This window comes from Balaenoptera physalus, assembly GCF_965194825.1.
Source record: "Balaenoptera physalus genome assembly, chromosome: Y".
NCBI lineage: Eukaryota > Metazoa > Chordata > Mammalia > Artiodactyla > Balaenopteridae > Balaenoptera > Balaenoptera physalus.
In genome coordinates this window covers 1,660,638-1,767,159 of record NC_138904.1, presented here as the reverse complement: position 1 = coordinate 1,767,159, position 106,522 = coordinate 1,660,638, and the positions used below count along the sequence as shown (strand labels likewise).

The 106,522-nt window shown below is 48.1% G+C and overlaps 2 protein-coding genes across 15 annotated transcripts; both read right to left on the bottom strand.

Annotated features, from left to right (window-relative positions):
* Nucleotides 1-13,641: 13,641 nt before the first annotated feature.
* On the bottom strand, nt 13,642-51,841 carry XG (Xg glycoprotein (Xg blood group)). Of its 13 annotated transcripts, none has more exons than XM_082448126.1 (9): nt 41,829-42,546; nt 38,144-38,185; nt 35,640-35,663; nt 34,430-34,532; nt 31,649-31,711; nt 24,821-24,871; nt 22,147-22,188; nt 20,953-20,988; nt 13,642-15,276 (listed from the first exon to the last, which is right to left on the bottom strand). In XM_082448126.1, the coding sequence occupies exons 1-9, from the start codon at nt 42,387-42,389 to the stop codon at nt 15,260-15,262; spliced, it is 939 nt and encodes a 312-aa protein (XP_082304252.1). In that variant the 5' UTR covers nt 42,390-42,546; the 3' UTR covers nt 13,642-15,259. The 13 variants fall into 13 exon arrangements, with proteins under 13 accessions (XP_082304252.1, XP_082304253.1, XP_082304254.1 ...); XM_082448127.1 differs by having other exon boundaries at nt 34,470-34,532; nt 41,829-42,539; XM_082448123.1 differs by lacking the exon at nt 13,642-15,276 and adding an exon at nt 18,516-18,712 and having other exon boundaries at nt 41,829-42,563.
* An 8,175-nt stretch (nt 51,842-60,016) lies between these two features.
* On the bottom strand, nt 60,017-92,796 carry LOC309653445 (CD99 antigen-like). 2 transcript variants are annotated; one of them, XM_082448155.1, is made up of 10 exons: nt 92,646-92,795; nt 77,867-77,899; nt 76,468-76,512; nt 75,152-75,193; nt 74,448-74,516; nt 73,084-73,128; nt 70,017-70,061; nt 68,097-68,210; nt 61,827-61,883; nt 60,017-60,538 (listed from the first exon to the last, which is right to left on the bottom strand). In XM_082448155.1, exons 1-10 carry the CDS (start codon nt 92,710-92,712, stop codon nt 60,513-60,515), a joined length of 543 nt encoding a protein of 180 aa, XP_082304281.1. In that variant the 5' UTR covers nt 92,713-92,795; the 3' UTR covers nt 60,017-60,512. The 2 variants fall into 2 exon arrangements, with proteins under 2 accessions (XP_082304281.1, XP_082304282.1); XM_082448156.1 differs by lacking the exons at nt 60,017-60,538; nt 61,827-61,883 and adding an exon at nt 64,632-64,796 and having other exon boundaries at nt 92,646-92,796.
* Nucleotides 92,797-106,522: the final 13,726 nt, after the last annotated feature.

Genomic DNA, 106,522 nt, shown 5'->3' with positions numbered 1-106,522 from the left:
TCGTCCGCGATGAAAGTGTGGTTGGTCTCGCTCAGCAGGAAAAGGGCACGGACCCCTCTGCCCGCCCCCTGGGCACTATGTGCACGTACTTATTATCGGGGTGCTGCAAGATGTCTGCAGGACTTACTGAGCCTCTAGAAGTCTCCCTGAAATCCCTGCAGCTTCTGAGCCATTGGTGAAAGTGTCAGGACCTGAGTAACAACCAGGGGGAGACTCTTGTGCAGTCAGTGCTGGTTTTGGTTTGGTTTTGTTATTTTCCTTAACCATTTTTTAAAATTGAAGTATAGTTAATTTACAATGTTGTGTTACTTTCTAGTATACAGCAAAGTGATTCAGTTGTATGTATATTCTTTTCAAGATTCTTTTCCGTTATAGAAAAGAATATTTCTTTTTAATAAAAGATTAATAAAAAGAATCTACTTCCATTTATTTTCCATCTTGTTATAACAAGATACTGAATATAGTTCCTTGTGCTATACAGTAGGTCCTTGTTTATGTATTCTATATATAGTAGTGTGTACCTGTTAATCCCGTACTCCTAATTTATCCCTACCCCGTCCCTTTCCCCTTTGGTAACCATAAGTCTGTTTTCTACATCTGTGACTCTGTTTCTGTCTTGTACACGAGTTCATTTGTATCATTTTTGTAGATTCCACATGTAAGTGCTGTCAAATGATATTTGTCTTTCTCTGTCTGACTTACTTAATATGACAGTGCTGGTTTTCTGTCCCCTGCCAGGCAACCTGAAAGAGGTCGAGGTGCTTCTGATGCAGCCGGACAGTCTCAGGAAGGGTCCGTTCTGAGCCCCGAGGTCTCCTCAGCCCCCAGCGGCCCCCTGGCTTCCAGAGGAAGGGGACGGTTTCCCAGCCTCTGTGCTTGTCTGGCCGTTGTCTCCAGTGTTTGCCAAGTGTCCCCACTCATCCGTGCCACAGGGTCATTCCCTTTGGCCCCATTCTGGCCTCCTTCTGCCCCAGGGGTGCCATGCTCCTGTGTGACACTGGGGATGGGGAAAAGGACCCACCAGAGGGTTCCGACGACAAGAGGTCCCCTTTGAAACGTCCCAGACAGCGTCTGTGTCCTTCAGTCCACAGTGCGGGGTGGTGAGATTCCAAAATTTTCCCTTTGCCCTGGGTTAGAAGTTACCCGCCGGCAGCATTTCCACCTCAGGACTAGGGACGTTCAGAATTGGGTGACTCTCGGATGTGGGGTGTCCTGTGCACTGGGGGGTGTGGGGCAGCGTCCCTGGTACCCACACCCCACAAAGTGAAGCCAAATACGACTCCACACATCACCAACTGTGCCCTTGGGGAGAGGACCATTCAGGGTTTCAAACTACAATCGTAGAGAGATAATGATAGATAGATAGATAGATAGATCATAGATATACATAGATGATAGATCTAACAGGTAAATGATAATAGAATTATAATAGATAATAGATAGGTAGATGATAGATATGATAGATCCAAAGATAGAAAGATAGATAGATAGGGGGCCGAAGTCTTTGCTGTCATGGGCACATCCTGTGCCCTGGGGGGTCTGGAGCAGCTTCCCTGGTCTCCACCCGCCAGGTGCCAGGAGCTCCCCTTCCCCAGTTGTGACAGCTTGACAATTGTGTCTCTCTTTTTTTTTAATTTTATTTATTTATTTTGGCTGTGTTGGGTCTTCGTTTCTGTGCGAGGGCTTTCTCTAGTTGCGGCAAGCGGGGGCCACTCTTCATCGCGGCGCGCGGGCCTCTCACTATCACGGCCTCTCTTGTTGCAGAGCACAGGCTCCAGACGCGCAGGCTCAGTAGTTGTGGCTCACGGGCCTAGTTGCTCCGCGGCATGTGGGATCTTCCCAGACCAGGGCTCGAACCCGTGTCCCCTGCATCGGCAGGCAGACTCTCAACCACTGCGCCACCAGGGAAGCCCTGTGTCTCTGTTTTGACACCAGCTGAGAGAAAGGGGGGATTTCTTTGGCCCAGAGGGGAAGATAGGGTTAAAAAAGCTACATTCCAGGTCGGGGGAGGGGGCGTGGATCCTGGCACGTCCTTGCCGGGTTGGGGAGAAAATGAGGACCTTCCACGCCAAGTTGAAACCCAGACACTGAGGAGGCAGATTCCTTCAACCCCATCCCTAAACGCACCATTTCATTATGCTTTCCCGTTGGTAAAGAATCCTAGGAATCCCGAATTCTACCCAAGCCACAGCAGGACAGGAAATAAGGCCGGGCGGTGGATACATTTGGGAGAAGCAAGCATCGCCTCCCGCCCACCCACCCAAGCCGGTCCCCCCCCCCCAGGCTGTGTTTCACTCCGAGCGCTCCCTCCCCCCCAATTTTTGCTTCCCTGGGTCAGCGCTGGGTCAGCCCTGCATCGGCAGCGGTATCAGCATCCCCTGGGAAATTCTGAGAAATGCACATTCTCAGGCCTCCCGAACATCAGGAAACTGAGTCTCTCCTACCCTGTGTTAACAAGCCCCCCCCTTCCCGGCACCGTCCACCCTCAAGGTTGAGAACCGTGGTTCTGATTGCCGACATTTGGGCTTTGTGGGGAGGGACCGGTGGGAGCCTGAGGGGCTAGAGAGGGTGGGAAGGCCCGAGCAGGCTGCCTCGTCTGCCAGCACCCACTTCCGTAGACGTGCCCCCAGCCCCTGCCCCCATGCTCTCCCACCCGCTCCTTCCATCTCTGCCTCGGAGCCCGGAAAGCAGGGCAGAAGGCACTCAGCCAGAGGCAGTCCTCCCAGATCCCTGGGCAAAGGTTAGGTCCATTTTTAAACCCAGAGCAGGCATCCTGCCGTGGGCGCTGCCGGGTTCCTCGGGGGGAGGGGGAGGGTCTCCAGGAAGCCAGGACGGTGGGCACCTGGGGAGCAGGGGGCGCCGTCAGCGGAAGGCGGTCTCTTCTGGGGTGCCGCAGGAAGGAGGTTTGCCCGCAGCGAAAGTGAGCCTGCCTGCTCCCCGGGAGCCGTTCAGAGAAACTGAGTCTTTCGTTGGTGCGTCAGTTGCAACATTGTTGGAAAGTTACAGGGCCCTGTGAGGGGCATAGTTCAAGCCCAGGAGCTAGAAGCAGATGCCAACCAACTGGGTCGCTGGCCACGTTTTTGTGACAAAGATCCTATGAATTACCTTGAAAGATAAGTGAGAGAAGGAGAGAAAAGAAGTCTGCAGTATGTATATATCTATATATGTGTGCGTCCCAATTGCAGTGATAGATCCGTTTGTGTTTTTTTTTTTTTAATTTTTTGGGCACGCGGCATGTGGGATCTTAGTTCCCCAACCAGGGATGGAACCCACGCCCCCTGTATTGGAAGGGCACAGTCTTAACCACTGGACTGCCAGGGAAGTCCTTATATATCTGTGTTTTATCTGTACACATTAACCTAGTAAGATATAAAGGACCACAATTGCAAGAAAACATGAAGCAAAGCATTTACGTCACATGCTACTGGTTACCACTCAACCGCCATTGATTTTTCTGTTATTTGTTTTTAACAGAACTGGGCTATTCCTCCAGGATTTATGCATTCCAATTTCAGCGAGGGGCTGTGTGGCCCATTGAGTGTGAGTGAGGAATGAGGCGGGGTCAGCTGCTGGCTTCTGGAAAGAGGTCTTCACTCTCAAAAGAGGAAATGGCCTTAATTGGGCCTCCAGATATTAGTGGGTGAGGCTGTGATGGCTGGAGCTACAGAGCCATTTTGTGCCAGGAGTGAAACTGGTTAATGCCCGGTGACCACCATTAAATCCTCAAATTATCCCCAATCCAGACACCCTAAACCTCAGTAAGTCCCCTTGCAAGATACTGTCTTTATAGTGTTAGCTATTTTGAGATGGACTTTCTGTTACTTCAGCATGAAAGCATCCTAATTTATACCACATGGCAGAAATCCTCAAGCAGTTTGGTCACTGGATTCGTGACACTCTGAAAGACTAGTGAGAATCCCAAAGAGCTTTTGCTTATGTAGGTTTTAAATATCCATATTTTCTGTATTAGAAATTAAAACTGAAAATGTTAGATATTTATCTATAAATATCTATGTTTTCTATATTCAAATTTAAAACTGAAATTTTTAGATATTTATAAGTATCCATATTTTCTGTATTAGAAATTAAAACTGAAAATTTTTGATATTTATTCATTTAATAAGTTTAAAGATAACAATAATAATAAACCCATTCCATTTTGTATAAATAGCATATTTTGACAGAAAAATAAATTTATTTTCCCAAACAAAAACTGGGGGAGAGGGAAAGAGTAGTATTAATTTACACATTTGAACATCTCTTTCATGTCTCGCTTAATAGAAGATGACTGATTTCTCATATTTACTTCTGCATTTGTTCTGTTGCAATAATAGTTTAGGTTGAAATGGGTAAAGAAAATCTGGCCTCCCCCAGATGGGTAGTTAAAAAAGAGAGGAATATTTTAATAGGGTTTTCACACAATTGACATTCTTCTTTGATGCCACACCAAAACTTGATAATTGGTAGTTTCTTTAAGGTTCCATGATTTCAGCATGGAATCTGGATACCAATCAATGAATTTTGTACTCTATATAAAGTTAGAATCCACAGCTTTATCTTGAACTTCAGACGGATCTTTTATCCACTTAGGATTTTGCAATATCATGCATGGGTCACCTGGAGGTGTTCCAAATGTTGGCACATTCTATTTCATAATATATGCATTTTAAAACCTCACATTTGTTCATATCTCTATTAATCTCATCACATAAAGGTCTTTAGCTAGAATAACAAGAGGAAACAACTCCTCTGTAATGTGAAGTTTGTGGCCTAAATAAGAAATCCTGCTATGGACTGAATGTGTGTGTCCCCCAAAATCTACATGCTGAAGCCCTGACCCCCAGTGGGATGTGTTAGGAGATGGGCCCCTGGGCAGGTTTTAATGAAGTCATGGGGGTAGGGCCCCCATGACGGCATTAGCGTCCTTAGAAGAAGAAAAAGAGGCACCAGAGCTCTCTCTCCACCATGTGAGGACACAGTAAGGAGGCAGCTGTCTATAAATCTGGAAGAGAGGCTCACCGGGAACTAATCTGCCCACCCGGAGATCTCAGACTCCCAGCCTCCAGAACCGCGAAAAACAAAACGTCTGTTGTTGAATCCCCGCAGTCTGTGGTGTTCTATTACGGAAGCCTGAGCTGAGACAGATTCATTCATTCTTCCAAGTGTTGACTGAATAAATAGTTATTGAGCACCTACTGTATGCCAGTCACTGCTCTAGGAGTTACGGACACACCCATGCTTTTATAGATGTACCTTCTGGGAGCGGGGGCGAGGGGAAAAAGCCAGGCAACAAACAATAAAAAGTTATACTGCATAAGATGTGGGAAGTGCATACAAGATAGAGAACAAAAGTTTGGGCAGAGGAGGTGGGTGAGGGAATGCGCGGGGTGGGGGAAAGGGCTGGGACTGCAATGGTCCCATCTCCCTAACTATCTCCCCTTTGGTCTACGGCCAAAGGTGAGCGTGTCAGATTTTGCCCCCAGCCCTCCACCCCAGGGGCAAAATGTTCCATGTGTGTCAGGTCCAAGCACTGTTTTCATTTTCAGTTGAGGGGAGTTTGGGACGTCGTCTGTGCTTCCACAGACCATTTTATGCATCCCCAGCTATTCATAGAGGAGCAGTTATGTTGGACGCATGCCAGTGTGAGAAGGGGTGGATGGCCGGGATGAGGAGGGAGATAGCTGCAAAGCACGGATGTGCACTGCATTTATATTTGGAACTGCGGGGGACATGCCTCCGTTAGGAAGATGGGACTGGGGCAGAGGCCAACCCACAGCACCGAGGCCCTTCATTGTCAGGAACCAGAATAGTACATGGTGTGAAACCAGACAAGCTAATTCTAATCCCTTATGGGTCTGACCTGCAAATAAGGGTTCACAGGACGGGGCTGGCCCCTGGACACCTTGACCCTCTTTCTTTCTTTCCCAGGAAATCTCACGAGCCTTTCACCAACAGGCTCAGACAGAAGTTGTGTTAGAAGACATTGGATTTCTAAAGAAAGCAGAATAGGCAGCGAATAACCCCACCAAGACTAACATTTACATTAAAAACACCATAGCAGATGGTGACCTTTTCCATGGGACATCCAATGGGAATCTCTGATTCCCTAGTGTGCGAGGGCTATAGCAATTTGCAAGATATTGATGATTACCCGTTTCTTTTAACTGCGATTTAAAAAATGCTAAACTAATTTTAAAGCCACTTCACAAATTTACAATGGCTCCACAAGTAATTGAGCACTCTGGGGGAGACTTCTTTTGTAAATCTCCTGAATTCTATAGTTACTACTTTGACCCTGGAGGGTGCATGGTGGCGACTATAATACTCTACACCTGCCCAGTCAACCTTGGAACTAGTTATATCTTTACTAACAATTTACTGTCAGTGACACCCATGTGTATGTGTACATGCGTAAAATATTTAATGTATCTTAAACGTTTGTTTTTTTTCATGTCTTCCTACTAAAATAGAACATATGTATATGTCATTGACATTACTATTACTCAAACTGGCACTTGGTGTTTCTAATCAGAACATCAGTTATTTTGTTCACTTTCTAGATTGCTACTCTTTGACTGATGGATTTAACATTGGCTTGATGGTGTAATAAATCATTCTCTGTTTGCCAAATTGAAAATGTTTCTTTCTTTCAATTAATTTATTTTTTAAAATGTTATATAATTATGTTTTTTAAGGTTTGTGTGTCATTTCTTCTTTTTTTAATATTCTTTTTCATACTTGTTTCCATTATGGTTTATCACAGGATATTGAATATAGTTCCCTTTGCTCTGCAGTAGGACCTTGCTGTTTTTCCATCCTAAATATAACAGTTTGCATCTGCTAACCCCAAACTCCCACTCCTTCCCTCCCCCCTCCCCCCTCCCCCTTGGCAACCATAAGTCTGTTCTCTGTGTCTGTGAGTCTCTTTCTGCTTCATAGTTAAGTTCATTTGTGTCATAGAAAATGTTTATTTGTAAAAATAAACAAAATGGAACTCGGTTTAACTGAATTAATTAATATAAAATGACTATGGGCCTTCGCAGTGTCAGGAGACTCTAATTTTACAAGATTCTTGGGGATATATGAATTGGAGGACCGTCTCTGTTTTGGGAAATTTTCATTAGTAAATTTAGTGAAAACTAATATCTGATTCTTCCTCTTTTGTTTACTGAATTTTGAAATTGTTGTGCAGGTTGTTTTAAAAGATTTTTAAGACTATAGACCTAAGAATAATATATTGGAAAAAAATGAAATTTCCGCAGCTCTAAGGCTTAACTCCCCTTAAGTAAAACGTATTTCTATTTTTACAGAATATATATACATATCTTCTCCCTTTACAGAAAAGTCATTAGAATCACAAGACAACACATGGAATTCTGCATCTCATTAATTCTTTTCTCCTCAGGTCCAAGGTCTCGTTTGTGTGGAGAAGTTATCCCGTGGAATAAAATCCAAGCAGCATACAGTATCCCTTCTGCACAGAACAAAGATCTGAACGCTTTCAGGGGGCCACCAGGGCAAAAATGGGAAACGTAATTCTCTCATGCGCCGGAAGACAGCAGCCTCTGATGGGCTCAAAAGGCAATTATCACCTAGACCCAAATCCTCACAAAGCTGCAGAATCTCTCACTTTGCCCATCGGCAGGGTAACTACGCACCCTGTGTTTTGAACCAAGAGACCAAGAGATGGGAAAGGGGCCACTTCTGCATGAGCTCGGCGTGTCGGGGTCACCTACACAAGAGGCAGAGAACAGATCTCCGGACAACAACCGGACCTGGATTCATGGGTGGTCCCTCCACGGAATTCCTAACCTGAGGAGTTTGGAGGAAGCCCAAGAAGCGGCAAAAACCGTCCCCTGGGAATAAAACAGGCAAAGTGCTCACAAAGTCATTTGAAGAGATTATAAGACTTTGAAAGTACCGAGACAGGCTGGGACCCGGGACCCTTTGCTGCAGGGCTTGTGCCTGGACGAAGATCTCCTGGGGCAGCAACATACAAAGAAAATGTACCGGACTAAAAATAACTGCGCGCATGCGCAGTTCGGCCAAACGATGAACAGTTAGATACAAAGAGACCAAAAAGCCCACCTGCCATTTCTCAAGAACCCGGAGCAAAAGCAGGGGGTCGGGAGCGAAAGCAGGGTCCTGGGCCCACCTAAGCCTCCCCTCCAGCCCGACCCCTGGACCCACCCGTACCCTCAGCCCATTTAAGGAACGAGCTTGCCCCCCCCCCCCCCAGTCCCCGCAGGGAGCGAGCAAGCAAGGGAACTTGTTATTTGTTCTCACTCCCCCACCTGCTGCAGCAGGGGCCCCCATAAAGCCTGGCCTGAATTTCTTGTTCGGCCTCTGATCAATTTCTATTGCTTAAGGAGGCCAAGAACCCGGACCCGTAACAGTACCACCTGATTTGGGGGCCAAGGTGAAAGCTGCCAGGGTTGGAGATGTGATTTACGCCAAGGGTGTGTCCCAGAAATGTGAAGATTCAAGAAATACATTGTTAACACAGAAGGCGGCTCTCCAAAGAAAAGTTTGCCCCATCACAATGGTGGATTTCAGGAAACACAGGGGCTTTCGTCCGCCTGGTTTCAGCGTCACCGTCATCGTAAGAAACAGGATCAGAAGACAGCTTTCTGCTCTTTCTACCAAAGCAGGCAGCTTTCCAGAACTAATGTCCCCTCGTGAGTTTACAAGTGAAAAGAACTCAGAAACGGTGCCTGAACCGTCGGTTTTTTAAGGCTGGTGATTAGCTTCCGATGACTTGCTTCTCACTATCTGAGTGGGCTTAATTGAAAAAGAAAAAAAAAAAAAAAAAATTCAAGGTCCCTGTGAAAATGGATTAAGGTGTCCTGAAAAGGTTGATGGGTTCAGAGCAAGAATTCGAGGAGAGAATTACACGGTTGGCTGCTGCTATTAGAATTTGCATTCTGAAAAGCTGTCGAAAACGAGCAGAACTCATCTGTACCTGCCCGAGGCTCACGGTTTTACAGATGGGGATCCGAAATCTGTCACCTGCCTCACGAGACATTTCAACGTGACACTTGTCAATGAATGAAAAGAAAGATCTGTGAGATTTAAGAATGACTATCTCAGGTTAACACAGCCAGAAAAGTAACAGAGTGCTTGGATGAACGTGTCCACCTTTGGGGGAGCATAGAGCTGCTTTTATAAGAAACCAGAGGGTGCAAAGAAAGAGTGAATTCAATAAACAAACAAAATGTTAGAAAACATTTGCTGAAGGTAGAAATGATTCTACTACAGATGATGGCTCCTTGCATTTGAAATGCGTGAGATGTTGGAAACCTTCTCCAACATGAATCACGAGGAGTTTCAAAGAAACTGATTAATGAACTCAGATAAAGGCGTCGTCCAAATGTCTGCACGAAAAAGCCACCAAATCTACACTAAATTATCTGAAAGAAGATAAAAGAACAGATGCACATGCAGATCCTATTAAACAGTCTCAGAAATGAACAAGCTTCCCCGCCGTCAGAAGTAAACACCATTTGAAAGTCAGATTCTATGATGTCAGTAGAAACATACGGGCATTAAGTGAGCTGCACTCCCCCAGATACATATATGTGTGTACAAAATGAACTATCACAGAATATTAAGTTTATAGTGAATGTGCCATGGAAAGAGAGAAGAAAATCTTGCCAAAGCCACTGAAATGATCGTCTGTGCATGTGGAGTGCTGGATGCCTACAGAATCCAAACAAAAAACGCTTCCAGAAGAAAATGTCAGAAAGAGCTCTTTTCTTCCCCAGCTTTATTGAGATAATAATTGACATGTACCATTGCGGAAGTTTAAGGTGTACATTGTGATATATACAATATATATACAACAAGGTGTACATTGTGTATACATTGCAATAGGATTACCTTCCCAGCCTTAGCTAACACCTCCATCCTGTCACATAATTACCATTTCTTTTTGTGGTTAGAATACTTAAAGTCTACGCTCTTGAAAACTTTCACGTCTACTCTCTTAAAAACTTTCACATATAGAATACAGTATTGTTAACTAGAGCCACCATGCTGTACATTCGATCCCCAGAACTTATTCATCTTATAAGTGGACGTTTGTACCTTTTGACCAAAATCTCCCCATTTCCCCCAGCCCCCCACCCCCTAGCAACCATTCTACTCTGTGTTTCTATGAGTTTGGCTGTTTTAGATTACACAGGTGAGATCCTACAGTATTTGTCAGGAAGAATGCTTGGTTTTTAGCCATTACCAAGAGAGGAATAGCTCATGACTTTAGGGAATTCTGTTGGGTGAGAAAAGGTTGATATCCTAAGAAAATGCATGCCATCAGAAAAGAAAAAAAATGATTGAGGGAGAATTTAAATTTGAAAATTTCAAAAACCATCCTTCCAACCTTGATGTTCTACAAAGGGCATTTGCCGAGAGCCAGGGATAGCTCAGAGAGGTAGGCTGTGAGGACCAGAGCCTACCCGCACAGGTCAGGACTGCAAAGGAAGGGTCCCTCCATCCGGACAGTTGGGTCCTGACATAGCACTCCGTCGCCCGAAGTGAGATACACTGGATACACCCATCCTGGTGCTGGCCAAGCTGGAAGACGCTATTATGCGGACAACATGAGAGTCCTACCTTTTCTCACGCCATTGGCCAGAGCTGTCACGTGACCACATCTACCCACAAAGGATGCTGAGAACCTTGGTTCACCTGGGAAACCATGAGTCCAGGTGCAGAGCTATTAATTCAGAAGACGGAAAGAGGGGCTTTGGGTTCTTAACTCAGAAGATAGAAAAAAGGGATTTGGGCAGACGACCTGCATTCTCCAACACTCAGTGTTTTTTAGTCAGCTTTTGCAGTTTTGATTTTATGGTCTGGACTTTCAACCGGGTTCTGTGGAATGTCCTATGTATTGCAATGAGCTGAATTGTACTTACATTAAGAGAAAAAGCTTATTATTATTTTTCCCCTCTTACCTGCAGCCCTTGCTGCCTACCAGGTACAACTCAGAATGCTTTTTTAACACTCCTACACCACTGTTTGGTGAGGCAGATGTTATTATTATTACACCCACTTTTTGGATGAGATAACTGACACGCAGAGAGATGGTACAACTTGACTAAGGTCACGCAGCTTGAGATGGAGAAGCCAGACTGTGAGCTCATGCATGGGACCTCAGAGTCCAGAGTTTAATCATGACTGGCTTCCTGTACCACCTGGAGAGACAAGCTAAATGAGTTCCCCATCATCTCTTTTGAATTAGGAAAAAGCTATGTACCCCACACGTACTCATGTATGCATGAGCTTTTTAGGGCTTCCTTAACAGACTTCCACAAACTGGGCGGCTTAAACAAGAAATGCTTATTTTCTCCCAGTTCCAGAGTCTGCAAGTCCAAGGCCAAGGTGTTGGCTGCACTCCCTCTGAAGATTATAGGGGGCTCCAGGTCTCTCTCCCAGCTTCTGGTAGTTCCTTGGCTTGTGGCAGCTTCACTCCAAGCCACTTACAACCTGCTCCCTGCGTGTGTGTCTGTGTCCAAATTTCCCCTCTTGTAAGGACACCACTCGTATTGCATTTGAAGCCATCCTCCTCCAGGGTGACCACATCGTAACGAATCGTCTCAACTTGATCACCTCTGCACCGACCCTATTTCCAAATAAGGTCCCATTCCAAGATCCCAGGGGTTGGGATACCAGCGTATGAATCTGAGAGGGGCCACGATTCAACCCAAAACAATATGTTAATACAGTGTGTGTGTGTGTGTGTGTGTGTGTGTGTGTGTGTGTGTGAGAGAGAGAGAGAGGGAGAGAGAGATTTGCTTTTCCAATGTTAAAACTCGGAGGTGTGTCAGCATCCTACAGCTGGAAAGCCTTGCACATAGTGGTTTATACTTGGAAAAAAGGGTGTTTTTTGTTTTTTAAAAAGTAGAGTTGGGGCTTCCCTGGTGGCGCAGTGGTTGAGAATCTGCCTGCTAATGCAGGGGACACGGGTTCGAGCCCTGGTCTGGGAAGATCCCACATGCCACGGAGCAGCTGGGCCCGTGAGCCACAACTACTGAGCCTGCGCGTCTGGAGCCTGTGCCCCGCAACGGGAGGGGCCGCGATAGTGAAAGGCCCGCGCACCGCGATGAAGAGCGGTCCCCGCACCGCGATGAAGAGTGGCCCCCACTTGCCGCAACTAGAGAAAGCCCTCGCACGAACCGAAGATCCAACACAGCCAAAAATAAATAAATTAATAAATAAAGTAGCTATAAAATTAAAAAAAAAAAAAAAAATCACACTGTGAATTTGAAAAAAAAAAAAAAAAAAAAAAAAAGTAGAGTTAATTTACAATGTTTTGTTAGTTTCAGGTGTACAGCAAAGTGATTCAGTTATATATATATATACACACACATATTTTTTTTTCAGATTCTTTTCCATTATAGGTCATTACAAGATATTGAGTAGAGTTCCCTGTGCTCTACAGTAGGTCCTTGTTGATTATCTATTTTATATATAGACTGTGTGTATGTTAATCCCCAAATCCTAATTTATCCCCCCGGCCACCTTTCCCCTTTGATAACCATAAGTTTGTTTTCTATGTCTGTCAGTCTATTTCTGTTTTGTAAATAAGTTCATTTGTATTGCTTTTTTTAGATTCCACATATAAGTGCTATCATATGATATTTGCCTTTCTCTGTCTGACTTACTTCACTCAGTATGATAATCTCTAGGTCCATGCATGTTGCTGCCAATGGCATTATTTCATTCTTTTTTTATGGCTGAGTAATATTCCATTGTATATAGGTACCACATCTTCTTTATCCATTCCTCTGTCGATGGACATTTAGGTTGCTTCCGTATCTTGGCTACCATAAATAGTGCTTCAATGAACACTGGGGTGCAGGTATCTTTTCAAATTAGCGTTTTCATCTTTTCTGGATATGCGCCCAGGAGTGGGATTGCTGGATCATATGGTAGTTCTATTTTTCATTTTTTAAGGAACTTCCATATTGTTCTCCATGGTCGCTGCACCAACTTACATTCCCACCAGCAGTGCAGGAGGCTTAAGGGTGTCCTTTTTAAGTGTACATGGCAACATGAGGACCTCCATCCACGGAGCACCAGACACATCCGTGCTCCCAGGAGGCAGGTGTTGCTTTGAACACTATCCACAATGCTCTCATTTCCTTATTTCAAGACCTTGGAGATTGCAGCTAACTGTGACCTTTCTCCTGTTTTCAGCTTGGAAAAAATGTCCTCCGGGTGGTCCTGGTGATGCCTTAAAGAGAGGCTTCCCGAGAGATCATTATTCACATACTTTAATTTCAACCACATTGAACACTAACCATATTTTCCTCTTGTCATCGGGGTGACGTTTATCCCGCTGTTCTCTAACTATACGTTTCTTTATGTGTTCATAATCCATCTTGTTCCACATGATACTGAGGAGACCATTTCTTCCTTTGGAAGGTGACAGATGCCCCTCTGGTTCTCAAACAACTGCTGGGTCCATCGGAGCTGGGGGGGGGAACCATCTCAGCCCTAAGCCTCCAAGGCCATGCGCCCAAAGGATGCACAACGGAGTAGAAAGGGATTTCCTGGATGCGTGCAAAGTTACGTCGCTTCGTGACTTTTCGACCCTTTCACCGCTGTCTCATGGTTATACGTGCAAAATATAGAAAAGAGAACACAACCAACAACGCCGATTTTATTTTTCTCTTACGTGTGTTTTAAATGATGAAAAGTTGCCCATGACAGTTACAGAAAATGGATGGAGTTACCTTTAAAAATGCTTAAGTTCCATTTATGTACATCTGTGTGTAAATCTGACACACAGATTTAACAAGAGTTATTAAACTCCCCACTAAAACTCATATATGGGAGTTAAATTAAACAAGAGTTAAATTAAACAAGAGTTTTTAACAAGAGTTAAATTAAACTTCCCACTAAAACTCATATATGGGAAATATTTAGTAGGCATCCTCACTTATGGGGAAGCTCAACAAGATTTGGGAAAAGTCCTAGGACATTCATATTAAAATAGGAAATACAGGCTGTCTTCAAATGGCTCAAATCTTTGTAAATCCAGGCCGGAAGTCATGCAATTCTGAGACATTTAATCAGGATCTTTAGTTTTAAGTTCTTTTCCATTTTGGGGAAGCTCTTTCAAATGCTTTCTGCTTTCAACTTCTCTTCGGAGACCTAGCTCTCAGTCCTTAAGGGTGTGCACAAAGCATGCATATTTGGAATTTTAATGTGTCCTTTTTATGAGATCCAGATTCTAGTGACTGGCTTCCTCTTGGGTTCTAATATTTAAATTCTAAAATTCTATCAGCATTAATCTCAGTTGAATCAAACTATACTAATCTGCCCAAACCATCCTTTTTCCTCTCCCCTAAAGTATTACTAAAATAGAAGCAAACAGCTAGTATACGTTTTAGATGTTTGAGGACAGAAGATTATCTAGTCCAGTAAAAAGAAAAGTATAAATCAAGGAAAGCACTGCCGTCGTCGTCTTAAGAACTGGTACCCACAGAGGATCAAAGACCAAAAATAATACGAAAAGCCTCAACATCTGCAAATCTCTATTTCTACCCCATGTTCTCCAAAAAAATGTAGAAACTGTACTATTTCACAGGAAAAAGCACCCCATGATCACTTCCCCGAGACGGTTTCCACATCAGCGATTTTGCACTTAAATTTCCCAAATCCAGCCTCATCCTCTGCAGGTGACAGTACTTTTGTGAGCTGAAATAATGTTCAAATTCTGCCGTTAGTGTCGGAAATCACTCATTCCCGATTCACAGGGGCGGTGATGAACGGGTCCGGATTCCTGACATAACTAAGGAACTTACAGCATCAGTCAAGCTTCTTACCCCAGCTTGTTGGAAACCCAAACAGCAGCCTGTCTCCATCTTTTAGAAGCCGATGGCATTCCCGCCCAAGACCCCGGTGCCATTCTGCTGCCCCTGTGCTTTGTGACCATGTCGATGGCCTGAGGTCACACCAGGAGGTAGTTTCGGAGCTCATTACAGAGCTGGAATCTCTGTCCGGATTCACGATGGAACCAACAGATCAAGCAATCGTTTTACAACCCAAGGTCCAGCTGTCTACCTTATCATGATCGATGTGTCTGAGGAATTAGGAATTCTTGGTTAGGTAGCACGTCTATTGCAAACAGGAGAGAAAACCCTTCAGGGCAGCTGCTTAAGCCAAGAAGGAAAGGAACTTTGCACGGGAGTGATGAAGGCGGTTCTTGTCTGGGTGGACCTTTTCTCAAAGCAAAGGGTGGATTTTGAAGGCCTCAGATGCTTTCTGGTTCTGTAAGGAAAGATTGGATTGCAAGATGTCATAGCCAGGAAAAAAAGAAAAAAACTCTATGGATTGATCTTAAAGCACTGGTATCTTTTTTACTGCTTTCTATTTGTTCAGGGTTTCGAACATTTTAAATGAATCGAGTAACTCTTATCTTTTTGGTGACAACTCATATTTGTAGAAACCCCTTTGGGGGATGCGGCCGAATTAGTCTTCATAACCTCTAAACTGGGAGTCACTATTACGTCCATTTGACAAAATAAAGGCAAAGTGTGATGTTCACACGGTCCCCTTGAGCGAATAGACATCTGTCGCCCCCATAGAGGCCCCCATCCCCGTTACTGTCTCTACAAGATACACAAGCTCCAGGACTGGGTCATGCACAGCTCCTAATCCCTGCAGAGCTGGCCGGTGTACATGCCCGGCATCCTTAGGGAGAGAGCGGGCATCCCTGGCCCTACTCAGGGATGCCAGCCAGCCAGGCGGCATCGGCACCGTACCGCAGAGGGAATGTCAAGCTGCCATATTTCTTAGACGGTTTACGGGTTTTGCACCCAGCAAGGATCAGTCCTTCCCACTGTGGGAGGGGCGCCCGAATGATGTCACATCACGTCTTAACTCTCTGAGCTCGCTAACTTTCACAGAACAGCAGCCAAATTCGGTCCTTCGTGGACCTGGTGAAGTTATCATTAAAGTATAATTGAGGAAGTAGACAGAATTTTTTTTTTTTGGAGTGTAGTTGCTTTATAATGTTGTGTTAGTCTCTACCGTACAGCAAAGTGAATCAGCTAGACGTGTATTTTATCTAGTCCCGAAAAAGGCAGGAGGGAGCGTCAAGACAGGACACTGCTTTAAACAAAAAGGGCTTCCGAAAAAAAAAAAAAAAAGAAAGGGCTTCCGCCTCAGATAAACGGGAAGGGCATGACCCAAAAAAAACAAAAACTGCCCCTGCTTCAGAAATTCAAATAGGGGGAGGTGAGGAGACACCAAGTTGTAGCCGGTGCCAGAAAATTCAGGATATGTCGTAATACTTGAATGCAGTGCTTTTTAAAAAAAATCATAATGAATGCCCAGAAAAGCCCACCTGAGCATAGTATCAAAATGTGAAATAAACGTGGGATCCAGTCTTGCATTTGTATCTGATGCCTCACTTGCCTCTGGTTGCAGTAAAACTTTATTGACATAAACAGGCAACAAGCCTGCAGGCTGTAGTTTGCCAGTTTGTTATTTTTTTTAAAATATGGCACTAAGATAGTATTTATCTTGGTAACTTCGCTTGTTGGGGCTCCCTCCACCCCCTTACATTTGTGCCTGAGATGATGCCTCACTTTCCTTGCCCACGTTCAGCCCTGAGCTCCCAGGGTCACAAGTGCTTACAGAGTTTGGCCAAAGATGCAAGAGAAATTAACGCACAGTGTCTCTGTAATGATAAGGCATGTTGCCCAGAAAGTAACGTTGTTCTTCATAAACTGTTTCCCGCCTGCCCCCCAAACTTTCAGGGTCAGGGGTTATGTACACCAAGGCTCGCCCTGGCCAGGGGGTTGCTCAGTACCACCCGTTCACCAGCAGAGGGAGGCCAAGGGTAGGTTTTGGGATTTTGAAGTCGCCCAAATCCTTAAAAAAATACTCCCGGAATAGGCTTCTGTTTCATAGCTTCCTTCCTGGAGGTGGAGGCCCCCTGGCAAAACACAGACAGATTCAGACATGGTTAGTCTCAGGACCAAACCTTGAGAGACCCCGAGTTAACATCTGAGCTGTTGTTTCTGCAATAAAGCATCCCTCTCTCCACCCACCCCCCGCCCATCTTCCCTTTAGCGATGTCTTTAGGGCATTCATGATCAGCAGACAGGATCTCTGCTCCCAAGGACGGCTACCCACCCGGGCGTGTAATTCTTCAAACCAGGAAGCCTGGACCCAAAGGTGAAGCAGAAAGTCCCAGCACGCCCCCAGCCCTGGCCCCAACCCATTTCCCTGGAGTCTGTGCACCTTTCGACAGAAAGGTTTGCAATTTAGTCCTTCTGTGGTTCTCTTTTGGGAGAAGGGTCCAAAAACTGCAGACTCCACCCAAATATCTTTCCCGACTCCCTTGTGATTGAAAGTTCACTGAAAACAAAAGCAAGTTACTTATGTAAAGTCTGTAGCAGTAAAACCAAATCTTACAGGTGAGAAAACCTTAAAAAATTAATAAAAGTGTAAGCATCTTTTCAAAAGCATCTCTCAGGTCCCCCGTGTGTCCATAATAAAGTCCCAGCTTTAAAATCCCTTCATTATGCAAGGGGGTCTATATTAGACTTTATCAGAAATAACATTACCAGTGAAGGACCCCAGAAAGTATTTTTTAATTCAGAATATGCTATCATTTATTGAGTGTGACACTTGCACACAGCTCACACAGATGCATCGCAGGTGACTGCTTTCAACTCTATGTGCAATATTTTTAAACCCACTGCCTTATGAAACAAAAGCAGACAGAAAACCTTTTCCTCACGAAATCAAAGTGTGTATTTTGCATGAACTTTTTTGATAGATTGTATTCAAGAGGATTTAGCCTTTCATCATAAGTTAAATAAATTAACTAACATATATTTGTCAAAGAATTTTATAACATAATATAGCCAATATTCTGTAATGCCTGTAAATGCAGTATAACCCTTAAAACTTGTGAAACACTATATTGTACACCTGTAACGTATAATATTGTACAGCAAATATGCTTCAATTAAAAAAAATGTATAACAAGAAGAGATCTTAAAAGCCATCATTTAGGTGTGGCTTCAGATCAGCTCTCAAGGCCTATATTAAAAAAAAACAAAACAAAATTACTTTAAGGACTTTTTGAAAAGTAATAAATTCTAAATAAAATGAAACATTTTTCATTTTAAGAACAAATTTCCTAGATACATATGATTCATGTGAAGATGTGCCGGTGTGTCTATTGGACGTAAGTTGTTTTGGCTGTTATTTTATTAGAATAATTTTTTAAGTGAAGTATAGTCGATGTACAATATTGTATTAGTTTCATGCATGCAACATAGCGATTCAACATTTTTATAGATTGTATTCCATTAAAGTTATTATAAAATATTGGCTCCATTCCCTGTGCTATACAACATATCCTTGTTGCTTATTTATTTTATACACAGCAGTTTGTTCCTCTTAATCCCTTTGCCCCATCTTGCCCCTCCCTGCTTCCCGCTTCCCTCTCCCCACTGGGAACCACTAGTTTGTTCTCTGTATCTGTGAGTCTGCTTCTGTTTTGTTACATCTATTCATACATTTATCAGGCTTTACACTTAGGGAAGATAAAATTGGGAGGGAAACTTGCCATTTGCCCTGCAACAATTCTTCCTCCTGTTGTACTGGAAATAGCTGGCCGTTGCCCCCGCCAGGGTTACCAGCACCCCGCACACGATAGGAGACACTATTTTTGCTATCCTGTTGCCTGCGGGAATCCAGAAAAGCAAGATGGTCTAAGAAAAACACAGCCAGCGGGAACACTGCTGATTGTAAATAACTCTGCAGTCACATCCCTGGCCCTCCCCACCCTCCTATTCACGGGGAAATGATGGAATTCACACAAGAAGCCCGAGGAAGTGATTCTGCTTTCACCCGAGGGGAGCTTACCAACCAGTCTTATAGAACTGGGGCATCCAACAGTTCTGGGCAGAAGATAGGCTTGATATGTTTTTTCATGTATTTGTGAATTTGGATGAATCTGTAGCTTTGGGGACATAGAATGTTTACTCATGCAAAAAAATTTTTTTAACCAAAAAGTGCCCTGATAGCCCGATGCTCAAATCATGCTGGGGCTCTGAACACAACCATATAGCAAACATCAATGCTTTAAGGGAAGCTTAGGTTTTCCTGCACAAAATCCAAGGTATGGAACCTTGATGTGACAAAAATCAACACGTCCCCAGAAGAACAAATCGTTGCTTCCATCTAAAATAACCACCCATGTCCTACATCAGATCCGGGCAAGTGCCCAGCGTGTCGTAGGTGACGATGAATGGCCACGCCGTGGATGTGGTTCCCGTGACGCTTGGAAGAGCGTTACCACGGCACCAAGGGATCTATCCCTCCTTCGTGCTGCTGTCTCACGCTGTCCCCTGCTGGACCCTGCTCTCCAGGGCTCCCCACCCCACGTCCACACCCTCTACCATGTGACTAGGTGGCATGGGAAGGGGGGGGCTGGTCCAGGTCATCATCCTCAGAATTGGGTCTTCAGCCAATAGAACCGGCAGCCATGAAGCTGTGATGCTTCTTATCCTGGTCATGCTTCTCTTTATTCTCTGGTGCCATGTCTGGCTGCCCTGTGGCCCAGCCTGGCCTGGCCCCTTGGACGGATGTGGGCTGGTTTTAGCCCAATTGCGACTCACATAATCATAATCAAAGGTGGTTGTTTAAAATCACTATGTTTGGGGCTCTTTTGTTACATAGCACTGCTAACTGATACACCTCTTTCCTCTCTGCCATCCCCATACAAATCAACCACGTGATATCCATGGTGACTACCAAATGGTCCTGCAGGCTGACCTCTTATCCCCACGTCCACTGTCTCTACAACATCCTCTTTAGTCTGGGAACTAGGTGGGTCTTAACACTGATCTCCCTGACCTTCGCTGGCACTCTGATCCATGCATCACATAGGTATAAATAGGGGCAGTCTTTTTCCCGTGAAGCATGTACAAAGTGCAGACGTGCCCGTGGGGTCGCCTGGCCAGTCACCAGTGTTGTCCCCTGCCCATCACACTCCACACCCTGGCCCCATAAACTACTCTTGTTCCCGGGGGTGTACCCAGCCCGACCTAGCACAGCACCTACCTCTCCCGTCCTGGCCGCCTCTCACCCAGCCTTTAGACCCGGCCTTGGAGATGGTCCCCTCAAGGAGCATCCTTACCCACCTCCATTCTGCCCCAGCCTAGGATGCGTCCCTCTGTCCTGCCGTGGACCCCATCAAACCATGTGTCAGACCTGGATTCTTGCCCTGAGATGCACCCCTCCTGCCCCACCTCCTGCCCACGAGAAGAAAACCATCCATGGACTTCCCCAGAATGTCCATACACCCGGCAAATAGCAGTACTGAGACTCTGCATGGGGACAGGGTCTTAAGGTTGGAAAGGCACCTCAATACCATTCTTCCTCCCAAAGCCTTGGGGTCGGCTGGGCGGATTCACTGTCACCCTCTGCCTAAATGCCAGATCACCAAGAGGCGGGACCCCATCCTCCCAGTGACACACAACAAAAGCCCACCATCCGGACTCCAGCCTCCACTGCCGGACCTGTGATGGGGCTGGCAGTGCCCTCTGGGGGTTCTCCATGGCTGAATGCCACGACTTCCCCTCTCCTCCCCTTTTTGGCTTCCGGTCAGTAGTGGTCAATGAAAGGGCCACCATCGGTGGCCCAGAGGCAGGCCCACGAACCCCAGCCCTGCTCTCAGAGCTCCGAGGCATCTTCCAGCCTGAGGACAGTCTTCGCCCTCCTTCTCTGACCCCCACAGGATGGACCCCTCCCTGAAGGACAGACATGTGTGTTCAGGAGCTTCCAGACGAGCGTGGGAACCGTAGGTGCTCCCTGAACACCCTCAGGCTGAAATAATTACACGTCTACCCCACCTCATCCCACAGTGACGTGGAGAGCTCGCTCCCGGGAAAGGTGGGGCGCCCCGCCCCTGTGTGTTACCTTGTGGGTTGCCGTGCGAGGGATAGCCATCTCCACCTGGAAGGGGACAAGCACACGGTCATTCATTTATTCGGAAGAGCTGGTCAGGCTGCCTTCTGCTGCCAGCGCCATGAAGATGGTAGGGACGTGGCCACGAGCGGAGCAGACCAAACCTCTGCTCTCACGGAGCTGACCTCCCGGCGGGCAGGTGGGGACAGACAGCTAGGAAGGGGAGATGCAGGCGTTACAGCTAAGGGGGCAGCGGGACCAATGGAGGTGGAGGGGGCGTGGTTCTCACCGCATGGCTCAGGGAATACCACACATATGTGCACACACATGCAGCACATCCCCCAATAGACACATGCACACACGAGCGCACGTACTCGCGGATGCACACGCGTGTGACACACGAGCGCACATACTCGCGGACGCACACACGTGGGACACACGAGCGCACATACGGATGCACACACGTGTGACACACGAGCGCACATACTCACGGATGCACACGTGCGACACACAAGCGCACATACGGATGCACACACGTGTGACACATAAGCACCTGTCCACGTGTATATATGTGCACACACGCACACACCCATACACACATAGGCACCCAACACACACATACACACATGCAGCCATGCACGCAGGCGTCACATGCATTGTGCCCATGTGGACATGGGCACACACATATATGCATGTCTCCACACAGATGTGCATGGTACACGTCCACATGTGTACACGTGAACACACAGAGCCACACTCACATATACACATGCACACATCCACCCTTATGTACCTGCACATAGTGAACACGCATGCATGCATGGACACAACACACAGGCGCGCACGTGCACATGGGAACATATGTCCACATGTATAAACACAGGCACCCATGTGCGCAACCAGCCACGTGCACATGCACATGCACATGCATGCATGCACGGGCACGCACATGTGCATACACACACGTGCAAACACAGTAACACGTGTAAGCAGGCCTCCGATTCTTGAAAGGATTTCAATGTGCAGCCCAGGCAAAGCCCTCCGCAGGTTCGGTGACCGGTGAGGGCACAGATTAGCAAGCCAGGTGGTCAGGGAGCTTCCATGCAGGACCCCATAGGACACGCTGCCCAGCGGCGCCCATATGGGGTTTAGTTCTCCAGAAGGAGAATTTCTCCTCATGCAGCTTTTAAGGAAGAACTCCTTTACCATAATTACTCCCATGGTCGCTGGGTCTGTAGCGCCCTCCTCCTGCAGGACAGAAAGGCCATGTGAAGAGGAAGGAAATGCCGGCGACATCTCCAAAGGAAGCGCCGAGGAGAAAGCCAAGATCCTGAAGCAGAGGCTGTGACATCCCGCAAAGACCCCACCTGCTTCTCCCCAAGCCAATGGAAGGGACACGGTCACCCCAGGGCATCCCCTGAGCACACAGCGACAGGGCTGGGCTCGCCCTGCAAATCCAGCGGGTCTGCTAACAGCAGGTCCGAACCCGCTTCCCGGGCCAAGCAGGGAAAACCGCAGCCCCCGAGGCCAGGGAAGCGCCTCCCACAGAAACACAGACAACAAAGTCACCTCAGCTAGTAAGAAATAAAAGAGATTTCTCTACACCTTCTTGTGTCCGGACAGCATTTTCTTTTTTGACCACTTGCAGGATCTTAGCTCCCCGAGCAGGGATTGAACCTCCGCCCCCTGTACTGGGAGCGCGGAGTCCTAACCGCTGGACCGCCAGGGAAGTCCCCGGAGAGCAACTTTTAAAGACAGATTTGAGATGAAAACAAAATGCTGGGTGCGAAGGTGGTTCATTTTGAAGCGAAATAGTCTATGTGGGTACGATTTAAATATTGAGAGGTCATTTAATAAAGGCCTCTTCCAAGTGGACACAAGCTGTGATGGCCTGAATTGTGTCCCCGTAAAATTAATACGTTGACGTCTTGATCCCGAAAACCTCAGGATGCGGCTGGATTTGGAGATGGGGGTCTTTAAGGAGGGGATGAAAGTAAAATGAGGTCATTAGGGTGGGTTCTGATCCCACAGGACTGGTGTCCTTATAAGAAGAGGAGATCAGGACACAGACACACACAGAGGGACGACCACGTGAGGACACAGGGAGGAGAGGGCCGACTACACGCCCAGGAGAGAGGCCTCGGGAAGACCAGCCCTGCAGACACCTGGATCTCAGACTCCAGCCTCCAGGACGGGGAGAGATACACGTCTGCTGTTTAAGCTGCTCTGTCTGGGGTATTTGGCTCTGGCCGACGGGGCTCACTCATACGGTGGGTATTAGAGAAACCGGCCATTGAAAGCCAGCCCTTAAAAAGGGCTGATGAGTAAAATGTTTTCTCCACTTTTCGAGGAAGGGACCCCGTCATTGGGCAAACCCTTCCCCGCTGCACAAGGTCAGCGCCGGCCCTTCTGCATTCTTCACAAGGAAAGGTCACCCCAAATACGTGTTGCCACCTGCAGGGAGAAGCTGAGTGACTTCCTGCCCTGAATGACCCAAGCCCTGGTGCTAAGCTCAGAGGTGGTTCACAGCCTCACCCAGCTGGGAGCCAGAGAACAGGGGTGCAGACATGCACAGAAGCAGGTGGACTTTCCAAGAGCCTGATGTGGAAATCAGCCTGGCAGCCCCCCAACTTCCGCTGTGGCCTCTATTTGTGAAACAAATAGGAGTTTCAACCCAAAAGATAGTTGGTCAACTCATTGAAGATGTTCAAAACCCTTCACACATGGCAAACACAGAAAACAATGATGCTTTCAATCAATCTATAGATTGATTTGAGGGTGAAGGTGGTCAGAAGGTACAAACTTCCAGTTATAAAATAATTAAGTCCTGAGGATGTAATGCCAAGCATCGTGACTACAGTTAATAATATCGTACTGTGGGACTTCCCTGGTGGCGCAGTAGTTAAGAATCTGCCTGCCAATGCAGGGGACATGGGTTCAAGCCCTGGTCCGGGAAGATCCCACATGCCGCAGAGCAGCTAAGCCCGTGCGCCACAACTACCGAGCCTGCGCTCTAGAGCCCGCGAGCCACAACTACTGAGCCTACGTGCCACAAGTACTGAAGCCCGTGCACCTAGAGCCTGTGCTCAGCAACAAGAGAAGCCACCGCAGTGAGAAGCCCGCGCACCACAATGAAGAGTAGCCCCCTCTCGCCGCAACTAGAGAAAGCCCGCGCGCAGCAACAAAGACCCAATGCAGCCGAAAACAAATAAATAAATTAATTAATTAAAAAAAAAAATATCATGTTGCATATTTGAAAGTTGCTAAGACAGCAGATCTTAAAAGTTCTCATCACAAGAAACAAAATTGGAGCTCTGGTAATGCATGTTAACCAGACATATTGTGGTGATCATTTCGCAATAGATACAAATATCGAATTACTATGTTGTACACCTGAAACTAATAGAGTGTTTTAGGTCAATTCTATGTCAATTTAGAAACGTGAATCCAAAGCATTTTGTTTTCCCAGCTGTGACATCTTGCCCCCAGTCTTCCCTTACAGAACCAGAGACCATCTGAAGATTCCAAGATCCACCCGCCACTTTGAGAAAAGCTGATGTAGACAAGAACCCCGTTTATCGCTCCTGTGGAACGTTCCTTTCTTTCTTGGTGTCCCCAGAAAGACTCTCCAATTCATTGGCTGTTCTGGCCCTGACGATGCTTGTGGCCTGTTGTTCTGTGTCTTTTTACCTGGACAAAGGTGCGTGGGGCAGCACCTGGAGGGCAGGACGAGGCCCAGCAGAGGGTCAGCAGAAAGGGCTCAGAGGATCAACGCCAGCACAGAGGCTTCCAGCACCCAAGACCCCAGGAGGAAGGCACGGGAGCCCCGGAAACGCCAGCCCTGCCTCACCACCCACGCGGACCCTGGTGCTGGACGTACCGTGCGTGCTTCCGTGGCCGTCATGACTGGGGGGGTAGCTGCCACCGCCTCCTGCAGGAGAGAAGATGGATTTGAGGAACATTCTGGACGTGGAGTTTGGGTTCCAACAGGTATCCACCTGGGATGTTGGCCATGGCACCAAAGCCGGGCCCAAGACTCACCCCAAAGACAGCCCCGCGTGATGGCAAAGCAGGGGCCACCAGGGGATGACCACAGGAGGCCCCGCACCGCCTGCCAAAGTCAGGTCTCCTGGGTGGGAAAGCCCACGCCGCACAGAGCCCTTTAGAAAGTTCTGTGCCTTCAGAGCACACACATGCCCTCCCCCCAACCAGGGCTCCGAATTAATGCAGGCTTGTCCCCCTCCTGCAGGGACCCAGGTACAGAATCGCCTCAGTGAGAAGGAAGATCGGGCGGACAATCCTGATCGTAAACGTTCTTTAGTAGAGACTGGGCACTTTTAATTTTCCCCGATTGTTACTGTAATAACCTTGAAGACAAAGCTATTCCTTGATGGCCTTTAAACACCACGGAAAAGATGGCTGGATGCAACGTGCTTGTCCAGAAGAGGAATACGCCCCTGGGAAAGTGTCAGGGACAAGTCTCTGAACTCTTCTCAAAGAAAATCACAGCATGAAAGACACGAGAAGCTTCGCCTGCTGGGAAACCAAAGCCCCGTAGGTCACCCTCCGGAGCCTGGCACTGCGTGCATCTCTCTCCTGTAATGTGCATACGGCCTGCACGTTCACTGATACGGGAAAGAGTCTATGCGGCCGCTCACACTTCAATTATAGAGAAAACCTTACACTCAAAGTTTCATATATACATATACGTATGTGTAAAGGTATCTATACACAATATAGATATATTCATATATAATGTTCTATACATACACACATACAGAGAGAAGTTTATATGCATATATAGAAAGGCATATAAACATATAAAGATGTATACATATATAAAGATATAGATATGTACACATATGAAGGTATTTATACACACTCATAAATATATACATATATAAAGATATATGTACACATATAAAGATGTATCTATACATATATAAAGATACATACATACGTACACATATGAAGCTATACACACACATATACATACATAAAAAAAGGTATATACAAACATAATTTCATAAAATTTTTCTCGTGTTTTTTAAATTTTATAAAAGTGTATAAAAACACGTATTAATATATAAACACAAACATACAGGAAGTGTGTATGCAGGTACAAGTATATAAATATAAAGATATGTATAGAAACATACACATACACATAAAGGTATGTATCTATAAGGATGTATATGTGTGTAAACATATAAAGGTACATATATACATAGGTATATACACATATATAAAGGTACATATATATCAAGATACCTATATATATATATATAGAGAGAGAGAGAGAGAGAGATATCTATGTGTGTATATATATAAACACACACATAAATATACATATACATGCTTATATAAGGATGTATGTGGAAAGGTATATATACACAACTATAAAGATGTAGAGAGGAGACTAGATCTTTGTTCCCGTCACAAATAAAAGAAACGGTAGTTAAGTAACAGGCCAGAGGTGGTAGCTGAGGCGACAGTGGTGACCACACCGCCATGTATGAGTGCATCACATCATCACACTGTACCCCTTACACGTACAAAATGTTATGTGTCGATTGTATCACAGCAAAAATACATTTTAGGAGAGATACATAGAGAGAGACATGCATCTATAAAGGCACGTATAGACACAGCATCTGTGTAAAGATAGGACGGCAGACACACGCATACGGAGGCACGTACGTAAGCACGTGTGTAAAGGAATGTACATACATAGGCACATGTACACACACACACACACATGTTCATATGGAGACGATCCCCGCTTCTGAAGGGCACCTGTGCCGTGGCCAGTTTGGTCCACCTCGCAAGGCCCCGGAGCGGACAGACGCAGGGACCCGCCGCGATGCGGGGTTGGAGGGGAGGGCCCGCGCGCCACCTTCCACGGGGGGGTCACAGATCACAGAAGCCAGCGCGTACCTGCGGACGGCCCAGGCCTGGGCGGGTGGCGGCCGGCGTCTAGGTCCCTGTCGCTCAGGGACCCTGTGGACAGAGCGCAGGGCCCTCGCAGCCCGCCCTCCGGGGAGCTCTCTGCACACCCAGGCCTGTGAGCGTGAGGGGGGCACGGCGGGCACTGGGGCCAAACGCCAGAGCTCCTGGCGGCCGGGGTTCCTGCCTGCGGGCGGTGTGCGGGGCCCGGCAGCCTGGGAAGGGCCGCCGCTGAGACAGACCCCCTCCGACTGCAGAGCTTAGACCACCCCCCCTTACACTGCCTGTCGGGGGAGGAGGCGCGGCTCTTCTTTCCTCGGACCCCCCAGGTCTGCCTCCCCCTGGATGGGGCCCCTGCTTCCGTACCGTCCATTCGCTCCCCCGCCCCCCTTGCTGCGTGGCTGGCACAGTCCGTTTGGTGCCCAGAACCAGGCTCGGCCCATAGCAAGCGCTCAAGGAAATGCTTTCCAAGTCCTCAGCGCAAGCTAAGCTGCCGTCCTCAGAAGGAGCCCGTCCGGGGGGCCTGCTACAAACCTGCCGGGGACGCTATCCTGTCCCTCGCGCCCACCTGGGCAGCCTACTGTGGCCCCGCTGCACAGCTCGCACGGCGGACCCCCCGGGGCTTGCCCCAGTCCCAGGAGGGCCTTGATGTCCCAGCCGGGAGCGTGGGGCCCGGCTCCAGGCTCTGTCCCCTCTCCCCGCCCCGCGGCCTCCCCGTCCAGGCCTGCCTCGGGAAGAGTGGGGTGGTAGCTACAGACGACAGCAAACTCCCGCCTGCAGGCCCTTCTCCGGGGACCCCAACCTGCTACTTCCACCCCCCCTAGCCTCAAGCAAGATTTACAAAGAGGATGCAGACAGCCACACTGAGATTTTAATCAGAAATGTACATATTTGGTTTTCCTCCCTAATCCAAACACAGAGCCCCTTGGAATTTCCTAAATGATAGGAATGATAAAGGGGTCTTTTGTGAAGTGACAAAAGAGATAAAGGTGTCTTTTGTTATTCAGAACAAGTCCCTTCAAACCACACCTGAGTTTATGTTAATGAGGTGACTTTTGGAAAGCCCTGGAGGATGCTGGTCGCCCGGGCAACCAACCAGTGATTGGAGGGTTGGGACTTCCAGCTTCACCCCCGTGCGGTGGCCGAGGAGTTCATCAGTCAGGTTCACAGGACAGAGCCTCCGTAAAAACCCAGGAGACAGGGTTTGGAGAGCTTCTGAATGAGTGAATTTATCTACACGGTGGAAGGCAATGCACCCCAACTCCAGAAGCTCCTACACTTGCGACCCCCTCGCCCTGTGTCTCTTCATCCGGCTGTTCATCTGAGTCGTTTATCATATACTTTATGTGAAATAAAAATCAGGTTCTATGGCAGGACGAGAAAAATTTAAACATAAGAAATTTTCTCTTCCCTTTGGCCTCCTCCCTTGCCCCCCGCCCGCCCCGCTGTGCATGGTGTACCTGCCTTAGGCATTGGTCGGACCTCCCCCGTCAGCAGGAATATCTGCTCAGCCATAAACAGCAGCGTTCTCCCAGCATCCACAAGACGACTCCTAACAAGGTAACCTTCCTTCTCCATCTTGTAAGGGACCACAGTGACGCTTAGACCTGGGTTGTGTAAACTGTCACTAGTACATGCTGTGATGGCCAGCCCTCTGTCTCAAAAAACTTATAGAAGTGGGCCTTGACTTCTAAACGGGGCGGAACAGTTCTCAGACTTTTCTGAGATGCTCTACCTGGGTTATAATCCTCAAATCTGGCTCGAATAAAATTTTCCATGTCTTTCTGAGATCGACCGATTAATTTTTTGTCAACACTTATAATAAACTGGTAAATGTCAGTCAGAAACGTTAAGTATTTCTCTGAGTTCTGTGAGCTATTTTAACAAAGTAACCGAACCCGAGGCGGGGTCATGGGAATCTCCGATCTATAGCCAGTGGGTCAGAGTCACAGGTGACGAGCTGGGACTTGGGACTGTTGTCTGCAGTGGGGACAGTCCTGTAGGACCGAGCTCTTAACCTGCGGGGTCTAAGGCTGACTCCAGGTAGATGACACCAAAATCGAATTAATCACTGGGGTGGTTTTGGAAAACACACATGGGACAGACCGCGAGGTTGCTCATTGGAGAAACCCAGACACTATCCCTGTGGTCCTCCAGAATATTCCTGGCCTCCTTCTCACTGAACTTGCTCCTGTCCTAAGCAGATTTTTTAACTTTGTCAAAATAGAATCAAATGTAACATGCAAAGCGTCGGCAAAGCTCATCTGTGGGTTTAGTCACTGCCGTTTCTAAAGCTCTTCTAAGCAGCAACCGTTCAGACCCTTTTCTGGGGATGCTTCTAGGTGAAGTCTGGGGACGGGCATGGCGATCACAGCCTGGGCTGCCCACTGCGGTCGGGTCACAGAGACAGGTCTGTGTTTCGGAATCAGAATAAACCTCAGGGCTTTCAGGGGTTTGGGGCGAGCCTGGCTGCTGGGTATAAGCCGACCTATGGGGAATCCGGGTGCCATGGGGGCGTCAGGAGACAGCAGAACCCAAGACGGACGATGGCCGTGCCAGACAGGAAGCTGTGCATTCTGCGAGCTCCTGCGTGTCACAAGCTGCAGCCCTGGGCCCCCTGCCTCCCGCCCCCTGCCTCACTCTACCCACCCATATCCTGCAAACACAGGGGGATCCCAGCCCTCAGGTCTGAGCTGTGCCATTTGCTAATACTCTCCAGATGCCCACAGCCAAGTGCAAAGTTGCAAGATGCGGACGGAAAGGAAAACAGGGGAAGCCCCTCGACCCCGGGCTGGGGCCGGCGGGGTGGGAGCATTTGGGGCTGTACGTGCTGCTGGATGCATGAAATCTATGCGTTTCCTCTCCAGAAGCCAAAGTGATGGCCCCCAAAGATGCACTCGTGAGAGAAGACGGTCCTATTGCCCTGAGGGTCCACCCAGCAAAAGCTGGCACCACCGTAACCCACCATCCCCGCTTTGCAAGCCTGACGTCCCCAGATCTCCTTTCCTTCCTGCTCGGAGGTCAAATGCCCCTCTGGCCTCCGGAAGCTTGTTGAAGGCCCTGCTACTTGGGGCCACCATGAGATCCAAGGGGATTGTCTCATGATGTGTGAGACCCCTGATGGCTCTTTCTCTCCCTGTCTGCTCCCTGCAGAAGTGACTCGGTCCGTCTCCAAGAAACCCACGCGGAGACACAGCCCTCCCTCCAGGGTATAAATCGTGCTGCTGGGGGTTATGAAAAGTGTCAGATGCAGAAGGCAGGCAGGGGTCCTTCTGCCTTCTCTCAGCAAGGATAACCCCCTCGCCGAAGCCTTCCCAGAGCCGTGGGGAACCCCAAGGAAGGGGTGTCCCTTGTGTGTCCTGCCACCCAGCACAGGTGTGAAGCAAAAGACAGGGCAGCGTGTTCAACAAGATCAGATGAAGCCTCTGGAGAGCTCAAGGGATCTAGTTCCCTTAAAGGCGTGTCTCAGGACTTCCCTGGTGATCCAGTGGTCAAGACTCTGCTCTTCCAGGGGACACAGGTTCGATCCCTGGTGGGGGAAATGAGATCCCACATGACGTGTGGCCAATAATAATTAATAATAATAATAATAATAATAATAATAATAAAAGGGTGTCTCCTGAAACATCTTGGAGGAGAGAACAGCTTTGTGAGAACCCCTTAGGAACATCTTGCTGGGCGCTGTCAATCAAAGAGCACAGACTTTTGGAGGCGGGGCCGTTAGACCTTTCAAGCCAACAACACAGTGGAGGGTATGTGTCCTGATGAAGGCGTTTAGGGGTGAGCCCTCCGTCGCTGAAATTAGCTAAGGCATTGCTCATGCAACTGATCTTTACAGGACCTACTGTGTGCCATGCCTGGCTTCTGGCTCTGGGGATGCATCGGTGGAGGAAAGGCAAAAATCCCTGCGTGTGTGTGTGTGTGTGTGTGTGTGCTTTTCATTCTAACTCAAGGAAATAAATGAACCACAATTGCATGGCATTGCATGTTACAAAGTATAACATGATCTCCTGCTGCAGGGCAAAGGGATACAGAGAAGGGATCACAGTTTACGATCTAGAGGTCAGGTCTCGGAGACAGAGATGCCCCCCGAAGCTGAAACCTGCAGGGAAGAAATGATGCTTGGATCTCTCTGAAGATTGTCTGGTTGGGCATAAGCAACGGTGTTTTGCACCCTAGGAATTCAACGTTCGAATAATATATCTCAAGAGAATCGGAAACAGGGGAAGTCCCCATTGCCAAACCAGCTGGAAATGAGGATACCCGTAGAGCTGACCTTTCCCCAGCACCCATCTGTCGGCACACGTGTCTGCCCAAGCCCTGGAATTCTTGCGATTCTCCCACCACCACGAGCCAGCATCCCTTCCCGAGTGGTCCTCCCCCAGGTGCCTGGATTCCCAACACGTCACTCGATCTATGGCGGGAACTCAGGCAACGTGGCCCCAAACGGCTCTTGACAAGGGAAGCAAAACTCAACGGAACACCGAAAACAGAGCAACCAAGGACAAAGAGAATCCCCTTCCTCCATAGTGACGTGAGATGCCTTTGGGGCGCATTGCATTTTTTCAGCCCTAAACCAAACCAAACAAAATGCATCCTCTATCAACAGAGGGATTGGTAACAGCAGGTGAACTCCTTGTTAAAGAACCTCTGCATATTTCAAACGCCAACTCGTATTTCACCGTCCCAGGACAGAATTCCAAGATGGTCCGTTGCATCCCTCCCAACGCTTCCGGAAGGCGTCTCAATACTCAGGACTCACCTCCACTGTTGTCAGAGCTGCCAGGCTGGGGACGTGGCATTGGCTTTGGCCTTGGATAGATATCTGTTGGAAAACACCAAGGTGATGTTAGGAAAAGAATGACATCTTCCCGCAATGAACCATTCACACAATACAAAAGACCGAAATACAAAATGATATTCCGGCTTATTTATATTTGCTGTTTATCGCTTTCACAGAACCTCTGGTACTCAGAGTCTCCAAAGCTTTAAAAACCATGTTGATCTCGGGGACCAGAACCTCCTAATTTGGTTCTGAAAGCATTCAGAAGTTCATGGATTGCTGAAATGAATCTGGCAGACGCTGCCCTGTGAATGTTCCAATGTTTAGCGTTATCGCAAACATCAGGTTGTTTGCAAAAGCCCGTCGTCAGTATTAGGACAAAAGCATGGCACGTTTTTGATGACGTGTTACCCTTCCTGCTGTGCGTGTGTACATGCCCTCTCTGGAGTTAATCTTAACTTTTGTCACAAATGCCCTTAATCTGTCCTTCAAACTTAGCCCAAGCTTCCTGCCCCAGAGCCTTGGCACAAAACACTGTCTCTGCCAGGATCTCCCATTCCGCCTGCAGGGCCTTTCTTGCACAGCAGAATGTTCCAGAACAGCCTGTATTCAAGGGACTGCTCACCACTGCCTTCAATGACTCACCTTTCTTCTCGAGAGACACATAGAGGAACTGGGTGAGCCAGGGAGCAAGCATGAAATTTAAGGAGACCTTCTACTCCTGTATTGCCACTTCCATACTTAAGTTCTAATCAAGTCCTTTCCCTTCTTCGTTTGCTGTGTGTGTCGAGTTTGCTGCGTCCCTGTTTTTACATGTTTTATCGTTTCATTATGAATCATGCCAAATGGGTCAGGCAGAAAGCATATTCACTGAGGCTGCTCAGTGTTCCAAAACTTCTTAATCAAGACGTGTTCCCCAATAAACAATAAACCATCAGAAGAACTAGCATCTAAGGGAACGTCAGGCTGATACCAAAAGCCACATAACTCATATCAAATATCAATTCATTATTTGGGGGCACCATTCTAAAGGCATCTCCCCACTGGGTTTTAGCAGAGCTTGAAAACAAAGGCCAGAAAGCAACCTTCCTCTAATTTGGAATGTGTCAGCTGCTGGAACCCTGAGTCATAGAGGGACCCCTCCCAAGCGTGAGGCTTGCTACCCACGCCCTGGGGTGGATGAGTCACCCTGGTCCTGGTGACTCATCTTACAGGATGGCCAGCATCTAACATTCTCTGCACCCTGTAGGAGGGAAGCCCATGGGAATAGTTTAACCCGAGATCCCCAAATAGACTGTAGCAAGAAACACTCCCCAGGAGGGATTTCCATCGGCATCTTGTAGAATAACAGCGCTCCATGGGACAATAGTTTGTTGAAAAGGCTGGGAGGAATTTTTACAAGACAGGAATTGATGGAGCTGGGATGTTAAAATTAGAGGGGAAAAAAAAAAAAAAACAAAGAGGATGAAACCGAGCAGGACCCAGTGGGGCTCCTGGGCACAAAAGCCTTCCTGTGTCCCCCGTTTCTTGATTACAGGAAATAGGCTTCATTCAGCCCCCACGACCTTCCCTGAGTTCCAACGGGCAGATTCAAGCAGTTGCTAATCAGGGAAGGGAGGGGATACAGAGACAAGGGAGGAGCAGTGAAGAAACAATAGTGCAGCCTTGGGGCAGGTCCTGGTTCCCCCTCCAGGGTACACATGACAATACTGTTTGGCAGATATCGAAACCCCCAACAAACGGACGGTGTTGACTACTTGATAAAGCATTCTTCATTCCACAGAGAAGACCACAGTTTGACAACCTCTGAGAAGCACAGACGCCCATCAGGAGACCACCTGAGCCCAGGTGATGTCTAGATTGAAGGAGTGCAGGCCCTGCAGGCACCCTGGTCCTTCTCGGCAATACCACCCCTTGAACCATGGCTATAAAACTCCTCACCGAATCCCACCCCAGGTAGGGACACAGTTTTGAGGGCAGGAGCCTGCTGTGTCCCCCTTTGCCGGGCAAAGCAACGAAGCTATTCTTTTCTACTTCACCTGAAACTCTGTCTCTGAGATTCAATTTGGCATCGGTGTACAGAGGCCAAGTTTCGGTACCAAGGATGACAAAGCAGTGACGTAAGCGTCCCTTAGCGAACGCAGTTAGTGGCCTGGGCTGCTTTGCAATTAGGTAACAGCTTCGTAGAACCTTACGTCTTACTTTTCGTGACATCTCCCTCACCATGGCCATCGCCACCACCGAGGAGATGAATTTCCACCCATCTCAAGGCCACACCAAGCTTCCAGGAAGCTTCCGCAGGCCGTCAACTTGGCTAGCGTCACTGGTCACCTCTGCCTGGTCAGCTTTTAGGACTTCAGGGTTTTTGAATTGCTGAGGACTTTATGGGCGATTGGCTAATATTACCTCCCTCCCGGCCCCCCCCTTTTTTTTTAAAAAAAGTGATGTATAGGCGCAGTGTCTGCCAAGCTTTTAAAACAAAGGAGAAACTGAGGATAAATGACCTAAAACGCACAGTGCACGGAAAGTCATTAGGAACCACGGAAACAGCTAGAAAAAGACTCGACCTCCAGCCTGATTAAAATTCCAGCACAATAATGACCAACGTCTCCAAATGCTCAGTATTCTCCAAGTGTCTGAGCAACGAGGAAATAAAATAATGCAATCTGCTCCCCCCGCCCCTGTAAAAGCTAAGCTGGCTCTTACTTCAGAAGCAGCCAGATGAAAACTCGTCGTTAAAAACAAAACAAAAAGAAGCACCTTTCATCAGACTTGTTTTGAAATGAATGAACATTCTTACTTCCACTGTTGTCGGGATTTCCAGGCTGTGGCTGGTAGGGAGGCCTCGGCTTTGGGTAGATATCTGTGGGGAAGACAACAGTGCATGTTTGGAAGAGAAAAATGTCCTTCCGTCAGTAGCAGCCTACAAAATAAGAACTAGAGCTTATATTTTATTCACAGTTGCTGCTCACAGACTTACAGATCACCATCGAGCCGCTAAAAATCACTTAGCTGCTAGAAATAAAACCTCAGAACGTAGAACTTAAAGAAAAAACTGCATACACACAGTTACAAAACTGTTTAGCCTTTACATTGTACGCAAAAAAAAAAAAAACAACCCCAAAACTGTTTATTCCTTGAAGATTATTTTGTCTGACGTTGCTACATGATGCCATTTTCCCCTGGTTAGTATCTGTCTCCAAATCTTTACCCAAACATTTACTTTCACTTTGTTTAATAGCATATTAAAGTACTTTAAGCCCTGTCTTTTAACATAGTCATTAAATCATTTTACATCTACAGTAATTAACGTTACGTTATTCCTACTATTTTATTTTTTTCCTTTCTTTTCTTTTTTAAAATTTCTGGACCTCTACTTAGTTAATCAAGTTTACTTTATTCTTCATTCAGTCAAGTTTATTTTATTCTTCATTTAATCCAGCTTATTCTTCATTTTTCTCTATTTAGTTAAATCAAGTTTATTCTTCATTCAATCAACTTTATTATTCTTTTCATCAACTTTACTCTTAATTTTTTCTCTCCTGGGCTAATGTAGGAATTACACACGATCAACCTAAGTGTGTGTGTTTCTGTTGAAGTCCTTGTTTTCAGTTCATTTGGGTCTATACCCAGGAGTAGAACTGCTGCATCATAGGGAAATTCTATACGTAGCTTTCTGAGAAGCTGCCAGACTGTTTTCCACTGAGGCTGCACCATTTTCTATCCCCACCAGCAACGCACGAGGGCTCCAGTGTCTCCACACCCTCACCGACACTTGGTGTCGCCCATATTTTGATTCCAGCAGTCCTAGTAGGAATGATGTCTCACTGCGATTTTGATTTCCAGTTCCCCGAGGGCTAGGCTTTGCTTTAAACACCTGCCCCCCTTTCACACGCTCCACGTCCCTAGAAACACCTTCAGAAAGCTCGTCTCAGGGGCGCAGCCTCATTTCTGGGCAGTAGTCACTCACCTGAACTCGGCTTCTTGGTGGGCTCTGCGGACAAAGAGAGAACATACATTCAACACGCGTTGAGGATTTACGTGCAGCTCAAAGAAAGAATCGTTAACGCCCGAATAAACAATGAGAATTTCAAGGCACTAACCCAGACATGATATGAACACAAATTCCACTCTGTATTCAGGGGGGAAAAAAAAAAAAGAACAAAAGCATCCTTAAAACCCATGCCCACCAGTCTCCACGGGAGCTGTGCAGAGGTCCAGCTGGGGGAGCAAAGCTTTCCTGAGGTGGTCAGCTCAGCTCCTTAGGAAGTGAGTTTCATGCGAGCCTTGCAGGAGGTGAGGGAGCGAGATTTCGGACGCCCGCAGGATGACCGGCTGAGCAAAAAGCATCCAGGGCAGGGGCACGCAGAGCTGGTGCCACACAGACGTGCAAGGTGACTACACGCCTGCAGAGCAGAGGTAGGGCGGGTGACGGCCGATCTGGAGAGAAGCTTCCCCCGATTCCAGGAAAATGCTTCTCTCACTTTCTTGCACGTGTTTCTTCACGTGACAAAAGTTTGCGCTGTGCCTGTTGATGCCGGGGGTGTGTAAACGGGGTGGTGCACAGCTTCCCAGGTGGCTTCGGTTCCCCGAGGTCAGCACTCGTGGACGGGGCATCAGGTGCACAGTACCTGTCTGCCAGGCTCGGTGAATCTGGGGATGGAGTGTGGGGGGGCAGACAGGGGCAGCAGGAGGAGGGGGTTTGGGGAAGATGCTTGGAGGGGTGGCACCTGACGAGGGTGAGGGAGGTTGGAGCTGCCCGGGGGCACAGTGGACAGGGTCCTTCCTCTCTGCAGAAAGCCCTCTCTCACTGAGCATCGTGGGCTCAAGGTCCATCCACGTGGTAGCCTGGGTCAGAGCTTCACTCCTTTTCATGGCTGAGTCACAGCCCACTGTGTGCACGGACCCCAGGCTGTTTCTCCATCCATCCGTCCATGGACACTTGGGTGGCTTCTGCCTTTTGGCGATGATGAATTACGCCGCTATAAACACGTATGTGTCTGAGTTTCTCCTTTCAATCCTTCCCTTTCTTCCTAGGAGGGGAATTGCCAGCTCACAGGTTGATGATATTTTTTAACCGATTAAACGCCTCCGATGATTCTGCACCACATCCCTCAGCTGCATGTGCCCTACCATGGGCGTGCTCCTTCTTTATCCACCCCAGACCCTGTGCCAACCACCCAGGCTGAATCTGGGGGGATACCTCCCAATGCCCCACAGTGTGACTGCAACCATTGGCCCTCCTATAACCCTGACCTCGCAGCCCGTCCACTCTGGGAAGGACTGAGCCCTTCACCATTGCAGTCTGACGGGGGAAGCAGTGTGTCAGCCTTGACCTGCCTCATTAGGTTTGTCTGCTGCTCTGACAATAATCTCATATCCGCTCTGTCACGGTTACCACTAGCAAAAGCCTCAGTTAGTGGGGAAAATTGGGGAGGGAGCTGGTCTTGCATCATTGGTTGCCATCCTTTTTCTTTTTTTCCTCATGCATTATTTTATTCTTTCTATTTCTTACATGTCTGCAATTTTTCTGATTACAAAATAATGCATAGTAAAAATTCCAGCATATCAGAAATGTAAAGACTTAGATAATGAATATCTTTCAAAATGCCATTCTCTCGAGAAGAAATCTTGTTAAAATTTTATTATGCCTAAGGTGTATTTTCGTTTTAAAAAGCAGCTTCTTTGAGAGTACAGAAGTACTAAGTGTCGCCCCCTGGCTCATAGTCTCTAGGAAATAGTGGAGAAGAGGTGACAGGCTGCTATTGGAGGTCACTCTGTCCCCTGGTCCTCAAGCTTCTTTTTTTTTTTTTTTTTTGGTTGTCATCCTGTTTTAAGTTGAGGGGGTCTGGTGATCACGTCCCTTCTTTACTTCTCGGAAAATCCACCGTAATTGATGTGCGATGAGTGACCTGGGGTTGTCCTGATGACAGAAGAAGCTGATTTCTCTCTGAGTAGACAAGCACTCATCTTTCTTCCCACTGTGCCTGCAGGTCACACCCCTTCCTTCTTCCCCAAGCCCCCCAGGTCTGAACGCTCCTGCCACCCAGCTCGACTGTGGGCCTTAATCCAGACCTTCCTCCTGGGCCCAGGAGGTATACACTCAGCTTTCCAGCTGGCAAGAAGGTCCAGCTGACCCCAAGGGTAATGGCCACACACAGGCGGGGTGTAGGGGGGTCTTCCAAGTCGTAGATGCCCCGCGAGTAGAGGTGAACCACATTTAAGCAAAGGAAAACCCTCCAGCGTATGCGCGGACCCCAGGCTTGGGGAGCCCAGACCTACCAACACGTAAGACCGAGCCCCACAGCTAAGGCAGGACGTGAAAGTCCATCTCCCGGTGCTTATAATCTGGGGTGAAAACCAGAGCTCTCCCTGCCTGGAATTCGGAATCCCCGCCCCAGCCAACCCCGAGCCGCCACAGAGCTGCCACAGGCTGCGAAGCACAGCATCTCCTGGAGAAAGACGGGCACTTACCGGGGTCATCGAGCGCGTCGGCCAAATCAAAGTCACCTTGACCTGTGGGGAGACATAGGGCGTTAGGTCACACCGCGATGGGACCATCAGGGCCCCCTGACACCTGTCACCCCCCCACCTTGGCCCGTCTGCCCAGACATCCCCCCTGGTGCAAAGGTCAAGCCCACCACCCACCGTGAGGTCAGCAGAAGACCAAAGCCCCCCTCTCTCTCCACCTCCCCTGGGGTGTGTTTGTCAAACCAACATCTCAGCTTTCCTGGCAGGCTGTGCCCCTCACCAAAGACGCCTCCGAAGGAAGATGACGGCACCCCCGTCTTTTTTTTTTTTATTATTGAAGTATAGTTAAGCTACAATATTGTGTTAGTGTCTGCTGTACGCGAAAGTGATTCAGTTATACATATATATTTATTTTCAGATGCTTTTCCCTTATAGGTTATTACAAGATATTGAATGCAGTTCCCCATGCTGTACAGTAGGTTCTTGCTAATTATCTATTTTATATACAATAGTTGATATCTGCTAATTCCAAACTCCTAATTTATTCTCCCCCCCGCTTTCCCCTTTGGTAACCATAAGTTTGTTTGCTATGTCTGTGAGTTTACTTCTGTTGTGTAAGTAAGTTCATTTGTATTATTTTTTAGATTCCACGTATAAGTGACACCATATGGTATTTGTCTTTCTCTGTCTGACTTACTTCACTTAGTATGATCATCTCTAGATCCATCCATGTTGCTGCCAATGGCATCCCCATCTTTTTTTTTTAATTAAAAATTTTTTTTAAATTATTTTTTTGGCTGCGTTGGTCTTTGTTGCTGTGTGCGGACTTTTCTCTAGTTGCAGCGAGCGGGGGCTACTCTTTGTTGCGGTGCGTGGGCTTCTCATTGCGGTGGCTTCTCTTGTTGCGGACCACGGGCTCCAGGCACGCGGGCTTCAGTAGTTGTGGCACGTGGGCTCAGTAGTTGTGGCTCGCGGGCTCTAGAGTGCAGCCTCAGTAGTTGTGGCCCACGGGCTTAGTAGCTCCGCGGCATGTGGGATCTTCCCAGACCAGGGCTCGAACCCATGTCCCCTGCATTGGCAGGCGGATTCTTAACCACTGCACCACCAGGGAAGTCCCTGGTATCCCCATCTTAAAGAGGAGGGAGATGCTCCCAGGATCTCAGCTTCCTCGAGCAAAACACATAGACGTCTTGGAAAGGCAAAGGACCCGTGCATTCTGCAAACATTTACGAGCTGCGACTCCGATCCAGGCACACTCTTACCCAATGGGGACGGGACCTTCAATGACACTAGCCCTGCTTCCTGGTTCTTTAGGGGAGAGAGACCCTTGAATATCCCTAAAGGTGGGGACAGGGTGCAGCGGGGACAACAAGGCAGCGGGGCAATTGCACGTCTTGTGTGAGCCGACCTGGAGGCCTGCCTGGAGGAGGTGTCACGTGAGCCGTGTGGAAGATAGTGGTTTACTCACCGGGAAACACTCTGACCCCGGTTTACAGCTCAGGGGATGCCTTCGGGAAATGCGGTACGGTGGCGGCTCTGTGGCTGCAACTGTGGATATTTTCCTTTATGGCTAAAACAGAATGCATCTGGGACTGAGGCCCAGAAACACGCTGCCCTTGCCTCTCCGTGACACCCCGCAAGCGTTTCACAAACATTTCAACCCCGGCTCCCTCCCAGTGCTCAGGGGCTCAGAAATTCTGTTGACGTGCGGGTTTCAGACTTGCTAAAAATACAATGAGGAAGTCTAGGGTCTGGAGAGAAGTGGAGGCTGGATTTCAGTTTTCTTACAAGCTCAACTCGGAGAAACTTGGGTGGATAACAAATGAGTCAGGGGGACTGGCACCGACGGCTCACGGGTACGGGGTTCCTTATGGGGGTGATAAGAACATTCTGGCATTCGATGGTGGTGACGGTTGCACAACATTGTGAACGTGCTAAACAGAAACGTCTGCACTGTTCACTTTCAGAGGGTTCACAGGGTGAGTCTTATGCATGTGAATTTTATCTCAAAAAAAACCAAACATTTTTAACGAGCTGAGGGCTCCTTTCCTGCCAGTTTAAGGGCTTCTTCCCACACACAGCCCACCCATCCCCTTCGCCGCCTCTAAAACTACAGAAGCCCGATCAGAAAACCTCTGAGCTCCTGACCAATTTGTATCTCATCTTTGGCTGATAAAAAAGAGCTTTTTAAAAGAGCTTTGTTGAGACAGAATCCATAGATTATACAATTCGCCCGTTTAGAGCACGCAATCCAGTGGCATTTAGTATGTTTATAATGAAGGCTGTGCAACCACCACTTCTATCTGGTTCCAGAACATGCTTATCCCCCAGAAGGGAGCCCGTCTGCATTAAGACTCACTCCCTATGCCCCCTGCCCAGCCCCTGACACCACAGACCCACCCTCTGCCTCTGTGGACTGGCCTGTTCTGGACGCTTCCTATCAACGGACTCACACACCGTGTGTCCTTCTGTGTCTGGCTTCTCTCACTGAGCATCCTGTGTTCAAGGTCCATCCACATGCTCAGGCGTCTCAGTGTGAAATCCTAAATCCGCCCGGGGCAGGGTTTCCTCAGGCAAAGACACTGCTTTCAGGCCCCCGTGACCTGCTCCCCGCTTTGTCGCTCTGGCCGATAGGCTCTCGGACGGCTCACCGCCCGTCGCTTTGCTCTCCAGGACCACTGACGGCTGCGACGTGCAGACAGGCCTGCAGGTGGGGACCTGGAGGCACCAGCCTGTGCCCCCTGCTGCCCCGCACCAGCCCTGCCTCGAACGCGTCGCTGGGGACCTATTAGGATGCGCAGCGGTCTATGAGCACCTACTGTGCACCAAGTCCCACTGCAAGCATCTGCAGGTCACCCGAGCCTCCCTCTTTCCGCCCACGAGGGGACATTAGTGTTACGACTATGCACTTGTCCCAGCCGAGGGGCCTGAGTTTCCAGGAGCTTAAGGGCAACGTCAGGTTTTGCACCCAGACCCTCCAGGAGCCCCAGTCGCAGCCCCTGTGCCTGGAAGGGGGCTGGCGGGAAGCGGGGGGGACACCGTTTTCCTAGACCCTGGGCGTCCTAGACTCCCCGAGTCTGCCTGGAGGTCGTTTTGACCCGTCCAGCCTGGGGTCAGGGAAGCCCTTGGCCTGGCCCGGCTGGGATGCCGTGGGGGCAGCTTCTGGGGCTGCTTGTCAAGGGAACTGGGACCCCGGTGCGTGGACAACCCCAGGCAGGGGTCTCCTGAGCTGGGACCGGCCCAGGCACTGGCTGAGGGCAGAGGAGCTGAGGGCAGAGGGCACCCACCGGCAGCCCCGCGGTCCGGACTGGAGGCCGGGGGTCAGCGCGTTTAGAGGCCGAACCCCGGAGAGCCGTCTCTGACACAGGGAGGTCCCGCATCTGTGCCCATCGCCCCTCTCTTCGGCCAGGCTCTGCGTCCCTCCAGCTTCTGCCAGGCCCTCTTTTGGGGAACAGGCCGGCCACTCTCTGCTCTGGGTCACTGTCTGGGGGCTGGGGGACAGGACTTGGCACCGGCCTTGGGGACGCTGAAGACACGTTCCTGCCAGGGCTGCCGTGGGGCTGTGGCGGACCCCCCTCCAGCGTGAAAGGACAGATACCCGTGCGGGGCCCCCGGTGCCCTCAGCTACGAGGGCAGCTCCGGAACTTGCATTCTAGTCGCCCGTTGACAGTTTACAAACAACTCTCACCAGGCTCTTGGCAGGAGCTCCAGGCATCCTGTAAACAGGCACCGGAAGGGTGTCCTCCAACCTGAGCGTCTGGCCACTCCCTGTTCTGAGCTGATCGAAGCCCCTGTTATCTGTCTCCCCCCGGCCTCTCCCGAATCCATTCCACAGCTGGGCGGGAGCCGGCTGTTTTCCAAAAGGGCCTCGGGTCGCCTCTGGGGCGGCGGTAGCCCTGCCAGCCGGCCTGCTGGCAGCCGGAAGCCAGGGAGTGCCCTCTGGGGCTCTGAGAGCAGCAAGTCCCTGCACGCCGCCCCAACCCCATCCTGTGTCCCCTTCTCTTTCCAGCAGCTTCCTTCCGTTTGGAGACGCTTCTGACGAGGAGGAGAGGTCGTGGAGGAAGCTGTCCCCAGTTGTGGCGCTGCTGGGAGGCCCGTGAACATGACCGACGCGCAGAGCCGGCGGACCGCAGCCAGTACGAGGGCTCCCGTACCCTCGGCTGGGCGACGGTCCAGCCCCGCAGGCCGGGCTGCCGTTCAGCCGACGGCCTCTGCTCTCCGGAGGGGCTGCAGCCGAGACCCTGCCCATGTGCTTCAGATCGCAGCCCCACCGGGTGCCGCCCTGCCGGGCACATCACTCAGGTGGAAGAGGCTGATTCAGAGGCTCAGTCTCGGTGGAGCTGGGGGGCAGGGGGGGTGCAGCTCCCCAGGGCAATTACTTCCACTAGCTTTTTTTTTTTTTTTTCCACTCAGAGCCTAAGACATGTTTCTGATCTGCTTGGTTTAGCTGGCTCGGCAGTTTCTAATCAATCCCACATGTTCTGGGATCTGTAAACACCGAGGGGAAAGCAGCCGCGGGGGTTCTGGGATCATAATGCCGGTCGCCCAGTGCTGACATCCTGGAGACGGGGGTTTAAAATGACTCACGCTGCTGGGCGGGAGGTCTTAGCGTCATACCCAAGACCCCCTACCCTCCAAAAAAAAAAAGCTGTTTAGGAGGGATTTTGAGACGAAACTACCTGAACGGCCCTTGGAGGAATTCTTTCGTTATCTCTAGTAACCAGTCCCCTCCCTCCCCAGTCAAATTCTACCCCAACAAGATTCTAAGATGCTTTGTATCAGAGTTTGCTTCCCTGAACTTCTCAGACCCACAAGCCTACAGGACAAAGGGCATTTTTGCAAAGGGCAGAGCTGTTGCAATAATCATGACACGGTGCCAAGGATGACGCCTTGCACCAGAAAAAACCCACCACGCCTCCACGGACACCACGACGGAGGCGCACGTCCAAGTTCCCGCTAACTAACCCCTGAATTGTTCCCTCTGAAGGAGAAAACCAGCCCCAGGCTAGCTCTGAGAAGAGGGGGGGAAACTGATTACTATCTAAAGCCCTGGCACCAATTACAGCCGTTACCAGCAGAATTTATAGGTGCCGAATTTAATTACCTTTGCGTGGGTCCATCAGGGGATAAAAATCCCACCCCTCACAGGCAGGCAGGATCTTAGATTTTGTTATTCCGGCCAGTGGCTGCCCTTCAAGACAATTGCTTTCCATTTCTTCACATAGGATTTTACAGGCTTCCTCTGAAGCGTGGGTTAATTTAAGCCAGTCCTTCCAGGGATCAACGGTCACAGATTAAGCCACTTTGCAAGCCATAAATCGGTAGGACTTTCTTGTCCTTGAGGGATTTCACCCAGCTGGAGCAGGGACTCCCAGGGAACACATCCCGACTTCCTTCAGGCAAATTTAAGGTGCCCCTTTTGACACTGGCTCAATTGTCTTTAAAAACACTATACTTCAGGGCACTTCCCTGGTGGTCCAGTGGTAAAGAACCCGCCTTCCAATGCAGGGGACGCGGGTTCGATCCCTGGTCTGGGAACTAAGATCCCGATGCCGCGAGGCAGCTAAGCCCGCGCGAGCCCGCGCGCCTCAACTAGAGCCTGCGTGCCGCAAACTACGGAGCCCACGCGCTCTGGAACCTGCGGGCCACAACTAGAGACAAGCCCGCGAACTAGAGAGAAGCGCGGGCGCCGCCGCAAAGATCCCGCGTGCCGCATCTAAGACCCAATGCAGCCAAAAATAAATAAATATACATAAATAAAAAAATAAAAAAAAAAATACAAGTACTATACTTCAATTAAAAAAAAATATGTACAGAAAGCATATTACAGTGACTCTTTCCCAGGACGCTGAGATTCACGGAGTAGAGAAAAGAAAGCATCTGCCTAGGTTAGCAGTTCAGATTCACAAGGGAGAAAAGGAAGGGAAGGCCCTCGGCAGTGAGAGAGTGGAGTCCTAACCACTGGACTGCCTGGAAATTCCTTGGAACTTATTTTGTACGTAATAGTTTGTAACTCTTGAGCCCCTCCCCCATCTTGCCCCTCCCCCTCCCCTCATTTTCCCTTCATCACCTTTTTAAAGACCCCCATCTCCAAGCACAGTCCCATTCGGAGGTCCTGGGGGATCGGACTTGAACATATGAATTTGCGGGGGACACAGGACATCCTGTAACAGACTCAAAGCCACAGGAGAGTCTCAACCACCGTGCGGGCACCATCCGGCAGCCTGGTGGCGTGGCATGGGGCAGACGCAGTCACCGGGGGGCGAAAAGGAGAGGGTCTTCAGCGCAGCCGTTTGAAGACAGGCCACTCACGGCGCGCTGGTCCACGCCACAGCTGCCCCATCAGCCGCAGGGCTTCTGTCTCAGCACCTCTCAGACCCTCAAGGGCATTCAAACCAGCCCGGAACCTGGCTCCAGGCAGAGTCTAGGTCAGCAGGTCTGGGTGACACTAAAACTGCATATCTCACTAGCTCCCAGGGGATGTCGCTGCCACCGGTCTGGGGACCCCACTTTAGAAGTTCATGATGCAAACAGGACTCATCCTTAGTGTCAGGGGATGGTGATCATTTTTTGCACCCTCCAGCTGACTGAACCCCCAAACTCCAGGAGGTCCTCACCCTCCAGGGGTATCACAGCCTCAGTTACGGGGGTAGTCATAGAAGAACCCCTGTCTGCTTCTTCCCACAGGCAGGAGAGAAGGCAGCCTTGAACCTTGACCCCCATGGGTGAAGCCCCAAAACATTCCAAGGGGATGCCAGTTGGACCAACTTCAGATCCACCCTGCAGGTAACCCCAAGAAACAGCAAGAGAAGAAAATTCCACTCTTTCCTTGAAATATCCCAGCTCCATCACTTTCCTCAACACCCCTTGTGCATTGGTCTTCAGCTGGCGACAGCTCTGCTGTCTTTTGAAAGGAAACGGCAGTTGGACGGATATGGGAAGTGGCCGCTTCCCAAGAGACCCCTGAAGATGGTGAGTTTGGTCTCATCTTCACCCGGAGCCTGAAAAACTGGCAAAGTTGCTTCAAGCATCGGTGTTCATCCTCAGGGGGACGGGGGCGCTGAGATGTTCCCCATCTGATTCTGAAGGGCAGTGGATGACCGGTTGGGGCCCCCCAATTTGCTGACACTCAGGACAACCAGCTAGAAGACTCACGAAGCACCCCAAGGGGGTCCTGGAGGAAGGGGGGTCAGGCGTGGGGATTCTGCATTTTTACCCTCTCCCCCAGCAATACTCACACCCACCAGACTTTCCCACCTACCTCCCTGGAGTATCCGAATTTTGTGTAGACCATGTGTTATCACCATCACAAGGATAACGAATAAAAAATAATTGGAGGAAAATACTCACAAGGCATTCATCTAATTCTAAGAGCATGCTTTTTGGGTGAAATGGACTCTTTTGCTTTTTTTTTTCTTCTTTTTGGTTGCGTTGGGTCTTCGTTGCTGCGCGCGGGCTTTCTCTAGTTGGCGGCGAGTGGGGGCTACTCTTTGTTGCGGTGAGCAGGCTTCTCATTGCAGTGGCTTCTCTTGTTGCGGAGCTTCAGTAGTTGTGTCACGTGGGTGCAGTAGCTGTGGCGCACGGGCTTAGTTGCTCCACAGCATGTGGGATCTTCCCGGACCAGGGCTCGAACCCTTGTCCCCTGCATTGGCAGGTGGATTCTTAACCACTGCGCCACCAGGGAAGTCCCTGAGTTTTTTTTTTTTGTTTTTTTTTTTTTTTTAAATCTTGAGAACGATTTACTCCAAGGAAGAGCATAGTGCTTTGCACCCATCAACTCTTGGGGCTCAAGCGTTTGTCAGTTTCTACAGGAGCTGTTTTCACCGCAAAGGCAACCCCCTTCAAGGGGGCCATTCGTGGTAATAGGGAAATTGGGGCAGCAAAAAGATTTAATAGTGCTGGCTCCACCCCACGTCCCGCAATAGCCACAAACACGGAAATATTTCTTAAGACGCAGACGTGTGGGCCTGATTATGCTATAAGGCAAGAGGACCTCAGAGCCCTCCATACAATTGTCTACAGAATCAGCCTCTCGGCCACTTGAAGTGGAAAAATGAAATCACACTGAACGGTGAATTTTATGTGTCCACTCAGCCAGGCTATGGGGTCCAGTTCACTCAAACACTAATCTAGACGTCACCATGATGGTATTTTGTTGATGGGATTAATGTCTACAAGCAATTGACTGTAAATAAAGAGGATTATCCTTGATAATGTGGGTGGGCCTCCCCTGATCTGTTGAAGGCTTTTAAAGCAAAGACGGAGGTTTCCCGGAGAAGAAGGGATTCTGAGTCAAGGGTGCCGGTTAAATCCTGCCTGAGCTTACAGCCTATGGGCCTGCCCTACAAATTTCAGCCCTACAATCTTGTGAGACAATAGATGATAGATAGATAGATATGTGATTGCTAATAGTTAGATAGATAGTAGATAGATAGATAGATGATAGATAGATAGATAGATAGATAGATACACTGATAGATAGATACATAGGTAGATAGAGTCTCTCATGCTAGGGCAGGATTTCTCAACCTCGGCAGTCCTGACGTTGGAAGCTGGAGGACTCCCTGCTCCGTGGGATGTCCTGTGCACTACAGAACACTGAGATCAGCCCTGGCCTCCACCCATCTGATGACAGCAGCCCCCTCCCACCTGTGACAACCAAAAATGACTCCAGACGTTGCCAAGTGTCCCCTGGGGGCAAAGGCACCCCTGTTTGAGCATGGCTGGCTGCAGCATCTCTACCCCGGGGGCGTCACCATGCACCTGTTGGGTGAGGGATGCATGACGGAGTCAGGAACCATGGAGCCAAGAGGCTCAGCCCCAGGTTTAAACCAGATGGCCACATGCTCAGATATCACCTCTCAAGGGAGCCCTCACTCCAGCATGGGCGTCACCAGGGTGCTTCCCGAAATGCAGGTACCCTGGCTCCCCAGCACCATACCCACCTACCTAATTAAGATCTCGAGGGGCTGGGATTCGGGTGGTGCCTTTAAACCTGCTCCCTCCCAGGTAATTCGTCTGCGCATCAAGGGCTGAGAATCACTGCCCTAAAGAGGGGGGCAGGTTCAGTGCCACAGATGGGAATGGGACAAGGGCAGTTTTAATGACCAGCTTGTGGGGTGACTTGCACACCCCGAGATTGGTTAGATCAAAGGGAGGTTGGGGGCCATGAGGAAGGAGGCAGAATCCAGAAAGATTCAACTCAGGGCTGTGGGGTGAGGCCAACGAGGGCTGGAGTCTGGTAGCATCACGTGGGCTGGCTTAATGCCTTGGGCAAGTATCACAACTTCTCCAAATCACCATTCTCAGAAGGAAAGCCCAAACATCCTGCCACATCTGAAGGCAGCAACCAACCTAAAATACCTCGCTCAGCACCTGACTTACCTTTATTCAATGGCAAGTACTCAGAACCGTGATGGGCTGCTGTTAAAAAACTATAAAGAATATCACTATCAGTTTTTATTGCAGTCAAAGCTCCGTATCTGTGGATTCCACATCTGCAGATTCAACCAACCACGGACCAAAAATATTAAATTTAGGGGGAAGGGTAAGCTGGGACAAAGTGAGAGAGTGGCATGGACATATATACACTATCAAATGTACAATAGATAGCTAGTGGGAAGCAGCTGCATAGCACAGGGAGATCAGCTCGGTGCTTTGTGTCCACCAAGAGGGGTGGGGTAGGGAGGGTGGGAGGCAGACGCAAGAGGGAGGAGATATGGGGGTAAATGTATATGTACAGCTGATTCACTTTGTTATACAGCAGAAACTAACACACCATTGTAAAGCAATTATACTCCAGTAAAGATGTTAAAAAAATAAAAATAAATAAAATAAAATAAAATAAAAATATTAAATTTTTCTGGGACTTCCCTGGCAGTCCAGTGGTTAAGACTCTGCACTTCCACTGCAGGGGGAACGGATTTGATCCCTGATTGGGGAACTAAGATCCCACATGCCTCAAGGCCAAAAAAAAAAATGAAATTTAAAAAAATTCCAGAAAGTTCCAAAAAGCAAAACTAGCATTTGCCATGTGACAACAACTATTTACATAGCATTTACATGGCGTTAGGTATGATAAGTCACCTGGAGATGATTTCAAGTCTACAGGAAGGGGACTTCCCTGGTGGCGCAGTGGTTAAGAATCCGCCTGCCAATGCAGGGGACATGGGTTCGAGCCCTTGTCCGGAATGTCATGGAGCAACTAAGCCCATGCGCCACAGCTACCGAGCCTGTGCTCTAGAGCCTGCGTGCCACAACTACTGAAGCCCGCGCGCCTAGAGCCCGTGCTCTGCAGCAAGAGAAGCCGCTTACCGCAATGAGAAGCCCCTGCACCACAATGAAGAGTAGCCCCCACTCGCCACAACTAGAGAAAGCCCGCGCGCAGCAACAAAGACCCAATGCAGCCAAAAGTAAATAAATAAATTTATAAAAAATAAAAATAATAATAAAAAAATAAAGTCTACGGGAGGAGGTGCGTGGGTTATATGCAAATACGACATCATTTTATATAAGGGACTTTGAGCATCCATGGATTTTCGTGTCCCAGGGGGTCCTGGAACTAATCCCCCTCAAATACCAAGGAATGCCTGTACTTTTTTAGTCTGTAGGTAGAAAAGGAGCTCTATTTAAACGCACACAGATGTTTAGTCTTGTCTGATAAGAGGAGAAGATACAATACATGTAGAAGGGAATTTCAGAGCCATTGTATAATATAGACACAGGAAAATGGTAATGTATACCCAGGATACAATAGATATACAGGAAAAAAGGGAATATAAGGAAATATATATATATATACAAAATCTAGAGTTATATCTGTATTATAGCTAGCTAGATAGATGATAGATAGATAGCTGATAGATGTTAGATAGTTAGTTGATAGATAGATGATAGGTAGGTAGATAGATAGTTGATAGATGTTAGATAGTTGATAGATGATAGATAGGTAGGTAGGTAGGTAGATAGATAGATAGATTTTTTTCTCAACAAACCAAACACGACAAGCAGCCCCTGGAGTTTCCATTTCTGTTTCTATCAGCTTTTAGAAGACTTGACTTGGTCTCATGGTCCTTCAAGAGCCTCCAGGTTTGATAGTGAAAGGTAATTAAATACACTGGAAATCTGAAACCGCCAAATTGTAAACCCCTATGCCTCAGGACTATATCCATATTCTTATTTTATTTTATACACACAGTTTAGTCATTATAAGAATGGTTAAGTGATGTTCACCATGATGATAGTCTGCTTTTCCGGAGCCTTTGTAACAAGCATCTTGACAGCCTTGCAGGAAGTGTTTGGGGACCTCGTGAACTCCCTCACGCCAAGAGCTGCTGGTGGTTTGGGGTGTGAAGGGGCAGTCCATGCACTTAACAAACTACCCAGGACTCGGGACATCTGCACAATGTGTTCACACCGACGCGCCCTGACCCAGACCTCACGACCTTTCCTATCCCTCTTCATACCTCTCCTGCCTGTGCACGTTCCCAGCAATGTGACCTCAGACAAATGATGGAACACCTCCGTGCCTCCGTGTACCCATCTATAAAAGGGCATCAAGGGACTCCCCTGGCAGTCCAGTGGTTAAGACTCTGCGCTTCCAATGCAGGGATGCAGGGGACACGGGTTCAATCCCTGGGCAGGGAACTAAGATCCCACATGCTGTGAGGCATGGCCAAAAATAAAATAAAATAATATCATCTTCAAAAAGAAAAAAAAAAAAGTTCCGTGTTAGATCAAAAAAGGAAACATATTTAAAAAAAAAAAAAAAAGAAGAAGAAAGAAAAAGCGCATCAAGCCTGGCAGCCCCAGCCCAGGGCTGTGTGAGAATGAACTTGATTAACACCCGCAGAGCCTGTAGGAAGTCACGCCCTCATCAAAAGAGCGTAACCTGGGCATCCTCAGAAGAACTCGGCTAACATCAGCCAGGGCCGGCTCCTGCATTTTTCTCTCTTCTGAAGAACGGCGGTTAAATCCACAGCAGGTTTCCCCAGCACATGTGATGAACCACATGAGAAGCTGAAGGACTCTGACATCCCATTATCCCCAAAGGAGCAGACCGACCGCGCCTGGTAGGAGGCTGAGTGCCCTGAACCCGCAGGTAAACCCACAGCTCCTACCGCGTGCACAGCAGCAGGGATAAACGCTCAGACGGGCTTTGCTGGCTTGGTTTCTGGGCGGGTCTGTGTAGAATCAGAGCTCTGCCCTCTTGCTGTTCCTTCAGCCCTGGTGTCAGTCAGTTCAGGGACTAACATCTCCCTGCAAACAGAAGCGCCTGGACTGCATTTCTGCGTGACCCACGTGCCGGGGGTGGGGGGGGCAAGATGCGCAGACAGCAAGGATTCCTGGAAGGGTCTCGGGGAAAATCCTGGGCGCTGGGTGCCAGGATGTCTCACAAAACCGCATCTGCCCCTAAGCAACCATCCTCAAACAGGATAAACAGGAAATGCCACAAGAGTGCCATCCAAACGAAATCCTTTAATTCCTAACCTGCAACACTTCTCACTCTTAAATCCTGCCTGGGCCTCCATCTCCTAAAATTCAAATATTCAAAGGACCAAAGGAGCTTATCCAATTGCTGTTAAATCCTACATGTCCTGGGTAAATTATAGTTCCCAAACTAGGTCTCTCCCCACCTCTGCTCTCCGACAAACCAAAATCCCGGCATTACCAGAAGAGCCTGTATTGAAGTTTGGGGCGTAAACAATTCAGATGCTTTTAATTTGCCAACAGGAGGGGTGACATTGTTGAGAAATGTCTAAAAACCTGAACGGAGGCTGCCCTTCCAGCAAACCCAATCTTGGGTGATCGGTCCCACAAAACCAAGCTGTGTCTCAGTTCCATTGTCCCCATACGGAAACGCAGCACTAATATTTTAAATCAAAAACAAGGAATTGAAAAATCCCAGCACGCCCCAGGAACACGGGTCACTTTTTTCCATGTGTGACACACCCAGAGATCAAAAGCAGACAACAAAAACAGTTCGCTTCTAAGTGCTGTGGTCCACATCCTACACTTCTGGGTCCAATTCCCAGACCCCGATTTGGTACCCGGCCCCTTTTTCTCCCCTCAAAGCCATCATACTTGGTCTGTTTTTTGTTTTTTTGTTTTTCTACAATCTGGCACGTTAGAGCCATTTCCCGAGTGGTAGTGGTTTGGGGCGGAGGTTTTTTTTTTTTGCTTTTTGTTTTAAAGCAGCCAGATAGAAATGCACACCCACACAGCTCTCCCCAGAGCAAACCCTCCCTTACCTCGGATGTGCATCAGAAGACACAGGAACGTGAGGTAGAAGATGCCCCACCAGGGCTCCATCCTTGGTTAACTTTCAGGCGAACCTTCAGTGTGCGCGCTGGGCGATCTGGCCACGCAACCCTTGCTGGACGGATGTGCTGACTTCTGCTTCCCAGTTTGCAATGGAAACAGGCAATGTCTCCAAGCAGAAAGGATGAACCAAACTTGAGTGCCTCTGCCAGAATCTGAAGGGCTGGGCGTTCCGTCCCAAACTGCACGGCCTGGAGCCCGTGAGGCGTGGGCCTCCATGCTGGAGGGCATCCTGGGGAGGCCGCCTCCCTGCGCTACGCTGGCCAACCAGCCTCAGGATGCTGGGGAAACAGGTGGCTCCCCCGCACCAATGGGTGTCCTGGGCTTCGCGTAGCTGGCACACCTGCCTGGCAGGTCTGCTTTCCGCGGGCATGGGAGATGCGCCACGATCAAAGGCGACAACCCTGGGTGCAGGCAGGACACTCCCTGCCCGGCGTCCTTCCCCAGAACCCTCCTGCAGGGCGACGCCAACACCAGACCCAGCAGAGCGCCAATGCAAAGATCAGAGTATAGACCCATGTTTAATCTCTGCTCCTGCAACTTGAAGACCCTGTACCTTTAAAGAGTCGCGCTGCATCCGTGGACCTCAGTTTCTTTGTAGGTGGCCGGGGCAGTTAGTCTGGCTGGGGATGCTGGGGGCCAGAGAAGCAAATTTCACCTGGCCCTCCCTCCGTGTCTTCCACCTGAGCTGTGTAAGAAGTGGTAGGATATAGGCTTCTAGAAAATAACCCCTCGGTGTGGAGGGAAGCATTTTGTTTCCAATTGTATACACTTGAGTTACTACACCTTTCAGATAGAAATTATATTATATATGATATATATATTATTTATGTATAAATGTATAAATTTTACATACATCTTGGTATATATATTACAGTACAATCTGATGCAAACTATTATATATAGAATGGATCAACAACAAGGTCCTACTGTACAGCACACGGAACTATAGTCAATACCCTGTGATACACTGTCACAGAAAATATGAAAAAGAATGTATATATGTATAACTGAGTCACTTTCCTGTACAGCAGAAATTAAACACAACATTGTAAATCAATGATATTTCAGTAAAAGTTTGAAAAATAAAAAAAAAGAACTGGTTGGAAGCACCAGATTTATTTTATTTTTTATTTTTTAAACTTTCACTGGAGTATAGTAGACTTACAATGTTGTGTTAGTTTCAGGTGTATAGCAAAGTGAATCTGTTATACATATACATATATCCACTTTCTTTTTTTTTAAGATTCCTTTCGCATATAGGCCATTACAGAGTATTGAATAGAGTTCCCTGTGCTATACAGTAGGTTCTTTCATTTTTAATTTTTTTTACATCTTTATTGGAGTATAATTGCTTTACAATGGTGTGTTAGTTTCTGCTGTATAACAGAGTGAATCAGCTATACGTATACGTATATCCTCATATCTCCTCCCTCTTGCGTCTCCCTCCCACCCTCCCTATCCCACCCCTCTAGGTGGTCACAAAGCACCGAGCTGATGTCCCTGTGCTATGCAGCAGTGGAAGCACCAGATTTATAAATTCCAAGGTTTCCATCTCCACAGTGTGGGACATCAGATGAGCTCGTGCATTCATTCAACAAACATTTGACGCACAGCTGTTTTGAGCCAGAGAGGCGGGCTAGATGCCGGCTGTGCGGAGATAGAGAAAGAAAAGTTGTTTACAAAGAGGAGGAGAGAGTTGCAGTGTAATGTTCGGTAATATGGGGGAGCACACCAAGGCCGGGGGGGCTCCTGGGAGGTTCTGCACCCAGCTTGTGTCCTAGAGGCTTCTGGGGAGGGTTGTAGCCTCACGCTGATTTGATTTGATTTGATTTTCTCTTCTCTTCTCTTATTTTATTTTATATTTTATTTTATACCAGCATACGTGATCTTAGCTCCCCGACCAGGGATTGAACCTGCGCCCCCTGCCGTAACCACTGGACCGCCAGGGAAGTCCCACCTCACACTGAATTTAAAGGCTGGGTAGGAAGGGAACAGGAGGGGAGGGATGGAGAGTGGAGGCTGAGGAAGGGGTGGGGCAAAGGCACATGGTAGGAAGGGGGGACCCAGGGCTTCTCTGGGACCACCTCTAGGGGGTGCTGAGCACATCGCCCAGGGGTGTGGACCGAATGCTTGTGTCCCTCCAACACGTCATCTGTTGAAGCCATAACCCCCAATGGGATGGTGTTAAAGGGTGGTGTCTGGGGAGTGATTAGGGTTAGATAGGGCCCCCATGATGGGATTAGCATCCTTGTAAGAAGAGACACCAGACAACTCTCCACCAAGTGAGGACACAGGGAGGAGAGGGCCGTCTACACGCCCAGGAGAGAGGCCTCGGGAGGGACCAACCCTGCCCACACCTGGATCTCAGATTCCAGCCTCCAGGACTGGGGGAAATACATGTCTGCTATTGAAGCCGCCCCATCTGGGGTATTTATTTCGGCAGCCCGAGCTGACTAATGCGGCCCCGAACTGAAGCCCAGAGAGGGCAACGTATAAACCGTCTTCCACCTGCTATTTCACTCTCCCTGATGCCTGGGTGCCATGATCTGGGGGCTACAGTGGGGCTTAAGACACCAGTTCTGGCCACAAGGAGTCAAGGTTCCCTTGACAACAAAGACACAAGGATTAAAAACAAACAAACAGGCCACGGAGCAACTAAGCCTGTGCACCCCAACTACGGAAGCCCGCGCACATAGATCCCGTGCTCTGCAACAAGAGAAGCCACCTCAATGAGAAGCCCGCACACCACAATGAAGAGTAGCCCCTGCTCGCCACAACTAGAGAAAGCCCGCGTGCAGCAACGAAGACCCAACGCAGCCAAACATAAATAATAAATTAATTAAAAAAACAAGCAAACAGAAAACACCTTAACTGCCATGAAGGGCGATCATTCAAGTAAGTCTATGTGCTTTGGGAACCCCAAAATCAAGACCCTCAAATATTTGAGTTGAGGCATGAAGAGTGAACACAAAGTTGCTGCAGGAGAAGGCAGGGAGGACGTTCCGGGTGTGAACGTCCTGAGTCTGGGTTTGGGCTGGGTCCCCTGGGAATGAAGTGACAACACGTCGGGGCTTGATTTTGCTAGTTCCATGTGCAACTGAAGATCTGTGTTCTACAGGTGGCAGGGAGGGGGGGTAACGTTGCACTTTGAATCGGGGGGGACAGAGACGGGATCCTTATGTGAAGATAAACCCACTAGGGGTCTTGGAGGTGGTTATAGATTGGGGCAAATTTCTTCTTTTTTTCAACTGAAGTAGAGTTGATTTACAATGTTGTGTTAGTTTCAGGTATACAGCAAAGTGATTCATTTATACATATACATATTCTTTTTCAGATTCTTTTCCATTCTACATTATTACAAAGTTTTGAATATAGTTCCCGGCGCTATACAGTAGGTCCTTGTCGCTGACCTGCAGAAAAAAAATGCATTTTCTGTAAGAGCAATTCTAGGAACACAAAACAGGGCCGTCCGGCAGCCACGGAGATGCAGAGAATGATGAAGAATTGAAAGTCAAAGCAGAGCTAGCATACTAGAAGACTACTACAATCACCGTGTTTCATTACCCCGGAAGAACTACTCAACGGCTCACGAAGAGGGTCTCAGATGTGATTGGGAATAATTAACTGCTCTGCCCCCTCCAAGACCCTGCGATGCAATTCAGAGATCTACAGATGTTGCTTTCAAGCTCCATTTGATTTTGGAAAATGTTCCCCTTCGTTGTTTCATTTGGACTTTGTATCACCATAAAACAGCAAAAATGGGTGAACGTACGTTACTTAAGTTGGAGGCCTTTTGCTGTAACTTCCAAATTCTCTGCATCTTCACTTGAAACATGGTCTGGCGACTGAGGCCAGTGATTATTCCTAATTTCACCCAGTCTGTTATTATTTTCTGCCCTAAGGCTTTTGACAGGGCCTCATTTATCCATATACATGTTGTATATGTAAGGGTTATATGTATATGTAACATATAAGGTTATATGTATATGTAAGGGTTAACCCTTACAAGCTACCCACCTCTAAGCAGTGGGGAAGAATAAAAGGTTAACATTTGCAGAAGGCTTTGAATCTCTCTGATACACGGAATAAGTGCATGAGAAAGAAAAAAAATTTATCCAGGTTGGGAAAGCAGTTTTTAAATACCCAGACAGGCTGGTTTGATGCCAAACAGACCTAAAAGGAGAAATGAATCTTGACATTTTCTGCATTTGGGGAGCATCTAAAAATGTGCATATATTTTTCTTGATCGTCTGGCGTTTTGTTTTTTTTTTCCCTTTCACCTCTTTGTAAAGCTCAGTCACTTAGATGGATCATTTTGACGCACACAGGTGCGTGTGTGTGTGTATGTAGGAAAACACTCTAAGGAAAACTGCGTGTAAAATCCTACACTGTACGTAGAGCCGTCAAGGAGAGCAGATGATGCGGTTGGAAAGGGGCTTCCTTCCAATTTCCCCGTCCATAAACATGAATGAAGCTCGGACACAGGATACGAAACGCATGAACTTCAAAAACTATGCTCAGTCAGAGAAGCCAGGCAGAAAAGAGCACATTGTGTGTGATTCCTTTTATATGAAATGTCCAGAACCAGCAAGCCCATAGAGACAGAAAGCATATTGGTCATTGCCAGGGGTTCGGGGGAGGGGGGGGAGGTTATGTGTTGAACTGTGTTCCCCCCCCCCCCAACAAAATCATAGTTTGGAGTCCTAACTTGCAATACCTCAGACGGTGACTTGTGTTGGAAATGAGGTCAGTGTAGATGGGATTAGTTCAGACAAGGTTGCAGTAGAGCCAGGTGGGATGTAATCCAAAACGACTCACCTCCTTATACTAAGGGGGAAAGCTGGACACAGCACACAGGGAGACAGCCGTGTGACGATAAAGGTAGAGATTGCAGTGATGAATGTATAAGCCAAGGAACATCAAAGATGGGCAGCCAGCACAAGAAGCCGAGAGAGAGGCTGGAACAGATTCTCCCGTGGACCCTCCAGAAAGGAACCAGGCCTGCCCACACCTTGATCTTGGACTTCTGTTCTCCAGAACTGCAAGAGAACACATTTCTGTCGTTTAAGCCACCCCCCCCCATCTGTGGTGCTTTTTCACAGCAGCCCCAGGACACTTGTCCAGGGAGTCGCCTGATGAGTGTCCTCTGGGGTTCATAAAAATATCCTGGAACCAGACAGAAGCCGTGGTTGCACAACATGGTGAAACCATCAGACGCGAGACAAACGGGACTGTTCTTGCTTCGAGGTTGGCCCTTGGCAGCAGACAACGTGGCAGGAAGACCTCCACCGTCCTGCCCTGCGTGAGGTTGGGCAAGACCCACATTGATCAAGGGGGTGTCCAGGGCCTCATCGGCCCCATAAAAGTTGGGTGGAAGGAGAAAAAGCAAAAATGCCTCTGCTCCAACCTCCCCCAGGCTGACAAGGAGGAAGGGCTGGGCCACAGAGGGGACGGTCACAGGAAGGGTGCCCTGGGGCAGGGGATGGCGCTATGTGTACTGGGAGATGCAGGGGCTTTCTGAGTGGGCAGAACCCCAATGCCTTTCTTAGGAGGCCCGCTGGTGGAGAGGGGGCAGCGCTTGGGAGCCCCCAGGGGCAGGGAGGGTGAAGAATGGCTGGTGGGGACGCCTCAGGTTAACCTGTTACACCTGGGGCTTGGGGTGTTTCCAGCAAGGTGGGTCGTGAGGATGGACACGGGCCTGGGGTGACATAAAAAAGAGCAGGAGACCCGACAGCAGGTGGCCTGTGGCCCCGTGGGACCCGCTTGAGGCCAGAGCTGAGGTCCAATCACGTGCGGACAAGTGTGCGTCTGGCTGTACCTGGGCATCTCTTAAGCAGAATGACGGACGCAGCGATGCGTTCTCAGGCATGGGTGTGGGAGAGGCAAGCACTGACCTGGGACAGCAGTTGTTGGAAATCCTTGTGGAAGCAAAATGGGTGCAAAATAGCCACTACCTTCCCCACCACGCCTGACCCCTGCAAGACGCAGTTTGAAGTACAGGTATTTTATGTATTCAAGCAGGTGTTACCAACCTTTTTCTGTAAAGGATCCGATAGGACAGAAAAAAATAAAGAAACACTTCCTCCCCTGGGAGGTCCAGGAATTTAGTGGATGACGTAAACTGCATTTCAAATCAGTGGGAAAACATGGATTATTCAATAAATGGTTTGGGAATAATGGGATTATCCCATGGCGGTTTTTAAAAAACTAAATACCAAGGAATCTCTTCCTCATTCCCTTTACAGAAATGCATTCCTAGGGGAGCAAAAATTCTAATGTAAAAAAACCCCACAAAAGTGTCAGAAGTATGACAGCAAGCCCAGAATCCATTAACTAACTTCACTGCACAAAAATAATAAAAATGAATGGGGGAAAATATCACTTCAGAGTTCAAAGGTGAAGGATAAAGTGAAAAAGAGTATTTGCTACTTACTTCATAGTCATATCTTTAATATGTAAAGAGTTCCTACAAATCAATAAGGATAGGACCGATAACACATACAAACATAGGCAAAAGGCACATTCATTTCCCCCAGAAATGGAATGCAAATGGGTCCCCCACACACAGATTCTCAATCTCACTTGTGTTAAGAGAAATGCAATGTAAAAGCAGTTGATTTGATATCATTTTTCAACTTATAGATTGGCACCGATCAGAAAGTTTGCACGGCAGTGAAGAAACAGATCTGACATCGCTGGGGGGTATCATGAATTTGCACAACCTCTATGGGGGATGACTGGGCAGTGTCCATAAAAATTAAATACACACATGCTTTTTTTCCTCACAAAGCCAACTTCAGGCATTAGTGCAACACACACACTTGCACAGAGCCACAAAAATGTGCTTACAGAGATATTCATTGCAGCATCTTGATAGCAAAAACTTGGCCACAGCTTAAGTGGGTTAATCAAATCCATTACGACCCAGACTTATAACAAATCCTCCACTGGTATTGTCTCCCTTTGGCCCTTAAATAAAATCTTTATGTTGATTTCAAAATCTGTTGGACTCTGATTTCTTCATGTGGGAGTTCCAAACTGATTTTAAAAAGCAATCGTCATGCCAAGTATTTAATGATCCAAGCCACATAATTTAAATTCAATTTTTCAAAAGACAGACCTTTGATAAAATCATGTTTATTTTAATGTCAACATGAAATTAAACTGTCTACAACAATGTACATCCACCGTCCATAAGAAAAGCCCAGTTGACATATTTCTTAAATGTATACTTATTTACGAATGAGTCGTAATTTCATATCCTTAAAAAAATACCCATCCTTTCACTCTTCTCTTCTTTAATGAGGCATTTATGCTTATAGTATGATTGCAATGCTTATAAAATGCCAACGTTATTCAGGGTTACAAAAAGACTTTATGCATTTTTTTCTTATTATGAAGCAAGTCAGTGTGCACAATCTGACCTCAAAGGCAACCCCTGATGACTCATTGGGGAGAATATGGAAGCTCTCTGCTACCTTTGTAACCAGGTGTTCTGAGCCAGTTAGCGAGGGAACCCAAGCCTATTGACTAATCTGGCCCTCAGCTCTTGACAACTGGCTGACCCCATCCACTGATGGATGACATTCATTTGTGTTCCATCCTGTAGAATCCAGAATTTCATGTTCACCACTGTGCACACCAGGTCACAGGTATTTGTTGAATGAAGCAATGAATGGATACGATAAATAGCCAATCCTTTTTTTTTTTTTTAAACCATTTCATATACTCAAAAGTTATCATAGTGTCAAAGACAGAACAAGTTAAATAGCCAGATGACGGTCTCCAGCAATACCTTGAGAAAGAAACTCCAAAGGCTTTTAGATAATGCGGTGAGGAGAGGTCACAGAAAGGATACGGACGTCCTCAACAGCAGGGGGTTGGCTCAGATGCTTACCCCTCAAACTACTGGCAGAGTTTCTGAGCTTCAGAAGTGAGAAAGACCCAGAATTCATGACTGATACTTCATAGCTGCCCTTTCCCAAGTCAGGGGATTTGTGAAGGCAGCCCACGCAGGTGTGCTAACGTCATACCTTTGAACCTGGAGAGGCTGATGTGAAACACACAACAGTTCTTTACACCATCATCCGTGACAGGATTAAATCTTCCCAGGAAACCGCCACTGCTCTGGATTACTATCCTAAGAGCTTTACGCGAGGCAAGCCTGTGCCACTGGAAACTTAATATTTCCGTGGAGGGTAGTCTACGGGTGAGGTCCAGCCCATCTGCAACATCAGGGCTTCTGTACTTCCCGAGATGAACACAAAAAATCCAAGCAAACAAAGCCCTTCTGTATAAAAGCAAGCATTCTGGAAGCTGTGCAGGGTGTGTGCACTGTCCTAAATGGGGGGAATGCTTCTAAAGGTGGAAAAGTCATCGTTTGTTACCAGGAGAAGAGGAGGCATTCCGTGCATGGCAAGATGTTATAAAGAGCGAACACTTCGGGTGACCGTCTGTCTTATAGCCGCAGAAAAGGGAACAGGGAATCCATCCCACTAGTTTCACAACTTTTTTTAAAAGTCACCCCATGGCAAAACATTAAGTAAGAAGTACTTGGTTTCTAATTTCTTTTTATTAGTTTGGTGTGGGAAAAAAAAAAAAAATCCTAATAAATGGAAGAACTTTTGAGGAAACTAGCTGAAGGCTTACCTCACTCTATAAAAGGGTCAACATTAGCAGAGGTTCAGACGCATTCAATTTACAGGCAATTTGTAAACAGCCCGGAGTTTCTGTTTGGGGAACTTCAGTGGGGTTGAATGATGGGGACTTGGTCGGTCAGCCTTTCACAGCACAGGGGAAACGCCTCAGGGCCGTGGAGAAGGTGAGTGTAATTCCCCTCTGGAGGCAAAACTCATCACAAGTCAATCTCACCCACCCAGCACGGTGGTGACGCACGTCAAGATTAAAACTAGGAATCCCAAGTTGAGCAAAGGCACAGACAAGCCGGGGCTTGCTCCCGGCGGGACCGCTCTGTCCCTGCAGGCGATCTTTGCAGAGGCTCAGCAGGCGAGCTTGGGATCCTGCTAGGAATCACTTGGCTGCCGACCTTCTATTTCTCCAGAAGGGTCTGTTGAACTGCAGAGGACCAAGACACAAGAACAGATTTTAAAAGGCATCCCCAGCGGACCTCGACAAGCACGCGAATACCTGCAGGTGGAAAATTCCAGAAGCGGGTGACTCTATTTCTACAGAAGACAGAAGTGTGCTCAAAACTCACTGCTGACAGAAAGGAAAAACTAAATCTAATGGGTTAGGAAAAAAAATTCAATAAATTTCATACTACGATGCAACGGTCGCTATTAGAACATGGACACTTCGGGAAAAGTAGAAAGAAACTAAGAAGAGGCATTCTCTACTAGCGACTTCTCTGAGACGGTAAGAAATGTCTGTCAACTACAAATTTCAGAATAAATAATTTTGTAAATGAGGGTCCACGGCGTTGGTTCATTTACAACGGTGCAGGGCTAAGATTTTCGGATCAGTTCATTTCTGTTTTGGAGGTCTCCTTCGCATTTTCTTGTGCTTAAAAAAGGATAGCTCATTTTATACATCTTTCCCTTATTTGAAAGAGCAATGAGCTAGACACTTTCTAAAAGTCTGTATTTTTAGAATTAAAACTATGTTAACTTTTCACTAAAAACTTATCTTGGGACTTTCCCGGCGGTCCAGTGGTTAAGAGTCTGCCTTACAATGCAGGAGGCATGGGTTCAATCCCTGGTTGGGAAACTAAGATCCCACATGCCACGGGGTGTGGCCAAAAACTTAAAAAAAAGAAACTAACAACAAAAACTTATGTCAATTCCACAGGCGTCCTATGCAATAAATGTTGCCTTTCTTGAGCGAAGGAGTGGGTCTCCACTTATATACACAAATAAAAGAAAGAAACACACACAGGTGTAGAGACACATAGTTTGTGTTTTCCTGCCATTTTCAGAAGTGGTCCTAATCACTGAACATCCACCTCTGGCCCTGAGAAGTTTCCATAAGTTGCACCACCTCCTCTTGGTCCAATTCTCCACCGGGTTGGGAGGATTCTGTAAAAGTGACCGCAGCACGTGAAAATGCTGCAAAAGGTGCATCTCAGAAGATGCACGCCGGCCAGCTGCTGACTCCGGCCATGCGGCAATGGGGCGACACTTGGAAAATTCTCGTAGCCGACACTTAAAGAGAACTTGAAGCAGACTTAGGTCTCATCAGAAGCCTCCAGGCCCCGGAAAGTCTATGTAGCATCTCCCCAGAGAACCCCCTTGAAAACTTCGAGACACAAAGGATCCCATCCAAGAATCTGAGCAGGGCCGTGGTGAGAGGAGGTAAAACAGACCCGCGGGGGGGCCAGGAGGGGGCCACTCAGGTCGCTTCTTACCGGGTGGTTCTGCGTTGGCGCCCTGATGGTTCTCCATGTTGACCTCGCCCTGGTCGGCTGCAAGCAAGAACAAAATGCCCCAGGGGGGTGAACACAAAGACAACACACCCTGATGGTCACTCTCAAGCCGAACTGGCCTCCCACCTCCTGTCCCCAAGCAGAGGACCGCCCTGGTCATCAGGGCATGAAGGGCACCTCGTGGGGTCTGGTTTGTTCGCTCCTGTGCTTTTTCAGTCTATCATTTTACTTCCCTATTTCTACTCCCAAAGTTTTCGAACACACGTCAACGCAAAGAGGACCATGCCGCGCCCCACCGGCCCCCAGAAACGATCTCCCAACATACAGTGTGAGGCGACAGAATTCAAAATGCACGAGCGAGCGGGGCGGGGGACGGGACGGGACGACAGGGTTGAGGGAGGGATGGAGTGGGAGTTTGGGCTTAGCAGATGCAAACTGCTAATGCTGAGGATGGATCCACAACAAGGCCCTACTGTAGAGCACAGGGAACTCGATTCAATATCCTGGGATAGGCCATCATGGAAAAGAATACGAAAACGAACATATAACTGTATAACTGAATCACTGCTGTACAGCAGAAATTAACACAACGTTGTAAACCAACTATACTTCAGTTAGAAACAAAGACGCAGGAGAGATTCCCAGTCAAAACGTTTATTTCTTTACTGCATGCTCGGGAAGGGACACGGAAGCACGTATGACATGAAAAGGACTGAGGTAGCTCACGGGACCCATGACAACCGTTCTCCTGTTTTCCCGAAGCTTTGATTTTCGCAAAACACCAGCATCTGGGGTTAGCATTACGCGTGAACACCCAACACCCCTTTTAATCCCGGTCCCAGAAACACGCGTCCCCCGTCTGCATGAAGTGGATTCCATGAGCCCTCACCCCTTCCCCCAACCACGAAAGGAGACCCCAGTCAGAGACCAAAATTCTAAGATGACAAAAAAAAGAAAGAGAAACACCCAAAGAGGAGAGAGTTTGAAGAGATCTGTGAAAACACTGCAGGGCGGTCACTGCCAATGTCACGTCTTCTGCTGGCCGGGCAGGAGGTAGGCTCTGAACACACGCACATTTTAGAGTGAACTATTATGACGAGAAATCCTAAATGTGCTTTACTTTCACGTGACAAAGAATCTCCCTACCAAAAGAAAAAGAAAGGAAGAAAAAACCCAGTACAAATATTCTAATGGGTCCGCAGAAACCCTGTATCTGGCTACGTTCAAAGAAAAGAAAAAAAGAAATGCCCCTGCGAAATAATAAAGTACAGCCAGACCCAAGTCCATTTGGGGCCAAACGTTATTTCCAACAAGTAAAAGGCACGTTCAATCCATTATCTGAAGAGACATTTGGGGGGAGGGGGAGGGGATGCTGGCACACTTGGTGTCACCAACGCCCAGCATTTGGGGAGAGCCTGAGGGAGGGTGGGTGCTTCGTGGGCGGGGAAAAGGATCGGCCCCCTGGGATCCCGCTTAGCTGGAGCCGTGTGGTCAGGGATGCAGGGCCGAATTCCCCGTTGCCAAGCGCCCAACCCAACCCCAGGGACCCCTAAGAGGAGACCCGGGCCCCACAAGGTGCATTGTCCCGCTGCAACCTCAACACTTCGAAGGCCAAACACAGCACATCTCAAAATCAAAACCAAAGCAACTCACATGCTTTTTTAAGCGAGGAGCCGCTTGAGCTATGACGGCAATTACAGCAATGGCAGCTTTAGGGGTCTCTATGTGTGCGGGCTATTTACGTAAACACAGCAAGCACTGGGGCCAAGGGCAGACCCCAGAGACCACTGACCGGCAGGGTCTCATTCGCAGTTCACACCGAGGACTTAATTCTTGGGGCACAGAGATTCGATTTAAATGCACCCTTGTGCTAACCGGGACACGGGCTTTATTGCATCAGAACCAAGAAATCTGCAGACGCTTTCTTCAAAGACCCAGACGGCCGGCAAGGCGACCACTGTCAAGGCCATCAAGGTGACCGGCGGAAGAGGACCAGGCCCACGGGAGGGGCACGGAGAGCCTCCGTTGCAGGGTCCTTAACCCACCTTCTGATACTAACCCCCAAAACCTGCCACTCGGCCACCAGATCACCAGCCATTTCACCCCGGGAATGGACGTGACCCTGAGGCTCGGCACATGGTCGGAAAAAGAAAACTAATATTTACGCACAAGAAAGAGATGGTCTGATGTTAAAAAGGAAAAAAAAAAAAAAAAATGCAGCAATGACTTCCATGCTTACGGGGATATACAAGGATGCAAGAATTCTAGGGTGTCAAGATCCCAACACTCACTTCTCCACTGACCTTAGAAATTTAAGATCGTGAGATTTTAGGTTTTTCCTAAATAGGTGGATTTTTTTTTCCCCCTGCTGCAAACTGGGAAATTCACATAATTGGCAAAAGCCGATCCGAGAAAGAGTTAGGAAATACTTCATGGAAATGGGACCATAAAAATCCAGGGGTTATGGAATCAGAAGGTTAAACATCCCATCATGAGCGTGAAAGACGAAACCCTATGACCCAAGGCCGGCTTTGCCCCAGGACTCTGAAAGCGGGACGGCTCAGCCCCTGCAGGATCTGCTGGCAAGGACGGGGGATGGTGAGAAACCTGGCTATTTCACGGAAGGCCCCGGCGGCACCATTTCTTTCTGTTGGATTTCACTTTAAAAGGAAATGTCTGCATTTCTCTTCCTTATTCTGAAGCTACCTGGGCCTTAAAAAATAATATCATACGCTTCTGTGCACCGTGAAGGGAGAAAACGTATAGGATTCAAGGTATGGCATCCGGTCTGGGAGAAACACATCACTGCGGCAGTTTTACTAATAAGGAAAAGGACAAATGACAGCAAGGTCTGCTTTCGACTCTGCGTCTTTGTAGATAAACGCGGATCGGAAAGGAGGATCTTGAGGCCCCGCCTGGGGTTTTCTGCTCGTCCCTAGGTCTTCGACTCATCTGAAACGGAAGGTCAGAAAAGGAAAATGAAAGAAAAACAAACAACGAGAAGTAAACGTCCGAAAGGTTTGCTTCAGGTGCATGCCCACAGCCCAGGCAGCAGTGCAAGCTGTTAGGAAGACGCCCTCTGGGCTCAGAAGTTGAGGAGACAGGCCGACAGAGCAGAGCCTCACGGAGCGGACACCGGGATTAAGTGGGGGGAGGGAAGGGGGGCGGGGAGGAAAGGAGGAGGGAAGGAAGGAAGGGAAGGGAGGGGGGAGAGAGAGGGAGGAAGAAAGAAAGGAAGGAAGGAAGGGAAAGAGAGAAAGAGAGAGGGAAGGAAGGAAGGAAGGAAAGAAGGGAGGGAGAGGACATGCCAGTAGCTCATTTCACCAAAGCCTCAAGAATCTGCCACCATCAAGGACAAGGGAAGCAGCTGGCGGATGTGCGGTGAGCAACGAGAATCAGCTGTCGAGCACACCCGGTGACAACAACCGAACCCTGTGCCCTGTGCAAGCGGTCAGGCTCAGCACCAACCGTCATTTAAACTGGTGACTTGAAGCCAACCCACGAAAACGCAAAGACGCACATCCACCAGGAGCCTGCGTCCCAAAACGGCTTTAAGAGGCCAGCTTGCATCACTTGGAAGAAAACCAGACTAAACTCCTAGAGTCACAACTTCAAACCTTTAGGAATAAAGGACAGAGCTACCAAACTTTGCTGGCCGTGGAGGTTTTCTCCTATCTTCTCACGGAGAAGCTCTTAACTAAGTATATATCAAGACTGACAGTACCACACTGATGTATCTCCACGTTGGGAAAACACATCTGCTTCCCCCCGTTAAGTGCTCGAGAGGAAGCTTGGCGCAAATTCAACAGACACTACAAAATTCAATACAACAACGAGGTCCTGGCAAGTCACTCTGTAAACCGCCGCGCTCAGAGCATAATGGTTTACCCCAAACCACGCTTCCTCCAAGGCTGGCAGCTCACTGTCCAGGGTGTAGCCACATCCCCCTTACCAAATCTCCAAGCTCACCACTGCACACCTTAAAATAACCACCCCGAAATAAAGCCTATAAAATAGTCCTGCACGGACCTGAAAAGGTCTAGGATCATCATGCACCCGACGCCTGGCCATCTCTGTTCATAAAAACACATAACTGACAACAGACACTAAATTCATTTTCTAAGGCAGGTCTATAAATCGCAATATCTACCCACGTGGTCAGAAAGACGCTCACTGTCTGCACTAGACTCGGTGCTTCTATGAGAAAAGGGACCTAATTTTCTTTGTGTCAATGCGGGACATTTTACAGCTGGAGACAAAAGGGCCTAATTACTGAAATCAGAACTACTCGCTTCCTTCCCTCATGAAGATTTGCCCCCCCCCCTTTTTCCTTTTTCTTTGTGCATCTCCATCAGCCCAAGACCATGAACCTGTGAAAACCACAAAGCAAATCAAAAATTTAAAGTCGCACCTAATGTTAATTCAGCCTAAGAAGAGAGACTGAAGGACGTGTTCTAGGGGAATGAATGTAGCTAGCCTCTCTGGAAGCATAAGTTGAATACTTGCCTGCCCTGAGCCAGTTCTTCAGAAAGTTCGCTTTTGGTTTTGAAAATCGTACGTTCAACTCTTTCTACCCGGGAAGCTTTCCGTTTCCATGCCCACCCCTTCCCCCTGCAATGGGGGAAGAGTGCTTGAACCCAAGACGGAGAACCAGGGGTGGGGTAGGGTGGGATGCACAACACTTGGTTTTCCCAATTTCTGAATCCCTTTTCCAAATATTAGATGATGTCAAGTCTATTAAGACTCTTGGGTGCTTCCTTAAATCCCTGTGTCTTGACATACGAACATCCAGAGAATCATATATCCCATTCACACGGTAACAGAAATGCTTTGTAATTCCAGAGTCCAACTGGGGTTCGCCTGAAGATTTTCAGAAAATTCTGGGGCCAGGACTTCCCGTGCATCCTTGCCTCGCGAGCGCCTTCCTCTCCTGGCTGAGCGTCAAGCTCTGAGTTTGAGCGTCTTCAGAGAAAGGGGGAAATGTAATTGAAAAGGAAACAGAAATTCACTTCCATCGAACCCCTAGTCTTTCAAGTCTTTGCTCGTTCTAGAAGAAGCAAAAGAAAAAGGTGTTTTCTTTTGTTCTGTTTCCCCCCACTCGGTTCTAACTGTAGATCTTTTATAAGTATCTCCTGGAACTTGGTCATCTGTCCATTTGGGAATCGCTGGATGCCCGCCATTCCACCTGCCAACCACACTTTCCTGAGCGCGGCCAGATGGAAGGCGCCCACTCCCACGAGGGAAATAAGATGCACTCAGGCACCCTTACCCTCCAGTGCAAGGAGAGGGATATAAAAATGGCCTCTTATTTTAGGTCTCTGAATCCAAACGCTGTGCCAGACTTTCAATTTCAGGCTATAAATAATGTTTGTGAACCTAAAAATCTGGAATGATGGAAGATGAAGGTAAACTCCATCCCTAGAGGGTAACTTTGCCTCTATCAAGTCTTCTGGGAATTTCCCAAGAACCCTCAGGAAAGGGTCCTTTAGGCAGATGACACCAATGGCCAACGGCAAAGCATGAATAAGGACTTGGGGTCATACACAGAAGGGAAGTTCAGATACCACAAGCCTCCTCCGAGGAGGATGGGCCACCACGGTCCATGGGGCCACCACACTGCAACCCACCCCTCGCTGGTTCTCAAAGCAAGACCTAGACAGAGCCTTCCAGAGACACACAAACATTAACTGTGCTCAAAACAGTAGAACTCACTGATGTCAGGACGAATCCTAAGTAACTTAGCATTTGAGTACAAAGTCCCAAAATGCCCAATGATGGAGAATTCCGATCTCTGGGCTGGTAACGGTGGCATTCGGCGGTCCACGTAAATAACAATGAATGAATCGTAAGAGCGAACATTTCATCAACACTCACTCTCTGCCAGGCAACCTGTCAAGACTTTCACACATGACCTTTTGGACCTTCACACATGACCTTACTGAACTTCACACATGACCTTACTGACCTTCACAAAAATTCTAAAGCGCAGACTATCATCTCTCCTCGTTATGGGAACCTCCGTCCCCCAAAATGGAGTGGTTAGTAACTTGCACAAGCTCACATGGCTAAACGCTGGGATCAAAGCCACAAAGTCAGATCCCAGTTTTCTAGCGACTTCAGGACCCCCTCGGCCGCCTTCCGCGTGTTTCGTGCCAACCTGAGTTCTGCTTTTTAGTGCTTTTTTTTTTAAAGAAAGCACGGTTTTCAAAGCAGCAAGGCCCCACGGAAAGGACGCGGCGGTGAACGCCTTACCGTTCTCTTTGAAGCACAGCTTCTTCTTCTGGTAGGCGATGAAGCTGGAGATGGCACCGGCCACGGCCACTGCGACGGCACCGACGATCCCAGGGACCACCGCCGGGGAGTCGGCTGTGGGAGGAAGCACAGGGCACCGTGACAGGCAAACACGTAACCCTCACGGGCGGACCACGGGGCCGGGGGCTGGCGGCCCTGCCCGGAGGAAGAGGATGGGGCTGAGGCCTGAGAGGCGGGGCCCCAGGGTAACCACGGAGGGACCGTCACTCCGGAGCCTCTCCCGGAAACCCACGTCGGAATTCATTTGACTACGTGAGCTGTTTCCAATCCAAGAACTGGCTCCCAGTGGGATGCCAAACCCCACCGCTTCCCCATCCCTAGGACCAGCCCAGGTGTCCTCCCAGCTCAGTGAGGAAGCTCTCAGATGGGTGACAAATCCACAGTGGAAGGGGGCCCAGCGGGGACCATTCAGCGGCCGTGTGACCTCAAGCAGCCAGATGCCCGGCTCTTCATGTACCTTCCGAAAAAGCAAAGTCCCCGACCTCTTCGTTACTCTCAGGTGCTCTACGGTGACGGTGTTTCCATCCACCATCAAGAATTCTAAAGCTACCTGCGTCCGTCCCGCATCTACAGCTGTTTCTTGACACGGCAGGTGCACAAGACATCCTCCCCCACGAATAAAAAGGACGGTGTGATGGATGGTTCATCGTATGTGTCAGCTGGACTGGCCAGGGCCTGCCTAGGCAGCTGGGAACAGTTCATTTCTGGATGTGTCCATGCGGCCGTCTCCAGAAAAAAATAACATTCGAACCCGTTAGCCTGGGTAAAGCGAGCTGCCCTCACCAACATGGACGGGCACCGTTCAATCCATTGAGGGTCTGATTAGATCAAAAAGGGACAATTTGCTCCCTGCCTGAGCTGGCACGTCTATCTTCTCCTGCCCTTGGACATTGGTGCTTCTGCTTCTTGGGATTTTGTACTCAGACTGGGACCCACGCCATTTGCTGTCCTGGTTCTTGGTGTTTTGCACTGGGACTGACTGGCCACCTTCCTGAGTGTCCGGCGTGCAGACAGCAGATCGAGGCCCTTCTCAGCCTCCGTAACTACGTGGGCCAACTCCTTATAATAAGTGTCTTCCTACTCATCTCTATACATCCTAGTGGTCCTGTTTCTCTGCAGGACCCTGGGTAATACGGACGGCGTTCCTCCTTAGGGCACTTTGGGAGGGCGACCGAACTTAAAATGCAGATCCCGTTGGTACCAGCTCCAGGCAGACGTCATGCTAGCGAGCTTCGCGGATACTGTGGGGTTTTTTGTGTTTTTTTTTTTAACAAATGGAAGGTTTGTGGCCACCCTATGTCAGGCAAGTCTATCGGCGCCATTTCTCCAACAGCATTTGCCCACCTCACGTCTTCATATCACATTTTGGTAATTCTTCTAATATTTCAAGCTCTTTCATTATGATTCTATTTGTGACGGTATCTGTGATCTCTGGTGTTACTCCTGTGACGCGCTGAACGCTCAGAGGATGGTGAGCCTTTATTAGCAATAAAAGTTGTATAAATTTAGGCCTGTACGTGGTGCTTTTTCTTAGCCTTGATGCCATTGCACACTGAACAGACTACAGTGCAGTGTAAACATCACTTTTAGGTGCACTGGGGAACCATACAATTTGTGTGACTTGCTGTACCGCGATATTCGCTTGATTGCGGCGGTCTGGACCTGAATCCCCAGTATCTCCGGGGTCTGCCCGTGTTTCCGCTGAGCCCCCTTGCAACGCGTGTCCAGAGAACCGTTCTTCATTCCAGTATCTTTCAGACGACGCTGCAAATACTAAAAGTGAGGCTGTGACCACTGGCTCCCGCTTCCCTCAACAGTACACGTGAGGAACCCAGGACATCGGGGACCAGGGGTACGTACCCTGCTCCTCCCCGTCATGCCTCTGCTTTCCGCCACCACCGCCTCCTGCAAGAGAGGAACAAGGCTTGGTGACAAATGGCGCTGGGGAGACGCTCGGTCACCGAAAACTCATACCAAGGACCAGCTCCTCTGACCTTGGGTTGTGAAGGTTCCTTAAGAGAAATGACCATGGGACTGATGAGGCCATTGATATCAGGGTGTCCCTTTCCACTGCTGGAAGGGGCGGTCCTCATTCTACGGGACGTATCACCTGTCTTGCTCCCGTGTACCTGAAATCCAGGTTTGGCACCTGACTCAACCCCCTGGCCCCATGGTGAGCTCCAGGAGACCCACTGAGCCCTCAAAGTCCCCCAGGGATTCGGGAAGAAACCCAGCAAGGGCCCCAGAGCCCAGCTGAGACCCTCGCATGGCTATGGGGTCATCCCAGGCACACTCCTGTTAACTCTCAGGCCCCCCAGTCTCACTAGGGGTGGTTGTCGGCCATGTGCTATCCACGGACCCACCACCTCTGGGTATTGTCTTCATTTGTGCTTTCCCCAGGGCTAAGGGATACCACCTCACCACCCCCTCTACTTTTTCCACATTTAATGCCAATGGATACTTGATGTTTTTGTTGCTGTTTGTCTCATTTTGTTTTTTCTTTTTGCCCATACTACACGGCTTGTGGATCTTAGCTCCCCGACCAGGGACTGAACCTGCACCCTCGGCAGTGAAAGCGAAGAGTCCTAACCACTGGACCGTCAGGCAATTCCTGATACTTGATGTTAAGCTGATGCTTGTACAATTATGAGTGCACAAACCAGGAATCCACCCAGCGGACTGCACACTTGTGAGGGTGCCTTTAGCTTTGTTTCCTGTCAGCCAGTCACTCCCAGTGTGTCTTTACGGTATAGTCACACAGGCACTGCATGTTACATGGCTATGAAGCACCACTGCCTGCTACAAAGGAGGGGCTGCATGTTACACAGCTACAGAGCCAGCATACAGCCTGTTACATTCAGTGGGTAAGAGCACGTCACACGGGTATCAAACTAGAACCCTGCCTGTTACACTCCTCAAAGTGGGGCGATCTTGTACAGCACCTAGAGATGTAAATTTAAACGGAAAACCAATTTAGAAGGTAGACGGCTAGCCACTGTAGACGTGACCTCGGGGACCAGGGTGGAAGGGGTTTACTCTGAAAGGTATGTGAGCTCAAGAGGGGAGGCAGGGGCATTCCCGGTAGAAGGCAAACGAGATGAACAAAAAGCATGTCACCGTAAGGGCGTGACTGGTATAAACAGACTTATAATCCTTTGGGGGCTGGTTTATCCATTGATGCCAATCAATGGCGCTCCATCAAGCAAGGATCCAAAGCAAAAATGTTTCCAGTAACATTTAAGGCAGGCCAGGGAGGAATGAACCCAGCAATCTCTTACATGGTCCTCTTACCAGTGGGACCACCAATGATCCCAGCCATTCTGGAAAGCAATTTAGCAACCCATGAAGGGATGTAAAAGTGGGAACTCCTTTCAGAAACCCTACTTCTTAGAAACCACCTTAAGGGAACCATATGGAGGACATCCAATATCAAAGCATAAAGATGTGTACAAGAAACTGGTGCAGAATCTAAAAAGCACAGCAAACTAGTGAAAATAACAAAAAAGAAGCAGCCTCACAGATATAGAGAACAAACTAGTGGTTCCCAGTGGGGAGAGGGAAGGGGGACGGGCAAGATGGGGTAGGGGATTAAGAGGTACAAACTACTATATATAAAATCAATAAGGAACAAGGATAGATTGCACAACACAGGGAATAGAGCCAATATCTTATAATAACTTTAAATGGAGTACAACCTAGAAAAATACTGAATCACTACGTCATACACCTGAAACTTATACAATACTGTACATCAACGATACCTCAAAAAAAAGTATTAAGGAGTATCAGGCAGTTAACTAATAAAAATGTTATTTTTCTATTTAAAAAAGAAGAAACTGGTATAACCTAAATGCTTAAAAAGAGAAGGGAGAATAAACAGATTTTACATGCAGGGGCAAGTACACGGGTCAGGACGGGAATAGGGAGGGGCCATCACAGCATGAAAGTCCCTCCCCAAGGATGTCAGAGCCATGGGTCACCTCCTGGGAAATCTTCACATCATCTTATTATTATTCACCGTTTACGCTCAATTCTCCAAGAAATAAACAAGAACCAGAGCTCGATGGCAGAGTTAGAAATAAAAGATTTCCCGGACTGGGGGCTGGAGCCCAGGGTTTTCTACCTGGTGGGGGAAGCTGGAGTTAACTGCCATGGAAGGAGCTTCCCTCCAGGTGGACGTCCCGAGGCTTTGAGTTTGCAGCCCTCCTAGGAGGCTGTGGGCCAAGAGTGACGCCCAAATTCAAGGCTGATGCACAATCTTTCCCCGCCTCCTGAGGGTGACCCAAAGGAATCCTGGTGGAGGAGATCTTTACCTTGTCTGGCCCTGCGTTATATATTATATACACATATACTAGACGTAATACCTATTTTAGATTACATTTGCATAATAGATGAATATAGTAAAAATATATTTATATGTAACATACGTTTACACTATAATTTATACATACATAAATACATAAAAATGACTATATATTTCATTAAGTTATAACTATTCTAAGCATATATTAATTTTATACTTATTTATTTATTATATTTAAATACTGTTTTGGCCCCCATATTGACCTAAGATTTTAAAGACAGAGGTGGAAACAAGGACCTACTGTAGAGCACAGGGAACTCTGCTCAATATTCTATCATAACCTATACAGGAAAAGAATTTGAAAAAGAATAGACACATGTCTATGCAGAACTGAGTCACTTTGCTCTACACCGGAAACTAACACAACCTTGTTAATCACCTCTACTCCAATATAAAATAAAAAACTGAGGGACTTCCCTGGCGGTCCAGTGGTTAACACTATGCCCTTCCACTGCAGGAGGGCACGGGTTCAATCCCCGGTCGGGGAACTAAGATCCCACATGCTGCACGGCGCAGCCAAAAGATTAAAAAAAAAGAAAGACAAAAAAAGAAGGGGAACCCTACCTCCATCTGAAGTCCCATCAGTCAGGTCCAAATCCGAAAAGCCATCTAGAAGGAAAAAGACAGGATCATCTGTCACATGAGAACTGTCGGCAGTGTCTTGATGTCTTGGGGTGAAGGGAAACACATCAGAATCAAAAGCAGACCTGGGGTGGCGGGGAACCCCATAAAGGTACTTTGAATCTTTCAAAGATACAATTATTGGACTTCCCCAGTGGCGCAGTGGTTAAGAATCCACCTGCCAATGCAGGGGACACGGGTTTGAGCCCTGGTCTGGGAAGATCCCACATGCCACGGAGCAACTAAGCCCGTGCACCACGACTACTGAGCTCGCACACCTAGAGCCCATGAGCCACAACTACTGAGCCCGCGTGCCGCAACTACTAAAGCCCACGCTCCGCAACAAGAGAAGCCACCGCAATGAGAAGCCCGTGCACCGCAACGAAGAGTAGCCCCCGCTCTCTGCAACTAGAGAAAGCCCGTGCCCAGCAACGAAGACCCAACGCAGCCAAAAATAAATAAATAAATAAATAAAATAAATTTATTTATTAAAAAAAAAAGAAATAAAACCATAAGAAAGCATATGAAGATGGCTTCCATTTGCTTTGCAACTCATACTTCTAAAATAGCAGAGAAACATAACATTTTCAAAATTAGGGATTAGTTATGATAGCATATAACTGCCAAGAAAAGTCATATGATAAAAATTATTAAATGACATAAGAAAATGCTTATGGAATACTAATAAGCAAAAAATAATGTTATGACACAGTGTGAATAAAAGATTGACAGTTTTACTTAACAGTTGTTTCATTTAAATTGATATAGAATACTAGGGAGAATAACCATCTTCACTGTGGTACAGGATGGACAGTATTTCTATTTTTCTGCATTAAAAATTAAACAAATATATAAACAAACAAAAAAGCCAACTCAAAATCTGAAGTTTCAACAGCCATTCAACTCAGAACACTGATGTTAGTCAAATACTCAGAGAATACTATGATGTGTCAGAAAAAAGGTGGCAAAAACCTTTAAAAAACAAAACAAAAACCAAGAGCTTCTCTAAAGGGAAAGAACAAGCTGATATTTTTCTCCATATTGATTCTCTGTATTTAAAATCTTACATTTAATTTTTTAAAGTTTCCATTAAAACCTTGGAAGTAAAATCAGCACACTAAAAATCAAATCCGAACCAAAAATATATTTTTGAAAACTGTTTTCCACGACTGGAAAATTGGCATTACGTTGCACAGAGAGTTCACAGTAAGATCATGCTAAATCTGAAATTACCTCCTTTCAGCTGACATGGAAATCACTGTACTCTGAAAAACACACAAGGACCCACAGGGGCGAGAAGGTCTTACCAGAAGAGCCGGGCTGGTTGGGGTTTGGATTAGGTTTTGGCTTGGGTGGTTCGGGTGACACTGGGTCATCTGTAAAAGAGGAGAGTTGCAATTATAAGCACTTTGCAGTCAAGAAAACAAAACGTGCATTTGCACACAGATGGTTTACTAAACAGCTAGAAATGGAAGCATGTCCTTTGTCATGGCGGGGCAAGTACTTTGTCATGATGGGGATACCCATACACACAGGCACCTGTGGATTTCTTTCCATCATCATCCAGCTGCGATACTTAAATTCACGTATTTCCAATAGAAAATAAAGCAGATGGCTGGACCAGCTACAGAATTTGTGGAGCCCAGGGCAAAATGAGAATGCAGAGTCTCTTGCTTAAACTGTACTAAGAAATTCAATAGGGCGGCCACAGAGCAGTCAACCAAGGAGGGAAGCCCTTTTGAGTGTGGAGTCCTGTGTGACCCTACGCGCCCGTGAGGCCAGCCCTGGCAAGGATATTCAGTTTGTCTTATATCACCCCAAAGACTGTAAGAGCCTTAAAATAAAAGTAGGCATACGGATAAAAGCCAAAAACTCAACCACAACAAACAATACATCTATTCCTTAGGTTTTCGTGGTAAAAACTAATTGGACTTATTTAAAAGAGACAAGCCTCTTTGCAATGATAAATAAGCAAATCAGACACATAGGAGATTTAAGAGGTACTACTTACTGTTCCCTCCACCAAGGGCGTCTTCTAAATTGAAGTTATCATCTAGAGGAGAAAAACAGATAGTTAATATTGAAGTTGTGGGTGAAACGAGGAACAGAAATGACTTCCTAAATAGACGGAGGAAACATTGCCTCTCCACATCTCAGAACACTTTCCTGAATATCAGTCTGACCAAGGTCTCAACAGAAAAACCAAATTCCTGACCGTATTCATATCATCCTTCTCTCCAAGGAAAGGAATAAAAGGCAAAACCAAACCAAAACAAAGAAAGTAATTTATAAATCAATTACGCCCCATGGACCGAGTTGAAATTCCAGCTTCTGCCTGTAGACAAGTCTTCCCCCGGGACTGTTTATCCTAGCAACATCCCCTACCAAGTTGCCAACAACTTCCGCAAGGTAGATACTACGCGATTAAGGGGGGAAGTCTGTGGCCAGATTTGGGCTTGTGCCCACCAAGAAAATGATTCAACTGACCCAGGTGTGCTTGACAAAATGATGTGACAACTCCTGATGGCTCCCAAGGTTGCCTTCTTAGTTTTAAGGACTCTTTGCAAGTCCCAGCAACATCTAGGTGAGCTTGCGTATCCACCCAACACGATGTACTGACCCATCACGAGTCACGACTGGGAAACACCGTCGCTGCCCCGGGGAGCGCGTGACGGTACAAAGTCCGTTGTTCAATAATGACTTGTCCAGCATCCTCTGCGTGCCTCCACAGGTCAAGAACCTGGCTCTGAACAAGGCTATCTTTTTCCTCATCAGATGCCATTGTAGATGAGAAGCCCAACATTTGAAGAGAGCTATCACATTTTTAAAAAAATCAGTGGTAAGAGCTCTGTAACTTTGGGCATCGATTTTACTGTGGGTGACTAACCACCAATGAATCTGACCCTTGGTCAATTCCATGATCCGTCTGATTCCTGACTTTTATTGGAAAGGTTTAGTGACAACTAGTACGTTCCTCCTAGAGGCTGAGATCTAAGTTTGCTCATGGGTTATACGAGGGTCCCAGGTCCTAAAACTGTTCCTCCCGAGAAATGAGTAACCAAAACCAGGCACAGACACTCAGAATGAAAGCATCCCGAGATGCCTTCCAGGGGACCCAACAGCATCTCGCCCAAGTGGCAGCGTCCGTCCTCTCACAGCCACTGTGGACTTGAAAGCACCAACATCACAGCGTAATTCAAGTATTAACCAGGCCGGATCCAGAGCCGGTGAACAGCTGACTGCGGCTCACGCAGCTCTTGGGAAAACTGGGGCGCACGACAACAATTTCTCGGCTGTGTTTGCATGCTGGGCACCTTTGCCTCTTACCGGTGCCTTGTTTTGGTGGGGCGGGAGTGGGTTTCTTGTCATGGTCTAAAGAGAAGAGACATGTCTGTCAGTAAGACTTGCAGCTGGGAAACAGAATCAACTCTCGACACTGTTCTGTTTCCTTAAAAAGACTCAGAGAACGTGTGAAGCATCATTTTTTTCCTGACAGTTGAGGCAATGGCCAAGCACTGCAGGACGATTCCAGCGAGCCCCCGAGGACCCACGATAACAGGAACATAGGACGATGTCGACCACGGCTGCCACCGAGACCGAGGGCCCCTCCCACCTCATAGACGCCAAGTGCGGGGCTGTGAGTGAAAGAGGAACCCGGGAGAACACAGGACGCGAGGGAGCGCCCGGGACCTGTGCGGGAGAAGGAGGGACCCGGGACCCTTGGCTCAAAGGCTGTGCACATTCACTACGTGAAGCACACCTTTTGCTCCCTGGGACCCCCAGGCAACCAAGGCAAGGTGGGCTGAGGTTATTAGGACCACAGACACCTCTCCGGCATCTCTCCTCACCAGCCAATGAGGGGTCCATCGTCAAGAATAAGACTATCCCCCCGTTGGCTTTTGGGAACATTACTGCCCTCACGGTTTTGACTCACACCTCTGCATCGGACCCCAGGAGTTAAAAAGATATCTTGGGGCACTGACATACATACAGTACTATGTATAAACTAGATAACTAATGAGGACCTACTGTGTAGCACAGGGAACTCTACTCAGTGCTCTGTGGTGACCTAAGTGGGAAGGAGATCTGAAAAAGAGGGGATATATGTATACATATAGCTGATTCACTTTGCTGTACGGCAGAAACTAACACAACATTGTAAAGCAACTGTACTCCAAAAAAAAAAAAAAAAAAAATGTCTTGGGTTGAATACTGGGCCCCCAAATTCACATCCACCGGGAACCTCAGAACGTGACCTTACTTGGAAACAGTGTCTTTGCAGGTAACACTGGTTAAGATGAGGTCACAGCGGATTAGCACAGACCCTTATAGACGAGTGCCTTTATCAGAAGGAAATTGGAAAACACAGAGGCACTGATGCACAGCAAAGTGGCCACGTGAAGGCAGAGGCAGAGGTTGGGGTGATGCAGGCACCAGCCAAGGGATGGAATCAGTGAGCCCACAGGGGACCAGCCCACAGGGGACCAGCCCACGGGGGACCAGCCACTTCCGCAAGCGCATGGCAACCCTGCGTGGCATTCATCCACCACCACAGAGTGTGGAAGTTATTCCACCAAAAAAGATTTATTTACCCTGACAAGGGCATCTTGATTTTCTTCATCCTACGTGAGTCTCTAGTTATCGTAGTAAGACATTATTTCAAAAGATTTACTATAGTCCAATAAAATATCCCCTGTAGTTTATAAAATGTTTTAATATTACTCACCATCAAGGGCATGCGATAAATCAAAATCTTGGCCTAAAAGAAAAAGAGTCCAATTAGAGATAAGTCAAATAAAAGTAAATTGGGAAATTAAGAAAACAATTTAAAAAGGGCATGATTTTGCATTTTGAGATGTCTGGCGGCTTTGAAAATGCATCACCATGTTGTGATTTCTCATTTGAAATATTCACTCTCATGCGAAAACGTAAGAATATGTCAGCTTATGTTTTAGATTATGGACAACCTTAGAGTTTAGCAGCAATTAAATTAGTGGGAAACCATGATAATTCTGCACGTGCATTATTCTAAAAAAGCAGGTGTTTTGAAATAGGTGAGTCACAATTTCCAATACATGATGGAGAAAAAACATGGAGAGAAAAACCCCTTGGAGTAGCAACATCTCTATAATTACACAACCAAAATGTACTTGTCATAGAAACACCAGACAACCCAGAAAAAGGTAAATTTTCTTTTTAATTTCCTGTGATCCCAGAGAAGGGGGGAAACTGCCTTTAATTCCATTGTTCTTCTATCCTGTTGCTACCACTTTACTGAAGCAATTTCAATACTATTTCTGTTTCTATCCAATTAATGATGGATTGAAGGAAAGCAAAGTAAGGGAATTTGGGAACAGTCCACTTGGACCGTCCGGTCAGCGGAAAGGAGAGTGACAGCGGGTCGGAGGATCATCCTGCAGGTGCAGAAGCAAAGGGCACACGTGTCCCATGTCAGGAAGTGCTGGGCGTGTAACAAGCCATCTTCATCCCCGGGGGCCTCCAGAAGGTTGCAATGTGTTCAGTCCCCCTGAATGTCTCACAGACAGGTGTCAGCCTGTAACTCTCTCTCTCTCTCTCGTGTGTGTGTGTGCAGCTATGTGTGTGAGCGATTGGGTGTGTGTGTGTGTCCGTTTACTGAGTGGTTTGGGATCCATGGGGTTTTGTGTGTAGGTATGTGGGTGGTTTGTATGTGAGTATTTGTGTAGGGGTGTGTGTGTGCTTTGTGTGTGTGCACATGTGTGTGTCTAAGTGCAGTTGGCATGTGTGTATTTGTGGTGTGTGTAGTGTATGTGTATATGTGGGGTTCTGTATGTGCATGTGTGTAGTTTGGGTGTGTGCCCATGTGTAAGTGTGTCTATGTGTAGTTTGGGAAGTGTATTTGTGTGTGTGTGATTTTCCATGTGTGTATTAAGAACAGGCAAGCAGGTAAAAAAGAATGAAATAATGCCATTTTCAGCACCATGGATGGGCCTAGAGATGATCACACTAAGGGAAGAAAGTCAGACAGGGAAAGACAAATACCCTATGATATCACTTATGTGTGGAATCTAAACTACGACACAAATGAATCCATATACAAAGCAGAAATAGACTCACAGACATAGAAAACAAACTTATGGTTACCAAAGGGGAAAGGGAGGGGGGACAGATAAATTAGGAGTTTGGGATTAACAGATACACATGACTATATATAAAATAGATAAACAACAAGGACCTACTGTAGAGCACACAGAACTCAGTATCTTGTAATAACTTATAAGGGAAAAGAATCTGCTATAAATATATAAATAAATAAATAAATATAAATATAAATATATATGTATATATATATATATGTGTATGTATAACTGAATCACTTTGCTGTACACCTGAAACTAATATTGTAAGTCAACTCTACTTCAATAAAAAATACTATATGAACAAGGAGATGTGCCCCAAATTAAAAAAACAAAAAAACCAAACAGGCAGTAGAAGCAGCAGCATGATCTGGGAAGGCCCTGCGCTGGACGGACCCCCGCCCTCACGGGGGGAGGGGCGCTGGTTCCTGCACCTCAGAGCCCGGAAGGGACAGGTGTGGTTTCAGCTCTTCCTGCAGCACGTGGCAGATGCTCACGAGGTAGCCAGGGCGGCTGGGGAGGGTGGGATTTGTTCAGCCCCGAAGAGCCCCCCGGGCAGGTGCAGAGCCTACACATACATGCGCGTCTCTGGTCCTGTACGTCCGCCTAGAGACCCACAACCGTTATCACTCCCTCTACGCTGCCTCTGCCGAAGCGACGGAGCGATTCAAGGAGTGGACGATGCTGCGTTTCGGACGGGGATTTGGAAAGAACAAGCAGACAAGGCTCTTTGGAATGCTGAAACCAACAGCAACACACTTGAACGTAAGATGTTTCTACACGTGGCGCGTGCGCGCGCATGCTCCTGTGTGGGCGTGTCTGTACGGATGTGCACGTGAGTATACTCGTGTGCGTGTCTGTGAGCACGTGCACCCGCGGGCGCGCACACTGCATGTGGGTGAACTGCACGCGTGCCCACGTGTACCTGTGCGCACGCATGTCCACGTGCACTGGCGCGTGTGCGGCGCAGGTATGTGCTCACGGGCGCGCGCGCGTGTGCGCGCAAATATGCACCGAGCGTGAGTGTTGCGTATGTATGCGTGTGTCTGTGCCCTGCGTGTGAGCATGCATGCACGTGTGTGTGCACGTGTCTGTCTGTCTGTCTGGTAGCTCCGTGTCCAGGGCCTGGAGCCTCCCCATCCCAGCTGGGCCCCGAGCCCCCGCCCGGCTCCCCGCGCATCTGGGCTCCTGAGCCCCGCTGACGTGGCCCCGCTTAGGGGAGAGGTCACGGCTCAACTCAGCCCTCTGCTGAGCCCCCGGCGTCCCGCACGCAAACCCAGGAACAGCAGACCCAGTGGGGCTGGGCGAGGGGCCGGGCATCCGAGCCGGACACCCAGGCATTTCTCTTCCTGCTGCCTTTGCCCAGCCCATCGGAGGCAGCCTGCACCGCCTCTGCGGCTTCCAGGCGGCCCCTCCAACCTCCAGGCGTGGAGGGGAACACCTCCAGACGTGGGGCGGCCCCGCCGGACGCAGGGCCTGAGTCATCCCCACCGCGCGCACATACCCCCTGCCGTGCACGCACACCCCCCCGCCGTGCACCCCCCCTCAGCCGCGCACCCCCCCCCGCCGTGCACCCTCCCCCCTCAACCGTCTACCCTCCCCCCTGCCGTGCACCCTCCCTCCCCCCCGCCGTGCACCTCCCCCCTCAGCCGTGCACGCTCCTCCCCCAGCCATCTGTTCGGTTTCCTCCTCCCGAGACCCAGGACAAAAGCCCCAGGACGTCCCGTCCCCAAGGCCACCCTGGGCGCGGGCTCCTCCTGGGGAACCTGTGCAGCCGCACGTGCCTCACAGACCCGCTGAACCGCGAATCTGAGGTTCCACAACCATGACCTGTGCAAGCGACAAGCGCACAGCACGAGGCCCGAATCCGGTTTCCCTTAAATTCCATCAGGGTGGCGCACTGACGCAGCCATCACAATGAGGAGATAGACGTACTACTGATGACAATTTATAGAGATGATCAGTTACACAATTTATACACGGAGCTTATAAATTATACAACTGGAAACAGAACAGAAATAAATACTGGAAACAAAACTAGAACAGAAAGAAAATATAGATCGGGGCTTTCCTGGTGGTGCAGTGGTTAAGAATCCGCCTGCCAATGCAGGCGACATGGGTTCGAGGCCTGGTCCTGGAAGATCCCACATGCCGCGGAGCAGCTAAGCCCGTGCGCCACAACTACTGAGCCTGCGCTCTAGAGCCCACGAACCACAACTACTGAGCCTGTGAGCCACAACTACTGAAGCCTGCGAGCTTAGAGCCCGTGCTCCACGACAGGAGAAGCCACCGCAATGAGAAGCCCGCGCACCGCAACAAAGAGTAGCCCCCGCTCGCCGCAACTAGAGAAAGCCCGCATGCAGCAACGAAGACCTAACGCAGCCAAAAATAATAAATAAATAAAAAATTAAGAAAAAAAAAACTAGAACAGAAAGAAAATATAGTTGCAATAATAATTACAGAAATTACAAACTGTAGAATTTATCATTTATATACAGAACTTATAAATTATATAAATATATAAAAGTAAGTAGAAATAAGCTTTAGAAACAAAATTAGAAGAGAAATTAAATATAAATATAATTATAGAAGTTACAAATTATGTCATTTATACTTTAGACAGAATTTATAAGCTATATAAATACATATATACAAATAAAATAGAAATAAATTATAGAAACAAAATTAGAAAAGAAATAAGATATAAAGTTGCATAATAATAAATTACAAATTATATAAATTATAATTTATACACAAACCTATCATTATGTAAATTAATATATGTTTAAATATAACAGAGATAAATTCTAGAAATAAAATAAGAATAGGAAACAAATTTTTTAATTATAAATTAAATAAATTATAAATTATGTACTTTATAATTTATACACAGCACCTATCAATTATATAAATGAACATATGTATACATATAATAGAAATAAATTCTAAGAATAAAATTAGAATAGAAAATATAATTTTATAATAACGAACTATAAATTATGTAATTTATAATTTATACACAGAACCTATGAATTATATCAATGGATATACGTATACATGAAACAAACTCTAGAAAGAAAATAAGCGTAGAGATAAAATTTAAATTTTTATAATAAATTATAGAAATTACGAGTTATACATAAATTTTACCATTTATACACAAAACCTAATAATATAAATACAGGCACAAATAAAATAGAAATAAAGTTAGAATCAAAATAAAAATTAGGCAGTTGAAAGGTTCCTTGGGCTTTCAGATTTTCATACTAATGAGGTAAGAATCACGTAAAACTAACAGTGGCCATGGAGGAATTTTCTGGATGGCCTGCATGCTCCTGGAGCTGTCTAGGTAATACTGTTGAGACTCTCCTTTAGGGAGGAAGAAACGGAGACCCCAGAACTCGCCCCCAGTCCCCTGCAATGTCAACGGCAACACCAGGGTCCCCCCCGGCCCTGGCCCCGTGCAGGCTGGTCCCTGCTGCTCAGGGCTGGTCCAGGGCCAGAGGTGATGGTGAATGCTGTTTGATCTTATTTTATTTCTAAATATTAGAGATGCCCTTATTTTTCTGTAGCTAGGAAAGAATTGCTCCAGACACAGTTTTGCCGTTTCTCGAGCCATGTAATTTAACATTCTGCCTTACAGATTTTGTGACAAGGAGGGGAAAGGTTCTTCCCTTGTACCGTAACCCTGGGGGTGCCACTCTGGACTGTGTCAAGCTTTGGAAGAACCCAGAGCATCTGGGGACGCTGTCGGCTGGGCTCCGGGTGCCGTGGACCAGTGAGTTTTAGAATTTGGGGAGCCCAGATTCCTGGGCCCCGATCCCGAAGACACTGACTCAGTGGGTGGGAGCTGGGCCTGTGAATCTGCATTTCTAACCATCTCCAGGTGGGTGGGCTGGGATGGCAGGAGTGGCCCAGGACCCTCATCCCGGCTGCAGGGAGGTAGTTCTAGGATCCCAGTAAATTCAGTCTCCCTGAGCTAGGAAAGCAAGTCGTTGTTCCCCTGAAAGATAATCTCCAGGATCTGACTCAAAGCCCCAAATCCAATTTTATCACCCTTCACCCTGGGTCACCGCCCTGCCCCTTCGCACTGGCTCTAAATGACCCAGTCAGAAGGTCCCAAACTTGATCAGTTCACGGAGGCTTTGCATCTCCAGAAACTGGCCCAAGGCCCCGAAACTAGACCTGACAGTTCTGTTTATGAATCACAGTCAAGGCACGTCATCCGTAGTGGTTTTGTTCTTAACAGTCGCCGGAAATGCTGAATGAGCTAATATTCAGTCATGGCTCCTGGGGAACTCCAGGGTTAAGTTCCTGCACCCTCAGGTCACACTGCCATCAGCTAATCGCACATGACCTTGCTTCATGCATGTTTCTGTGGAATTTGATCTTATTTAATCTGGAGTGTTGATGCTCACAGCACTCTTTCTCCTGCCTAAAGGAAGCTCATCTCACACACGTATTTCAGGCACACGGCAGCCTTCTTGTGCTTAGAAGCAAAATCGCAAGCATAAAGCACAAAAATGCAAAAATGTGGCACTACACAGATACTTGTTTACAATCTGAGACCGGAAAGGTGACTCCGTTTTTTTGCAGCTGTGCACAAATCCCTGAACTCAGAGAGTATCAATTTGGGAGTTACAAATAAATTGTAGCAAGTAGGCAGATTTGCAAATACAGAGTCTGTGAATGCTGAGGATGGATGGTACAATCACTACTATGATTGGCCAAAAAGGTCACTCGGGTTTTTCTGTAAGATGTTACGGAAATACAATAGATGTCACTCTATGTGCCTCGAAAATTTACAATCCCCCCAGCATCCTGTGAATGATCTGAGGGGTCACATAGTTTGGGTACCTTGTCCGTCCTTGGGGCTTCCCTCGAATCCTCTACTTGGCCATAAATGCCAATCTCTTCTGTCCATACCAGGAAAACTCCTATTCAGGCCTCAAAGCCCCGATAAGATGCTGCCCTCCTACAGGAAGCCCTCAGCATCCCTCCCAGCCAGACTAAAAGCATTTCCATGGGTGATTCCTATGCACATTACAGTTTCAGAAGCTCAAATACAGATCTTGGTTCTCAACTCTGGCTGCACATCCAAGGAGACCTCCTAAGTCCCGAGGCCCAGGCTGTGTCCCAGGCCAATTAAAGAAAAAACTTTGGGGGCCGGTTTGCAAGCCACTAGTATAGATTTTTATTTCCTTACTACTCCTTAACACAGCTGGTCCCTTCTCTCTCATTTCTGCTGGCTTGGTCCAGGCTCTGCCAACACCCTCGGCTAAGGCCAGCAATTTCTTCCCCTGCACACTGGGTAGCTGGTTCAATATAATCGGTTTCCCTGGCAGTCCTATGTATTTTATTTTATGCATTAAAAAGAAATGTTATTCTGAGAGGGAGTCCCCAGACCTTCTCAAAGTACCTGAGCATCCAGGGAAGAAACTGGTTAAGGGCTTCTTGTATTCTTCCTGGAAGGATTTCGGGGCGGGGGGGGGGGGGGAAGGGGGGAGCCTTAAAAATGAAAGCAGAAATGGAGACAGGAGCATAGGTGGAGAAAAATTTAGAAAATGAAATCAACAGGATTCACTAACATCAGATATGGGAGAAGAAGCTGGCAGGAATGAAAGGTGACTTTTCATTTTGAGAATCTGGGCAGACGGTCCTATCACAAGAAGCAGGAGTGAAGGAGGAGATGCAGGCCTGGGAGCAAATCACGAGAAGCCGGGGATGTGGACCATTGTAGACACCATGGGTGCAACCAGACGGGCCAGATCTATCAGCAGTTACGGAAGCTAGCCTAGGGTGGAGAGAGCTTTGGGGGTGGGACTCCAGGGGAACCAGCATCAGCCTTCCAAGAGGTGGGCAGGGAAGCTTTGTCTATGGTAGCAGGATGCAGCCCACACCCCAGCTGAGACGCATCTTCTGCTCTGTCCTTCCCGTGCCCTGATTCCTTCCCCAACTCTGAGTCAGCGCCTTATCTTGCAGGAATGCAGAGATTATAACCCACTGCCTGGTGTGTGCTTACGGTGAGTCTAGGTGCTGGTGGTTTCAGAGCAGTGAGATAATGGTCCCCCCTCCAACTAGAAACCATTTGAGATAGGTACTGCAGCTATCTATCTATCTATCTATCTATCTATCATCTTCTATCTATTCTGTCATATCTATCTATCATCTATCATCTTTTATCCATCCATTCATCCATCATCTGTCTTTTGACATCTCTCCATCTATCCTGTGTCTATCTATCATCTATCCGTTATCTATCTTCCACCATCGGTCTGTCTATCCATCCATCCATCTATCCATCCATCATCTGTAAACCTATGATCTATCTATCATTCGTGCACCCATCAATCATCAATCCCACCTATCCAGCGCTACCTCACTCCAGACAGGCCACTAGTCTTTAATTCCTCAGCAAGGGGTCGAGTCAGGGCGGGGGGAGGGGGCGGGGAGGCTGCCCTCGTTTGTCCAGCAGCACCGCGTGTGGACCTCTGAGAGACAGTCCTTGACCTGCATCTCCCGCTCCCTCTGAGACCCAGCCACACCCTTTCCTCTTCCTGTTCCGCGGTGTTACTCTGTGTCAAACACCTAAGGATTCTCCTTCCTGAGTCTTCTTCACCTGGTGGGGCACATTCTGGGCCAACTACGGGGCAAACAGCACCTCTTTAACTTCCATTGAGAACTGACCCCAGACCCTTTCCTAAAAGAAAACAGCTAAGGACAGCAGACGCTGATCGGCAATATTTGAGGTCTTGCCAGCGGGGACAAGGTCTATATGCCGCCTTGTCTGTGTCTTGCCCCCAAGACAACGTCATCGATTTACTCTTTGTGCACCAGTAGGTCGGGTCCAGTGCGTTCCTGCGGCCGCATTGCCACAGCGCGATTGCACTGGGCGGCCTGGGGAGGGGGAGGGGGAGAGGGGAGGGGGAGGGGAGGGGGGAGGGAAGGGGGGAGGGGAGGGGGAGGGTGGAACGCCCTGCGGATGCACAAACAGAAACAGCCGGAATTGGAATTCGCTGGCTGCATTGTCTGCGGATGACGAATGCCTTCCAAGTCCCGGAATACAACAGGTCTGGCTCTTCGCCTTCTCACGAAGGGCGGTGAACAGGCAAGAATGAAAATGAATTCTCTCTCTCTTTTTTTTTTTTCTCAAAAGCACCCTTGGGAGTCATTACTCGGCTCTTTGAAAAGTTGCTGATGCCCTGCAGCTTTATGGCTTTTCTTGAAAACAAAGGGGTTCTATCAAAAACGTCCAAGTGCAGAAGGCAGGAGCGATGGAAAAGGGGTTCAGATTTGCAACGGATTTCAAACGCCCCTGCCTGCCGTCTGCGGAAATAAAGACATTTTACGACACGGCCAGTCCACTCAGACAGATGAACGGGCACCAAAGCCACAGCGATGCTTCCTTAGCAAAGCGTGGGTAAAGCATGCTGGCGTTGTCTACTCTATTTGATCTTCTTCGTTTCAAGGCTGCTGGACGTGCACTAAATCCCCAGCCTGTCCAAGGGTCCCTAACCGCCACTGGAAAAACACCGCTTAGAGGGCCTATATCTAACTCTAGGGGGAGAAAAAAAAAAAAAAGGAAGTTTCTGGTTTTCTGTTTACGAGATTTTTTAAAAATAATACGAGTAGCGAGACAGTGGCCACACTGAGTCATTCAAGACAAAGCTGAAACTAACACAGTCGTGTACCAACACCCAAAAGTGCCGTAAGAATTAGGCGAAGAGGGGCTTCCCTGGTGGCGCAGTGGTTAAGAATCCGCCTGCCAATGCAGGGGACACGGGTTTGAGCCCTGGTCCGGGAAGATCCCATGTGCCGCGGAGCAGCTAAGCCCGTGTGCCACAACTACTGGGCCTGCGCTCTAGAGCCCACGAGCCACAACTACTGAGGCCACGTGCCACAACTACTGAAGCCCGTGCGCCTAGAGCCTGTGCTCCGCAACAAGAGAAGCCACCGCAATGAGAAGCCCGTGCACCGCAATGAAGAGTAGCCCCCGCTCGCCGCATCTAGAGAAAGCCCACGTGCAGCAACAAAGACCCAATGCAACCATAAACAAATTAATTAATTAATTTAAAAAAAGAATTAGGCAAAGAATACAAACAGGAGATTCCAAAAAGCAAAAAAAAAAAAAAAAAAAAAAAAGAAAAGCAACTCCTGTGTCCCTATGTGGACAGATACAGATGCAGACGTGAAAGACACAGGCACACCTCATTTTATTGCGTTTAGCTTTACTGTGTTTTTTACAAACTGAGGGTATGGGGTAGCCCTGTTTCGACCACATTTATTGGTGCCACTTCTCCAACAACTTTTGTTCACTTCGTGTCTCTGTGTCACATTTTGGTAATCCTCGCAATCGTTCAAACTTTTCCATTATGATATGTGTGTGACGGTGACCTTTGATCGGTGATCTCTGATGTTACTACTACAACCCTCTGAAGGCTCAGAAGATGGTCAGCATTGTTTAGAAATAAAGTATTTCTCAATCAAGCCATGTTCATTGTTTTTTTTTAAAGACGTAATGTCACTGCACATCCGACAGACTACAGTCTAATGTAAACATGCCTTTTCCATACACTGGGAAACCAAAAAATTCATGTGACTTGCTTTATACTGGGGTGGTCTGCAACCGAACCCGCAACCTCTCTGAGGTGTGCCTGTCCCACAAAATATTCATGGTTGTTGACTGTGATTGAAGGGTGTGTGTGTGTGCGCACGTGTGTGTGCGTGCGTGCGTGTGCGTGCGCGCGTGTGTGTGTGCGCGTGCGCGCGTGTGTGTGTGTGTGCGTGTGTGTGTGATGTGGGTCTTTGTCCTATAAGGTTGGAAGGGTGACTGTCAATTAAAAATAAAAGCCCTGGTGGAAACAAAGGAAGAGACTTCTCTTCCCTCGCCTTTTGCTTCCAGAAGCTCTTTCTCTGTCCTTTTCCAAGGTGGGTAAATATTTTTAATGGCTAAAGGAGCCTGTTTTGACAACCTGTACAGAATGGGTGACATTCACTTAGCTGCTTTTAAAAGTGCGTCTCTGCAGCCTTAGTGGGTCACCTGTGATGCACGTCACATCCTGATATCATGCTTACTCAATCGTAAAATGGGTTTCTTTCCCTTCTACCTTGGCGGAGAGGCTTTCTGGGTCGATGCTGGGTTGAATTCTAATTCCCCAACAACACCTTCCCTGTTCCACCAAAGACGCTCTGGTAAACACTACCGCCACAAAGGGGCTGCCGTGACTTGTATCATGAAACCCATATTGATGAACTATGAACTATGCCTGCGGGTAGTTCATTTTCAAGTACGTGTCATCCTCTGAGGGTTAGAAAACACCCCTCTGTCTGCAGAAAACACTTCCAAAACCATTGTATCCCCCCAAAAGGACTTTTGGAGATCTGAAAACACACAGTCCATCGTTAACCCTAAGAACTGGCAAAGGAGATCAAAAAGCAATCTCCACTGATTTACGTGGGACGGACACCCGGGTGTCAGAACAAGACACATGGGGACTCAGCGAGATGTCTTGTGCCAGATGTGTCTCCCCAACTGCCACCAGGACTGGGCATCCTCAAACAGCTGGGTGTCTGAAGGATTCCGTGGAAAGCCAGGACGCTGAATGAGTTGGCACCTCACCCCCTCTAAGACGACCTCCGTCTTCTTTCTAACCCTGTCTGTAAGTCATACACGGCATGGGATTCTTTTCTCCCTAAAAGAAGCCACCGTGATTGGAAAATCTCAGTAGGAACAAATACATGGGCTCCATGTGTGTGGTAGTCAGTCACCTTTGGGAGGAAAACCTCAGCTGGAAAAAATTCCAGATTTCATCCATGAAATCCCTGCATCCTACACGTCGGATGGATTTAACTACTCGACCACCTGCATTCTTTTTCTGAACAATTAGCATATCATCCAGATGAAGAGAAGTGCATCCCCCGCCCATGAAGAAACCCCCCCAAAATTAAGTCTTTTAGTATCTCCAGATGCAAAAAAAAAAAAAGGGAGGGGGGTTGAACTATCATAAACTGAGAATGAAGAAAGAGCCAAAGCCCTGAAGGAAATAACAGGCAATTAACTTTTTATCAGAGCCAAACACGCAGGCAGGAAAATGAAACTCACTTTCTCTGCCTGGTAAGCAGAAACAGGCAGAGCTGGATGGGAAGCTGGAGAGACCAAGCCCACACCCGCTTGGGTGGGGATGATGAGGGAATCCCCGGAAACCGGTCAGTTGCCCAGGAAATGTCGCTTTCCCTAGGCGTTTCTGGATTTTCAAACAGCACTGGCTAGTGTGCAGAGGCTGGGATGGAGCGTGGGGTCCTGGATTCAGCACCTTCCTGGACCCATTTCCCACCCGGTCCGCACTTAGGTGGCCCAGGTACCAGGAGTTTTAAAGCCCGGGATGTGAGCGTCCTACCTGGAGGAAGACGACTGAATCCAAACCCCCAGCTACCAACAACCTGGAATTTGTGACAGAAATTCCAGGGTTTCTCAGCCTCAGCACGACTGACATGTGAGGCTGGAGGACTGTCAGATGTGGGGCGTGCTGTGCCCTGTGGGGTGTGGAGCAGCTTCCTTGGTCTCCACCCACCGGATGCCAGGAGCTCCCCTCCCCCCAGTGACAACCAGAAACGTCCCCAGACATTGTCATATGTCCCCCTGGGGGACCAAGTCATCCCAGGTTGCAAACCACAGCCATAGGTAGACAAATAGATGGATGGATGGGTGGATAGAGAGACAGATGATTGATATTACGTCTCCATGCTCGGTCAGGGTTTCTCAGCCTCAGCACGACTGACATCTGGGGCTGGAGGACCCTCTGATGCGGGGCGTCCTGGGCACTGTGGGCTGTGGAGAAACATCCCTGGTCTCCACCCACCACATGCCAGGAGCACGCCCCCTACAGTTGAGACAACCACAAACATTTCCAGACATGGCCGAGTGTCCCTGGTGGCGGGAGGAAGCAGTGCTTTACTGAAAGCCGAAGTTGCCTCTTTCCTTCTAGGGCCCCTGCGTCTCTCCACGCCACACTATCCCACGGGGATTTCCAGAAAAACCTGGGAACACAAGAGCCCTGAGTCCCAAGGCCTCGGAAACCAGGCCAGTGCTATCTGCACCCCGATGAAGATCTACCCCTGACTCAATGGGCTTCTGCAGCCAGAATGGAAACGAAGCCAAACCCCGATTTCTATAGGGAAGCGTGTTCTGAACTTCAGCAACTCGAAAGCAAACTTTCCTGATAAAACCCCGTTTGTATCTCAGGAACAGTCCGTTCCCTGCCTCGGACCCCAGAAGGATCCGGCGGGGGAGGGGGAGGCGCCCTCCAAGAGATCAGCGTGTATGAAGGCTCTGTCCTCCCTCTGCTATTTTGGGGCGAGGCTGCCTCTCCACCCCCCCCCACCCTGCAACCCGGAGTAGCTGGGAGCAATCTGCATAGAAATCAGGCAATTCTAGGCTAATGGTGCTCTGGGTTTTTTCTAAACATTACACATTTTTTATACAGGGTAGAATATAACCTGTATGTGAAACCTGTTAAAAAACAAACAAAAAACAACTGTCACCAGAGACAGCTTCCAACTCAGCCAAACCCTCACACTGGCCAAGACTGTGTTCTCCACCCCTGAGTTCTTGAACTGTGGGACTGTCACCGTTCTTTGGCCCTGTGTCCTATCTGCCTGATGAGATGTTTCCCTTCCCCCAGCAGATGGTACCTTCTTGGGCGACCAGAACCCCTTGTGACCCATCTCCCTTGGGGCGTGGCACACAGTTAAGGGCTCAGAGGGGAATTAACTCATGAAACATGAATGAAGGTGTAGCCAGGGGGACGCACGAAAAATTCTCGTGAGCAGGTGTGACTCAACCACACAGCAGGAAAAACAAAAACAAAAACAAAACTAATGAAGAACTCTGTGGTGAGGCAGCTAGGTGGGATTTAGGGCAGGAAAGAGAGAAACAGGAAACCCATCCCAGGCCCTCCCCACCAAGCTGTAAACTATTCCAAGAGGTCCCCATGGATGAGACTGAATTTTTTCTAAAGCCTGCAACGAACACACACAACTTCTAGAATACATGGCACACATTTTAAAAATGCAGATATCAATTAGCAAATCCTCCCTAAAATAAACATCAGGCGGGGGACCAGGGCTCAACATTCAACCTCTAGCGCTGAGCTGGAAATTTCCAGGTAAACACCAGGCCTTCTCTGTCCTGTGTCTGGTTCCTAAAATGTGTCCACCACCGATCAGACCACTCCTGAAAGACACTGCCCTAGTGGCTGTCCACTTAAAAATAACCATATAAAGGAGAGAAAACAACCGTTAGTCGGAGAAACCTGTTTTTTAAGCCACGCCCAGCAGGATCCCAACTTTCCTTTTAAAAGAGAAGAGAGAGAGACAGGAAAACAGGATCTCAACTTCCATTTTAGAAGGAGAAAGAAAAACGCAGGCAAGAACCAGAAAGAGGCCAGGTTGGCTAGGGAGTGTGGGCGTCCCGGGCGTCCTGTCCTTCTCCGGACACTTTTTTGGGTGCAGTTTTCCGAATTATCTACTCGGACACACGGACGATCCGCTGAGAATACGTGTCCCTTGGCGGCGCCGTTCTGCACCCGACCGCGCGCTCGCCTGAAGTCCCCGCGGCCCGGACACCCCACGAGCTGCTGGGCGTTTCTAGAGCTCCGAGTTTTTCCTGCCTTCCTCCCCGTTTCCCGGGTTTCAGGCTCCCCGGCCGAGTCCAAATTTAGTCCCGGGCCGCAGGGCGTGGCGCCCGGAGGCGGCCACCGAGCGCCCGAACAAAGACGCGGTGCCCGGGCCCTGCCAGCGCTCTGGCCGGGGCGCGGGGCGGCCGCAGGGGCGCACACGCGCGCCCGGGAACTGAAGGGAACCCCGGGGGGAGGGCAAGGGGGACTCGGGCGCCGCCGCCCCACCCAGGGGCCTCCCAACTTCTAAGAGTCTGTGAATCTGAAAACAAACGCTGACGTTCCGCCTGCGGAGTGAGTCCAAAGGCGCCCGGGCAGAAAGCGGGGAAGAAAGGGTAAGGCCGCCTCCTTGGGGCGTTGGCCACCCGTTGGCACAGCGGGTCCCTCTCGGCGGGAAGGAGGGCTCGGGGGTCCCCGGCGCGTCCCCCTCCACGCGCCCCCCCCACACACAGTGCGCCCCCAAAGTACGTCCCTCGCCATGGGCCCCCCAAGGTGTGTAGGCCCCGCACAGCGCGCCCCCGAGGTGCATCCTCCCCCAGTGTGCCCCCCAAACTGCGTGCCCTACGCACTATGCCCCCCGAAGTATGTCCACCCCACACGGAGCGTCCGTGCCCCAAGGTTCGACCCCCTCCCGCGACCCTTCCCTGGGGCCCCGACGCGGGTCCCCAAGCCAGGCCCGCGCCCCCGTGAGCCCCACCGGCCGCCGCTCACTCACCCCGGGTGGGCACCTGGGTGCCAAGCAGGCCGAGCAGCAACAGCGCGAGGGCCACCCGGCGCGCCATGGTGCGCGCCGCGCCGCGCAGGGTCTGTCCCGGGAGTGGCGCGCGGACGGCGGCGGCGGGAGGGACACCCCCCGGGGCGGGGCCGGGTCGGGGTGCAGCGCGGTCGCCCCGCCCCTGCCTCAGCCCTTCCCGCAGGCGACCGCCCCGGCCCAGGTCTCCGGGGAGCCGCAGGGGCAGGGCGCGCGCGCGGGAGGCGGGGCGAGGCCATTTCCTCCTGATCCGAAAGTGTACGGCCGCGTCTCCACCCTTCCACCCTTCTTTAACGGGGACCCACCCCCCCGGGCGGCCTCTCTAGATAACGGAGTGAAGCACCCCCCTCCGGGGTCTGCTAAGGGTGGACCCCCTGCCTCGGGTGCAACAGCCCGCGGTCCCCAAAGTCCAGTCTGGAGTAGCAGAGCGCAGAGCACGGGTAGGGGTTTTGGGGCGCAGGGCCGCCCTTACTCCCCAGCCTGACCAAGGACCTCCTTTGCAGGAGCCTCCGCGCTCCGGAAACGTCTCCCCGCCGAGCCGGAGGTGGGGAGGGGTGGGACATGTCTCCCCTCCCCCATCCGAGGCAGCTGGCGCCCAGGTTGGGGTGGGAGGGGCATCTCTGGCGACAGTCACAAGCCACAGCTGCAGTGTGGGTGCCCTTCCCTGTCCCAGGCTTCACAATGTTTTTTAAACTAAGATATTAGCTTAAAATTCTATCCGTGTTCCTTCAGGACACTGGAACGAAGGTGTCAGACCGAGAAATAGCCCTGAGTCACATTCCGAGATTCTACCCTCCCGACCCTACCGACCCTACCCATCCAGGGCCAGGTCCTACCCATCATGCCCCTCCCGCTCCCGGGATGACTCAGGGCCCCTCCTCCCTGCCCTCCTGACACCTGGCCTAACGCCGCCATCTGCCGCCATACACAACGGACACGTGTACCCCCTGGGTCAGACACACATCTGGCCAGAGGTGCCTGGACCCACACCCCAGGGCCCCCAGACTGCTTATCTTACAAGACCAGCAGTCTGAACAAACACACCTGGACCCAGGGAGAAGGTGGTTCTTTTTCTTGGCCAACTGAAACCCCAACACATGATTGTAGTCTACAGGCAGGAAGGTAATGGAATCATTTCTGGGGGAAAACAAAAACCAAAAAACCTGCCTTTGAAGTGTCCCTTCTTGTAGCTAACCTGGGTTGACCACTCAGCCAGAGAGCCCCCTACCTCCATGCAAATTTCTCTGTATATCTTTTTCTACCCCTCGCTTTTCAGCCTTGACTCTGCCAATGACCACTTTCCCTTTCCCAGACCACAGTCTTGGAGCCCATAGAGGGTATGGACCCTGGGCAGTTGTAAACAAGAGGACCTCCAGGGCACTTCTGAGTGAGGAAGGGGATGCTGGAGCTGCTGCAGCCATTTTGGCACCTTGAGGTAAGTCAGCCCCCCAATGAAGCACAGATAAAAGAAACCATGTGCTTCCTGCCAAGGTCAAATTCCAAAGACCCTTCCTTGGGAACTTTTCAGTTCACCCCAGTTACCTTCAAAAGAAAGGCCCTACCTGGCAAATCTCCAACCTCTGACAATTGAGCTGTACCACGGCTGACACTTTTCTTTTCTTAGAAGCTTCTGGAGGCTGTGTGCATTTGGTCACTGAGGGGCTAAGTCCCCATCATCAGCCATAACCTTAGGCACCATTGCTCTCTGAATGCCAGGCCTGGAGGTTTTTTATTTATGTCCCTACAGAGGCGCATTCTGAAGACTTCTGTAATTTATTAAGATGACTTTTGGCTACTTTTCTTTTTTTTTTTAAGTGCTGCCTTCCTTAGTTCAAAATAAAAATTTCCATAACATCATGCAGATGCTTTGGCTTCAAAAAGCTCTAACTTCCAGAATGAAAATTAAATTAGTCGAAAAAGCTTCCTCACTTGTATCCAAACACCACAGAACCCATGTGAAGTCCATAAGCTGGGCTGGGAGCTGGCTGGATCGCATTTGGGAACAGGCCTCTTGCTCCGAGTGGGGAACCCTGGAGAGTCATCAGTTAGATGCATTCAACTGTAACGTGCTTAATACATAATGAACTTGGAACCTGCCTTCACTGATCACTTTAATTGTTGCTACCAAAAAAACCCCCCAGAAAACAAAAAGGCTCACATGCTCCCCAAGCATCACGGAGCCTAAACTGTCAGATGTTTGCCTGAATTATTTTTCAGGAACTTGGGTTCAGCTGTGTCCAGTTTGAGCTCAAGCCGGGTAAGACTGGTCAAGACTACAGACCCTCCAACTGGGCATTTATGAGAGTTCACTTGATGACCTTTTCACATCCCAGGGCCAAAAACTCAACCCTCAGAACAAGCCAATGCCAACATTTTCTGAACAATGGTCCCATGAAGAAGCCTGGACCTTAGTTGCACCTTCGCAGAGTGACGATCAACTCACTTTTTTCTTTTTTTTTTTTTTAATTTTTTTTTATTGAAGTATAGTTGATTTACAGTGTTGTGCCAGTCTCTGCTGTACAGCAAAGTGACTCAGTTATACATAAATACATATATATATACACACACACACACACACATTCTTTTTTTAATATTCTTTTCCATTATGGTTTATCACAGGACAGTGAATACAGTTCCCTGTGCTCTACAGTAGGACCTTGTTGTTTATCCATCTTATATATATTAGTTTGCATCTGCTAACCCCAAACTCACAGTCCTTCCCTCCCCCAATCCCCACCCCACTGGCAACTACAAGTGTTTTCTCTATATCTGTGAGTCTGTTTCTGTTTTGTAGATAAGTTCTTTTGTGTCAAATTTTAGATTCCACATATAAGTGACATCATATGGTACGTGTCTTTCTGACTTACTTCATTTAGTATGATAATCTCTAGGTCCATCTGTATTGCTGTAAATGGCATTGTTTCATTCTTTTTCATGGCTGAGTAATATTCCATTGTGCATATGTACCACATCTTCTTTATCCATCCATCTGTCGATGGACATTTAGGTTGCTTCCATGTCTTGGCTATTGTAAATAGTGCTGCTATGAACATAGGGGTGCATGTATCTTTTGAATTATGGTTTTCTCTGGGTATATGCCCAGGAGTGGGATTGCTGGATCATATGGTAGCTCTATTTTTAGTTTTCTGAGGAACCTCCATCCTGTTCTCCATAGTGGCTGTATCAATTTACATTCCCACCAACAGTGTAGGAGGGTCCCCTCTTCTCCACACTCTCTCCAGCATTTATTATTTGCAGACTTTTTAATGATGGCCATTCTGACCAATGTGATCACCACATTTTTTTCTTATCTTCAGTCACCTTTCCACACACTCCCCACACCTCAGCTTTGCCCCATAAATACCCTAAGCCCTTCGCCTTCAGGGAGGCCAATGTGAGATTTCTTCTCCTGTCTTCTCACCTGGCTGCCTCGTGAATAAACCCTTTCTCTCTGCTGCAAACCTCAGCATCACAGCGTTTGGCTTGCTTGGTGTCAGGCAAACAAACCTGGTTCAGTAACACGTGCATTATACTGGTTGAACCACAGGACGTGACCAAGGTTGGACCATTTTTGATGGATGCAAAGGGCAATTCTGTGTTTCAGCGTTACCCTTGGTGACTCCCCATCTTAAGCTGGGACTTCGTCTATCTCTCCAGTTTTTAACTGCTAATTCATCTGACTTTGGTCCATTCATAACCTGCTCTCCAAGCCAGATATTCATGCATATGTATGTATTTCCTCTAAAACACACACTCACACGCGGCTTAAACAACAGACATTTATTTCTCACAGTTCTGGAGGCTGGGGGTCTGAGATCGTGGCGTGGGCAGATTAGTTCCTTGCAAGGCTCTCTTCCTGGCTTACAGATGGTCACCTTCTCACTGTGTCCTCACAAGATGGAGAGACAGCTCTGGTGTCTCTTCCTCTTCTTATAAGGACACTAATCCCATCACAGGGACCCCATCCTCATGACCTCATCTAACCCTAATCAACTCCTAAAAGCCCCTCCTCCTAACACCATCACCTCGGGAATCAGGGCTTCTACATATGAATTTTTGGGAACACACACACATTCAGTCCATAACAACCTCCATCCATCAAGAATATTCTTTACAACAGCAAAATAGTAGAAACAAACACAACAAAAAACAACTATAGACACTACAGGAAATCAGTGTGTACTGGGAAACTCTGCAGCCATTTGAAAGCATCGTAGAAGAATGTTTAATGATTTGCAAATACTCGTAAATCTTAAAGGCAGAGCCTAAACCAATGCATGTTCTATAGAAACTCTCTACAAGTAAGTGAAAGTAAATAGCAGGATACACACTAAACCTTTAGTAGGGATTAGTTCTTATATTATGAGGGATGTTTTGGTGTCTGTGTTTTCTAAATTTTCTGTACTGTATTATTTTTGAATAGGAGGTAAATGTATTTTAAAATTGTAAGAGTGGAAATTTGGAGAATGTCCTATAGTGTGGCCTAGTTCAGGAAGGAGGTCCTGGAAATATGATGGTAATTTAATAGGATGGAGTCTGACCTCCCCTCTCACCCCTGGACGTGGAAGCAGTGAGAACAGACAGAAGGACCATGGGAAGGCTGAAGTCCAGAAAATATATGAGCAGAGTGCCCTCCTGGAGTTGGCAGAAAATATCAAGTACTGCCAGTGAGAAAGAAGAGGCTCAAGTTGCATTCCCAGAAGCAGAACCTGAGATGGGCATTCTTGTGCCAACAGGTTACGGAGGGAGAGCTCCCGGGAGGAGAAAGTTAGGGAGGCTGGCCAGGACGGGGGCAAGAGCTGAGCAAGGAGGTAGTGTCAGCTGGGGATGAGGCTTACCCTGACCCTGCCGGGCACACTGGGGCATGGGATGTATCTCCTAGAGGCCAGAGGGGCTTCTGTCCTCCCCAGTCATCAGTCGTTGGCCAGGCACTGCCTTCAACCCTAGGAAGGGGGTATATGGGCATAACCTTTAGGGTGAGGTGATTCATCTTCAGGCCAGGACCGTTCTGTGAAGAAGGGGCAGTTAATAGCCAACACTCATAGCTGTTGGCAGTCAGGTGTCCAGGCCTGGGGAGCATCAACAATGTCCACTACATCACCACCCGCAATAAAATCAAAGCTCCGTACTGTGGAAGAAGGGATAAAGGATATGGGATGGTCAACTTGAAGTCTCACACGTACACAAAGTGGATGGCAGGAAGAAAGGAAGCTAGTAAGGAAGGAAGGATATATGGATGGATGGATGGATGAATGAGTGGGTAACAGGTGGATGGATGGCTGTTGGATGGATGGGTGGATGGATGAGTGGGTATCAGTTGGATGGATGGAGGGATGGATGAATGGATGAATGGATAGTAGGTGGATGGATGGATGAGTGAGTGGATGGATGGAAGGGTGGGAGGATGGAGGGAAGGAAGGTCAGATGGATGGAGGGATGGAGGGATGAATGTTATTAGCACCTGGCCACACCGAATCATGTCCACCAGACTTTCTCCTGATGTTTAAATTATTCTTGGGTAGTCAGCCAAAATTGACAAATTTGCAATCTGGTGTATATTCAGCCAGTCTGCTACCCTGAATCAGATCAGCTCTAGTGCCCTTTCAAGCTTAAGGCTTTAATCTTCAAGCCTGGGCAGCACCTGACCCGCTGGCCTTTGGCAGTCACCAGGGCCAAGCCCACAAGCATTTCCCTCCTCCAAGCCCCCACCTACACAGCTACCTGCCCCCTAGAACTTTATTTCTTATTGTCAGCATTTCTCATTGGTAGGAATCATTTTTTCCCTCATCTATCTGTCATCGAGCTGATGTTAGAAAATTGAGACTAAAAAAATGTATATAGGAGTGTTTGAAATAGTCTTTAATTATATCTGAAATATTGGTGCTTCTTAATATAAAGAGAGTGTATCAGGGAAGAGAAAAAAAAAGAAAAAGAAAAAAGCACAAGTAGAACACTAGTATAGCCAAAAGTCACAGGAAATGTTTCACAGTCAAATCCGTAATTTTTTCCTGTTTAAATGCCACTGACTGGAAATGATCATGAGTAAGAAATACTTCATTTTTGGTGGTACACACAAAAAACAGATGCCAGCAAGCAAGTCCATGTGGCTTTAATTTTACATCTGAGGCCATGTCAGGAGTGTAAAGTTGTTGGCTAAGACTCTTCCAGAAAGCTGGAAGCCAAAAGAATGAGGTCAAACCCCATGTGGATGGGACTTATCCAGCCCAGTGAGTGCTAGAATGGAAAAACAAGATGGTGGAAGGAGGAATTTGCTCCCCCTCTGCTTAAGCAAAGACATCCATCTTCTCAGCGTTCTCAGGCCTTTGGACTTGGATTGACAACACCACCAGCTCTCCTGGGTGTCCAGCTTGCAGACAGCAGACTGTGGGACTTCTCAGCCTCCATAACCATGAGACAATTTCTTTCTTTCTTTCTTTTTTTTAATGATTTATTTAGCTCCTTTGGGTCTTAGTTGTGGCACGCGGGATCTTCATTGAGGCATGCGGGATCTTTCTTTGTGATGCGAAGGCTCTTCATTGGGGCGTGTGGGCTTCTCTCTAGTTGTGACGTGCGGGTTTTCTCTTCTCTAGTTGTGGCACGTGGGCTCCAAAGCACGTGGGCTCTGCAGTTGTGGTGCACGGGTTCCAGAACGTGTGGGCTCTGTAGTTTGCAGCACGCGGGCTCTCTAGTTGAGGCGCTCGAGCTCAGTAGTTGTGGTGCACGGGCTTAGTTGCCCTGTGGCCTGTGGGATCTTAGTTCCTCAACCAGGGATAGAACCTGCGTCCCCTGCATTGGAAGGTGGATTCTTTACCACTGGACCACCAGGGAAGTCCCTAATTTCTATAATAAATCTTCTCTTATACGTATGTCCACATATCCTATTTTTTCCGTCTCTCTGGAGAACCCTGACAAATACAGAGGGTGATGGAGAGAGAGGGTGATGAGGATGGAGGGTGATAGGCAGGAGGTGGTCCAAGAAGACCTATGTGAAGACACAGGTGGCCTCTGAGGCCACACGAATGAAGTGGAGGCTGCAGCATGGAACAGATTCTCCCCCCAGAACCTCCAGAAGGAATCAGCCTCACTGACCCGTTGATTCCAGATTTCTGGTCTCCAGAACTATGAGCAAATGAATTCCTGTTGTTTTTCAGACACCTCGTTTGAGGTAATTTGTTATGGCAGCCCCTGGAAACGCACACAAAGATCAGACCCGTGCGGACAGTCTTTCCCATAAAACAATGATGAGTCCATGGTCTTAACGATATCCTCTCTGCACTCACATGCCTTTCTTCACATCATCGTTTTTGTGTGTGTGTGTGTGTGAGGGAGGGTGGAGAGACACAGGACAGTCAGAGGCAGAAATAATTAAGGGACACAAGTGTCGTTTTGGGTCATTCTGCTGCACTGTTGATCTGTCCTCTATCAAGTTTCTTAGGTGCAAGCAAAAAATAGAATTCTGAATGATGTTGCAAAAAAAAAAAAGGAATTTGGATATTTGCAGAATTGCTAAAAGAGCCGGTGGGTGCCCAGATATGAAATGTTTATATGTTTATAATCTTGTATAATCCCCTTGCCTTGGGTGTGGGTGGGATCTGAGATGTGCTTCTAACCCAGAGAATATGGCAAAAAGGATGGCATGTCCCTGCCATGATTACACACGATGTAGCCTTCTTAGCAAGAAAAGCTCTATTCTCATTCTCTCTCTCTCTCTCTCTCTCTCTCTCTCCTCTAGTCACTGGCTTTGGCAAACCAAGCTGCCATGAGGTAAATGACCAAGATAGAGGAACTCACATGATACAGAAGGATCGGTGACCTGAGAGCTGCTTCCAGCAAGATACTGGAAACATCAGCCCTGCCTGCAGCTGCTGGGAGATGAATTCCACCAACAGCCTCAAACTCCACAAGAAGTGGACCTGACCCCAGCTGAGCATCTGATGAGAATACAGCCCAGCTTATCCCAGGATGGCTGCCTGCTCAGACCCTGAAGCAGGAACCCAACTAAGCCAGCCTTGGACTCCTGGCCCAACAGAAACCATGAGATAACAAATGTGTGTTGATTTAAGATGCTAAATTTGCACTAGTTAGTTATGCACTATCAGAAAATGACTTCAGCTGGAGAACCAGCCTTGGGACCCTGCAGCCAGGAAAAGGCCCCCAAACCAAACCCCAAAATTGGCCTGTGAGGATATTTCTCTGGGCACCACAGCCCCGGGAACTCAGCCTTGCTGTCCCATCTCTGCCTCTGGAGAGACTGACTTCCAGCTGTGTCTCGAGCCCCCCATGAAAAGCCTGGGAACAGATGCATCTGGTCACAGACCCCAGGATTCAGGTCCCCTCCTCCAGCTGCAAGGGAAGCTGGGAAATGTCTTCTGAGGTTGCTTCTGCGCTGGGGTTCACGGGGAGGGGAGTGGCCCAGATGTGGGAAGGTTGTCACCATTCTGTTCAGCCCGCCATGAGCAATGGGCTTCACGAAACACTTCTTCTCTTTTTTTTTTTTTATATTTAATTTTGTAAATTTTTATCTTTTTAAAAAAAAATTAATTAATTAATTAATTTACTTTTGGCTGTGCTGGGTCTTCGTTTCTGTGCGAGGGCTTTCTCTAGTTTTGGCAAGCGGGGGCCACTCTTCATCACGGTGCGCAGGCCTCTCACTCTCGCGGCCTCTCTTGTTGCAGAGCACAGGCTCCAGACGCGCAGGCTCAGTAGTTGTGGCTCACGGGCCTAGTTGCTCTGCGGCATGTGGGATCTTCCCAGACCAGGGCTCGAACCCGTGTCCCCTGCATTGGCGGATAGACTCTCAACCACTGCGCCACCAGGGAAGCCCATGAACCACTTCTTAATGGCCCTTCATTCGCTAGGACGTGTCAAGGCGTCACTGAGCCATACTCCACTCAGCAAATTCCTTCGCTGTCACCCCTGTGAGTGCGCCATATAATCTGTTTTTCAATGTTTCGTTTAAAATAGGAGGTTCCTTTCTTCAAAGGTCAGAAGAATAGTATACGCTTGTAAACTCAGCCAGTCTTGTTTCATCTATTCCTCATCTCACCCTGGATTATTTACAAACAAATCCCAGACATCATAAAACTTCATCTGCAAATATTTGAGTAACTATCTCTGAAAGTGAAATTTCATATTTAAAAACTATTACACCCTAAAAATGATCAATAAATATTTGAGTATCTCTGAAGGTGAAATTTCATATTTAAAAACTACTACACCTTAAAAATGATCAATAATTCACAATTTCATCAAATATCAAGGCAGGGAGTATCTTTACCCTTTGTCTTAAAATACTTGGATTACAGTTGGATTGCTTAAATTGGGATACAAAGAAATCCCATAAATTGTGAAAAACTAAACTAAACTAAAATAAAACAAAATAAATAAGAACAGTAGAATAGAACAGAATAAATAGAATAAAAGTGCGACTAAGAATAAAATAAGAATAAATAAGGTAAAATAAATAGAATAAAGTAAGAATAAAGTAGAATAGACGAGAATAAGATAAAACAAATAAAAATAGAGGTACTTCCCTGGTGGCACAGTGGTTAAGAATCTGCCTGCCAATGCAGGGGACACGGGTTTGATCCCTGGTCCGGGAAGATCCCACATGCCGTGGAGCAACTAAGCCCGTGCACCACAACTACTAAGCCCGCGCTCTAGAGCCCATGAGCCACAACTACTGAGCCCACGAGCCACAACTACTGAGCCCACGTGCTGCAACTACTGAAGCTCATGTGCCTAGAGCCCGTGCTCTGCAGCAAGAGAAGCCACCGCAGTGAGAAGCCCATTCACCGCAATGAAATGTAGCCCCCGCTCGCCGCAACTAGAGAAACCCCGCGCACAGCAACAAAGACCCAGCACAGCCAAGAAAAAAAAGAAAAAATAGAAGAGAACAAAATAAAATAAAATAAGATAAGGTTCCTCATCTCGCGGGACAGGTGAATCTGCTCTGTTAATGTTTTCAACACGCAGCCCGTCAGGAACCGTTCGTTAATAATCGCACGTGGAGAGCACTCCAGCTGCCGTGCTTATTTGCCTCGAAATTCCGTTTCCCATCTCAACACTCCCTCGGCTTAGACTATTTCGGGGCCTCCCACATGTCTTTGAAGGGTCCCCAAGTTTCAACCAACTAATGGCCCTAAAAATCAGTGTGAGCAAAGGCGACTTTTACTCAATGAAAATGAAAAGGACACCCATACACTTTTTCATTTTCTAATGACGAATTAGACTTTTTAAAAAATGGGCCATCCAGCATCTGGAAGACATTTGGTATCACCAGCCACGTAAAAATCACATGTCCCTCGTCCTCTGGAGCTGGCCTGTCTGGCAGTCAATGTGCTCTGGTCAGGGTGACACCGGGTCACGACACGCCCTGAGAGAAAACACTTGCAAAGTCAAGGAGGTGGGTGTGTGTATGGGTGGGGGTGTCTTCCAGATTTGATTTATCTGTAGTGACAGCGAAGGCAGCCGAACACCACGAACTCCTTTCTTTCTGTTTGCAGTTACAGGCAGACCTCATTTTATTGCACTTGTAAGATAGAGCAGTTGTTTTGTTTTGGTTTGGTTTTTTGTAACACACGAAAGCTTTGAGGCAACCCTGCATGTTTTTCCCAAGAGCATTTGCTCACTTCGTGTCTCTGGGTCACATGTTGGTCATTCTCACAATATTTCAAACGTTTTCATTATGTATAAAATAGATAAACAGCAAGGACCTACTGTAGAGCACAGGGAACTCTACTCAATATCTTGTAATAAACTATAAAGCAAAACGATCTTAAAAAGTGTATACATACACATACATGTATATATATATACACATATGTATATATAAAACTGAATTACCTTCCTGTATACCTGAAACTAACACGGCATTGTAAGTCAACTATACTTCAAAAGAAGTATTTTTTTTTTTAAAGAAAAACATTGGTAAAACTTTGCATTTTACCTTATCCAGGATAATAAACCAGTTCCAATTTTTAAAAAATTCAACTGAGTTGATTGTAAAGGTCTTTCTGGCTTGACTTAATGAGTCATGAATTGGGCAACCTCCCATCCAGCAGATAGAAAGGAGCTCCAAGGAGCTGTACACAATGAAACACTTTGGCAGGTAGAAGAGAGCAGGGCAAGGAAGTTAGACCAGAAAAACAGCGGATTCGGTGTGGCAAGGTCACTTTCCTTCAGGGGACAGCAGGGGCCTCTCAGGCACATTCCCTCTGTAGGGCTCACCACGTGATTCTTTTTTTTTTTTTTTTTTTATTGAAGTAAAAATCACATAATACAAAACATACTATTTTAGCCATATTTAACCGCACAACTCAGTGGCACGAAGTACAAGCCCACAGTTGTATGACTCTCACCGTCCTCCATCTCTCGAATTTTTCACCTTCCTAAACCGAAACTCTGTCCTCATTACACGCTAACTCCTCCTTCCACGTCCTCACCCCCTCCCCCGAAACCCGGGCCCCTGGCATCTACCCATTTACTTTCTTGATTGACTGGTTTGAGATTCCTTTCTGGGAGAGACCAACAGTGTAATTAAGTCTCCGCTGGGGGATGTGAGGCTTAGCAGAAAAGCTCATTTGGGGCCTGCATCTTGTCTTTAACACTTCTCAGTCCGTCTTGGCCATTCTAATTTATTGGACCCCAGCTGGAGAAACGAAGGCGGACAGAAGAAAATAGTTTTTCCTCGCCTCCAATCCTTTGGATGAATTGTTTGGTGTCCTCTCTGATGTCACGTTCCTTCTGTATCTCAAGGGCTCAGATCAGTGACACCGCCACAAAGCGGGCCCCCAAAACAAGATGAACGAATGAGGGAATGAACGAATCCATCCTAGACGCTTAGAGCTTTGCAGGTAACCGTGAACTTCTTAACTTCATCGAGGGTCAGCAAACTGGGGCCAGCAAGGCAAACCCCAGCCCGCCACTGAATTTTGTGCAGCCTGTGAGGTGGACAAAGTAGTTTTCACATGTTTAAATGGTTGAGAAGAAAATCCAAAGAACAATATTTCATGACATTATATGAAAATGACATGCCATTCTGGCTATCATCAAAAAGACCACAAATAGCTAGCATTGGCGAGGATGTGGAGAAAAGGGAACCCTCCTACACTGTTGGTGGGAATGTGAATTGCGGCAGCCGCTATGGAGAACAGGATGGAGGTCCCTTAATAAACTAAAAATAGAGCTACTATATGATCCAGCAACCCCACTCCTGGACATATATCCAGAGAAAACCATAGTTTGAAAAGACACATGCACCCCAATGTTCACTGCAGCACTATTCACAATAGCCAGGACATGGAAACAAGCTAAATGTCCATCAGCAGAGGAATGGATAAAGATGTGGTACATATATACAATGGAATATTACTCAGCCAGAAAAAAGAATGAAATAATGCCATTTGCAGCAACATCATGGATGGACTTGGAGGGCATTAGGTTAGTGAAATAAGTCAGACAGAGAAAGACAAATACTGTATGATATCACTTATATGTGGAATCTAAAAAACACAACAAACTAGTGACTATAACAAAAAAGAAATAGACTCACAGATACAGAGAACAAACTAGTGGTTACCCATGGGGAGAGGGAAGGGGGGAGGGGCAAGATAAGGGAAGGGGGTTAAGAGGTACAAACTGCTATGTATAAAATAAACAAGCTGCAAGCATATATTGTACAGCACAAGGAATATATAAAAGGAGCATAACCTTTAAAAACTTTGAATGACTATGTTGTACGCCTGCAACTTACATAATATTGTACATCAACTATATCTCAATTTTTTTTAAATGATACGGCATTGAAATTTCCGTGTCCATAAGGAAAGTTTGAGTGGAACTCAGCCATGGCCACTCCTTCACGTGCTGTCTGTGGTTGCTTTGGGGCTACCACCACCAAGGTGCCTTAGTCACGACAGTGGTCAGACGGCTGGCGCAGCCTGAAATATGTACCCGGCATCCCTTAGCTGGGTTGGCCCGTCCCTGACCTGCTACCCACAGACATGGGTGGAAGGCAATAGAATGAACCTTTCCAATGAAAAGAAAGGCTCACTCAGAGAAGTTGCAAGCCCTTCAGCTGCTCCCTTGTCAAACCAGGAGAGCAACTTGTGGAGCGTGCAATTGCCTGCCTGGGAAAGTGTGATCTAGCATAAGAGCTAGATATTTGGTCTTCGTCCGCATTCTCGGCCCAGAGCTCCTAAGATCCTTGGGATTTCCTAAGTGACGCGAGAGATCAAGGCGTCTTTGCTTATGTGAATGAGGTGACTTTTAGAAAGGACCTAAGGATGGGGCTGGTCTCCAGGGCAACCAACGTGTGATTAGAGCGTTAGAACCTTCAGTCCTACCCCTGACCTTCCGGGAGGGGCCGGGAAGAGGGGCTGGAAGTTGACTCCATCACCAATGGCCGATGACTTAATCAATCACGTCTAGGTCACAAAGTCTCTATAAAACCCCAACAGGATGGGGCTGGGAGAGCTTCCAGGTTGGTGAACCCGTGGAGATCTGGGGAGAAGGGCAGCCTGGAGAGGGTGTCGGGGTCCCCTGCCCCCTCCCCAAATCTCACCCTCTGCGTCGGTCCCATCTGGCTGTTCCTGAATTAGCTCCTCTTACAATAAACCGGTGATCTAGTGAGTAAATGTTTCCTGAGTTCTGTGAGCCGTTGTAGCAGATTAATCAAACCAAAGAGGGCTCCTGGGAACCTTGAAATTACAGCCGGTCGATCAGAAGTCCAGGTGCACACCTGGACTTGTCACTGGGGTCTGAAGCTAGGGGCCATCTTGTAGGACTGAGCCCTTCACCCAGGGGGCGTCTGTCCACCCAGCTGACCATCGAGTGGCCTC

Bases quoted from the DNA above. Each gene is read 5' to 3' on its own strand.
- LOC309653445 (XM_082448155.1), bottom strand. From the start codon at position 92,712: ATGGCGCGCCGGGTGGCCCTCGCGCTGTTGCTGCTCGGCCTGCTTGGC. The intron at 76,513-77,866 runs GTGAGTAATATT...TCTTCTCTTTAG, and splicing joins TTTATCGCATGCCCTTGATG to ACCATGACAAGAAACCCACT. The intron at 70,062-73,083 runs GTAGGGTTCCCC...CCTCTCTTGCAG, and splicing joins TGATGGGACTTCAGATGGAG to GAGGCGGTGGTGGCGGAAAG.
- XG (XM_082448118.1), bottom strand. From the start codon at position 42,389: ATGGGCAGGGTCTCGGCTGCAGCCCCTCCGGAGAGCAGAGGCCGTCGG. The intron at 34,533-35,639 runs GTGAGTGACTAC...TCTTCCCCACAG, and splicing joins CACCAAGAAGCCGAGTTCAG to ATATCTACCCAAAGCCGAGG. The intron at 20,989-24,820 runs GTACGTCCAGCA...GTCCCCTTCCAG, and splicing joins CGGCCACGGAAGCACGCACG to GTGGAGATGGCTATCCCTCG.